Source organism: Alligator mississippiensis, chromosome 2 (genome assembly GCF_030867095.1).
Source record: "Alligator mississippiensis isolate rAllMis1 chromosome 2, rAllMis1, whole genome shotgun sequence".
Lineage (NCBI taxonomy): Eukaryota > Metazoa > Chordata > Crocodylia > Alligatoridae > Alligator > Alligator mississippiensis.
Genome location: NC_081825.1, coordinates 281665469 through 281809647, shown reverse-complemented (window position 1 = coordinate 281809647; position 144179 = coordinate 281665469). Strand labels below are relative to the sequence as shown.

General features: G+C 41.0%; 1 protein-coding gene and 1 long non-coding RNA gene across 7 annotated transcripts; one reads left to right on the top strand and one right to left on the bottom strand.

The window, feature by feature from the left end:
- Positions 1-30781: 30781 nt before the first annotated feature.
- Positions 30782-33261, bottom strand: LOC132248832 (uncharacterized). The gene is made up of 2 exons (XR_009460283.1): positions 33121-33261; positions 30782-32310 (listed from the first exon to the last, which is right to left on the bottom strand). It is a non-coding gene; the product is annotated as an uncharacterized LOC132248832 (long non-coding RNA).
- A 603-nt stretch (positions 33262-33864) lies between these two features.
- BCL11B (BCL11 transcription factor B) lies at positions 33865-137910 on the top strand. Of its 6 annotated transcripts, none has more exons than XM_006261044.4 (4): positions 33865-34884; positions 47652-48020; positions 79656-79871; positions 130561-137910. In XM_006261044.4, the coding sequence occupies exons 1-4, from the start codon at positions 34827-34829 to the stop codon at positions 132573-132575; spliced, it is 2658 nt and encodes an 885-aa protein (XP_006261106.1). In that variant the 5' UTR covers positions 33865-34826; the 3' UTR covers positions 132576-137910. The 6 variants fall into 6 exon arrangements, with proteins under 6 accessions (XP_006261106.1, XP_019337146.1, XP_019337149.1 ...); XM_019481601.2 differs by having other exon boundaries at positions 33866-34884; positions 47655-48020; XM_019481602.2 differs by lacking the exon at positions 33865-34884 and adding an exon at positions 35478-36803 and having other exon boundaries at positions 47655-48020.
- The last annotated feature ends 6269 nt before the right edge of the window (positions 137911-144179 follow it).

The following is a 144179-nucleotide window of genomic DNA, read 5'->3' as shown; positions in this document are numbered from 1 at the left end:
TGGAGTAGGCATTTAGGTGTTCAACCTGGATTGCCTCTAGAAGCCTAAGTCTAGGACCTGGGAACTTGTGGTCCAGAATGGAGGCACTGACTTAATTTAGACACCTACTAAATTCTGTGGATATCAGAACAGAGTCATTGTGGTTCACTGTCTGGATATTAAGCACATAAATTCTGCCTAAATCCTACTTAAGCACCTCCTGGACCAATCTGGATCTGGCCCCTTGTGTTTTAGGCACAAGAATTCACTGTGCTCACTTGAATGGTGTGCATTTCTACTTTTACCAGTGGTATGCAGAGTGACCCATGACATATCATTGTTATCATTAGGTGAATAAACTTACGCTGGACATATCTTGTGTGCCTTAGTGTATTTAATGCCAGCTGGTGTGCGTATTCAGCACACACACTAGTTTCCTGCTTCCTAGCTCTCTTTTTATGGCAAAGAGGTGGGAAATTATGTAGAGACTTAATGAGTATCTTAAACTCAAACCTGACTTCTATGCAACATGTAAAGATGTCACACAATAGCATGTTTGGTTCATGGACCAGACCCATGAACTTGAAAGTGACAGAGCCTGAGCAGCTTTTACAGATGCTCCTGTGGGTTCTTCCTGAATGCAATTAGGATTGAATAAACGTCTGTTGTGTCCAGGTACACAGGACAAGAAATGTACAATGTTCAGCTTGCTTCACAAATTTCCAGAGGCTCAGAGGGTCATTACAAAACAAAAGAATTGAAAATAACCAGCTTAACCGAGCTCAAGTTCAGTTGAGTCATTATGTGTTAATGCCCAACCCTTGTTTGTTTTCTATTTCTCATTTGAGATCTTTGGCTATAGAAGGTTAAAGATTACTGAGATAACTGACAATAAATGTGTCTGGCATTGTGACTTTTGACCCATAATTATAACTTGCAAGGAATCTGTATCCAGTTTTATTTAACATCCTGCAGCAGCAAAAGTGACAAGGGTGTGAATTAAAACCTTAACCCCTTTATTAATATCAAAGTAGGGATAGTCATTTCTTCCTCAGTCATGACAAGCTCATGCCCTTCCCTTTTATCAGTAGTATGGCCTGCAGTGCAGCAGCATTGCCCAACTATTCCTTTGCCCGTTATAATGTAAATGATTTGGTATTGGAGTGGATTTAAGAAATGACTCGGAGTTTCAATATACACACCCAGTTCTTTACTTTACTGCAGAATGAAAACTTTCCTTCTCCTAGAGAAGCTTTTTAAGTGGATATATTGTCTCTGCCATACCTTTACTCTGGAGTCCTATCTTAATACACAAAGAAGGTGCTGCATAGACTGTGGCAGAAAAACAACCAGACACCACCCTTAATTTTGAAAGGTAGCACTGAAGGGTAGGAGGGAAGATTTCCACTTGGGCTTTTACCTCTCTGCTGCAGCTACTAGCATTATATGCCATGGGTTTCTGTGTAGGAGACAAAGGCCCTGTCAGCACTAGTGATTGTGGCCATTGGTGGCCAGCAGAGCTACTGGAAGACCATCACCTCCTAGTGTAGTCAGCCCAGACTTTGAATTGTATTGGGGCAGCTTACCTACATTTAAAGTCATGGTGAGTTGTGCAGAGGCATATCATAGATTTGCCTGTCTTCATTAGAGTTTGAACTACATCAGAGTTTCAGCTACATCAGGGGTGTCCAACCTTTTTGAATGTGAGGCCGGATCATGAACTTTTTATCACCCAGTGGGCCGGTGAGCCGTATTCAAAGACCTCACAGGAAGTGGTATCACATCACCTCCCGCGAAACAAATGTATAGTGTTTACTTTTGTTTCCTGTCACAGCACCTTGGGCCTCAGAAGACAGCTTGGAGGGCCACATTGTGGCCCATGGGCCGTGTATTGGACAAGCCTGAGCTACATGGACAGGTTCCTGAAACCAGGCTAGGTTCCAATGTAGACAATGCCTCTGTCTATGTTTATGCTGATAGTTAGAGTCACCATTAAAATGACCCTACACACCAGCCAGCTACACTGAAAACTCCTTAGCTAAGTCCCAAGCAGCAGTCCCTGGAAGCTCTACTGAACTACAGGGTGTGTCTACATGTACAAATGCTCTGGGGTGGGTTTACTCTAGGGCAGGGGTTTTCAACCTTTTTTAGTCTAGTGACCGGACACCGAGCGGAGGCAGGGGGAATTAGCGCGTGGCTGAACGCTGAGCAGGGGACGTAGCTGGGAAGGGAAGAGGGGAGCGTGTGGCTGAATGCCGAGTGGGAGGTGGGGGGAGCATGCAGCCAAATGCCAAAGGGGGGCGGGGGAGGGGCACACAGTCGGACACAGAACAGGGAGGAGGGGACTGCAGGCCGGTGGGGATGGAGCGCTGCCATCTCCCAGGAGCAGGGCTGGGGCGGGGAAGCTCACCAGGTTGGGGAGAGGGCAGCAGCACCCCGCTATGGGGCGGGGAAGCTCACCGGGCTGATGTGTGACAGCAGTGGCCACCACGTGCAAGCTTCCCCACCCCGCACAGGAGCACTGCTGCGCTCGCCCTGCCCCAGCCCAGCTTCTGTTCCTGGGAGGCAGCAGCGCTCTGTCCCCACCTGCCTGTGCGTACCCCCTGGGACCAGTCCAAGTACCTGAGGGGTATCCATATCCCGGTTGACAGCCCCTGCTCTATTTTAACCTAGAGTAAACCCACCCTGGGCAGGTATCTACATATGTAGGGAAACATGAGTAGGTTTACTGCTTATGGCAGCACTCTGCTCTTGCTCCTGCTCATCCTGCACCGCCCCCCACCCCCTGCAGCAGCCATGGGGAGCTTTATGATGGTGGTGGAGCACACCCCAGCAGCAGGCAGCTCCTGGGGGCAGGGAGCAATCTCTTGCCCCCAGCTGCCCGGCTGACCAGGAGCAGATTTGCTCCCAGTTGGCTGTCTACACATGCCATACTGTACTAACTACTCCCAAGTAAATTTGCTACTTGTATTTACAGGTAGCAAATTTACTCACAGTTAGAGCAAATTACTATGCAGTAAGTGTCTGCACATGTAGACAGTGACACTTACTGCACAGTAATTTGCTCTAATCTTGTGTAAAGTGTTTTGTGTAGATGCACCCACTGGGCACATTTACATGTTCATTAATGCGCCTTAGATACTGTGCATTTAGTTTAGTACTTGCTTAATAAAGTACTAACTAAATGTGCAGTGACTACAGTTATTGTGCGTCGTGCCAGCACACGGTTATTTTGTGATGCTTACTGTGCATTAGCCTAATAACACTGCGCAGTAGGCTATTAGCACAGTTTTTAACCGCCATGCTACCGCACAGTGTAATTAAGTTAATGCGCAGTAATTGTCTCATGTAGATGCGCCCACTGAATATGAGGTTAATCCCATCTAAATTTACCTGCTAGCATGGATAGGATTAACTTCTTCAATATTCCCTTTCAATATTGTGTTTGGAAGTTACCTTTATAGGAAGTTGGCCAGCAGCCTTCTCAATCTTGACCCTTCTATATCCCACTTTCTCTGTCTACTGCAGAAAAAGCATGACACCTACAGAAGAAAAGACAAGCTGTTTTCAGGGCAAATTCTGGAAGTGTTTCACAAAGAACCTAGGACACATCTTACTGCTGTGCTCAAGAAAGACGAATCCAGTGTAGACAGCTTTTGTGTGGACTACAAGGTACAGTGTACAGATGGAAAAGGGCAACTTGTATGACTTGGGTTGGATGAGGGTGAGCTCCTGTTTGACCCTACATTATCAGTGTAGATGGATATCTCCTAAGATCTCTGCAGGTTTGTTGCATATAGCCATCAGAAGTGGACAGGTCTTAAACAAGCTAGTATTTGAACTAGTAATGTAGAAGTGAAAGTCACCATAAAGCTCACCAAGTCCTCCAGTTTTTATAAATGACCATGTCTAAAAGTTTTAAAACCTTCCTAAGAGTAAGCTTGTGAATCCTTTGCTGACATGGGGAATAAGTTCCTCATCTGAGTAATCCCGTGGAAGTACTAGTGAGTGGAATGCCAATAAAGTCTCTACTCATTGGTAACACCAAGCAGTTCACAATCTAGCCCTTGATAGGAAGCATCTGAAATTCCTGCTCACTTCCAAACTGAAGTCTAGTGAATGTAAAGCAGTTCTAAAAAGGGCTAATGATTTTATTTTGCTTTTGGATTAAGGCACTTGTAAAAGGAAAACTTGAATGCTTAATTTTAGGCTACCTTGGAAGTAAATGAGTGGTAGGTTTTTCTGTTTTGATGAGCATCACGTATTTTACCATAACAGAATACAAAGAAGACATTTACTCTGTTGTGACTAGAGTAATGAGCTGTGGCATCTTTCACCTCAAGGCTGCCAGTTAAAATTCAGGATATTTACTGAAGTTTGCTACTAGGTTTCCCTGTGGTTGAGGTCCAGTTGAGGTCCAGCATACAGGCTGTCCACTAGACTACAACAGAATGCTCCAGGCAGGGGTGCTTAACAATCCTTCAGTTCGGGTTTAAAGCCCTACTTGTAGGGATATGCAGGGAAGCTACAATCTCTCCTCCAGTGAATATTTGATTTGATATACAAAGTTGACCCATTCCAACAGGAGAGGCAGACAGGGTCATCTCCCAAGAATACCTGATGGCCTGGTGGTTAGCACCCTTCTTAGATATAGCAGACCTGGGCTCAAGTCCTTGTTCCAAATCAGGCAGTGTAAAAGTTTGAAAATCAGGTCAGTGCCCTAGCCATTGGATTACTGGAGATATGCGTGTATGAGGGCTCTCTCTCTATCTTATCTTATGAAAGAGCTGAGTTTTAGGTGCCAAGCTCTAAGACAAGGTTCACAGATATGAATCCCAAGGAGGGCGAAATACCCAACTACCTTTGAGGGGCAGAGAGAATGCCCTTCTGGCTCCTGTTCAAATTGCTGACATCTGTGAATTTTACTCTTAGGTACTTCATTCTCCAGTAGTGTAACTACAGGGTTGGGGGGCAGCAGACAGAGAAAGACTGGGAAGGCGTGAGAGAGGCACTAGTCCTGGGCACCTAATTAGAAGGGGTGCTGGAATGATGCTCCCCTCTCTCAGAGTCTTTGCTGCATATGGAGAAACCCTGCCTACTCTGGCCATAGGAGCCAAATTGGAGAACCCCATGCTGCCTGGCTGTAGGACCTGTGTGCTGGCACATGGCAAGAGCAGCCTTGCACTGCTTGGCACTAGAAGCCAATTTGGAGAGCCGTGGGAGCTGTGTGCTGGGACATGGCAGGGGCAGCAGGTGTTTTTGAGACCCTGGGACAGGTGAAACCCTGTAGCACAGGGGTGGGTAAAATATGGTCTGTAGGCTAGATCTAGTCTGCTGAGGGATTTTATTTGGCCCATGGCAGGTCCCTTGATCCTGCCACCCCCAGGTGAGCAGTGGCTAGACTTGCTTCCCAGCAGCCTCAGGGGCCCCAGCCCATCTGCCCCACACCCACCACTGCGAGTGGGACCTATGCAGGCAGGGCTCTTGGCTGGGTGGTTGGGATGGGGCCATGGGTGGGCAAGGAAGTGGCATCCAGGAGTGAGACAGGTGGGCGGGGAGACCCTAGGATCTTGGGGTGGTGGCAGCATGTAGTCAGGCCCTGGGGTACAGCCATGATCCGCTGCCTGCACGGCCCTGCAATGGGCGCTGGTTCTGCGGGCAGGTTCTGCTCTGCTGCAGTGCTGTCACTGCCTTGCGATTCTAGGGTCTCCACTGAGTTTTGGAAGGAAGGAGTTTTGGTGAGCTGTCAAACTGGGAGGGTGCTTTATTTAAAGCACATAATTACAGCGTGTCAGAGTAGCAGCCTGGCTCATGTACAGGCACCCATAGTGGCTAGGTCTATGCTGCTTCCGCACTTCTCCTTACTGTACTGCTGAGTAACCTGACCTTACCCACCCATTACTGCTCTTCTCATGCCAAACCCGGAAATGAGGCAGTGATGCTGCCCTGGAGGTGCTGCCTGCAGACACTCTTAAAATCTCTGTTTCCAAAACGTTTGAGAACCACAGTGAAGAAAATTTTCAGGGTAACATCAGTGCTTCATATCTGGGTTTGGGACAAGAAGAGTAGGGTATAAGTGGGAATACCACTGAGGCAGTATAGGCATACCTACTGTATATACAGTGTATACAATATGGCCATGACATGTTTTAACCATATTATTAAATATCACTACCAACATGAGAATCCTTTTTTTGCCACGTATAAGCCAAATTAGACACTACTGGGTGTGTCTACACAAGACACTACAACGCCATAGGTACGGAGACAAAGTTTGTCACTACAGTGATGTAGTGCTGGCAGGCACAAACCATAACATGGATGCTACTGCGCAGTAGCACTGAGCTACTGTGCAATAGGGTGGTTACTGTGCAGTCATTTAGTACTTGCTAAATGACTGTGCAGTAACAACCGCACAGTTGAGGGTATGTGTAGACATGTCCACTGAGTTGTAACTAGCTTATATGCCATGCTAGCCTTTGGTAACAGAGATGGGACCTAAAACTAAGGAGAGAGGGATGTGTAACGTCATATTCATTCCCTCCTAACTGCTCTTCCTTTTGAGTGCTTTCTCTATCATAGAAAGAGTTAAGTGCATCTTGTCAATGATATGCAGTTATCTGGAACTTTTGTTTATACAGCATGGCAATAAAACCTTCAGTGCTCCAGACTGGTGTAAGAAGGGTCAATACAAGCTCTAGCAGTTGTATATAAATTAACCTTTTAAGTGTGGCCTAATCTATAACGATTCCTTGACAAGAATTATTTGGAGAGGGTGTCTGCAACAAATTGTGGCATTTGTAGCTAACTATAGTAATGCAGAGCTGCTGAAAGCTCAGCAGCCTCCAAAGATGAGATATCTGAGTGAACATTTTGAAAGTGTTTGACAATGGATTTCTGCAATACTTGTAAGAACTAGGGAGTCTCAGGTGATCTTATGGTCTTAAAGTGCAGATTAAAAATATCAAGAATCTGAATATATACATGAAGGACAGTTGGAAGTGTTTTGCTTACTGCAGTGCTGACAAAATATTAAAAGGATGCTCCACTTCTACATACTGTAGTGGTCACCCAAGAGATCTCATTTTATCTGTGCATTAGGATTTTGCCATGATTGTCTTGCAGTGCTGTTGAACAGAGAAGTCTGCAGTATATTTGCAATTATCAGAATAAAGAGTGAAAAAAAAAAAAATAAAACAACTTTTTCCCTCCTGTTCTCCATTAAACATGCCTAATGAATAGCCTTATGCACATTGTAATGGAAATGCTGAACATCAACCGCAGCAAAAGATCTATTTGTTAGTTATTATAGTTAGCAAATTCTCAATGGGATTCAGCTGTCCCGTGGTGGTTGGAAAGATGGCTCCCCAGTAACCCAGGGATATGCTTTCCACTTGAGTAGGGGATGGAGACTTGGAATGTCAAATTATGGCCAAGTTGGAAAACACAAAGTAAACTGACCAAAAGGAGAAAAGGTATCTACATAATTCAAAGCCGTGTGAATAGACTTTCCCAAAAAGTTGTCTCTGGTAAACCAGCACTGAATGCATGTCTTTTTCAATGAGCATCTGCAAAGTTTCCAGCTGTGAAATTGTGCAGAAATGCATGCTTGTCAAAACCTGTCTTAGTAGGGTAAAAAATATACATAACACAGCACTCTTTGCTCTTAGAAATGGTCAGTCAGGCCCAGCTATAATCCCCAAAGAGTTCTTTCCCACTTTGCTGGACATCTATCTAGCTACCTATCTATGTAATCCCTTTATTGATGGAAGCCGTAGAGGGGGAGGGGACAGATCAGTCTGGATAGGCCCTGAATAAATGTTCTTTCCCTTAGCATCCACTCTCTGCCACTGAAGTACAGGATATCAGCCTAGATCAGGGGTGGGCAAAATGCGGCCCAGGGTCCGGATGCTGCCCGACAGGTCATTCTATCCGGCCCGCGGGGCCCCTAAAAATTTTAGAAAATTAATATTTATCTGCCCTGGGCTGCCTGTCATGTGGCCCTCGATGGCTTGCTAAAACTCAGTAAGTGGCCCTCTGCCCAAAATAATTGCCCACCCCTGGCCTAGATGACCTGTGATCTGACCCAGTACGGCATCTGCCATGGATTAACACCAAAACTGAATTCCTTGGGGGTTTGCCATATGGCAATCATGGATATTCTCCTAAATCCAGTTCACTCCTGTGGTATTCCAGTATCCATTTGTAGTTGGTGGGAAGCTGTGTTCAGTTTTGTCATTTCTATATTTGCATGTATCATAGTATTTAATATAAATGTATTTTTGGCATACGTTTATATTATAGCCAAGTTTGTATTAGTAGGGCAGTGATTACCTTAAATGGTCATTACCTATTTACACTTAGAAGAGACAGTGGCTGAGAATTAACATTTTACTTGGGTTGATTACTTGTCTTCCCTGCAGATGTGCTCTCGGGCACTGGGGACACCTATACATGTAGCGGAGCAAACTTGATTAATCAAGTCTGCTGGAGCGTTTTAATTAATGCAGTCCAGCAGCCTCCATGCCATGTCTATTTCAGCGTCCCTGCACTTCAAAATGGTGGCACGGGTGCCTGAACTAAAGCTTGTTCAATAAGCTTGTTCAACAAGCTTTAGTTCAAGTGCCCCTGCCACCATTTTGAAGCATGGGACACTGAATACACATGACACTGTGGGTGCTTTAATTAGAGTGACTGCCACCCCCCTACCCCCGAAAGTGCCCAAAATGTTTCTATATCTGTAACAAAATCTGAGATGTCTGGGCTAAGCTTGTAATTTTCTAAGAAATGAAGGTCAAAATCTGAGACATACATAATCTGCCCCCCTCTCCTCCCTAGTGGCATAAATAGGACAGGATAACTGGGCAACTGCCCCAGGCACTGACTTGTGGGGGAGAGGAGCCAAAAAGAAAGTGGTTGTCCTGGCAGCCACGTGATTGAACCAGCAGCAACCAGAAGTCATCACTGCCCATGTGCCCTAGTGCCTGGTAGTGCCACTACACCCCTGTCCACCCCCCCAATATATGTCAGTGATATTGCCTGGAATGTGTGAACTTATCTACCTAGACCAATGGGGGCCAACCTTTTTGGCAGGCCCATAATTTAATTCCACACCCTCTCCAAGTCCCACTGTGATCCTCTTTCCCTGCTCAGTCGGTTGCTCTGCTTTCTGCTCCCTGCCCTGTGCTCCATGCGTGATCTGCTGCTTTGCTTTCTGCTTCTTGAACTGTGCTCCTTGTTCAATACGCTGATCTGTGTTCTGCTCTGTGCTTTATCTGTTGCTGTGCTGCCTGTTCCCTCCCAGTCTGCCAAGGGAGATACACAGAGAGTGCCCATAGGTTGACCACACTGATCTAGTAAGTTTAATATGCTCAAGAATAGCAGCTGCTGTTTCAGGCAGGCCGCCTTTAACACCAGAAGCAGTACAGCCAGGTCTATATGGCACTCAAGCAGACTAATTAGCATGGTGGTAGGCTAACTGGCACTGTCATTCAGCTTTGCAAATGAGCCTTCCCCAGCACTACCAAGTTCCAGTTACACTGCTTCTGGTTTAGAAAGCAGGATACTCACTCTGGAGTACTGTAAGTTTAGTAGCTAGGCACAGCCTATGTCACTGCAGTATTTAGCCTCATTTTCCATTAATTAGTTTGGTGTGGTGGATCAAACAGTGAGAAACAGTGTGAGATTCATCATCTTGCAAAGAGAAAGAACTTGGGCAAGAGATTTATGTCCTTGATCTAACTGAGCACTTAAGTCAATGGGACAATGCCTTTGCTTAATGTTAAACATGTGCTTAATTGTATTGCTAGATCAGGGGGCGACATACATTCTTAGTAGTTGTTTAAGACTTTCACTTTCTGGGAATGTTCTTGGGATGAGCAAACAAAAAAATTGTACAAATGTTGGAGGAGTGAACAACAACACATGTGGGTGTCATCAAGTGGAGTTCCCACTTTTTAGTAGTGCAGACAAAACAATTTACCATGCAAATATAGAACTAATTTACAGTAATAAAAATTTGACATCTGCAACCTATTTCTTTAGTATGAACAATGAAATCTTCAGTATAATGACACAAAGCCATCACCCCATTAGTATTTTCAGAATGGGGATTATCTGAGTGGACATCAAGTGGGACAGTTTCCCACTCAAAGCAGAACCCCCTTCAGAATAAAGTTGCAGGCATTGATGGTGGAATAGGATTGTGGCTGGTCTGGGGATAACTAGAAGGATTTCAGTTTCCAGAGTTCTCACTCTGATGCCTTTCATGAGCTCTACATTCACTAAAAAGAAGTAAAAAAGAAATCATAAAAGAGAAGTACTGGAAAATCAGGTGCATACGTGAAACCAGCCCCTGGCACTGATCTAACTTAAATGGCTAGCACTTATGAAGCAGATAATCCAGCTTCTCATTGATCTTGGCAGTGCTGGTAGGGGGCAATATTTACATTTGGTTGGATTGCTCTTGGACAAATTTTCTCCGCAGTATTAAACACAAAGAGGCTTTCCATTAACACCAGGGAAGCAAAGCTTTTTATTCATCTATTTTTTCATCTATTTTTAAAAGTATATGGCCTAATTCTCTACTCTGTTGCTGGTCTTATATGGGTATAACTGTACTGAAATGAGTGAAATGGCACCAACATAAAACCTGTGCAATAAACTGAAGAGTCAGACCCAGAGTACAAAGGACATAGACACATGACATATCTACTATGGAGTCAGTTAGCTCTATGTAAATGTAGATGGACACATGACACAGCCTTATACTAATCTAAGTCACTCCACTTGGGGTAAAGTTACCCTTTAGAAAGTAAGGAGTAATTATATATAGGTAGAAGTTTCACCAAAAGTTCCAGTTATGTCTACTTTCATAGCCAATTTAATGTTTGGGTAGTTGACCAAGATCAATACTAGTGCCTATTTCAGGTAGCTATGGTTAGAGAGCTGGCTATATGTTCTTTCTTGATTAGGAAGCAGATTTACTGTAGAGCAAAATCCAGAGCATATTACTTCATTGTTACTGAGTTGTGTCTACATTCTAAGAAGCTTTCATGCTTTTGTAGTACCAGAGGAATGAGGAATCATTGTCCCCTTTTCAGGAAATCAAAGCAAAGCCCTTCTGCCATTTTCCCCAAGAACCCTCTTTTCTAGGGTCTAACCACTACTGCTCTTCCATTAGTGCAGCTGGTAGTTGTGACTCATCTCACGGTAATGACTGAGTCTCCTTCACTTCAGTGTAAACTTTTGGAATTTCCCTGTTCATGATCCCAAAGTATGTAAAAGGGGGCAACGTAAGTGGAAGCTGAAGTAACAGTATCCAAAGAATGGGAAGTGGTAAAACCAGAGGGCAAACATTGTAGTAAACAGATAGTATACAGGCAGATTTCACTGTCAAGATGAAGGCATAGACCCAGAATCAGTATTGTGCCCACTGCCCAGCTATCTCTAAGTCTAGCTGAAGAATGGCAAGAAAGCACAGAGTGAGTTACTTGCAGCTCCTTGGTCCCTGGTCCATCCCCATCACCCAATGTGAGCAGCCTCAAGAACTTCTGATTTATACTGTGTGTGGGTCTGGCTGTCTGGAACCTGGAAGGAGAAGCAGAGGTTGCAGGAGGGAAGGGTGCTGAGGAGGCATGAGGGTGTCAGTTTGCATAGGTGTGGTTTGCGTGCTACTTGCAGTTGCAGCAGTATTGCAGAACGTTCACTTGATAAAGAATAAGTTTCATTTCAGAAAGATGGAGTCCTGCCATGTTATTGCCCAGCATGTAGTAGATGAAATATATGGCAACAGTGAGTTTAGTGAGAGCCACAGAAAGGAGGGGAAATGTAATTTTATAAACAGAGTAAACAGGCAGCAGAAAATGATTCAGAACACCAGCAATGCTGGATATTAAGACAAAAATCCTTGAACAAGCATAAAGCTGTGGAAGCCAGGACTGAATCTATATACAGAGCTGACCAAGGGAGATAGAGATGAGAAAATGAACGCAAGATTTTTTACTGTCTCATTGGGAATAAAAAGACAAGAAACGAGTGAGGTACCATTGCCAAGCATAGTGCCTGAAAAACTGTAATAGCTGATAAAGGTGTTTGATCAGAATTGTGCCATCCTCCACCCCCAGCAGAATTAGGTTGTAGAGAGATAGTGTTGGTTGTTTTTTAATTTGGGTTTTTACCTAAACCTAAGAAACTAAGAGGTGTCAATATAAACTTATATTACAGAGTGAGAAATCTACCATCCACTTGTAACTGTGGATACATCAAAAGATTCCTTAATTTTTAGAGACCAGAGACATACGACTCCAACTTATAGGAGACTGTTAAGAAAAACAGTTCCGACCCTAGAGAAAAGCCTCCAAGTAGCAAGGGAGGCTGAACTGGGCAGGGAAAGTACTGAAACACTAATGGCCATTAGTGCAGAACAAATACATAAGGAGGCTGGAGTCGGACAGATCAAGCAGTAATGCAGGCATCACAGTCCATTGTATGTGCTTTCGAAAGCAGTATAAAGGACAGAAAGAAAAAATGCTTAGCTTGTAGGCAATGATGATATGTGGGAAATGGTCTGTGTCCCAATGTCCCAGCTATCCTGGAACTAAAAAACCAAGTACAGGCAGTGACTGAAGACTCAGAGAAGGGTATCTGTAGTGTGGTCTTAGCAGATAAAAAGCCCTCAACAGATATGCATCCTAAAATAAAGCTCCCAGCCTTTCAACTGCCATATTTGCAACTATGCACTTAGATCAATGATGAGTTCAGTTCCAGCTGCATCATGAAGCCAGATGCAGTATAATTTGAGCAACACAGATAAGTAGCAATATTAAACTACATAAATGTGACCAAGTTCTGGTGATGTATAATAAAACCATTCTGAGGCCAATGGTCAAATTTCGACTGTTGATAAGACATGAAACCAGAGATGATATAACTTAGAGTTTATAGTAGTTAACGCAGGATTACCACCCAGTGCTGGGCAGCAGGCTAAAAACAGACCACAGATTTGATCGCAATACAACACCAGATTGGCCTCCACATGAGACAGGTGGGCCCTGTCCAGTATTTTAACAGAATTTAAGAACATATTTCAAGGAGACAGAAATCCAGAGGGCAAACCTCCATGTGCAGCTTGGAAGACAGGTCCATTAGCCCTGATGGAAACTTTGAAGAAAAAACTGGCAAGCCTGCAGAGAAGAGACATTATTATACCACTGAAACTAGTACCAAGTGGATCAATAGCCTAGCAGGTTTGAGAAAAGCTTCAGGTAAACTGTGGACCTGCACTGATCCAAAACCACAGAGTATTGAAAACAGGTTCATTCCCATAACCAACAGCTGAGTATGTACTACTTGATTTATTCAGGGCAAAAGTGTTCATTGCCTGTGATGTCAAGAGTGCATTCTAGCATAGTGAAATCAGCTGGATGGCTCGTTTACAACCTATACCAGTCCTTTTGGCAAGTAGCCATGGTGATGCATACCCACATTCCAACCCCTACGGTATTCCAGCATATATTTAACCAAAAAGCAGAGTCCCTCCTCAAGAGCGCAGCTGATGACATTCCTTTCATGGAGAAGGAAATGTCAAGAAAGAGGAAATTCACAACTGTGCTTCCAGGCTGTGACAGCTCCTAAGTAGGTGCAGAGAGTGGAATGTAAGGCTGTAGGCAGACAAAGGAAAGCTGAAGAAAATTGAGGTGACCTCCATTAGATATGTGTTGAATACTGAGGGACTCTTGCCAGACACCATCAAGCTGAGAATCTTGAAGAAAATGCCTGGACCAAAGGTTGTGGAGGAATTTCAGCATCCTCCCGCTGTACTTGGCCTTGGTGAGGCCGCAGCTGGAGTACTGCATCCAATTCTGGGCTCCATAATTTAGGAAGGATGTGGAGAAGCTTGAGAGAGTCCAGAGGAGAGCCACGTGCATGATCAGAGGGCAAGAGAACAGACCTTATGAAGAGAGGCTGAGAGCCATGGGACTCTTCAGCCTGGAGAAGCACAGCCTCAGGGGTGACCTGGTGGCTGCCTATAAGTATATAAGCGGTGTGCAGCTGGATCTGGGGGAATGCCTGTTCACCAGAGCACCCCAGGGGATGACAGGGTCCAATGGTTACAAACTCCTGCAAGACTGTTTTAGGCTGGACATAAGGAAAAACTTATTTACTGTCCGAGCCCCCAAGGCCTGGAACAAACTCCCCCCCAGAGGTGGTGCAAACACCTACTCTGGACACTTTCGAGAAACATTTGGACGTTTATCTTGCTGGGATTCTTTGACCCCAGCTGACTTCCTGCCCCGGGGGCAGGGGGCTGGACCCGATGATCTTATGAGGTCCCTTCCAGCCCTAATGTCTATGAAATCTATGTAATCTATAATGTATAAGGATGGCAACTATCTTTTAAGTGTCTCTGCATCTCTCTCAGGAGTCTATGAACCTGTGAAACATTTAACATGTAATGATACAGTATGGGAATGGTCAGAAACCCAAAACAGGCATTTGAGAGAGCCATATGCAAGGTACCAGACCTAAAGTACTGCAGCCCTGCACAGCAGTCAGAGCTGCAATATGATGCTTCAGAAAGCAGCCCAGGAACAGCACTGATACAAAGCCAGCAGCCTATGTCACTATAGTCCTAAATGACACAGAAAAGGACTGTGTTGAGACAGAAGAGGAACGACTGGCTGAGCTCTCTGGAATGGAATGATTCCATCTGTTCACCTCTGACCACAAGGTGTATGTGCAATCTGATCACAAGCCTTCAGTGAGCATCATGAAAAAAGCTACCAATTGAACATGCCAAAGAGTTTAAAATGTATCTTTTTGTGATGGTAGGGTTATGATGTGAGGATAAAGTACTGCCTGGAAAGTCTCTATTGATGGCAGCTATACCTCCCAGAGTACATGGCTCTCTGGAACAGAAGAGAGACTCTATCAACATGCTGTCCTCACTTCTTTAAGGTAAGGTTTTGGATAATCCAATAAAGCACAGTTCAGGTTGGGGTGCTATATGCAGTAAAACCAATTCATATTCTAGGGCTGGACAGACTGCAGGGAATAGGTGCCTTGCAAGGTATGGTAGTAGTGCAACTCGAGTGTCTTGCTATGGCTCAAGAGGTGCAAGTTTAATTTATCTGGATTAGTGCCAAATACTATCCCTAGTTCACTCAGCAGTGAATTGGTATGTGTTTTATTCAGTTTGGGATGTCAAAGGCATTTGAATGCAATACTAGTCACATCCATCTTTTAGGTTAGGAACAGAGAGTCATACATCTCTTCTGGGGGCTGTTCAGGTTGACCTTTGAGGTCCCTTTCAACTTTATGAATCTGAGAGATGTATCTGTAAGACAGGACACCATGAGATGAATACGTTTCACACCTGGGGAAAACAACATGACACACCTGGGGATAACAATATGACAAGCCAGGAAGTCTCCTTATTGATTGGGCATCCATGCCCAGTTGAAAACATACATAGAATAGCATGAGATGTGCAAGTATAGTAACTGACAGTAGAAGGAGACTCCATAGCCTCATGAAATCCCATCTTGATGCTGGGAGAAGGTCAAAAGGAATCTGTTACTTTTAATGACACTTGCTATTTGGTCACAGTAAATTACCGCTCACAGTTTCTGGGAGCTTGTCTTTATGGAGGACACTCAGGCAGGAGCTGTGATCAGGAAACTGAAGCTCAGGTATAGCATACCTGACACCAGAGGCTTAGCAAGCTACTTCAGCACCCTGGGCAAAGCATGGCAGGGTCAGATGCATACCTGGTTGGGTCTGTGTCCTGGGCAGTTACCCAGGATCCAGAGGATGGAGGCAAGGAGGCTCTAGGGTCCCAGGAGCTGCAGGTTCTGTTTTTACAGAGAGGGAGAAGAATCCAGGGGAGCTCTAGAGTCCCAGCACGTACAGGGGAAGGTGTCCCCAAGTCAAGGAGTTAAGCCTCTTTCCTGCTACCTCCACAGGTGCTGCTGAATATTGTGCTGAGCAAAGATATAAAACCCCTAGTCTGGCATTAAGGGGCCTGCCCCCTGCATTTACTTCCTGGCTCTATCCCTTAGAGCCTGGAGCTGCTGGAACATTAGAGCCCCCTGCCATCAACCACTGGCTCCTTCCCCAGTTCTGTGCAATCAGAGTCCATACATGCCAGAGTAGCAGCATAACGTCATCAGTTCCAGAGCCCCACAGCCTCCGTTACAACACTCATTTCTCTTAATCAGCACCAGGGGCTCATGTCCCCATTTCCTACTCTTAGTTAGGCTACTGCCTGATGTGCTGTGTGCACAGACAAGAGGCTACAGTGCTCTATAAATTCAACTGGTTCAACAACTAGGGGGCAGTTGAACAGATGTCTCCCCCTGAGTTTCTTCCAAACCAGGGCAAGGCAAAATTGGAATTAAAGACAGCTAAGAAACCCATGGCAAAGGCTAAACATGCAGGAAGAGACTCTAATGCTAATATTGGGCCATTGCAATATACCAGTGTGTAGAACAGTCCTAGCACAGATCTGTTGGACCAGAGAACCAAGACTCTGCTTTCCATGGAGCTCATAGAGTCTACCACAGACCAGTGAATGAATGATGGACAAGACGCGTGAACAGATTTGGTCCTAAACATCAAATAGCCATATGAAGCAATAGAAAAAGGCAGCAGTCCAATATATAGTGAGACACAGTACACATGAGATACTCATAAATTCAGGAGAATGGTACAGACAAAAATTCCTGCCCAGTGTGTATGTAAGGTTGTGTTTTATACTATTATACTGACCGGGGAGCATTTTCTGCCCCATTTGAAATCAGCATACAAGGTAATAGAGAATCAGGCCCAGAGACTCTATGTTATTGCTTTATAAAGTGCACTATATATTTCACAGTAGACCTTTTACAGTTAATTTATATAATCATCAGAAGTTATTCCCTTAGCCTATATTTTACATAGATGGCTAAATTTGTGGTTTGCCTACTATTCCAACAGGCTGGCATGCAGCCACATGATTTTACATTGCTTTTTGCAGATTATGGGTTGGATTTAAAAACTAGTTACACCAATCCTAATCTGGAATAATTCCATTTACCCCAGAGTGAGATAAAAGTGTGATCTGTGGGTGCATCTACATGAGACGCTTTACTGCATGTAATCTAATGTTCAGTAAAGTGTCAGTGTCTACATATGTGTGGGTCTTACTGCACACGAAATTAGACTAATGTGCCATTTGCTAGTACCAATTAATACAGGTATTAGATTAAAGGCACATTACCTACTGTGCAGTAGCGTACGTGTAGACGCTGACCAGGAGCAATTTGCTCCCGGTCAGCCTAGGCAGCAGGGGGCCACAGGGGCTGGGGAGCTGTTCGTGGCTCCAGTGCTGTTCAACTCCCGGCTCCCCCCAGGAGACAGGAGTTGAACAGTGTTGGGACGAGGGAACTCTCTATCACTGGTCCCATTCTGCTCAGATCCTGACTCCCACCAGGCATAGGTGGGGAGTATGAGCTGACTGGGGCATTTGCTGCATGGGCAGCAGAGCAAGGCTGAGGGGACAAAGAGGTCCTCTGTCCCCTCAGCCCTGCTGCTGCTCACACAGTGCACACTACGGTTGGCTCCTGCTCTCTGCCCATGCCTGGGGGGAGCTGGGAGCTGATCAGCGCCGGGACTGGGGGTAGATCCAGGGGGTGGAACAGTACGGGGGACCAGAACAGTGTGGGGACTGTTTCCCCTCACAATCCCCCCCCAATTCCTGGCACTGCTTCATCCCCCCCCGCAATCCTGGCATTTCTTACCCCTATGCTTGGGCATGAGGCATTGGCCCAAGCCAGTGCCACTAAGCTAGGCTGTGACCCCAGGCTCTGTGCTGGAGGATCTGTCCCTCAATGGGAGGGACAGCTGTTCCTTGCTCCCAGACAATTCCCTCTTCCTGCTCCCTGGAACTGTCCCTCACTCCTGGACAGCTCCTTCCCACTACCTGGAGCCCAGGCCTGGCCCCTGTGTGCTTGCCAGCCTGGGACTGCCCCCCCAGGGGGGCCGGGGGACCCTGGAGCTCCCCCAGATGCTTCAGGGGGGCAGAACAGGGAAGTGGGGCAAGAACATCCCTGGACTGAACTGCTCCTTTTGGCAGCAAATTTGCTCCTGACAGGGGCACATGTATAGATGTTCACCCAGGAGCACTTTAATGAGCCTGAATTTTCTGAAAAATTCAGGTGCATTAATTGTATGTATAGATGCACCCTGCATCTCCTTGACTGTGCAGCACCAGGAGATATATATATATATATATATATATATATATATATGTATACTGTTCCTATTCACACATACCTCAAATATTGATGAAACAGAGATTAACATTAATACAATAATTGTACCCTCCTCACTTCTGAAATTTCAGAGGAATCAGATGTGCCCTTTGTTAGCAAAGCCCTGTAACAAATCTCTGCTCATATAAAATGTACTGCTTAATTGACTTTTGCTTTGCAAAAAACCCTCAAATGACCCATGTGAAAACTGCATATAATAATTACCTTAAAAATAACAGGAGGGCAGTAGTAGAGATGTTAAGGCCGACATTCACAGTGATAAATGTATTGAGGTATAGAAGGCATCAAGTGCAAAACAGGGCCTATTTGTACTGCCATCTTTTTACTCCAAAACTTACCATAAGGAAATTAAGCAATGTCCTCAAGGGTGCATCTTATTGTAGGTACTTTATGAAACACTAATCAAGATAATGCATAAATACAGAAATAGTTTATAAAAATATGCTATTTAATTCTCTTTGAATCACTGTGTATTACTTGTATTTTGGTTCTGACTAGGAAGATGAATCAGGAATCAGGGCTTTATTGGGGAAGGCATTGCACAAGCAAGTTATAAGAAAATCTCTCCCCCAGAGACTATATACATTGTTTGTCAGCTACTTACCTGTGTACTGATGGCAAGTGCATTGTGCTGTTGTAAGTAATATTTAACCTAGGATGTAAAAGAAGGAAAAGCTGGGGTGGCGGGAGGGGGGGAGGAGGGTGTTAAGCTGATTGAGGGTGATGATTGTTACTAGTGATTCCTAGCACTTTTCATCAATAGATTTCAAAGTAGTTTGCAAAGGAAGTATAATTATCCCTATTTTACAGATGAGAAACTGAGACAAAGTAACTTTCTCAAGGTCACCCAGCAGCTGAGTCAGGAATATAATCCAGTTCTTATGAGTCTCAGTCCTGTGCTCTAGTTATTAGGCTATTGGGACTAAGCTTTAAAAGGTACTTGTGTGCTAAATGTGCATCTAATATAGCAGGGTTTCCAAAAGGACCAAGTGGCCCTTTAATAACCAGGTAATTTCAGTGGGAATTAGAAGCTCAGGTGCTTTTGAAAATCCCACTGCTTGACAGCATATTTGGACACTTTTGGACACTTTTTTGGAAACTACCTTTAAAAATCTGATACAGAGTCTCTGCCCCAGAGTGTTTACAATCTAATTAAAAAAAATGCAGAATGTGAACCTAAAGGGGGAAAGCAGAACAAACCTAATAGCAGTAAAATCATACAGCCATGTAGTTATAGCACAATTTGATAGTTCCAAGTCATTAGAAATTGTGCCCATTCATAAGTAATAAACTACCTCCAAATCTTACTGGACCATTGCTGCTGGACTGGCTGGTTTCCTTAGGGTTATTTTGGTCTGACTTTTTCTGAGTGTGTACATCACTGTGATTGGTCACCAGAACTTTTGCAGTTTGAAACAACTTTATAAAATTCAACAAACTGGAAAGACTTCAGAAAAGAACTATAAGAATGATCCCAAGTCTTAAGAACAATTCAAACCTTTCAAACTGGTAAATGTTTCAGCTGGTAAACTGCCCAAAAAGTGCAACCCATCAAAATGGGAATGAGGAGCCTCTCGTTTGGGGTTCCCAATAGCTGAATTGTTAAGGTACTTGCCCAGAAAGCAGGAAGCTAGCAACCCCGTACTGAGATAAGGTGGGTCCTCCTCTTCCAACACTCACTACTCACTGGTTTTACTGGGTACCATTTCATGACTCATATTTTCTCAGCTGGAGAGATACAGGTCCTGCCTGGGTAAAGGGAGCTAGATACCGTCTCATGCTCAGTAGCTATGTGGACACCTATGCATCTACATATCATAGGGAGTAAGATCACAAACTACACATAACTGCCAAAAATGGCAGTTACATAGCTGCAAAACTGAAATTTGGGCATGTAAAATAAATAGACCCTAATGTCCCAAAAGGTTGCATACTTGGCCTCCTCAGAGAAGCTTATTTCTCAATGTTAGTCAGAAAAATCAAAATACCAAGCATATGGGGATGTACCTGTGCTGATGCAGCATTAAATCTCTTTGTAGGATTTCTTCAAGTCAAGCCAAAGCATGTCAGTCTGTCAACAACTGGCTATTAATTCTGTCCTGGCATCAGTGCCAGCTGGCACAGTTGCTGAGGAGAGGAGGAAGAGAACAGGACAAGGCTGGGCTGGACCATACCCTATCCTATTTTTTTTTTCTGTGCCTCCACACTGTAACAGCAGTCAAGGAAGTTAGTGGATGCCAGCCCTTGTTATTTGACAGGACTACAACCTTTTGTAACCCTGACCTGTGCCATGTGATGAGGCCTCAGCAATAAAGCATGAAACTCTTTCCAGTAGTAGCAGTCATGTACCACACCCATATTATAGTCTCCTTTGAGGGAAGCTAGAACCAGCAGTGGGAAGGCATCTGTCCTCCTGCTTAGGATAGTTCAGGGACTGCTATTGTGCCTGGCTCTTTCACAGAAGGCCCTTTATGCCCTCACTCCCTCATTGTGCACCTGCCTAATACCAGCCCTCAACGCCATGGTTGTTCTTTGTCAGCTAAAGCCTTAAACGGCTGCCTCCTGCTGTCATGCCTGAGAGCTAATTTATTTTAGTATCATTCTAAAGGAGAACCTGAAAGATCATCTATCCAATGAGCAAACAGAAGCATCACTAAGCCTAAGCACTTGAAGATCATGAGATTGCCTTAAATATGATGTCATTTTTTTCTCTAAATAGATGGACGGTGTACTTGGATTGTATTACACACTTTTACTTATGGAAGTAAAAGGGCAAGAAACTTGCTCTTTTTAAAACAGAGTCTGAGCCTACTAAGATGTCAGGAGCTAGAGCTTTAAGAAAAACACCAAATGTTGCATAGCCCTTGATAAAATGATGAGGGTTGGTCACACTGAAACAGTGCCATGGGTTTGGTTTTTGTCATATGGGCAGTACTTAATGTGCCCTTTTAAAAGTTAAGGGCAAGAGCAAATGTGCATCTCCTCTTTGGGAGGCTGCTGTGGCACAGTGTAGACTTGTAAGCGTTCACCCTGCTTGTCTGTTCTTTCCCAGTCCCACTTCATTGCCTGTTTCTCGTCTGCCATGACTTTGTTGGAGGGGGGTTCTTGGGGTCATTAGCAGCCTTACAGGTAGCCTGGTCCATTCAGCCAAACCAGTCCCCTACCTGGGCCCTTTGCTCTCCCTTCAGTGCCTCTCCTTCAAGGAAGTGCTCCCATAGGTTTCTGTGGGCTTGTCAGGGCTTCAGCTACTACAGCCTAGGCCCCCTTTTTCTTTCTAGCCAAACCCTCCACCTGGGTCCGCTGATCAAGCCCTCAGCTCCCAGGTATCACCCCTCTCTTGACAGCCACCTGTCATAGAGGGGATTCAGCCTCACTATGGCCATCTCTATCCCTTGGCTTGGGTACAACTTCTGGCCCCTATAGCAGAGGAGCACACCACAGCACCTCCACACCTGCAGACACAACTCAGACACAACTCAGTCCTCTAGACTCAAGTTCAAACAAAACAAAAACGGAAGCTAGCTGCTTCATAAAACAAAATAATCTCCCTTCTTGGGCTTGATGTTGTTCTCAGGCCTCATCTTTGTGACTGGATCTGTTGCATTCAGCAACCAGGTGCAGCTGATTGCTTCATTAGCTGACTGGCCTTATGAGTCCTGGGTTTTGTTCACCTGGTCAGCCACTCCTGACTGTCTTTCCTGGCCCCATGTTTCCCACATTCTTTGGCCCACCTAGTAATAGGGGGTGCAGACAGAAGTGTGACTCCCAGCTGTCACTCAGAACAATTTCTGCAATGTGTTCTGAGTTACAACGTTACTCCAGACCAAACAGAAGTTCACTGTTGGTCCAGGGGACAGGAGAATGTAGCTGTGGGCTGGGAGCTTACAGTCAGGCTCTTTGCCAGTGCTCACTGTTTTCAGTATGGGAGGGGGGGAAGGCAAATGGGGGAGCTCATTTTTGGGGTTCCCCAGTGGGTGCTGAAGGCTGGGATGGGTCAATTGGAGACTCCCCACCTCAGGGGGGCTGCAATACACCTGCCCCAGCCTCTGGGGGTTGCTGAACAGCCCCCAGGCTGAACTCCTTCTGCTCCCTTTCCCCTTCCCGTTCTGAAAGCAATGACAGGCTGGGAGCTCAGCAGACACAAGTTACAAAGGGGCTACATTTTGTAACACCTTTATCTGATACCTCATGCAATGAGGGGTCAGATTTTCACCCAAATGGCCATTTTTGAAGCTGTTTACAGCCTTGCATTGTGTTTGGTCACAGCTATAAATTGCTTTTTGTGGCCAGATCAGGGGAAAATTGTCACTTCTGTCTGCACCAAGGGCCATGGGTTCCCTGTTCCAAACAGGTACATTCATATGTCATTCTGCCACTTGCTTAGAATTTTATTCCCTTGGGTCTGAGGAGACTGATACTGCTTAGGCCTAGAGACCTAGAGTGTTTTTCATCCTTAAGTGAGTCAGTCATCTTGGTATACCAATCCTTACGCCTCCTGGCAACAGGCTTAGAGCCCTGGAGACTTTGGGTGTCAGAGCCATCAGAGAGCTGCTACTGCAGTTTCCTGTGACACCATGGTTGAAAAATGGAGAGAGTTACAAGAGAAAGTAGGAGAAAAGATGATATTATGCAAAGTGTAGCTAAGCTCTCTAATGAGCTGTGACGGCATGCATGGATCTTGTCCTTGTATCAGTGCTGTGGTGAATGATACTTCCACGTTCTATCACAAGACCCTGCTTGAGAAGGTTTCAGATGCCAGGTAAATATCAAGCATGGCAGTAGCACCAGCAAGTTTTCATGCCAGATACATATTCAGACACTAACATTTCTCTGGAATTGACCATCTATCAGCTGCCTGAAGCCTGCATTATGAGCTGCTACCAGTTAAAAAAAAGAAGCAGCTGTGGAATCAGTGCTGTCAGTAGCCCAGTTTGTTCTGTAATGATCAGTGGTACAGTAGTGGGAGAAGAAAGAGTTTGCCTTGATTTTGACCTGAGGAATGGGGGATTATTAGGCAGGGACTGACAGCATGTTTTTGCTGCTACTGCTGCTAGCGTACGGTGCCTCATTGGAGTGGATGCAGAGGCGTAGCAGGCAAGCAGCAGGAGAGTAGGATGCCACATGGAGAGGAGGAGGAAAAGAATGGTGGAGGAGGAGGCAGAAGGAGATTCAGTTTTACGAACCTCCACTGCTGTTTTTCCATCATGCATTTAATTGGGGGGCAAGGGGGAGCAGGTGTATGGGGCTTTTGGTTGCATTGCTGTATTGTTATTGCATAGATTCACGTATGTGACAAGTACCAGTATGCTTAGCACTATCCATAAAACCAAACTCACTGAGAAGTTTGTAATCTAAGTCCCTGATTCTGCAAACATGAATAATTTTACATACACAAGTTAATCCTACCATGGGACTGTTCTTGAGGGCAAAGTTTTACCCTTACCACTAAAAAAGATGTTTTCTTACAATAAGGCAGATAACATTAACTAGCCATATCAATATAAAACCCAAGTAGTACTAGGTCTCCACCTGTAATGTTTACCACAGGGAGCTAGTCAATGTAACGCCATGTATATGTATATCAAAGGTGTATATTAAAACACCTTTTGGGGTAATAAAGATGTAGTGTTTGCAGGACCGGCTGAAAATGACACTTAACAGTAGGTATCTAGAGGAGAGCATTGTTTAGTCTGACTCAGATTAGCATTTTTGGGAGTGTGTCATTGACCTGGTTGTGTAGTTGCAAAAATCTTTATTATTTTCCTTTCGAGTATTTATTCTTTTAAAAATGTTATGTGGCAGATATACATGAGGAATATTTAGTTTTCCTGTAATTTTAGGGGTGGGTTTTGAATTTTGGGGGAGTTGGAACTGAGAACTTCAAAAAAGAAAAAAGATTATTGTTTAAAAGTAGCTTTTAAACACGGCACTTAGTGTGATAGCCAACTGCAGCACCACAGGCTCCCTTATTTTCAGTGGCTGCATCCACATGAGACATTGACTGTACAGTTGTTACTGCACAGTCATTTAGTCCTTGTATATACAAGTATTAAATGACTGTGCAGTAACCAGAGTTACAGTGAAGTAGCATCCACAAATGGCTTTTTGGTGATGCTGAGTGTGCAGTATTGCATCATGCTTTGTACCATGCAACACTACTACACAGCAGTAACAAGGTACTGCACAGTCAGCATCTCGTGTAGATGTGGCCAGTGAAGCTGCAACAGCATCATACAAAAATCACAGAGATGTACTGAGCCCACTATTCAAATGCAGCCCCTAAACTCTGTGATTAGAAGCTGGTACTATTCTGGGTGCATGCTTTTTATAGGCTAGCTTTTGATGAATGGATCTGATCTTTTAGCGCTCTGCCACAACATGCTGCTGTTGACCTCTGTATGCCTGCAGCTTTAGAACGTTGTTTTCACTTGGATTTCTTTAGCACGGAGGCTACCAATGGGAATTTTTCTTTTTAAAATCTTGGAGCCAAGTTTTGTGTGCTGTTGCACTGACGTGACTTCTGCCGGCTTTATATTTCCCATTGTAAGTGTTTCCAGATTGGGATTCTCCTAAAAACCAGCTGAAGACTAGGGCCTTGAACCTTTGTATCTTGTGAAGTGGGAACTTGGAAGACCAGGGTTCAAATCTCTGCTCCAGAGATTTCCTGTATGGCTTTGAACAAGTCACCTAGATACCAATTACTGCTATTGTACAGTATTTAGGCATCAAATTCCCATTGATTTTAATAGGAAATGCTAAGTCTTAACTTTTTGTACCTCATGAGTATCATAGTATTTCCCTGTGTCAGGGTGGTATTATAAGGATAAATCTTCACAGGATTTTGAGGTGTTTACACACCAGCATGAGGGCCATAGAAGTACCCAAGAATCTGAATCTTGAAGTTTTCCTCTGTCTGAGACTGCTCCAGCTTCATGCTTGGAGCCAAACTGCCTGCAGTTACGTTCCTTCCTCCCAGCCTCATGCATGATGTGGTCTTTGCCAAAAAAATGAGGCTCTTCTTCCTTACATGCTCCTAGTCAGTCCACATTCTGCTCCCCCATCTAGCTCCTAATTTGTTTCTCTTCTTGTCCCTGAAAATAACAAGAGTTTCCTGTGTGAAGCAATTTAGTTGGACTTGAGACTTCATTTCTATTTCTCCTGTTCCCCAAACTCATCCTTGCCTGCTTCTTTAACTTACTACTGTCTCTTCCAAAGTCGGATCTGATTTCTCTGGTTACCTAAATGCCCTTCAAGGCTTTCAAAAGAAAAATGTTTCCAGTGGAGCCTAGGGAACTGACTGCAATCTTTGAGTCTGGTATGTGTAAGGATATCCTTGGGCCCAAGGCATTCAGGGCTAAAAACTGGGACAGGTGTGAAGACAACTGCTACACTAACAAAGGTAAAGAAATAGGCTGAGGGAAAAACCTGTCTTGGGTGCAATATATGTACAACCTAATGGAACTTACTTGAGACATCTTATATCCTTGATGGTGCTCCCATTCACTTTCACACCCAGTTTGTGATTTAAAATACAAGCTGGCTTGCTCATTCCAAATTCTTGACTGAATCATTTTTAATATCCCTCATTGTGTCAGAATAGCACAGCTACAACTTAATTGCATAATATTGGGCAGTAACACAGCAATGCAAGATGTCGTATGCAAGTGCCATGGTTTAAAGGGAGCGGCCACAATGCTAGAGTGAGCAGGGCACTACACTTGCCCTAAACAGTCATGTGTTTTTTCCTAACTTTGTCACAGGCTAGTTATATGATCTTTCCCAGGTTATTTAACACCTCTCTGCCTCATTTTGCTCACTCATAAAGCAAATATTTCAATGCATAACTGCATTTGTAAAACACTTTTGAGATGAAAAGGATATATAATGCAAAGTAATGTTATTATGTATTAGTACTGTTATTTCCAGGGAAAGTACTGTGCGTTTTCCACAAAGTAACACAGATGGGTTCATGTTTATTATGTAATAATTGTCTTGTGCCCTGACTATAGGTAGGGCATAGAACCTGCTCTTCTGTAATATACAGTAGTCTCTTTTGTCTTTAATTAAATAGGACTCCCTTGTGGGGGAATATACTCTATGATTGCACATGTTTACAGTCTCCAAGTAACTTACCATCAAATACACTAATGAAAATCAATGCCCCAAAGCAACTTATTTATTTTCTCTTGTACTTACTTGCACCTCCCTTTCATCCTCTCTCTCTCTCTTAAATTTCCAGTTTCTGTTTTAAAAATTAAAGTGTTGAATTAAATATTTTCATAGGTATTTGCTCCAACCATCTCTTCTTTTGATCTAGGGACATATACCTATCTATCTATATGCCCTTCCCTAGAAGAGTAACCCCTAGGGATACAATAGAGCATAGAGAAGATACAATTTAATAAAGTCACAATAAAACATCGAAGGCCTTTCATACTTTTTCACTTTCTTTAACTCAATTTATTTTTCATTTCATGGACAGAGATTTAGTCCTGGTATTAGTTTATGATTTTGCTGAAAGAATTACTCAACACATACAAAAAGGAATTATTTTTATTATTTATTTTGTGCCATGTATACCATAGGAAAAAAAAAAGGAGACTTGAAATCACTTCAGTACCGCTGTGTTTTTCATTACAAAGTTATTACATATAGAAATTACTCCAAATTATCTGAAATGAATGGAAATTATGAGGTTTAAATTCCCCAGGTTACTGCAAGCACAGCACTGGAAATTTATTTTGTCATCTTGCTGAACATAATTGCTACAACAAAATTTCTTCCATTTTACAACCGCAGCATAACTTATTTATACCAGTGTTGTTGTAATTTTACATCAATAAGTTGCATGGGAAGGAGTACACAGGTGGTAATTGAAAACAATAATTTGTAGTGGGGTCCAGGTGGAACACTTGGCTCGGAAAAGACTTCAGTTACTGTTCTGTAAAAGCTTTGCATCACTGTGGCCTTTTACCATGGTATTATCATACCTCTGGTCCATCAGGCACTGAGGTTGCCTAATCATCCTAAATTACATTTCAAAGTGTCAGCTGAGGTGAGGGGAACAACTGATCTATCATTATGGCATTGACCTGCAGATCAGAGGCAGGAGGCAGAAGCAATGCATCTGGGGACACTTTAAAACCAGAACCACAAAAGCTCTAGGCCAGATCCTGAAATCAGAAGAGACCCCATTGAAGTCAGAGGAGTTATGCAAGTAGAATACTGCAGTAAAAGGTGATGAAAATTCAGTCCCTTGTGAAAAATTATGACAGCCAATCCCAGACACTGCCCCTTATTTTTCCTAAATTATAACTATTTCCTTTTATCATGAAAAATGCATGGCTTCTGGCTGTCAAAGGTAATACCATTATTTGATTATTTTCAACTGAGATGTGATTAGTTGCCAAAAACACAAACAATTATATTCCCCATGTTAAAGTGCTTCATACATTGTTCCTTTCCTTAGAAATAAGAATGTGCACTTTGGGTGCAATATATAATCACTCCCAGGCCAGGCATCCTCACTTCTAAGTTCCGTAATTGTTGATAGGAATAATGAAACTGCAAATGCTTGTAGTGAATCTGGAGGCTGATGAATTTACCAGTTTGAGTTGAGTTGTCCAAGTTAAAAAAAAAGACAGAGGAGTTACCATAAATCTGCCCTACTTAAAGACCGCAAAGCAGGGGGATCTTAGACAATGGAACAAAGATAAATGAGGTGTCTTTCTTTTGTGATGTCCAGATTCATATTTTCATGATCTGAGAGACACAGGCTTGAAAGGTTTTTGTCATGAGTTCAAACTAAAGATTTTATTGCCAACCCATATCTGAGGGGGCTTTGCTACTTGAAACAATCCCAAAGATTTCAAATCCCCATTAAAGATTTCAAATTCAATTAAATTATGTGCAGTGGGAAGTTGATTGAGAGTAACATTAAAAAGCAGAGGAAAGGAGCATCCCCGTATCCTTCAAATATTGAGAATTATCAGTGTACAACTGAGGGGAGATTTTTTTTTTTCATTCTCTATGTAAAACTGAGTCTCTACTGCCTCTCTAAATAGAAAAAAGTTCCAGATTTAAAGAATTGAACATCTATGTAAACTACTGCCTATTAGATTATTCCCGCTCTCCAAGAGGGGCTCAGCTTTTGGTACAACTGAGTTAGCACAAGATCATAACTCACAGTGGGGCCCTGGCTTAAGGCACAAGGCAGTGATGACACTTTCTAGGCCAGTGATTCCCAACCGGGGTGCCACAGCATCCTGGGATGGCTTGAAAGCCCTTCAAGGGTGCAGCAGGAGTACCACACAATGTTAAGCACTGTTAGGTTTGCAATATGATTCACAATTTATACCCAGAGATTTCAAATAGAAATCCATAGTTGTGGTCTTAGTTCTTTGCAACAGAAAAACTGCCCTTTTGCTGCAGTCAAAAAAAGAGTGAAAACTAAGAGCTGGCATTTTCAGATGGTGCCTTGAATTTATTCAGGGTTTCCTCGAGTCTATCCAGGGGTGCCTCCAGTCTGAAAGGCTGAGAACTACTGCTCTAGGCAGGATTTTCCAAAGACACAAACAGTCCTTGTGGTACATCCATTCAAGAACACGCCCCAGATCTATTTCAGAAAGCTTCCCCAACAGCGAATAACTTGTGCCCATCTCTGTCTCCCTTGCTGGTTTCAGTGGTGATCACAAAGGAGCACCAGTTGCACGCTCTGCTTTGCAGGCATGACTCATGGACTCCCCTTTTCCTTGGATGCTGATGAAGTGTGCTCCCTATAGGCACGCACACACACCCTGCAGCTTGTCCCAGATTTCTTTTTTCCCTGGGAAGTTGTTGCGAAGGGGGTAAGGGGGAGGGGGAGGGGAGGGGAGGGAAAATACAAAACTGACTCTAAGGAAAGGAACAGAAAGAGATGCTTCCAAGTTATAGGGCCCTATCCTGCTACCACTGACGTCAATGGAAGTTTTGGCAGTGACTTCAGCACAGAGAAGGACTAACGAGGGGAGCCGAAGTCGGGGCTTCAGGAAGGCTGTGTAACTTAAATAGGCTCGCTTCTCTTCCAGCCCCCTGCAGAGGGGCAGTGAGTGAGCCTGCCTCACTCACGCTCCCAGCACTCCCTTCTGTTTCCCTAGCTGATGTGTGCTTTTGTGCTTGCATTTTTTTGGTTGGGATTTTGTGCAACTGGGATGAGGGAGGGCAGGATCAGGCCCCCGTATTTGGACTGTCACTGAAGGAGTGCTTTTCACGTTTGGAAAGATGATCAAAGCGAGGAGCTCAGCTGGACAAGGCAGGAGAGTCCAAATGAGCTGAGGTTGTAGAGGGGAAGGTTGCTGGAATATTACTTTCCAAAGCCAGTCCCGAAAAACGTCAGCAACAGACAGAGAAAATTAAGCAAACTGGAAGGAAACCAAATCTAGAGAAAGATAAGAGGGATCTTTGCATCCCATGCGGTGTGGGAATAGGGCTGGGAGGCTAGGCATTATCCTCTTTAGACTTGAATTGACTTGCACTTTGAAATATTCCTGTGTTTTCCACGTTCAGGAGGAAGGAAATTAGGGGAATAAATGGTGCAATTTATATATATTTTAACAGATAACGAGAACAATTTTGTTGTGCTCCATAAATTGAAGAAACACACCAAACAGTTCCTCTGATTGAGGTTTTGCAGCCCTGTTTACTGCAGTTAAGTGATTTGATGCAAAAAATTTTTACACATTTTGAGTTATTATATCACCCTGAAATTTGATGCCACTTAACTATGTAATTTTGAGAAATTATATGAAATCATCGCAGGAAAAAAAAATATTCCAGGAAGCCCCAAAGACCTCTTTTTCTCTTTTTTTTATGGGTCTGAAATGAGAACTCACAGAAATCCTTGCGCTGAATGTGAAGGCACAACTGCCACCTCGGGAGCTTTATTAATATGTATGTAAATATGATCTGGTTAGATCCTGTGTTTCTGTATCTCCTCGCAAGGTGGAGCGGGTAAGTAAGGCGATCGGATCAATGCCCTGTGTTTGTTCTGATTTCCACAAACAACGTGCAAAGATTCCCCAGGAATATGGAACGAGCCGGCTGGTCTGAGCCAAGGCTGTTCACACGCGCACACGCGCACACCCGCACGCACACACGCGCGCCTACATCTCTTCTCCAAACCTATTTGCTTCTCACTTAGCTCGAGCTTTCGGAGCAAAGACTGCGCAGCAACCGAAGTCGCAACAGACAGGATCTGGGACGGAAGTGTTTATTGTCCTGAAAACTTCTGTGGCTAAATGGGGGGAAGGTGGAAATGTGCCCAAATGGGGCCAGGTGACAGATCAGTCCTATTGTATAGGATTGCAACCCTGCCAGAGTATTGGGAGTTTTTTTTTCTCTCTCTCTCTCTGTCTCTCTCGAAGTTCCTGCTATTACTAGCCATGCCAAATTTCCGCACTTAGACATCATATAATTAAAAAGCAGAAAGAAAAAAAATGAATCCCAGAAGCTAAAATATCTGCTCTTTATTCAGCGCGCCTTGTTGTATATAGAATGAAATGGCACATTTAACGCTGCATTAGCTTCTTGTTCCTGATAGCAAGGAGCATAGGCTGGGGTGAGACTTTGACTCGTTAAAATCCAGGTTGGAAAAAATATGATCGGCAAGTTGGCACCACATTTTTGCATTGCTGCTAATTTACAATTAATCGCCTTTTCAAAGGCTCTTGGTTTTGTTGTTTTTCCCCCGGTCCTTTTCAGTTGGGTTGTTCGAAGGATGAAGAATCCTCTCCTGGCTTTGGGGCAGGAGGCGTGTTTCGGTAGGTGTCAAAGCAGGGTGGAGGCGAGTGCGTGTGGTGCTCGCCTTTCTCATCTGATCACAAGGTGGAACTTGCACGGCCCGCTTTTCTTACAGTCGGATGATGCGAAGGGGAGAGGGAGAAAAGGGACTTGGACAAAGCAGTGCAATAATCAGTGGGACAGAAATGCTCCGGCCAGCGCGCTATTGTGGCTGGCGGCCTGGGGGAGGGGTGGGCAGAGCCAGGCCCGCGAGCCCCCTGGGAGCAGCAAGCCCCTCTTGTTTGTCTGCTGTCACCGAGTGGGACTTGGATATCGACAGAGTGGGAAAACAAAACAGTGGGCCAGCTGCAGATGGAGGCGGGGTCGAGGGATAGGTCAAGGTTAGAAAGAGCCTGCTATTGATCTGTCTTTGAACGCGAGACAGGGAAAGCAAAGAGACTAAAGGGGGAGCTGTGAGACAAGACATTAACAGCTTTCAGTGCTAATGATCACAAGTGCCAGACAGGGGAGGAAAGAGGAGACTGAGAAATCACTTTGGAATATTTTTCCCCCTATTGGGATACATTTTAGGAGCAGGAGGAGGAAGCGAGGCTTTAAAAAAGACCTCTGTGTTAGAGCCCTGGGCTCTGACACGAGGAGTGCACGCACCTCAGCCCGCGTCCCCCCAGGCGCTGCCACTGGAGGGGACGAAGGAGGCCGGCGTGGTCAATCATTGATGTGCCCTTATCTTTGATTTGATGCCCACTGTTAAGACAGGAGTGAATCAACAGAGGATGGCCAGGAAGCTGCCTGATAAGGTTTGCTGCTGAACGTCCTGCCCTGCTCTGGAAGCGGGCGCGGCAGGCTGGACTCTGCCCCAGCCCCGCTCCCCTGGCCGGCAAGGACACCTTCAGCCCCGGCTTCCCGCGCGGGCCGAGACACACGTGGCGCACACGCGAACTGCTCGCCAGGCCGGCAGAGTGCGAGGGGAGGGGAGCGGGCGAGAGGGAATAAAGAAAGAAACTCTCGTGGGAAGGGGCCGAGGAGGACGGCGGGAGGAGGGGGCTACGGACACCTGCCCCGAGCGTGCGGCCCGGGGGCCAGTTGGTGCTGGTTTGGGTTGTATTGCCATTTCATTGCCTGGCGGTGGAAGTCTCCCAGCCGCATTCCTGGAAAGGCTCTGCTGACCCCAGTGGCATCCATCATGCTGACACCAGGTGGGGCTGGTGCCTTCTCGAGCTCTAGGTAACCCGGGCTGGAGCTGCGGGAGAGGGCAGCTTTGAGAAGGATCCCTTGGCAGGAAGATGCCGAGGCACCATCTCCCCCGGCCCCGGGGCAGGCCCCGCGGGCTCCTCCGCAGGCAGCTGCCCCCCTCCCTGCGGCCCCAGCCCCAGCTGCCCCCGGCCTGGCGCCGCCTGCCCTCCCCAGCCAACCTGCGGGCAATGGCCGCGCGGAGCGGAGCGGGGCGCTGCCTCTCCGCCCAGCTGCGGGCAGCTGCTCGGAGCGCGCCGCTGCCTGCCTTTGTGAGCCCCGCGACCCCGGGGAGGACGCGAGCGGCCTCCGGGGGGGACGCGCCTTTCCCTCGCCCGCTCTTTGTGAGGGGCAGAGCGGGGCACGGCCAGGCTGGCTCCGTGCCCACCCCGGGCGGGTCCGCGCCGGGCTGCAGGACAGGACCTGCGGCCCGGAGCAGCCCCAGCTGCGAGTGGCAGGTTTGCACCGCAGTTTGCGAGAGGAGGCGGCGAGCGCTGCTGTTCAGCCCAATTCTGCTCCGGGCAGTTTGGGGCAGCGAGATGCGCCCCCCTCCCCCCTCCATGCCCCCGGCTCCCCGGCGCTTGCCGCCACCCCCAAATTCCTGCCAGGCTGAGAGGAGATGGCAGGAGGGCGGGACCCCTTCCCCCGCACGGAGGCGGCCTCTCCCTCGGGTTTGCTCCCGCTGCCTGCCAGCCCCCAGCCCCTCGCCCTGTCCAGACGTGGTGCTGAAAGCGCGGGAGGAGGGGAAAGGCAAGCCGGTGCAACGGGGCAGGGAGGAAAAGTTGGGCTCCAGGAGTCCTGAAGCGAGCAGCGCGCTCACCTGCGCGGGAAAGAGGAGGATGTGGCAAGTACAAGCAGGGGCTCGTTCCCCAGGGAGCTGCACGGCCCCGGCTGGTCCCCGCTCGCCCGGCGGGCGCCCGCGCGGCTCGGGGAAGGCGAGAGGGCGAAGCGGGGCCCCTGCAGCCCCGCGCAGGGAGAGACGACCCCCCCCCTCAGCCCACACGGCTCCTGCCTTGTTGGGAAAGTGTCGGGAAGAAATGCCCGGCGGCTGCCGCGCTGCCTGGAGCAGGAGAAGCCTCGGAGCTTGCAGGGGGGCAGGAGAAAGATGGGCCACGGGAGGAGCGGCCTCCCGCCGGGGTCCCCCCGCACCGCACCTCATCGGGGCCTGGGCTCGGGTGAGGAAGGGACCCAAATCCACATGCCCGGAGCCAGCCCCCACCAGGGTGGCGACCCCCCCCCCGCCCCCCAGCTATGGGAGCAGAGGCTGCAGAGCCGGGCGAGGCAGGGGCTCGTGTCCCCGCGCTGGCTCCGCGTCTGCGGGCGCTCCCGAGGGCCGGGGCAGCAGCGGCGCACAAAGCCCGGCGCTGCTCCCGCGCAGGCATGTGCTTTAGTTTGTGTCTCCGCGTGTGAGTGTGTGTGTGTGCTGCTTGTTCTCTTGCAGGGTACAATGTTAAAAAGCCACCGCTAGTCGCCCCCAGTGCTCCTACTCTCTGGGTCTTTTTTTTTTTTGTCTCTAGTGCAGATTAAACGTCACGTCCGCACTTGAACTTGAATTTTATCCCATTGTACAGAGGCAGCCCCAGCCATAGAGAGACAGAGCGCTCCCAGAGAACCAGGACTCCGCCATCTTCACATTGCAATATATAATAGTAATAGCCAGCACCAGCCCAGCTGCACTAGGGGCTTCCTTCCTTCCAGTCCCAGTGCCAGGCGAGGGGAGCAGTGAGTGCCAAGTGGTGCAGAGGCACTGGCAATGCAAAAGCACTAGGGCAAAGCAGTGCTACCTGAACTGGGAAAGAGGAGACACAGTCCTGCTGCCCCTTTAACAAAATAGCCCAGCCAAGGGTCCATTTCTGACAAAAAAAATATTTTTTTTTTGGCATTTTTCTGGGGTGCGCGTGGGCAAGCCCCAGCTCGACTTTTTTTGTGTTTTTTTCTCTTTTTTTTTTTTAAGACTTTTTCTTCTTTTTTTTTGCCCTTCTGCTGGAAGAAGTGCACTTGCCCATTGGCCCAGCACTCTGGAGACAGAGAGCGAGAGAGAGACAGAGCGAAAAAAGTGTCACTCTCGGTGCAAAGCCTCCTAAGTTCAAGAAGAGATTTGGAAGTGCGAGCGGTGGAGGAGAGAGCAAACAAAAAACCAAAAACCAAAACAAAACAAAAAAAAGAGGCAGAACGCGTGTGAGGGACAGCGCGAGGCACCAGAAAGAGCTTTTTTTTTTCCCTTTCCTTTTCTTTTTTTTCCCCCCTTTCTTTCCTCGTGATGCTGATTTTTAATTGAGGGGGAATCCCAGCCCGTGCACCGCCGCCGCCACAACAAAGAGGGGGCCGCTTGTCTTCATTTTTTTTTTCTTTTTCTGAAGAAGAAGCAGCAGCAGCAGCAAAAATCCATCCCGGAGAAGGCAGGAGAAGAAGACAGACACATCCAGAGGAGGAGGAGAAGGAGGATCGGCCGCTCCCCCGCCCCCCACGCGCGTCCCCCCAACCCAGTGCAGCTCTCCGGGCGATGCCAGTGTAAATGCCAGGGCAATGTCCCGTCGCAAGCAGGGGAACCCGCAGCACTTGTCACAAAGAGAGATTATCACACGTAAGTTTGCAGGAGCCGGCGCGGAGGCAGGGGCCGGGCGGGCAGCGCGGAGCGGGAGCCAGGCAGGGAGAGGGGCCGGGAATGGAGGGGGAGGGCGCGCGCGCGCCGCGGCGGGGTGGGGGGAGACGGAGCCGGAGCCGGAGCCGGGGAGAGGGAGAGGAGTGGGAGACGAGAGGGAGGCAGGGGAAGCAAAGTTTGCAGCGGAGCCGAGCCGGGAGCCGGCGGCGGGGCGGGAAGCAAGCGCGGGGAAAAGTTGGCGAGCGGCTGCCCCTGCCCGTCCGGGCGTGCGGGGCAGGCCGAGGTGGCGGGACGCGGCCGGGGCTGCAGGTGGCCGCTCCGCGCGCAGGTGCCGCCGGCCCCGGGGCCCCGCGCTGCGCCCGCCGCCGCCGGCCCCGCGCGAGTGGTGGGTGGGGAGCACAGCGCCGGGGGGCGGGGGAGCCCGGAGAGCCGGCCCGGGATGGGATGGGATGGGATAGGAGGCGGGGGGAGGCTGCGCTCCGCCAAAGCTCCCACCGGAACCGGGGGGGGGGGGGAGCAGGGAAAAAACCTTGGGGGAGATGCTGGGTCCGAGGGACAGGTCACTGCGTGTGTGTGCACGCGCGCGCGTGTGTGTAGATGCGTGTGTGCACGCGTGCAGAGCAGGCACCTTCCCCCCCCATCCCTGATTCTTCTAATTTTTAGCCCTTTATTTCCCTTCTTTCGCCTGGCACCCATCTGAGTGCAATGCAAAGCCATCCAGCCGTCCTTTAGGTGCCACGAAGGTGGCAAGCACTCCCCCCCCCCAGCCCCCTCAGCTTCAGAGGTAAAGAGGGGGCAAAAAACAAATCCAACCCAAGTGGCAGGATGCCCCGAGCAGAGCCCCTGCCCCGGGCGGAGAGGTCCCGAAGTTGGCTGTGAGGAGCGGGGCGCGCGGCGCGAGCCGGGGCTGAGCCTCGGAGCCGCCGCGAATCCGAATATTTATGTTCGATTTTAAAGAATTTAAATAAATAAATAAATATATCCCGAGCCTCCCTCCCCTGGACAGGCGAGAAGAGAAGCCATCTGCCAGGAGTATTTGGTGGTTGCGATCTCTCCTCCTTTGTTCCCGCGGAGAAAACTGGGTTTTGTAAGAATTTGTTGGAAAGAGGATGATGAGGAGGAGGATGGTGATGGTGATCTGTTTCTTTTTTTTCCCCTGCCGTTAGATATTTTGGGTGGCGTCCGGGTTCTGCCATTTCTATTTTTCTTTTTTATTTTATTTTTGCTTCTCTGGTTACTTTATCTTTTTACCCCCTTTCCCCCCACCCCCAACCATCAGCTGGTGCAACACAAATGAAGATGCATTTGGCACCTTTCGGGGGGGAGGGGGGCGGTGTTTTTTCATTCAGTGCTATTTTGTAACCAGATTTGCCTCCCCTTTAAAAAGGTGGATACTTCCCCAAAACCTCTTTGTTAATTGCATTTTTTTTTTTAAAAAAAAGAAAACCCAGCCGGTTTGGAAATTGCGTTTTCCTTTTTTCTGGTTGATTTTTTAAAAAAACATCTGCACCGTCTAAGGCAATGTCTCCCACTAATTTCGTGTCTCGTTTGCAAGAAGAGATTTGGTTTGGAAAGGGGCTTGCGGGTGTGTGTTTGTTGCACACATTTGAATGTATTGAGAAGGGCGAAACATTTTTGGGAGAGAGGGGAGCCAGGTAGGTTCATTCTTGCATTGGATCTCGTTTCCTGATCGCCTTACTTGGAAGTAAATAATGAGGCAGAGGAACAGTGAACTCGGGGGTCCAAGGAGCTGCGTGCACAATGGGTTTGGAGGGGAGGAATGGAAGGCAAAGCTGCATGCAATTTCCCCCCTCCCTTCTTGTGTTTCTCTATCTCTCCATCCTGAGGAAGCTGGAGGAGAAATCAGGATGCATACTGAACAGTGGCAGAAAAAAATAAAGGTATCAATTGAAGGAGGGGGTGGGAGTAGTCCGGGGGGAGGAGGGGAGCAGGAAATACAGGCATTTTAGCACACATCCACCGAGACTGAGCTGCAGACTTTCAGTGGGGTGCTTTGCCAGACAGGAGTAGTTCTACCAGTTTTCAGGAAGGTTTAATTCATCATTAAAGAGCTGTCCTGTGAATGGAGGAGTTTGCAGAGTATCATGAAAAAAACCCAAAACAACCCGGAATGAATTTGATATTGGTTTCTGAGACCTGTATCATTTGATGTTTAGCTTTGTCTTTTTGGCATCTGTCAGGAGAATTGCCTTTCAGGATGGCTTGGAGTCCTGTGCCAGGCAAAAAAAAAAAAAAAAAAAAGGGAGAGGGAAAAACAGAAAAAAAAAGTTTTCTGACCCTGCTCCAGTGGAGTTTATTGGTTTTCATGCTGTTGCTGCTCAGAGAAACATTTAGATCTTGAATGTGAAACCAAAAATGCAAGCAGACTGCAATATATATTTTTTCTCTAAAGTTGGAATTTAGTTAAAACTGCAGAATTGAGTGGCCTACTGTCCCTCCCTAGATTCAGCATACATCAGCGTAGGATGGATTATATAGAGAGTGCAAAAGGGGGAAAGACATTGAGAAAGAGCAGCTCAGGACCTGTTGTTTGTGAAGATGGAGAAAGAAAACTTAGTACTTGAGCTGGCTAAATTTTTAGACAGTGGAAAAAGGTGTTATGCAAAAGAGATTATGGCGAGCCATGGACATGCTTCATGCAAAGATAGATTAGGTTGGTTTGGTTCAAACTGTTGGTTTGCCACTTTTACATTTTTTTAAAACTTGAGCAATATGTTCTTAATCTAATAGTATATTTTTAGAATAGACAGAAGTGTGAAAGGAGAGTCCATCTTAAAAGCCTGGTGCTACTGGTTTTGCAGAATAATGCAAAATAAGCAAAATCAATAAGATGATAGAAAATATGGAAGAAGTACATAGCATAATCATACAATTCCAGGTAGAGCGCAGGGTTTCCCAAACAGGATTTCTTTAGTAATTGGTCAACAGGTTCCCCAGGAAGATTAATAATTTACTCTGTCAATTCATATTTATGCAAAGTAATAAAAAATAATGCCATTTTTAGCATGTAAAAGTTTTCCAAATTGCTTCTATGTTCAGGAAACTTCACTTAAAATGGATGTAGATTTGGTTTAATTCATGATCTTTTTTATCAGCATGAGAAACAATTTCACCTGGCATCGTACACAAAGAATACAAGATACCGCTAAAGTATTAGAGAGGAAATGATTTTTGGAGGTGGCTGCGTATTTCTAAATGCTTGCATAGTTGTGAATTCAGAAGCCTAACATGTTTTTAAAAAGACACTGCATATTGCTTTTAAATAGGACAATAACAAGATCTGTTCTTTCTGAATCTCTGGGTTCCATTTTATTTAAATATATTTACAGTTTAGTAATGAGATAAAAAATCATCTCTTTCATGTTTTCATAAGCTTCCAGGCTTTTAAAAAAATCCATGTTTTTAGAAGAAACTGACATACTGTGGTAGTAGATTATGAGTCTGTATTGCTTACTGTTTTCTGTTTGATTTGCTTGGTGTTTCAAATAGATGTAAAAGGGCTAAGAAATCATTTCAAGTTATTTTGTTGGTAGACAAATACAAGGGACTATTTTGTCAAGCTTATTTAAACGTTTAGCAAACAGAAGTCGACAGTTTTTCAGTGTGGTTGTATTTAATAGTAATGGTTTGCTGAGTCCTTGTCTAGTGCAAAATGTATCTTGCTCTGTTGAACAAAGGGCTGTCTTGTAGCATATTTGACAATAATTATGACTTAGATGAGTGTGTGCTAGGTGAAATAGTACAAATTATAGATATCAATTACTGACTTCAATCGACACCTATTCTGCTCCTCTGAGTTTGCTCTTAGCATAAATCTTTTAGTTTAAAAAGGCCTTCTTGAAGGCATTTATTTCCCTTTCACATTTCCAATCTAGTTTGCCTTGCACTGTATACTGTTTGTTGATATAAAATACTTTTCAAAATAAACTTTGCTGGTATTTAGTTGAATTGCAAGTCTCAATTGTGCCCACTGCTTTTAAGTGGCATGTGTTGACAACTAGGGGGAGCTCATAGCCTGTATCATAGTAGATTATAGTTCAAATCATACCACAGTACTGGTAGATGGGATACAATAGGTTAGGAAATAATAGCTGTATCTGAGGCAGTTTATGTTGCTGCAAAATGTTTTAAGTGTAAAGTTGTAGTATTGATTTTCATGCAAAGATCTATATGGTGCTGGATGAGAGGGATTTGCAAGGGAGATAAATCTATTTTTGGCCAAATCACGACTGATTAACCAGGCTCCTGCAGACAGAAGTCTTTAATTAAAATTAGTTTTTAACAATGCCTTTTATCATCAACATATAATCTTTAAATTCTCAGTTTGTTGTTGTCAGATAGTGATCAGGCTAATGATAGCCGTAGGTATGTGAATTAGCATGCATTGTAAAAATACATATGCATCTATTTATCTGCCTCCAGTGTATATATAAACAGAGAGACCAAGATAGAGTTTACAAAAGAATGTTTTGTACAATAAAAATGTGCATGCACATGCAATTTTATGTGCTTACATGTCTGAAAGCTACATGTATATGGCAGTTTATTGTATCTGTTTTTTTTAATAGCAGGTATCACTTTTGATCCTTGACATATGTCTTGGCATTTCCTACAAATAAAAATAAGCATTTCCCTAAAGAAATAAACTGTCACCTATAGCATGGAAAATTTTCTGTTGAATAAGTGTCAGGGCTATAATATACAGGGTTTGGTCTGTTCTCCCCTTTAGTCTGCCTGTACATTGTCAATGGACTTTAGTGGGACGCTTTCTTGCCCAAACATATAATTTAGTGGCATAGCATAGCAAGCTTTGATCACTGGATGTCAGGATATAATGTTTGCTTCACCCAATCCAAGAAATTCATCAAGTTATGGCATTGTTAGCAATAGCATATTCTTATTTTAGGGCAGAATATGTGGATGGAGGTTATCCCATGACAGGAAAGAGTGTTTTTATTCTAACCTGAAAGAGAAATAAATTAGGTCAGACAAAAGATCAGGGCTGTCATCAACTGTAGAAAAAACCTTCACTCTTGAGTATAGAGGGACAGCAATTTATCTGATGATTTCTCTACTTCATTTAATATTTGAATTGAACAAGTTGGAAGCTTATAGACAGCAGCCGCTCATTTGACAGACCTGTAAGGTAAAGAGTACGGTGTCTTAAACATCAATGATGCTAATGTTCTCAAGCTATGGGAAAACCTTCCTCCCTCCATCCTCCCTGATACCTCAAACTTTGCTGATCATGGCTTTTGTTTAAATTTCACAACTGTTAACTTTTATTAAGAAAAACACTAAAAACTCACATATACTAAGTAGGTAGATCCCACCCTGAGATTGAAGCATGTTAAAAAGTCTCACTGAAGAGACATACTGCGCCAAAATAGCACTCTACACCACTTCCTCAGTAGATCATTTTCTTCTTCTGGTTGCTGCTCCATGATAGGTGGTTCCCTCCGGTTTGTTGTGTGCGCCTCATCTAGTTGAAATTATCGTTAGAATTCTGTCTTTCTAGGTTTCTTTGAGAGGAAAAATAAACAGTGGTTGGGGGCTAGAGCGTGAGACATACTAAAGTTCCTAGTGCTGTAAAAGCCCCTTGCGAAGTCGTGTTGGTGTTGTATGCAGATAGATTTCTATATATCTTTTGGATGAGGGGGGAGAAAAAGACATCAATAACAGTGTGCAGGGTTGATAAAATGTATGATTCATTCAGCTGTACTTACTACAAGACCTTCCTCTTTCATGTTTATTTACTTTCATAAAATGTAGCTATGCAGGCTCCACACTGTTCCTTTGCACCCATGGTTACAAGCCTCAAAGGCAGTTGTGCATTCACAGTAAGTTACAGCTTCTAAACATCAGTTAAATTTGCTTACAGCTTCCCTCCCAAAAAAGCTGTTGCCTATTCTGTACCGTATACCCTCACTAGAGCTTTAAGCATCAGCTTTTCCCAAGGAATATATAAAAAATGCCTAAAGCAGGCTATTCGAAAACAAATTAAAGCAGAGGGACACACTTCACGCGTTGCAGGCACGCGCCAGTGGAGGGGGGGTTAGAAGAATATCATCATTTTACTGGCAAAAGTGACACCAGATCGGGGATTTGATTAATGGTACAGCATTCACAGGGACTTAGTTCTGTATTTTTGACATATGCAAGTCTTTTGTGTAGTTGCCTCAATGAAAAAAATTCAATTTTTTTTCTGAAGCAGCTGATAATTTGTGTGTGCTGGATGTGCCCAAGGTACTTTTCAGTGGCTCAGTACTAGACAGCACAATATAAAAAGGAAATCCAAAGTTAAAGGGGAAAATTACTGGTTTATTTAACTTTTTTATGACCCTTTTTACTAAGCCACTGGAATAAGTCATAAATTCGTTGACCGTTATAAAAAATATGCTTCAATGAAAGTCAAAAAATGGCTCGACAAAGTTGTATACAAGTAACAGTGATTGATGACCTATTCAGAAACACAGAAACTATTTTTTTTTAAAGAATAGAGTTCAAGCTTATTATATACATTAGGAACAAAATACCTAATTTGATCATACTTTTAAATTAATTAATTCATTTTTTTGTGCCTAAGCTTTTGCAACTCAGGGATTTTTTTTTTCCAATCCAGTTAAAAGATTATGCCAAAATGCAGCTTTTCCCCCCTCCTTTTTGTGTATCTGGTATCTTTTTTCTTTCATTCAAATAAAACCAATCTATTCACTTGGGAACAAAGAATGCTTTTATATCACATCATCACGATCCCTGTTTTATCTGTGAAGATTTACAGCATTTGCAGTCCGTATTAGAACCTTTGCATTTTAGGCTCTCAATAGCAATAAATCTTTATTTTTTTCTCGAATGTCTAGTTTATTTAAGAACACATATATCATTCCTTTCTGCAACATTGTATGTGCATAGCTTCTGATTAAATAACATCTGATGAATGCCCAGAATCCAAGTATACCTTTGGATATGCCTGCCTTTTGTTTTGTTCAGTATATACATTATTATTATTTCTTTCCCATTCCCTTTTTTTTAGAGCATGATCTTTTCCCCCCAGTTTCTGTGGTTCTAGAGATGTTTGTTCTGGCTCAGGTGCAACCGAGGGTTAAACTGCTCTTTGAGAGGTTCAGTATATTTCTGCAAAAGGTGTTTGACGTACTGTGTTGCAGAAGAGCCCTCAAACTCGCAGCTGTGTGTTCTGTTTGCTAATGCATTAGAGCTAAATGGGTTGTCGGCGTTCCCCCCCAACTCTTCTGCTGTCTATAGTGATCGAAAGTCATTAACATCTGAAGGCTATTCAGTGGGCTATACAAAGCAGTTGTCTCTGTCCAGTACCTAGTGGACGGTGTACACATCATACCAAAAAACTCTGCTCAACCACATTTAGAACAAACTGGCAAGCTTGTGAGACAGTCTCAGCTGACTGAACGGGTCATAAAGCCTGAACTATCTTCTCCACCCAGAGATAGTCCCTACAGGTCAAGGTTGACGGAGGTTGGCAGTTTGGGGATACTTAGACAGCTGCTGCTGTGCTGTTCCTGTCCTGTGGATAAGTGGAGAATTTCTGTGTATTGGGCTGTCATCACACACTTTTCACAAGTGTGAGAGTCACTTAGAAATAATACAAAAATCGGAGTCTCTCCATCAATAGGGCTTTATACCCTGTTGCCTTTTTTTCTGTACTAATCCACCCTCAGATTTCTTTTCATGAAGAATTGATTTTCAATCGTGTGGATCAGAAAAATTAAAAATTGATGTCAGCTAAAAAGCATCCTGCGCTGTTGAATGTGATGTCGGTGCAATCTAGATATAATGCAGTATCTAAATCCCTGCAGCTCACATCTGGAAAGATTAAAAGAAACTGTAAGCAGGTTATTGGTCAACTTTTGCACAGCGAGGAGTTGAAGCCTGTGCTTTTTGAAAGTATTAGGCTTAAGCAGGTAAAATTGTGACACTGATCACTTTGATAACCGAGCCACAGTGCATGCGATCTGAGCTATTTCCGTTAAATGCGTTGATTTTGCAGTAAGTGTGACATGCAGGTGTTGTTAAAGGGACACCATTTTATGTCTGCTTTGTGGACAACACCCTAAAGAACCAGTCATTTTTCTGTGCTTCTTACAAGTAAGATTTTAAGATAAGGATTTGGTTTCAAAGCACAGGAGAGATGCCCACGTTTGAGTGCAGCGAATATTACATGGATTATGGAGCAGCACATGTGCTGGTAGCTCCATGTACAGGGGGTGTCAGAAGGAAAGTGTGCACCATATCCTTGAAAGTAGAATTTCCCTGTAGATAGGGTGCAGCTGGCAAATGCCGCAAGATTCATCAGTTCATCATTACAAAACGCAGTCAGATCTGGTTAATCTGTGCTGTGCTCATCTGGGTCTGTGAAAGATTTACATGGTAACCAGTCTCACAGTACCCATGGCAATAGGGGCACCCACTAGCGCCTCTATAGTTAAGGCCGTGGCAGTGGTTCTCTCGACCGCTGCTTTTATTGGTTTGCAGATTGGCTGTAGAAACTGAACATGGACAAGAGATCTGACACACAAGACATTGGCCAAAGACCAATTTTTTCTCCTCTTTCTTACGACAGATACTAAAATTCTTTACGCTTTATGCAACTCCATTAGCAGGATAATTTGTAGGAAGGTGGTTTACCACTTTCAGATTTTTCTTTTTTTACTTCTGGTCTTGCACTACAACTAAACTAGTTTAAGAAAAAGAAATGTAATAAGTGATGTACTCAGCCACGGAAGATGCTTGAGATCTTTCTGCTGAGTTCCGTGGTCTGTGGATCAGGCCCAATTTGTTCTGGCCTGAGTTATTCTGGCATCCGTGCATTAGTTCCAGACATTTGAAAATCCAGATCTGTTGCATCTGTAGTACTTTTAATATTGTGCGTGTGCATGTATGCGTGTTTGTATGTGTGCAACATACCTAAGGAGGCACCATGCTAACAGCAGTGGTAATGATATTGTGGCGGAGGTTATGTAGAGTTTGGGGTGAAAAAGCCACTTTATTTTTAATGAAGACTGGCATGATAGAATGGTGCTTGAGGATACTGCAAGGAGTCCAGCAAGGAAATATAATGCTTTCTTTACTGTAGGAGAAATAATATAAATTGTCAAAATGCATTAAAAACATAAAATAGTCGAGTGACATTGGTTTTAGGTGATGCCCGCTTTTGATGCCATTGCTATGCCATGAACCTCTATTTACACAGTAGGCAAATATTGCCGTAGCACTGAGAGGAATGCTTGGAGGTATTGTGAGAGTACTGGGCACGCCTTAGCGCATCTTGAAGAACTGTGGCATGAACATTGGCTGGAGGCAACTAATTTTCTTTTAGTCCTTTTCCATGTGAGGAGAAAAGGCACTTTTAATTCTTTCCTCTCTTTTTATGACTTTACTTTTCCTTTGTTTTAAAATTCTATTTTAAATAAATAATAATTAGAAAAAACACACAGAAAAAACAGCAGCTCAGCAACAGAAGTGAAACCGCAGAGCTAAGTTGAAATAACGTGAAGTGTTTCATTTAAACCCACAAGCACGCGTAGAGTCAGAGCTTGGATTGAGTCTCGGGCCTGAAATGCCCTATTGGTATTGCAGGACTCTTCAAACACTGGAGGACCTTGCTTGTTGCATTACCCAAGTGCAAAACAGCGGGTTAAGGGTGGACTTTCAGCCTTTTTTGGCCTTACCTTTGTAAATGTAAGCCTTCCGTAATGTTATTGGAATGCAGATTTTTAGTTGCTTAATTGAGTCATAAACGGGAAGCCTTTTCTTTTGCAATTGCGTAAAAATGAATATGCAAATTGACACAGATAAAATGCATTTGAAGATATATTCAGTTTTTTGCCTTGCATTCTTTTATGGCCATTTTCCATGTCCCATATAAGCAGTCTTACATATAGCTTTTGTACTGTAAGGTATCAGATGGGTTTAATGCTTGATAATTTATTAGTCTAAACTCAAATACAGCACAGTGAAATATTTTGATACTTTGGAACCCAGTTATTACTGATCATGAGGGCTTAGAGCACCAAGAAAATTAAAAGCTGATTTTCTTCAATGTGAAGACTGCCAAAATGTGAAAGAATAGCAGATGTTATTTAAAAAAGTGCCATTGCAGAATCCTTGGAAAGAAAGTGTGATGGTGTATAAGTGAACAGGCATATCTGGACTTAACGAATATTCAAATGAATAGTAGAAATTAAAAGACAGAATTTAGAACAGTTCAACTGCTACAAACTTGCTCATGTTTTTTACACAGGCATGGTCAGGGCCTTTCTCAAATGCGGCAGCTTTACTACATTTTCTGATGATCAGAACTACAATAGCAGGGGAAAAAACGTATCCATCAAAATATAATAAAGTTTAGAACCATGTGCTTTTTTAGCTATGGTTATATATACCAAAGTTGGATCTTTGGATTTTGAGAGACTCAGTTAATCTGGAAACTAAACAAGCATGTCATAGGAATCTGGGAACAGGTATTTTCCTTCTTCTGCCACCTTTCTTTCCTGTAATCCTTGGTTTAATTCAACTCTTGCTTTTTCGTTGTCTTTTCCAGCTCTTTGTCCCATCTCCCTTTTGTGTGTGTGTGTGTTTTAATATTTTGACACTCTGCTCCCACTTAATAGGAATTCTTTCCAGAAATAGTGCACACATTTCTAAGGGACCCTTTTCACAGTCCTTTTCTTTTGGCTCTAAAATTATGTATATGTAATTGGTAATTAAAGGTGCAAGCTCTCTTCAATATAAACAATATTGCTCAATGTTAGATCATTAAAGGGAACAGAAGCACTAAATAATTACCTTTTGCATTGTGACACACTGTTCACAGAAATTCACTCTCTTCCCAGCAATCCCTGTTCAGTGCAGGGTTATGATTACATTTTCACTAGGGCACAGCATCTTTTCATAAAATAAATTGGTAAATTAATTATGTAGTATTGTCTTCAAACTCCTTTTAAACTTTGATTAAGGGAAAAAAGCAATTAATGGTTTTCAGCGCATGTATTATACTTAGCGTATAGTATCCTTTGTAGATTTATTTGTTACAAGTTAGTGGAGTACATTCAAAGCCCTGCAGTGTCCAGCTTCTGTCCAATAGGATGTTTCTTGCTCATACATTTATGTGGCGTCCCAGTCCTGTTCTTCTAATTGCTGATATGAAAAGCATTAAATTCCGATAGTCTTGTTTTTTCATCTATTGTAGGCTGTTAGAGGGTCATGCTACATAGGTGCTATGGCTGATGTATATACTACTAATCAGTGATTCATTTTGTAAGGTGCAGATGAGGAAGAATTATCCTTTAAGCTATTTTCACTGAGGCACAGAATATTCAGGAACTTCTCAGTCAGAATTTGTGTTTCAGTCCCTGCCCCTGCCCTTTATTTTATATATTCTGTTGTTTGCTAAATAGTTGCACAAAACTCCCGCAGACTTCAAAGAATGGAGAACTCAGTTCTATAGTAGGAGCTCCTATTTATCTCAGCCCACTGCTTTGAGACATTTCTCTGTCTTCCCTTCTCCAGAAACTTGGTAAATTTTCTGACTGTTTCCTAATTGTGATTCAATTACGATGTCTCTAAACTTGCTTACTTACATACCGCTTGTTCCTGTGTATTGTTTGGAGCAAGTTCTACAGTCTTTTCTTAGGCAAAGCCCCCTCAGGCAAAAGTCAGTGGAAATTTTGCCCGAGTAAAGACTAGGGTTTGTATAATTTGTCAGTTATGCCATAGAACAAAAAACCCGTTTTGCCCTAGAAATGGATTGTGAATTACAATTATTTCATACTGTATTAATTAGCTTGAAAGCATTAATTTAAAATGTAGAACACTTAAGAGAGAGGTTTTGAATCTATAAATTACATGTTTTTTAGAAACTGGTTTGGGTTATCTGATAAAGAAACGTTTTCTGAGTCTGAAGATTTTTCAGATAATGATATAGAACCCATATGCTTCAAGTCTCTATCAACTTTATAAGGATGTTTTTACTATCTAGAGTAACCATACAGACATTTGTTACTAGGTTAATGAGCAGAAGATTCCAGCCCATATTTCTACCTGCAAAATAAATGACACTTTCTCTTTCTCTCTCTCTCTGCAAATGCTTTTGTAAAGTCCCTGTCACAGGCCATATCTTGCTCACTCTACTCATGTGAGTAGTTTGCCATAGCGTACTAATTTGCTGCCGTTTGACAGTGCTGCCGCCTTTGTAATTAAATGAGTTAAGTGCAATTTTTTTGTGTGCTATGGGGGTCCCAATCCTGCACTTTCAGAGCATCCAGAAAACCCCACTGACATCAAGGAACAGTTTTGGGGGTAAATAGGTTGCAATTGGGGCCCATAATGGATGGCAGGGACACGTGTTAGGAATAAAAAGGTGGGACAAAAAATGACCATTTCAGAAGGAAAGTCGAGGAATGAACATTGCAAAATGGCTTTTTGCTGGTATTATTGTAGTGCTGGCAGCAGTTAGAGGGAGCTGTCAGGAAAGCTGTGCCAGGTCAGCCTATCATTTTGTTTCAGACAGACTTGGTTGCAAAATATATTGAAATTATTATGGGGAGGGAAGAAATGGAAAAGAAAAGAAAGATACAATCAGGGTTTTTTTTGGCTAAGCTACTCAGGGTGCACCATTCAGATTCTGTGAACATTCAAACCAATTTCTTTCTTTCCCCTTCCCCCTTCCCCTCTTTCTTCTTGTCCATGTAAAGCAGAGGCTGACCATGTGGAAACGGCAATCACCGATGAGGATGAGAGCCTGGCCATATCAGAGCCTGGTGGCATCAGCATTGCCGCAGGTGGGACAGACCCCGATTTGTTAACCTGTGGACAGTGTCAGATGAACTTCCCCCTGGGAGACATCTTGGTTTTTATAGAGCACAAGAAGAAACAGTGCAATGGCACTGGTGGTGCCTGCTATGAAAAGAGCCTGGATAAGAGCAGCCCTCCCCCCTCATCACGCTCCGAGCTCAGGAAAGTGTCAGAGCCAGTGGAAATCGGGATCCAAGTCACACCCGATGAAGAAGACCGTCTTCTCACGCCTACAAAAGGAATTTGCCCCAAGCAGGAGAACATTGCAGGTACAGCATGTTTTACACTCAATCAACTGCCTAGGTAATCTTTTAAAGAGAGCCCTCTAGAAAGTGCTATGAAACAAAGGCTTCAATAGCAGGTCTTCATAGGAGCCAGCTGCCTGGAGGAACCTCACTACTATCCAGAGCTGCAGCAGTAATATTTACCAAGTTTGAATTCAGTTATACCTTTTGGTGAAGGGTCAGCTGACAGTGAAAAAAGCCTCTGCATTTGAAGTTGTTCTTCCAGGGTAGCCCCAGGTGTAGCTTGCATACACACACAAAAGCAACTGGCTAAGGATCAGAGGGGCCATTTCCATATTGTCCATAATCAGATGGTAGTCTAGGAAAGATAATGAATACTGCACGTTTGGTAAATTCATTCCAGTGGAGGAACCTGGTAAACCCTGTGGAAGAGGCCAAGTCCTGATCCCACTGAAGTCAGTGGCAGACATTTCATTGACTTCAATGGGAGAATTTGATCCTGAGGGATAACATGGGGTTTGAAGAAGAGCTTCTGACTCTACCTGTTTTGGGTGAATTTCAGCCTCATAGTCCAGGTGAGCAACTGAAAGGGCTGTGTTTAACTGTGTCCTGTATCTCCTAGATTTGAATAGATTTAGACTGAGAAGTAGGGAGCAGTGGAGCTCTGACATTGAAGTGCATGTCTGAACAGGGGCTTTTGAAAACAGAGAATGGAACGTTCACCCATGGGAGCTGTCCTGGGTGAGCAGATTATAGGCATTTTCTTTTCTGAAATGCTTGGACATCTTGTAGAAATTGGTTGTGTAGTTTAAAGCTTGCCCCAAGGCAGCTTCAAAATGTGCAGCCAGCACTTATTCAGCAGATCACCCATGTCTCACTGACAGGGGCATTGCATCCACCTGGATGACCTGTTCTTAAACACTTTCTGCAGTATATATGGCATGAAAAGGGCTTTCCTTAGCAGCAGGTATACAAGCATCTTCCTTTTCTCAGTACTTTCCATTCTCCTGAGTTTTCCTCAATAACTAAATGACACTTTGCTAATGATAGTTGCAGGGAAAATCTCCCTCTATAATAACTTTGGGGTTTCCTGTAATGCTGCATGTCAGTAACTTGCGTCAAACTTGTCATCTTGTCTTCTTTGCCCCTCCAGTACTGTAAACTGTAAGCAAGCAGTCCTTGCTTCTTAGCATTTTGATGTAGAATGTAGAAATGGTGGCAGTGAATCAAATCCACAGGTCTGGGATTGTTTTGTTGGTAGTGAGCAGTTTGTAACCCCTGGTCCCCATCTGTGCATGATCTGAGTTTGGCTTTTTAATTCAAGCGTTAGAGATCTCTGCTGTTTCAGTGGAGGTCCTTGATATAACTCTGCTATCAGATGTCACAGGAGTCAGGACTTGTCCAGGATTTGAACTGTTTTGGGTCTCAGGTGTTCCAGGTGGGAATCCTTTATTAAGAGGAAGTAGATACGTCACTCAAATGTAATGTAGCTTTTTCCATGTGACAGCTGCCATTTTGGCTGATAGTAGGGACTGAATCAGTGAGCCTTCAAGCTCCAGTCTCTATCAGCAACCTACAGAACTAGGCTTTGTAGGTTGGCACTGTAACAAACACACATCTCATCTCCTTATTTAATTCACTGTCTTCCTGGGCTAGATCTTGAGTAGCAGCTACTTAAAATATTGGAATGTGGTTAGTTGGAGCCTACCTTTGACCCATCTCCCCAAATTTTTAACTGGCTATAGAAGCAAGACATGTGAGTCTGTATGTGAAGTTGGTAGCTTTTGGGGCATCAGCAGTGGCAGCATCTGTAATATCTTTATAAGTACATCAGTTCTCCCACCAATTTTATGTGATTCCATATGTTCAAATACTTTTTGAAAAGGCCAGGACACACTCCCTTTATCATTCAGTCACTGATTTCAATAGGAACAGGAGACAGCTCAAAGCATGCATTTGGGACTTGATTCTGCTAGCCTCAGACACCTGCAAAGTGTATAGTATGTGTGACACAACTTTCAGCGCCTATCAAGGGGGAGCCCAATGCCTAGCAGGATTATTTCTGAAGACCTATTCTGTAGATGTGTGTCCAGGTTTAATTAAAAAATAATCTACACCCAAATTGAATCCATAATTAAACACAACAATTGCCTTTCCTATCCTGAAAGCTGTTGCCTTATTTCAAGTTGCTTTGGACCAAACTCCATGCAGCCAGTGCATCAACACATTGAAGATCTGTTGAGGGAAAAACATTCCTATTTGGAAAAGACATTGAACGGCCAATCTGGAGCTCTTACTCTCATACAAAACTGAAGATCAAATAAAAATGTATATGAGACATTTTGAATTTAAAAAACTTAAAAGGTTTATGATTTGATTGGAATTTTCTCAGCACTGCATGCAGATAGGGACAACCATTAAATATTGCAATAATAATGCTTTCTCAATTAGGGACCAAACTCTTTGATAATAAGGTGCAGTGTCCTTCTATTTTTTTTTAAATAGGAGTGGATAGTTTTCAATAGTAGGATAAAAGCCTCACATTACAGCCATGGAGGGTAGCCATGAAAAACCCACAGAAGTCATTCACTGGAAAGGCTTTAGTGGGATATACCAAGCCCCTTATTTATATTTCAATAGAAAGGCTTTCTGCATTAGCCAAGAAAATCAGAATCTGCATTTAACATTAAAGGTATTTCCCAGTGAGAGGCTGTAGAGCATTGTTGTTAGATTTGTTAAAAAAAGAGACTAAATACGATTTCATAAAAGGGAAACTTAATCTCTAAGGCAGCTTTCCCCCACCCCACCACCCCCTCCCTTTTTTTTGGTAATAATGCAAGAGCCTACAGTATTTTTACTTTATATGTGACGAAAGATATTCTTAGCCTTTCTGAACTGCGACAGGAAGAATGAATTTCTTTATTCCACCAAGAAATATGTAAAATAATCCCTTAGAAGTATGGCAAGATATGTTTGTTCAAAGCATTAAAAATGTTATTTTAATCAAAGGCACAAAACACTCTACATGCTGTGTCAGCTAAAGGAGACCATTACATTTTAACAGCAAATCATGCTCCTTTTTTTCTTGGAACCCTCCCCCCCACTTTGAAACTAACTTTTTTATTAAATACAAAGAAAAAGATTAAAGAATAAAAACTTCAGTGGCTCAAATGTCTAAAGTAATTTAATATGTTGGAAGCATTAATTATTTTAGCTTAATTGAATTCTGAGGACTGCAGTAGTTGCATTTTTGTAGACAAGCTCTGTTTATTATTTCTTTGTGTAGATTAACAGTAAAGGAAACATAGATAACTTTCAGTTATTTATTGTAAAATAAATGTGTCAATTCATGTGTAAAGCAAGCTGTTCAAAGATAATTGAGTCTTTATATTTGAAGAGGGAAACCAGAAATCACCCACTTGCCACTTCGGCTCCCTGAAATATGCTGCCACTGCTGCTGCCCTCAAATAGGTTTCAGCTACTCTCCTTGATCTTGTGTTATTTTTGTAGACCTTCTTATTCAGTCGAAATGATTTGTGTGGCCTTCCTGTTGTGACTAAGCTGCAAAACGTTACAGCTCCCTGTGGCTGAGTGTAGCCAAGGTAAGTCAAGCACCGAGCTAGGCTGAGCCACAGAACTCTTACTATTTGGGTGTGTGGGTGTTTCCTGTCGACAGTCATGGCATAGGGTCTCGTGGAATATTAATCCTAGTTCAGGAGCTTCATTCTGTAGTTGTGAACATTTCTTTTCTTTTCTTTTCTTTTCTTTTCTTTTCTTTTCTTTTCTTTTCTTTTCTTTTCAAATGATTGGGTTAATGAACTTCCATATTGCACATTTTTAGCTGGATTCCTGGCCTTATATGCCAAACTCCTGAGTTCTTTTCTTTAATACACCCTGATTTATCCAAGTCCATCTTTCTTTAATATGCCCATGGATTTTCATTCTTCCTTCCTCTGAAACTTTACAGTCCTCAGTTAAGCCAGGAGTGACTCCACTTCGGGTGCTCAGTTAATCACTCTTGATCATATTACTGGTGGCCTTCTGTATCGTGTATAGCTAAAGGCAGGCATGTGAACCTTAATGTGCATGAGTGTATGCCTATATGTCCATTGCAGATTCAGAACTGATATTTCTATAGTGTAGTAGAGGAGGAAGCAACTTTATCTCCTCAATCAGCGTTAGGTTTAGAGACCTGCTGATGCTGAAGTGTATAGTCTTCCCCTAACATGTAACTTGCAAAACCAAGTTTAGCTGATCAAAGCTGATCAAAGAGTTCTCTTGCAGTTATCTCTCCTTGTAAGACATGTATTGGTATGTTATATGGCCTCTGTAAAGACAACTTGAATATGGGCAGTATGTTCGGCAAAGTTTATTTTAAATTGTCTGACTATTCTCACCGTTATACTGAATGACTAGTACTAACAGACTTATCAGATCCATCCACAGCAAATGAAGCAAGGCCAATGAATTAGCCAGGAACTGTCTATCACTAATGCTTATATTTTGTAAAAGTTAGTTGAATTGAAACAGGTCTGAATAACACACGACATTTTGTTTCTAGCCTTCCCTTCCTTGGATAGGTTCCGTGGTTTTCTGTCTGTAGTTCACAACTATAGACCAGGGAGCAAACATTTCCAGCGAGTGGTAAAATGAAGATGACAGCAGAGACTCATTAAGACAGCAGAGTCAATTTCTGCAAAGACAGTGCTAGAAGGGGGGAGTTGATTTGAATTCCTCATCCATCCAGTTCAGGCCACCAGTTCTGGGCTCCATACATTATGTACTCGAACTAGATGCGGATCATGAAAAAAGACTCCCTGTCAAATGTAGGATTTAACTGCAACCCCTGCTCCATGAATGTTCATTTCAGGCTTTTGAATGGTAAAACTGCTAGTGAGAGAAACTAAATAACTCACATGTGCTGGAAGCCAGAGATAAACACTGCCGCAGGTTGCCATGAAATAGGCTATTTGATATATTTGGAATTGTTATTTTTCTCAAATTAAGATTAGTTAAATCCATGTGTGTTGTGTGAGTGATTGTTAACTCAATGGTATGGATTATCCTTTTTTCAAATCATGACAGCTAATTATTATTGCTGTCTACTCTGAGACATTCACTTACAATGTACCATTATGGACTCATGCACCCATATTAACTGTAGGACTCAAGACAGCCATTGCGATGTCTCACCATGCAGGGCAAAGGAAACAGGCACTGGAAAAACCTAGTTTGATTGCCCATGTTATCAGACAGGTTTGAAACGGGTGGTCTGAGCAGGACTGAACTGGCACACAGCAGTGGGAACCAGTCAGCAATTGGCTAGCTTCTCTTTAGGAAACTGACTGTGGCACCTGATCCCAACACGAGTAGCTTTTCAATCCAGTAGTTGAAACAGGGGTAATTTATCAGAGCGAGGAAACAGCGCCTTAAGACAGTGCTGCATAGGAAGGAAAGAAAACCAAATATCAAGCTGCCTTAAAAAAAATCAGGGTACTAGGGGCATTTTTTTCTTAGGCTTCTTTGAAGAATTCATGCCAGACCTGATTCTCTTGTCATCCTCATTGATTTTCCTCTGTTGACAGTAGAGCTGCCCCTGATCCGCTCTGTTCTGAGACCAGCATCCAGATCTATGATTTGATTAGGTGTTTAGCAATATATTTTGCAAATTTGTGTATCTAATGGGGGTGTTGAGGGCCAAAAAAACCACCTCTCTGACCCAAACCCTATGAGATTTGAGACTTCAGTGGTGCAGTGGTTTAATGAACAAGTCTTTTGCCTCTGGAGACGTAGTTTGAGGTCCTGACTTTGGTCACAAGGAGAAAAACAACTAAAACAACTACAGTGATCTCACCCTCATCTCTCTTTGTGCACATCACAAAATGTGTGCAAAATAAGGGATGTTGGGGCTTCCAGATAGACCAACACGATAAGAACAAATCAGGACTAAGGTGCCTTGATGTCAGGTGAGGAAGATTGCACAGTGCCTGCCTGCATTACTGTGTAACTCATTCCAGTGCTATTATTATTATTCCTGTCTTCAGTGAGCTGTAAATCTACTTACTACTTTTGTGAGGGGACCTATTCCAAAATGAGGTGCTGTAGAAGCTTCAGTGACATAATGAAGGGTGAAAAGTTTAAGCCTGTTAGAGACCAGAATGAGACCTTTGTGGAGGGAAAAGTATCCCACAGCAACCTGTTGTGGGCATTCTTGCCTTGGTGATGGCCACTGCCATACTTATTGTTCTGGATGAGATGAATCTTCCCTCTGATCCAGCATGGTTATATCTGTGTCTCTAGAAGTAGATTTTTTACTGGTTACTTTAATCCTCAGAATAAAAAACATTTTGCTTGGTTCAGTTTTCTGAGTCAGGAGTTATAATGTCCTGGTGGATGAGTTTCTGCTTCTAAAACATTATACAGAATTGTCCCTTTATGGGACAGGGAAGTTTTCAGGGAAGGATCAGAGTTGTCACTTGACCAACTTTCTGTTATTGAAGTGGAAGGCCTTGTTTGCCATAGCTTGTGGTGGCATGGATGTGTTATGGGTAACCACAATCTTGGTAGTGCTTATACATTATAAATTGTGTTAAGGAATCAGTCAGAGAATGGGAGTTAGAGTGATGCAAAGAGTCGATTAGCACAGGGCCAGAAATTAGCAAAACTTGGGTGAAAAAGGAAAATATTTATCAAATATCACTTAATCCTTATGCTTGTGCATACAGTCTCATGCTTATCCGCACATATGCTGCTGTGTAGCTTCAGCATAGATGTGGTGCCTTGGGAAGGTATTTTTATGAGGAGATGATCTTCGAAGAGCTCCAGCACACACAGTCACAGTATTTATTTGCCAGTTTACAGAGTATCCTACGAAGGCATAACAGAGTAAGCATAGTAATCTTAGGAAGAGCTAAAGGTGAGAAACTTGCTTATTATGAAAACATTTTTCCCTTATTTGATTTTCACTGTATCCATATGGCATCATTCCAACGCTCTTTTTAATGTTTTGTTCAGCTGTCCTCTGGGAAAACCAGACACCCTCCACCTTTGTGAATTTCAATTGCTGTCAGAGGTCCCAGTGGCACTTCGGTCTTTTGTTTTTTGAGTAGTCCAACCTATCAAAGCAAACAAATAGACCAAACCATATTTCCCTACTCTGCTAATGATTAAGGTGAGAAGGATTTGTTTGTAAGGAAGTAACTGAAATTTACCTACTTAGATATTTTTGGGAGGAAACAAAATGCTATATTAAAGGGTTGCTGTTTATCAACTTAAAATCTAGTTAGATGAAATAAAAAAGAACTAGAAAGGTACTTGACCCTGCTTCTCTTTGCTAGTTTTGTGGTCTATCACATTTTCCTGTTTTTCATAACTGTTCTTCTCTGTCCTATTGCATCGGGCTCGGCCTGTACAAACAACAGGGGAAACTGACTAAGTGACTTTAGGAGAAACAGTGAAAATGACTACCCACAAAGAGCAAAATTCACCAGCGTGATGCTCCCAATGCACATGGGTGTAACGCCATTTAAATCAGCGGCGTTACTCTGAACTGAGTGGGATAACTGAGTAGTGACTCAAGGCCAATATGCTGTCACAAAGTAAAAATACTGGAAAAATAGTGGCAAATGTTATTTTTCTATGCTTTCTTTCTGTTATAGTCATTTTAGACTTTACTTGTGGCAATACTAGGTAAAATCTTTTTGGACAGAAGTGCAATTTTTCAGGTCGATGAAAGAAGATTTAAGGTCATACAGTACATATGGCCAAATTCTTTTCTCTGACAGTGGTTTAAACTTTACAGGTAACTCTTGAATCACTGGTGTAAGAATGTGTATGTTCTTTTAAAAAGCAATAAGTGTTGACTCACTCCTGACTTACCTGGGAGTAAGCAAAATCAAAATCTCACTCATTATTGGTCATGTTTAACTGAATGTATTAGGATCCCTCTTGAAATTACACAGGGGAAGGGAGGTGAAACAAGTAAATATGTCTGTTCCATCCTTACAAGTTGTTAAGGCCTGAGTAGACAGATCATTGGCTGGGATGATATAGTTTGGGATGGTCCTGCTTTGAGTAGGGGGTTGGACTAGATAATCTCCTGAGATGTGTTCCAACCCTAATTTTTTGTGATTCTCTGATAAATTATCACTATTGATAGGTTGATGTATTTTTAATGAAAATATCATGGTGAAAGATGAACAAGGATGGGCCATCCCATCATTAGTCATTTTCCTGATGGTCTTCTAATGGACTGTAAATTAAACAAATAAAAAACTGTTAAATAAAACAATGAGAACAATAATAATTATTATTAGTATGCATGGGTGGTAGAGAATGGACTGTAGAAGGAAAGCTGTGAGAGTTTACAAAGGAATTTGAGACTGCAGGAAGCTGTTTGGAGGGCACAGAAGCATGCACGCATTATATTACAGAAAAGCCAGCTTCCAAAGGAAAATTATTTGATGATTTGAGACTGGCATATGATCAATACAAGTCAGTGTTATTGTTTTATGATATATAAATAAATAAAAACAAATAAATTCTCCTTTGCCTTAGCTATCCTGCCGTTGTAGGTTCCCATCACATCCTTTATATGATTGTTTTGATTTCTCGGCCCATATTTGAACCTTTGCAGCATAAACACACAGTGACCAAATAAGCTGTGACACAGAGGTTGCCCCTTTCCAGGGTTTCTGAGATTGGAACATTTTTCTATCATAGCTAAAAAATCATGAAGTAATCATACATTTTTGTACAAGAAAGGCTTAGATTTCTCTGTCATGTCATATAACTCAGAGGGCATTGATTTCAGGTTGAATTTCAGCTTTGACTTCAGTGGAGAATTGTGAGCCTGTGGACAAGTTGGGAGTTGCGAGTGGGGAGGGCAAGACATGAAAAGTAAAAAAGGTATATATGTATAGTAGCATTTCTTAACGGACAGCTATGGAAACCCAGAGCCCTGGAGAAACAGGATATTTGCAGCTTGAGAGATGTGTGCGTCAACTCCAGCAAAAGCATCGTTTCCAGAGTCATTCTTCTCCCTATCCCCTTCTACCTTCAAAATGATAATTGGTGGGCTGTGCTGCATAAATGGTAAAAAAAAAAGTGGGTGGGGTATCTAGGGATTTGGTGTTTAAGCTCAGGAGCTAAGCCGGAAATCCCAGAGATGTAATGAAAACAAAACGGACTTTTCACTTGCGCTGTGGCGTTCTGGCAGTGAGAATGCTTTCGTGAGCCAATGTTTTCATTGTAGGTTTTCTCGGGAGAAGTAGTGGAAACGAATCGTTAACCCCTTAACAGGAATAAATGCGGTTGCGGCAGCAGCAGCAGTAGCAGAGCATTCTTGGCTCTCAGTTGCCATGTTGGAGGCCTCGGGAGGTATGGAGGAGGTGGGGGTAGACACTGCTTGTAAGATGTTTAATAATCTTAATGGCAGATGTGAAGTGGTTTCTTAATGGTTGCTGTTTTTTTCCTTTTTACATGTATGTCTTTGCAAAAGATTCAAGCATGATCAGCACTAACCACTGTTGAACTCAACAGCTCTGAACTCTCAATATTCTGTTCTTGCATTCGTTAAACACATTTCTTGAACAAGAAAGGGAGACCTTGCTCACTGGTCTCTCAGCAAGGTCAGAGAAGTTAGACAGAAAATACCTACCATGTACAGATTCCAGGCTTCTTTGAAAACACAGGATATCCATTTATCTGTCCGTAGATCTTTCTGGATAGTAGTCCAGCTTCTACTAGCAGGAGTGCATTTATTAAAAAGGAAGATTATTTTTTTGGTAATTAAACTAATTTTACCTTATGAACCAGTTTTTCTGAAGAGAGACTTTTTTTCCTCCTCATCTCCAGTTCAGTTCCCTCCCCCTCCTGCATACTGTGTTTTATTTTGATACCGTCTTTCACCTTTTGATCAAAGCTGGCACTTATCATACCTCTCTCCACTCTCTCATTAGGGTCTTTTATCTGCATTTATTCTTGCAAACACTGTGGAGCGTCAGGCACTTTCCTAGCTTGAGATTGTCTAATCTAGCCTTTAGAAACTCGCAGAGTAATTAAAATCATTACACACCTCCTTCGTGGTGTCCTAGAGTCTCCTGTCCAGCCTCACCATGCAAGGTTCTTGGAATCTCAGTGCCATGCATAATTTGGGCATAATTGCACAGCTGCTGCACAGGGCCTTGTCTCTGCAGCTGACCTTGGTCAGTGTGTCTGGCCTCTGAATAGATGTTTGCCTTCTTTCTTTCCACTTTGACAGCTCCCTCCCCTTCACCCCCCTGCTCCCTGCACTCCTCCCTAGCCTGCTCCCTGTCTGCTCTCATTCTATAAACACCACATCGGAGAGGTATTTGTGAATAAAACTGCCTCTGCAGTGAACAGAAGCGAATGGCAGAGGGAGGCTTTCTATTCTCTATTTTCCTTTCAAATCTATAAATAAGCAACGCATGCTATCTCCTAAATGACTTATTTGGACTTTTATGCTTTTTAATGGTCATTTTAAAAGGAGCAGGGTGGTGGGGGAGAGGGGATAAAGCGAGGGTGCAGAGAAGGCTTTGGCAGCCCCCTTCTTCATTTAAGACGCTTATTATTTTCAGTATCAAACTTGTAACCAGCTAATTTAACTGTAAAAGTCTCTCTTTGCGTTTTTGGCTGGGTACCCTGAAATCTACTACTACAGCTGCTGCTAATTCTTGCAGGCAAAATCCAGATTAGAAATTCAGCACCTAATAGTTTTATTTCATTTATAAAAAAAACTAAGCTAATGTTTTCACTCTTCCCCCTTACTTTCCCATTTTCTGGAGTGCTAGCTTCTGTTACTGTTACTACCTCCTAAAAAGAGTTTGAATCTGAAGGGAAGTTTCCTGAGCAAAAAGTTGCCCTTTTTTTTCAATGGTGGTAGCTAGACTTGGCCCACTGCCAACTTGTCTTTCAACAAGTAGAGAGCCATTCCAAGCTGAAATTTATAGAGCAGAGTCCAGGTTCAAGGGCTGAAGCCCGCCAAGAGATCCAGCCTCTTTGTTACTGATTAATTCTGCAAGCAGTTCAGCTGGTTTGCTCACTTCTGCCTCTTTTTCACAGCACTGCATTGCTTCCTAGGCAGCAAGGAGGCTGCCGCTCTTCCCCTCCTCCTCTCCCTTTTCAGCAGCAGTTTAGCAGTTCCCCCCTCACTGTCTTAACGACTTAAAGTTCATGATGGCATCTTTATAGTAAAAAATAATAATTATAGTAAAAAAAACATGACTCTGCCTCTTCTTATTTTTCTACTGCTACCACAAGTGTCTGGAGCTTCCTGTATCACTGCAGCTCCCATTAACGATTGTTTCTTGGCAGCATTTGGACCCAAAGTTCCCATGTTTTAATTAGTTTACTCAAACGCGCACAGCGGGGGGAAACAGTCTCTTTCAGCTTTACCTGCAGAGGATGTTTCCAGTTGCAGTAAGCGGTTTCGCCATCTCAGTAGGATTATAACCAGAGAAGATGTCAAGTGGTCTCAAGGTGGAGCCCCAAAAGTGGGAGAGGGGAGCCTAGGTTAAGACAGTGGCAAAATTAGGATAGCACTGGAAAGTCAGCGTAAAATATTTGTGGCCCTGATCTTGAAAAACCTTAATTTGAAAACTGGGCCCCACTGAAGTCAATGGGAGTTTTCCCATCAGCTTCATTGGAGCCAGAATCTCATTGTCTGTGCACTCTTAGCTTTATGTATGTGAGTAGTCCCATTGAATTCAACGGGATTACTCATGTGCATAAAGTTAAGCATGTCCATAAGTGTTTGAAGGATTAAGAGCTACATTGGTATTTTCAGACCAGGTGAAATCTGTGTGGGAGGCTTTTAGGGAAGGAAATGCATGGCAGTAAAAAAAGGAAAGTGTTGTGGGACTGCCATCTTTAAGCGCCTTGGGGAAAAACCTTGGTTGCTATTTAAAAATATCGGCAGACTAGCATGTTACTAAGCGCGACACAATTAAGTCCTTAAAAGTATGCGACAGTGACTCCCAAGAAAACAAAAGACTACGACAAACGGTTAGTAATTCATACTGTTTTTCTTTTTTTTTCTTTTTACAGTAACCAGAACCAATTCTGAACATAGATGTTCATCTTGTTGTAGTTCTTTGTTATTCTCTTTACCCAAATCTACGTCCTTAAAGAACCAAAAAAATACAGTAGTAGTCTGAATCCCTGTATGTGCCTTTACCACAGAGCTCTTAAATTCTTGTTTAAACATTTCTCCAAAGCTGTTATTCAGGAAATAAAAATGTGTGCTGTTTGCTTATAGCAATTTAAAAGTTTACTTTTAATGTGACAGTTTCTCAAATCTGGTGTCGGAAGCATGCCTCTATTTTATGGTTTTATGAACCAGGTCTGAACCAGACACAATACATTTAACTAAGAGAGAACAGGGTAGAATTTGTGGGTTCCTTTTTTTTATTTTTATGGTTTATAACCGGAGACTTTTTTTGTGTCTGTCTCTTAAAACTTCTATGCGTACAAAGGGCAAGCATGTGTAAACCAAACTATGAAATTTATTAATAAATAGTTAACTTTAAAAATCTTAAGTTCAGTAAAATGTAATGTTTCTTCTACAGCTCTGTAATGATCTGGAAGAGAAATCTGTGATGATGGCTTTTTTTTTAAAGAAACATTTATAATTTCAGCACTGGAAACTCAAACACACAGACTGTAAGAAAGCTTTCACATCTGCCTCAGCCTGTGTGTTGATTCCCTGGAGTCCCATTTATAACAATCTAACAAGATAGAATCTGCCTTTGAATATCAGTAAATATGGCTAAAGATCACAAAACTGTACTCATAATTGTTCAAGACTAAAAGATACAATATAGTGTTTGATTAATGTTTATGGTACAGGGTTTCTTTGCAGAAAAAGATAAAACACTGAACTAAAAAATAAAATCCCAACCCATAACAATTTCTTTCCCCCTACCAAAGCAAACCTTATCCCATATTGCAAAGTTCATCATTTAGGGAAATATGCTTTCTTTTAGATGTTGAAGCGCACCTGGTTGTATGGGGTTGTTGCTTGAAAGAGACACACTCTGTACTTCAGTGATACTGTGTAGGAACTAATGCCAGTTTAGCATGTGGTTTACTTACTTCAGCGATTCAATGCAACCACCAGACATTATTTAGCAGTGTTCCCTCTAGATTATACTCCATTGGCAGGGCATTTTGATGATGCCTGGGACTAACACTGTCTTGGCTATATTTTCCCTGCGGACAAGGCTAGGACTTCAGACTCCAGAACTCTTAATCTGACCATTAAAATTCACTAAAACAATTTATTAATGGCAAAATATGTTTGCAGAAATGGTCTAAGAGATTGTTGTCAAGGTTTACTTTTTGTCTTGGAAGGAGTTGTGTTTGTCAGCTAGACACTAATCTGGTTGAAGCCTCTACAGCTCTTAAAGGTTTTGTTCAGAGAGATCCAGAATGACAGCAGTAGTTGTGCAGGTGATATTTTACCATGTCACCTTCCATTTTTTCATTGTCTTTTGTGGGATACTTATCCCCCTTGACTCATATTATTTTGGGGGAAAATGCAAGATGTAAATGCTTGTTTGTCTCTCTGCTTCCCTATCAGACTATAGTGGCTAGTTAGTGCTTTCAAAAATCTTTAAAATGTAAGGACTTAGTCTTTAAAATAATAAATATTGAGGTTTTAAAAAAATCTATATTTCATGTGTGGAACAAGAAAGAGCACCCAGCCTGCTCCTTCATTATAAATGCTGTTCTAGATTTGCTTGTACTACCTTGATGAAATAGTAAAGATGGTTTGCCCTCCAATAATGCTGAAAATATTCAGAGAGAGTGATAGATTTGTGCAACAGCATGCTCACATGTTTGTTCCATGTAGTTTACCCTCATCGGTTTCTGTCTCTGCAGAGCCCAACATTGGGCCCCGGCAGTAGAAAGCCTACCTGCAGGAACAGGGAGCAGTAAATTTGCAAAGGCTAGTGCCAGCTCATACAACTAGAGAGCAGAAGGAGCTTCTTCAGAACGTGATGTGTCTAGGACATTTGGAAGATGTGCTGATTGAGCTACGAGGAATTTTAGGATGACAAATGGGGGTTTTAGGGTTGGGGATTAGGGTGAGAGGTAGAGTCGGCATGGCAGAATGTACATATTTCCCAGCAGAGATTGGTTCTTATTGAAAGGAACAATGTGACCCGTCTGGGTGAAATGCTAACTCAGATATTCAGAGCACCTTCTTGGCAGAAACACCTTTCCTAGGAGGTAATTATGCAAGAACCTTTGCTCTTTTAAAAATCATGCTTGAATACCTCTCCTTACCACATATAGGCACTAAGATAAATATGCCAATTTACTGCTACCCTTGTGGCTCCACCAACAGTAGCAATGATAAGCACACAAGTGTAGAGTTTAAGCTTTGTGTCATTTGACTGTCCTCAGAGCAGGACTACATGGCTTGGTGCTTAAAAATACTGAAGGCCACTGTCCCTTTTTCTGCACCAGTGATCCTAACATAGCTCCCATCACTAGAGCAAAGATAGTAAATTTTACTGAAACCTACTCAGCATTAGCATTTGTGAAGCTTCTTCCTTTCAGTCATTCTACAAATATCAACAAATAAATCACCGACATGAGTACATGGCATATAAGAAGGATCTTGCTTTGCTGCTGTGCAGATGAGACCACATGGTTTGAGCTGCTTTTGAGGGCCTCTTTTAAGGATTAGGTACTAAGCAACATGCCCAAAGTCTTGAAAGGGAGTTGATGACAGTGACAGGAGTAGAGCTGAGGCAATCCTGGCCTCAAGTTTTGTGCTCACACCACTATATCTCTGCGTTACTTTTTAAACAAGAGTGTATCCCTGCTTGTTTTAGTGCTGCTGTTATGAAAATGAAACATTCCTCCTCCCCTTCCCCCGATACTCCCCTGAGCAAAATGGCATGTGCCCCACGTATGTGACATCCAGGCTGAGGGCTAAGATTGCTGAGCCATTCATGTCAGTGGAGAGATGAATTTTGCCCAGAACAGCTCAGAGAAGAATATGGCCCAAACACGCCTGTATTGTCAGACTGTGGGCCCAATCCTGTATATGCAGCATTTCTGCGATGCCAGTGTGAGATTATTTTAACCGTAAAACCAAATCCTGACATTGTTTAGGCAAAGTTACCATTTCCTTTCCCTCCGTGCCAAGGTTACTCTGTAGACATGGAGTGCTGTAGTATGCTTGATATGCCACTTCTCTGTGCCTTAGCAGTGCTGCTGCTGTGGGCACAATGCCAAAAGGTGGCTGCTGCTTCTTAATTGAATAAGGATTTAAGTAAATTTCATGTGTGAGCATGTGATGGGTCCCTTCTGCAGCCAAAGGAAAAGGAAGGTTTTACCTTGTCCAAGTGTTGTAAATTGAAAAGTCCTTTGGAAAAATATGGAGAGCTTAGCCATTGCTTTCATTGGGAAGCCTCCCCTCCCTCCACTGGACCTGCAGGCCTCGGATTCCTTCGCTGGAGATCCCCAGAATTCGTGTGCTGAGGGGGAAGAGAGAAAAGAAAAGAAAATATCTGGGATAAAATCATGTGACACCCACGTAAATATTGTTTGTATGAATTGGGTCCTTCATCTTTTGTTGGCAGCAGAATGTTAATTAACAGCAGATTAGCACTGCTTTCTTCTGACACATGAATATATTTTGGGTTAGAAAATACTTGTACTCAGTAAAACTGTGTGACTGAACAATTCAGAAAGTACCAGTGGAGCGCTGTAATGGATTCCCTTTTTATCCCCCCACCTCCTCCTCCTTCCCCTCCTCCTTCTCTAAATACAAGCAGATTTCTGCAGTCTAGTGCAGAAGAGACACGTTAAACACAGCTAAATAAATCATGTTTACTCTTGGCGTTCTTGGTAGTGAAAAATCTGTTGGCTGTTTTTACTTCCTTATTTCTCAGCATTTGCTTCCTACCTGTTTTTGAGTGTGTGCCCAGAAATAGTAGTTTTGTCAAACGAGTGGATAATGCCAACCAGCAGTTCTCCCTGCCAAGTAAGCTGCTGGATTGCAAAACCCAGTGACTTTTTTTTCAGTGACACTGAGATTCTTCTCCCGTCTCTCTCTCTCTCTCTCTCTCCCCCCCCCCCCCCACTCCCAAAGAAATTAGGATGTAGAATAAGGGCATTAAAAGCTGCAGAATGGGAAAATGCAACTAGATACTGGCAATTTATGAGACCAGTTTAAGGAAATTAGGATTTATATTACAGAAGCCTTATTTTAAAAAGACTATTTGTGTTTGTGGAGGTGAAAGAACAGGCGATAGCAATAATACGAACCAGGCTTTTTTCTGTTCACTTAATCATTCCCTGTCCTCCATCTGAATGGGTGTGGGTATAATTTCAGTGTGGTTTCTCCAACAGAGACCCTCACAGACATAAGTGAAAGGTGACTGAACATTTATTTCAACTGAGTCTTGACTCTGTTCTCTGCTAATTTATTCTGCTGCTGTAGATGAGGCTGGCTCTTTTCCCTTTTATGTTACCATGCCTATTAGGGGCATTAAGGGTGGCTACTATATTATTTCCTTTTCAAATCCAAACGTCCATCAGAGGGCTCAGTCTTCTTAGTGAAGTGATAATTTTGTTGATTTCAGCAGCGGTTTCACCTGGGTAAGGACTATAGAATGATACCTAAGCCATATGTCTGCATAAAGACATACAGAGCTGTGTATTGCCTAGCTATTAATGTCAGTGGGGCTACATACCACAAAGATGAATTTTGCCTACACCTGCTTGTATTTTCACCCGGTGGGCCCAATTCTGCATATACAGCCTTCCTTCAATGTCAGATTTTTAATCATAAAACCTAATCCTGAGACTCTTGATACAGGCAGAGTTACTGTTGAAATTAGTAGGAGTTTGTAGGGGTCATAATCCATGTGAATTAATTCCATTTAATTTTAAAACTAGAAAAAATAGTAATTTCCTCTTTACAAAAGCCTAGAATATGGCTACTCTTTGACCCCAGCGTAAGGGTTTGATCCTGTTCTGAAGGCAACCCTTGATTTAAGTGGATCTGGGATCAGGCCCTTGATCAAAATAGAGATTCTTACTGGTTACCTGCAATTCCGTCATGGTGAGCATCACTCTAGATGGAAGGCCTCACAAAAGGCTCTCTGCTCCACAGAGATCTTATACTAGGGATTGGTTGGGGGATAACATGGACTGAATAGCCCTTGTGACTTTCCATGCACACTTCATATTAACAATGGATAGTCTGGTGCGGGGTAGGGCGAAGCCTGACACGTGCTGGATTTAGAAGCCAGGAACATGGTACACTGTAACCTTTGGCCCTGTCCATGGGTTGGAGGTGGCAGAATTCCATGCCCCAGCCTCAGCTGCAAACCCATGCAGAGCTTAATTACTCAGGCATTGTCCTTTACACCTTCATCGAGTCATTTTTTTGCTGATTATTATTGTAACACCATGTCCTTGGAAGCCAAATGACTTCAGTCTTTCACATTGCAAAGTTCAAGGAATACAGGATCAGTTTCAGATCAGGGAAAAAATAAAACAGAATTAAAGTTTGTGTGTTATGATTCTTCCAGATTTCTGGTGGGAATAGTCTGCATAGAAATTATATTTCCATGGAGGTTTTTGCTGCCAGTTTGCTTAATTACATTAAATAGTGGTGTAAACCTCAGCAGAACATAAACCTCTCTTACAGCTAGTCACTAGAATATTGAATCAGAAGGAATAATGATACTAGTATTAGCGTGTTATAACAATCTTTATTAAATTAGGAATTCAAAGTGTTACTTTTTTACCCATTCTAATATATATGCACATTTTCTCTCATCACTTGTTAAAAGGCTGAAAAATTGGTGAAATTATATTAAAATAAAGAAGCCATTTAGAATGAGATATATCAGGATGCTATTTGTGATTTCTCAATGTGCTATCACCTGTCCTTTAAAATGCCATCTACATCCAGAAAATTAGGGTTAAAAGGACTACTTTGTTGAAACTAATTACAGGCCAGTTCAATTTCTCTCTCTCTTTCTCTCTTTTTTCATCAGTGACATTTCAGAGACTTTGCTGGGAACACAAGTGGTTACACAAATATTTTGTTACAGGATGATTTAAAGCAATAAGCTCTAGGTTCAGAGTATAGACACTTTCATTAAAAAGAAAACAAAAAAATCCACTGGCAATTACTCAGGATAATTCAGATGAATTGAATTGAGCTTTCTTTTGCTGTACATGACTAAAAGTGATATCTTTGCTTGACCTCTCACAGTACAGTACTTCTCACTTAATTTTTTTAAGTATACTTTGCTAAGAAATCTATTTCACTTTGATAACAAAGAGGTCAGTTTGGCCCTGCTCACAGGAGGGACTTCTTATGGGCTAAAGATCCTACCCAGAAAAAGTGAACATAGAGAATCAAGTCCAAAGTGAAGCTGACTACAAAGGTACATTCTGTATTCAAATGACTCTTGCTTTCTTGTGGCCAGCCGCTTTTCCAACTCCTGCATCTATGCTGTAAGGAACACAGGGTTTTTTAGTTTGAGCTACTGATTTACCTCCCCAGCTATGATCTAATCATCCACATTTCATCTAGTCAGCATTTTTCAAGGGAGAAAAAATTTAGCAGGAAAAGAAGTTTTTGGGCACACCTATCTTTGATTTTTATAGCAGCAAGATTGAGCTCAAGATATGAAATATACTTTTCACAAATAAAATGTCAATTCAATCCTGGATTATATCACCTGTTAACTGCATAGTAGGCTACTCATTGGATTTCCTAGTTTTTTTTTTTTGTTTGTCAGACTTGTGTAGATAATTAAGACAGATTACCATTCATATGTTGCTCAGATATATTGATTGTTCAGAAAATTAAGAATCAAGTTTGAGAACCTGCTACTGATGTATAAAATCATTGTGAAGCTCCTGGCTCTGGGATCACATTAAAATTTGCTACTTGGTACCTTGCCTGCTTTATTTGTCCATTCAAGATATCAAACTTGGGGCCATTTACAACCTCACTCATGAAATTTCTCCTTTAGGAGTTGCATATACAGTATCACAGTTAATGCTCATTTTGAAAATCTAGATTGAATTCCTTTTCTATGAACTGTTGCCATTCTTTATTATATTTGCTCCAATTCTGTGTCATGGGGAAAGGCTGCAGTTACAATTTATACATAAAAAGAAAAATTACTCCTCGCATAGTTAACTCACCTTTACTGTTCATGTCTACAATTTGTGACTAGCAGATGGGCAGTTAAATATATTCTTTAATATACAATGTTTCTAATGTGGGTAGCTTAACATGCTATCAACAGGGGGTGAACTGGAAAAATAAAGTAATGGTACTCTCCCAAACACTGCCCCCACACTCAGTTTTACCCACTCAAGCTACCCTTCACAGTAAATAGATTCAAAATGTGGTTTTCACCTTTCTCTTCTGTGTGCTCTACAGTGACATCATCTGATGGTTCTCCCACTTTCTTGCATACTTTGAAACAGTTAGCAATGCTGTAATATTTAGATTTTACCTAGCACTTTATGTTGGCAGATCTCCAGCTGTTTCACAAAGAAAAGTTGGGGTCATTATCCTCATTTTCTGGGTGGGAAAACTGAGATAGGTGAACTGACTTGCCCCATGATCGTTGTGCAGGCCAGTGGCAAAGACATGAAGAAGACAGCTTTCCTGAGTGGCAGGCCATCTCTCTCACCGTTAGGCAATGTCTAATTATTGTTATTAGCCTTCAGAGTGAACACCCTGATTAAATTAATAGGAGCAATTGTCCCTGCCCAGGGCCCATGTTTCTGGGTATCTGTAATCACAGACAGGTCTATACTGAATGGTACGCCATTCCCAGCTGGGAGGTTTCCTATTTTAGTAAAATGATGAGAACCGTGGTTCTCAACTAGGGTGCTGGGGCCACCAGATCATTTGAAGGGTGCTGCAAGGTTTGAGGAGATAAGTGAGGTGTAAGTTGATAAGCAGATAAGCTAAGTAGATAAACACAGGCTCAAGCTTGTCCCTAGTACCTAACCAATCCCACATCCCCACTGCTCAGCCCCTCTGCAAGGGGGTAAGCACCATAATATATAAATTAGTTTTTGAAATTGAGTGCCACTCAATTCTCCCACATTTTGAAAAGTTATGGAGGAGTGCCTCAAGTCCCAGGAGGAGGGCTTTGAGTTCAGTGAAGGGAGCCTTGAGTCAAAATAAGTCGAGAACCACTGGACGAAACTTTCTGGAGTACAAGCTGGTGTTCTACCTAGAGTACCAGCTCTCTTTCCCTGAACTAGGCCAATTCCACCTCTGGCTGTGAGTGTCCTATATTTGTATTTCCTGCGGAGACATTCTCAGCTTTAACATGGTCTCAACATAGTGTTGTCCAGTAAATCTCCTTTGCTTTTTTTTAACACCAAAAAGAAGGGATTAAAAAAGAGGAGAGGGGGCAAAAAAGAGAAGAGAAAAGAAAAACCCCATAACATCTTATCTTCAACTATTCATTTTATTTTCTCTTTGTTTCTTTCTTCTCTCTTTCCCCTTCCTTTCTGTTCCCATCCTCTGTCCTTGACCTCTATCTTGTCTGCTTTGTGATCCTCACTATCCATGTATTTTGTCCCTTAGGTCCCCTCAGATTCACCATGGTAAGAAAATTGCTTTTGAGAGGCTTTACCTCTACAACAGTCTGATTTTGCCACTGGGTTTTTCTCTTGGTAGGGAAAGCAGATACAGAAAAAGGGAGACATAGGAGGAAAGAGGAAGAGCAGAAGGGAGCAGATTGGAGGAACTTGTACAAGTAGCACATTCTCTCTGCCTTCCTCGCTAAGGGCCAAAATTCAGCCTGAGGATGCTTGTCTATAGTGAAATGTGAGTGGCTGTTAACATTATTTGATCCCAAATGGGCAAGTTGAGAAGTGAAATAGTCAGTCTAACTGACTCCTCATTAACCCAGATTCCTCTCTAGTCCCTTCATTTTGCATCTGAAAACTGCAGCAGCTATTAAGATTATTTATATCTATGTTATATTGATATCTATAGACTTCTTGGCCCTCATAGCAGCCCTTTAAACACCTGTTTCCATCCTCTAGCCCCCCTTCATTGAAGCTAGAGTCTGTTAAATTGTTACAGTCCTTTATTGGGATGATTATATATTTTAATTAGGATTGTATCATTGTATTTGCTGGCTTATAGAAATATTTGTGGTATAAACAGGGCTAAAAAATTTAATCCCCACAAGGATTTTTAGTACCATTGAAACTCCCTAGGACTTAATTATAAGAACTGGAGAATAAAGTTGGGGAAAAAATGAGGCACTGTTTATTGGTAATCCTGCATTTCTCTTAAACCTTTCACAAATCAGAGTGATTCTTATTGCTTATTATTTTATTACAGTAGCTCCTACATGCTCCAGCTGAGATCCGAGCTTCATTGTAATAAGCACTCCACACCTACGGGGTAAAAAGACATTCCCTTCTCTGAGGAGTTTATAGTCTGACTAGACCAGACAGACAAAGGATTGAAGGAGAAATGGAAGGGTAAAGTGACAAGGCCAAGGTCACACAGGAAGTCAGTTTCAGAGCTGACCACCCTCCATCCTGAGCACCAGATCCATTCCCTTTCTAGTAGACTATGCTGTCTCAGCTAGGAAATAGTATTGCCTTTATTTTCCTTCATGTCAGGTATATTAGGTCCAAATCTACCTTCCACTTAACCATATCTCCCTCCCTTTCCCCCCACCATGGTTAAAACACTGTTCGAGGGAATTTAGACAGATATTTTTGAAGCAGAACATCTTGGCTTAAAGGTCATGGTGTGGGGAAGAGTGGTATTATAATTGTTTGGGTTTTGGTGAGTAATTCTTCTGATATTTAATACAGGCAAATTAAAATGGGCATTTTTTCTTTCCTTTGTCTTTCTCTTTCTCTTCCTTTTCCTTGTCCTTCTTTTTTGACTGTTAATTGCAAGAGATTAAAACAGATCAACAAAGTTTGGCTCAGTGGCCCTGCTGTGACTTTAGGTATAGCCTTTCATATCCTTTGGTTTTTTGACCTGGTTCTCTAGTCAGATCTTCTGAAAAGCCCCTGTATGGGATCCAGGGTGTGTTTGTACAGACATTGATGAGTGTCATACAAAATATGCAATATGACATCATCTGGTGCCAAATAGTGAGATAACTAAAATGAGCATGCCCTAAAGGGTTGTTTTTGGCACTTCAAAAGCAGTCTTCAGGCATAGCAGGGACCACTTCTGCAAAGTCACGTGGTCTGTTGGGTAAGTAAAAGTATCTTTCACCTATCCTTTTAATATGAGGACACGTAATAGGATACACAAATATTTGGATGTTTAGAAACATAGATTTGTACACATGTAGACCTGAATGCACAAAACAGATACTTAGCCATTTACTAACCTCACATGGGGTGTTTTAACCTCAGTTTATTTATGCTTGTAAAGTGCTTCCAGACCTTTGGATGGAAGGCACTAGAGAAATGAAAGGCTTATTGTTATTATTGTTATTATTATTATTACTACCACTGCATCTAACTGCTGACAGCAGCCACAGTTCCATGAACAATTTGAGGCACTTAAATTTAGAGTCTGATTGGTGACCCTAATGCTTTTCACATTGACTCCGTGTACTGAAATGTATATTCACCTAACCCACCGATGTATGGTTGCTATCTAGAAATGAGGAAATGGGGAGCCTTTTAAAGAAAGTGTAAGAAAATATTTAGCTTGTATGTATCTATATAAAGAAAGAGCCAGTGGAACTAACTGGACAAGCTTTTAGTTGCTTCTCTGGCATGTTTTTCAGAACGTTCCTAGTATAAATTGGGTAGACAAAAAGACAGTGTTTATATTTTGTTAAGGATCTGACTCAAACTAACCAAAGCCAGGCAGCGTAAAACTGAGGCTCCTAGTCAGTCTTTTTTTACCAGTTTTGGTTGTGATTAACCACTGCAGCATATATGTTATGTAACATAACACTTCAGCCTCCTACACACACCTAGATACAATGGGGCATGTTCGAGAGCTCTTGGCATCATTTGAAAGACAGTGTCTCAGTAGGAACTTTGCAAGATGCTTAACCTTATCTTTATTTACATTTAGGCTTTTTTCCCCCTGTGGTTCATAAATAATGGATATTTTTGGTCTCTATAAATGGAGGGGACCTGAGAGAAAACCCGATCAGGTCCATTATGTGTTTATTTACTGGAACTCCTTTTAAAGGTTTCAGCTATAGTGATTTTCTGCAGCTTATAGCACTATCCTCATTGTTTTGTTTAAAGCAGAATTGAAATGTCACATTCTGCAGAGATCAGCTAATTATTTAATGGTACCCAGAATATGCTTTTTTTAGATTTTAAAATAGAGAATTATTAACCTGAGGTTGTAAAGATCTGCAGGAAAAGCCAAACAGGCCCGTGCTACCCTGGGATCTAATAACAAAGAAGGTGAGTCTGATTTCAACTGCTGTAAGAGTTTAAAGACCTGTATTTTGTCCCTTAAGCAGCAGTTAGAGCTCAGCTATGTGGTACTCAGTTAAGGTAGAACTCAACTTATCTCTTATAGGCAATTGCAAAAAAGTGGACTTTTCTAGCCACTAATTAGATGTATTTTAACTGCAAAATCGTTTTAGCAGCTAATACTGTTATTATGTGCTTCAATGTGAATCCTTAGTGGAGCTATTAAACTGTGAGAGCCTGAACTTACCAGACATTCTGTAAAGCTGCTGGATTTTTGTAGCATTGTTCAGAAACCCTGTAGGTGGGGAGGACCTCCTCACTCGGATATGGTGTACACATTTCTACCGACCGATTATTTGGGAGGATGGTTGGGACCCTCATGCACTCTCCTTTTCTGCTCCCTCCCAAGAATGTAATTTCATCTCTCTCTCTCTCTCTCTCTCTCTCTCTCTATATATTTGTTTCCAGATTATGGCCCCATCCTAGGGTGTCCTTTCTAGTAAGGTGATCTCACTCTGTGGCCTTGATGTGGGTAGCATAGTGCATCTTTGACTTCTATCTAAATCATACACATCAAATTGATGCCTCTCAGTTATTTTGTAGGTTGTAAGCACTATGCAGAATTATCCCCCTAAGATGCCCTGCAACACACAGACGATTTACTCATTTTCCTATCAGTTTCTAACCAGAGACTCTCTCTTTATAAGCAAGCAGTACATTTAATTACAGGGTTGTTTTTTCCCCCCAGTCTTACTGCATAGTTTTTTTCTTTCCCCTTATACTTTTAAGACAAAGTGACTGGGACATTCTTCAATTGATGAAAAGGAATTGGATTTTTTTCCCCTTTATTTGCTCAAATTTGAATTGGGTTATCAGCCTATCTTGTTTATGAAATTTTGTGCTGTCTTTCCTGCACAGACTGTGACTCCCAAATCTTCCACAGCTCCATTTCCATATTCCTGCGTGCTTGTTCTTTGTTAATCACTTGGCAAGCGCTTATTTGAATATTAAAAATTTCTTTAATCATCAAAGGCAGGAGCACAGCTTCATGAATATTCATATTTTTTCCTCCTCAGACTGGATTCTAGTTCATTACCCTGCAGTAAAGCCAAACAGTCATCAATCGCGCTCATTACAGCCGCTGGCGTTTTGATTGGCTGCCTGCTGCTGGTAGCTTTCTCTTCCCCCCACACCCCTCCCCTTCTCTTCTCTATGAGCTGTCGTGTACCTGCCAACAACAAAAAAAAATATCAACAATGCGAGAATAAATTTCTTTGGTTGAAAAACAACTTTGCAAACTTGTCAAACAGTCCTCGTCACTTTTTTGTTTTACACCAAAAAAAAAAAAATAAATAAAAAAATTAGAAGAGAGAAACTTGAGCTTTAGAGATGAATATTTGTCAAGAGAGTTGACGTAAGTTTCATTTGCATAATGACTTTGTACTTCTGCATTAATAAAATTTGCATATGAAGCCATGTTAATTACTCCTGATCATGCTTTTTGCATTCATGCATAGTAATTTTCTCCGACTTGTGAGAATTAATGTCTTGGCATGGGGGGAGGAAGGGGGGGAGTTAGGGTACTGTCAAGTTTCTGTGCCAGTGTCCCTCACTCACACTCCTTCTCCTCCTTGCTCACAACGTCGCTGTTCTTGATCTATGACTCATTTATGCATTATCATTTGGAATCCTTGGGATAAAGAAATGTATCAATTCAAAGGGAATCCTTGTTTGCCAGAAAAAAAAACCAAGCAATTCCCTCTCCACAGCATTGCATTTCACATTGGCAGATAAGTAAAGTTTCGCTCTAAAAGAACACAAGACATTTGTGTGAGTTTGAATATTCTAAAAGGGGTGTGTGTGCCCACAAATCTGTGCGTATTCGTGCATATGATTATAAATGTGTATGAGCATGTGTGTGTTTCTGCATATGCCACTTTGTTTATATCTCCATTTGCCTCTCTCAGTGTATGCTCTCACTTATGCTTTGCTATGAGTATTGGTACTATAAAGAGGTGTGCCTTCAAGCCTTAGCACCCCTCTGTGTGTACTCTGTGTATATTGGCTTGGTGCTATATATGTATGTTTGCCTCCACTTCTGTATGTGTGTGTGCGCCTATGTGTGTGAGTGCATGGCACTGTGTATATGTGCCTATGGCTGTCTGCATGAATATGTGAAAAACAATACTTAAGAAGAGTTAAGAGAAATAAGGAGGAGAAGATCCGTATTGTTGCCTGTAACACAGACAAGACAACTTGTTTTAGGGAAGGCTTTAAAATCTTTTGGAGAGTTTAGCTAATATATGTTCATTGCACTTTTGGATGTACCAAGTTCATAGAGTGGGGCTGCCTCTGAATTTCCTGTACTCGACTATTTAAAACAGACACCTACCATTATTTTAAGTGATTTTTATTGTCTATCTGTCTGTCCAGAGGAGAATAGCAGCATACACAAGCGTACCTACATAGGTGCGCACACAAAGCAGAGAGCCTTATTCAAATGTGCACACACATCCACAGGTAAATGTGATGCATAGAGAAATAAAAATAAAAATAGGCACATACCTATATAAAAAACTGCACTTAAAACAATACCTCAAACAAGATCTCTAAAGGTAGATCAAAGGGTCTGTCTTAAACTCTCTGATGTAGACATGCTGGCACCAACTCCATCTTTATATCACTCAATGGGGGTCAAATACTGCACATAAATGTATCTGAGAAGTGTGGGGTTTTACAGGTACCAGGCAGTGGGCATGTCTACACATGCATTAATGCACCTTTCCTAACGCACATTAACTTAGTATCTCCAATGTGAGGGCATTTGTACACATGTTTATGCCTCAGCACTGGGCACTTTTAAAAGTGCCCAGTGCTGCAGCGCATGCATATGTATAAGTGGCAAAATGCATGTCAGTGCTGAGAAAATGGCGGCAGCATGCTCTTGAACTCAAGCACATTAAAGGTGTTTAGTTCAAAAGTGCACCACCACCATTTTCTCAGCGCTGACACACATTTCGCCATTTATACAAATACATACAATGCAGCACCAGGCATCTCAGCTTGCGTGTAGAGCAGACTTGATTAATCGAGTCTGCTCCAATGCTCCAGATCTCTGGCATATCAGAGCAGACAAATGTATGTGTATAAATGCCAAGGTACTAAACTAATGCACATTAAGCTTCACTAATACTCAGTAGCGCATTTGCACACTTTTAAAGTGATGCTTAATGCGCAATAGACTATTTTACTGTGCATAAGTCTAATGTCACAGTTTTTATGTGATGCTTTAATGCATGGTAAAATAGTCTACTGCACATTAAACCACACGTGTAGATATGTCCAGTATGTTCATCCATGCCTAGACCTAGTAAAATAGACCTAGAACTGGATGTGTCTACATGTTCATATAATCTATGAGCAGTTTACTCTCGAGTAAACTACTCAAGAGTAAACTCTTCTGGGCATGAGTCTACACATGCAGGAATGCAGGAGCAGATTTGCTGCTTCTAAGAGCGGACTGCTCCCACTCCCTGCAGCCCTGCAACTGGGCCCTACAGCAGCCAGGGAGAGCTCTAGGCTCCCCCTGGGTTCTAGCCCTGGGGCCAGGAGACAACTGCCTCTTGGTGGGGGCTGGGACATTGCTTCCTGTCTCTGGGAATTGCCTGCTGCTAGGGCAGGGGGACATTGTCCCTGCTTGGGCTCTGGTGGTGGAGACTGCCTCAGCAGCAGGCAGCTCCTGGGGGCAGGGAGCAATCACCTGCCTCTTGCTGCCTGGTTGACCAGGAGCCCATTTGCTTGCAGTCAGGTGTTGACATGTGTGATACTGCACAAGTACTAATCATGAGTAAATTTGCTACTTGCATTTGCAGGTAGCAAATTTACTCACATTTACAGCCAATTATTGTGTAGGAAGCATCTTTACCTGTGCACTTGGAGACTTACTGCACAGTAATTAGCTCTACTGTGCAGTAAAGCGTCTCATGTAGATGTGTCCACTTATGCCTTGATCATGAAGTTTCAGGATTATTTTATTTTCAATCAAATTCTGACACTCATTTCCCCTTAGAGCTGGGGAGGAGGGGCCTATTGCATTTGCCTTAATTTCTTTTTAGTAAGTTTAAAAATGATGGGGAACAAAAATTAGCTACATCTGGGAGTTACTAATATGTATATACAATTTGTATGCAATGTAAAGCTTTAAAAAAAACCTTCTCTCATGTCAGCAATGCAGATCTTTAATCTAGCCTGCAAAGCTCTCTATGCATGTTTCACACTCATTGTACGTGCAAAACTCCTATTGATATCAATGGGAATTCCACATGCAGAATGAATGCAGAATAGAGATCTGCAGTGCAGGTGATAGATACCCCTGGGCTGATTCAGCAGGAGAAATTGCCTCAGACCCCTAAGTTATATATGTGTGTACATATATATGTGTATGTATGTGTATATGTAGGTGCGTGGATTTATAAACATATATACTAAAAATATTTATTTCAATTTTCAAAAGTAGTCTTTACAACTTTACCCCACTTTTCCTTAGATCCATGCATCCTTGAGCACAAAGTGCTCTTGAATCATTTGATGTAGTTAGGAGAGCATATTTTTATGTTAAGAAGGAACCATTCTTGTCAGATCTCCACTACTCATAGAATTCCATACAATTTGTTCCTGAATCTACTTCAGTAACTTGTGGTTGAGTTGAGAATTCACAGCATCACTTTAAAAGGGCAAACATCTTTTTTTCTTGTATTTGTCCATCACTTAACACATTTATGCCAATGAGGTTTTACCTCCTGCATTTGTTTTTGTCCTTAAATACAGTCTTTGGACTGAGAATATACTTACCACCCTGAAAAGGGCAAAACCCAGTTGCCTCTTTAACATACCTGTTGGAGCTGCTTCTGAGCCCCACCACTGCCACTTTTACAGCAAGACAGAGATTTTTCTTATTTCCAAAAATAACCCCTTTTCCTTTGCCCTTTTCTCTGTTGTCAGTGAATGAGGCCTCTTTGTGTGTGTATTTTGAAGGCATTTTGTTTTTGCCAGTTTATCACTTACCTTAGGTCTCAGAAACTCTGCATTTATTTTTGAGCTATTAACTATGATAAAAGACATGAGGGGAAAAAAAGCACTGCCTGGTCTGTAGTTGTGGAGAGGGAAGATTTGGCTTTGTGGTCTTTGTGCCATGGGACTTTTCCTTTTGCACAGCACCCAGAGTGGTAGGATGCATTTAAGATCTGTCAGGATTGGGTTTTATGGTTCTTTCCTTTTCTTCAGGATTAGTGTTTTTTTGGAGACAAAGAACTGGGACTAGAAGGGAGCTCCTGGGTCATTGAGGAGTCTAGTCCCTGCTACCACAGGTATCTGTGCCATAGAACCCCTGTGGTAAAGTTATTAGGCTCAATCTAAATAAATTGCCAGGTTACTTGTCCCAACTTCTCCAACTGAAAGGCTCTAATATAGATAGAAATCTCCTTCTAATACGAACCTTTGTTTCCTTCCCTCACTAGAACAAGATATGTTGGATGAGAACAGGAATGTCCTAACTATTCCCATTTGAGGGCCATCTTCTCAGGAGCCTGAGGGCTGTGACTAAATGGAGCAGATTGCATCTAGCCTTGTCTTTAATGGAAAGGTGTGGCCTTGAGACTGTTGGAAAAACTGCTCCGTTTTGATCCAAACCACTGGGTATTTTGGCATGCTAGGACCTGTGCTGTTTGCAGGTTGAACCTCTCTATTAAAAATAAGCGAAGTCTCTAGTAGTAAAGACGTCCATGGGCCTCATTTGGTCCATAGACAACATTTTGGCCACCCCTGAACATCCCTGGAAAGTTTCAGTATAGCACTGGGCTGTCAAACTGCGCAGGTGTGACCTGAATTCCTTGTCTGTCATAGTCTAGCTCTTATGTACATTATGGTGCAAAGATTGTGCTTTCACTCCTGGGTATGTAGTGATCTGACACTGGTTGCAATATCATTTATAATATAACAGCCAAGTATCCAAACAGACTCATATTTGAAGCTCGTAACTTTCCTGGCAATAAGCAGGTTCCCAGGTAATGATGTGATCAAAACAGACAAGGGCCAACCTTATTTAGTTGCATTATTTGTTAACAATAGAACTGCAGTCACAATAATTTGGGGGTACTTCAGCCTGTTTGTAGGTTTTTCCTGCTTTATGAAAATTCTGCCATTATTACTGTGCTTTAAATTACAAGGAAGCAGCTCCTCTACATATAGAAATCCCATGTCTGACATCTGTTTCTGTTTGCCTGGCACAGTCTTATCCAGAATGTAATATAGATACAGCCCAGTTAATGGTTATCTTTACCTGTTTCTGTAACATTTCCAGTGAGATCAAACACTTGCAAAAAAAAAAAAAAATCCGTCCCATGAGCTGGAGAGATGGCTTCTATTTAAAAACAGCCTCACAAAAGAGCACAATTTTTATCCTTGATGCTTGAAGCTCAAGTATTTACACAGGGAATTTAGACTCTTCACTTGTGGTTTTGGCAAAAGCTTCACACAAATGTTTTGCACTGGTGGTCTCTTAGCCATTTAAGATAAACGACAAAATCAAATGCAGTCCTTGCAGACTAGAGTGCTGGATGCTGTGCCAAGGATGAAGTATCCCTCTTTGCCTCACATGTGTAGCTGTCAGATCAACATGTAGGCATAGTTTTCGAATTGGGACTCTTGAGGTGGAGAGGATACATTATAAAATGCTTCTTTCTAATGTTGTAAGGCTTATGGCAAAATATTTCTTTTCACTATTCCTATGTGTATGTGTATTTATGCGCATGTGTGCATACACACACATGCACACACACACACACACACACACACACACACATACACACAGTTGTGACCATTATAAAAACCCACTGCATGCCAAAAAATACCTGACAATTAACACACTTTTTTCCTGACCTAAATATAGGGAGAAAATGTGGTTCCTGACTTACCACCATGTGGTAACTGTTGGCAAATGCCAAATTTTTAATGGCGACCACTCCACCACATACCTTTATTTGAGAACTGGCCCTGCATTAGTAACTACATTTTATTTAGTAATTTAAATGGAAGTCATGGTTTTAAATAAACATGTAAATCCAAATTATAAGCTGGGGTAAATCTTTGTAATTCAACTGATTTCAGATGGATCTGTGCTGATTTACACTAGGCAAGGCTTTGGTTTGTACATCGGGTCTATTTGCGTGTGTATGCATGTATGTGCACACACACACATGCACTTTTGTGTTTTTGTATGCCTGTATGTCTATATTTGTGTATGTTTACATGTCTTCAGGTTTGTATTTTAATTTTTTAAGATGTAGGGCTCCTGTCAGACTAATGCCAATGAGAAAGAGTGTTTGTAGTGGAGCAGGAGAGGATTCTAAATACAGCTTTAAGTAGTAGATGATTTCTAGATGTATTAAGGCTAAAGAATACAGTTTGAGGATATAATATAATTTTTCAGCTATTAGGAAAAAAGGTTGCTACATTCTTTATAGCCTCGGTAGGGAAACAGAATACATAAACGGGGCATGCAAAATGCATAACTGGCTGCAGCTCAAATGGGAAGCAAGCACAGCAGCCCACGAATGCTTTATTCTGGGAGCTTGATTCCTGGCACCTCTATGAAGCCATTTGAGCTGTAAGTTGCTGCACTTTGTCTGTGCTGGTGTGTCGAGCCTGTTTCAGCAGCAGCTCGGCAGAAAGCCTACCCAGTTTTGTGTCAGTTAAATACATTAATACAGCCATAAAACAATAATCCTCCTTTTGATTTGGTCCCTAAGCACATGCTGGTGGCTCTGGTAACCGCCTCCAGTTCTCATCTACACCATCTCCACCTTTTTCTAGCTCCCTTCCCTGGCCACCTCATCTCCTTTCCTTGTCCCCTTCCCATGGGCCCCTCCAGTTAGAATTTGCTTCCAGAAAATTGCCTGTAGCAAGCTGAGGTTTTATAGCACTCTAGGTCTCATTTTGCTTCTCCCCCAGTCAGGCTTCTCCTCCCTGACCTTCCAGTCAGCCTCCCCGGTCTCAGCCTGACATATAAATTAGTTAACTAAAAGTAGGGAGTGAGCTAGGCAGAATCCACCGCCGCCTCTCCTGTTTTCCCTATGATGCCTCCTCTGTCCCTTCAAACTTAGATCCGACTGACAGTTTTTTCTATTGTTTTTTCTCCAGGGCCGTCCAGGCCTGCAAACCTGCCGGGGGCTCCCCTAGCTGCCTCCTCCCACCCTCACACATCAGTGATCACGTCACCTCTCCGCGCACTGGCCTCTCTCCCGCCCTGCCTTAGCCTGCCCTGCTGTGGTGCACGTGCAGTCTCAGTTGGCGGGACTCAGACTGAGACTCAGACTGAGACTTCAGGCACATTTGGATGTCATTGTCAGTTGTCAGGTAATAGAAACATTTTTTTTTTGTTGCTTTCTGAAGGTCAGTAGTGCTGCCACGTGATGTCGTCTTTACTGTGGGAGAGCCGCCTTCACTGGGTTGTGTGGGGAAGGCAGTGAAAATGCCCTAAACATCCCCTGCCCACCATCGCAGAGGATGGGAGCCGGAAAAGGGGGTGCGACTCCATTCCTTTCTCCCCCCTCCGTCTACTCACTTTCAGATGTCACCATCAGCTGCCGCTGGGCTGTTTATGCCACGTTGTGAACAAATGTCTGAGAATCCTCACATAATGCAATACCCTGGTATCAACATTTCATCTTTTTGGGCTGTTTATTTTAAGCTTAATTGGATAACTTTAAACATCTGAGATCCTTTGTTTTTCCCTAATCATTTCTGTTAAAGGCTTTCCTCAGGATGCAAGCACTCCATGCACTCTTGCACTCCCCTTGATTTTGAGAAAACTCTCCTTGCTGACTTTTCTGGGTGGTGTTTCAAACCCTGACTTTTGTCATTGCCGTGTAGGGAAGGTGATGTGGAGGTCAGCGGACCAGACTAGTCTAGGGAGGAGACTGACACGAGACCTCATGAAAGCAGCAGGTGTTTTGAGACAGGCTCAGTTGATTGTAAGACTGGACCTGTGGTGAATTGAGGTGAAAATGGGAAAGGCTTGGAAGAGAAGTTACTTGAGACAAAATCCCGACACGCTTCCTCTGCTCTTACTCCAGCAAAATGCCCACTGGGCCAAATTCTGAAGTCCGTGCTCATGATTGACAGGCATGCCACAGAATAATGCTGCGTAGATACTGCAAAGGATCATAGGGTTTGAACCTTTAGTAAGGATCCAGTGTAAGAAGTGAGTAATGCCTTCAGGTGTTGACCCCTGATGGCCTACTGCCAGGGCAACATAAGCTTCCTCACATAAGCTTTTTGCTCAAATGCGTTGCAGTTACAACTACAGCAGTTACAGCAGTGACTGTATCGAGATACACTTGATTCAGATTCTTTGAACGCTACCTGGTCATATTTCCTTAAATACCACTTGTCTTTCACTGGGGAATGCTAGTACAGAGTGGGATAGTTAGGAAATTTCATGTATTGAACCAAGACTAAAAGGTTTGCAAGTCCCATAATTTAAATGGTTCATCAGGAACCTTGAGTCTTGAAGGATGAAGTGTTTTCAGGAGGAGGTTTAAAACCACACATCAGCACCTTCTTTTAGAACTGAATCCAAAGCTCATTAAAGTCAGTAGAAGAGCTACCTTTGACTTCAGTGGGTGGTGGAGTCAGTTTTCTCAGAACATTTTCACGTAACCGGGATTATATGATATTCATTAAAGAGCATTCAGACAATGTAGGCTGCTTTGTCTGCTTTACTATCCGAGTTGTTACACTCCTTCCAGGTTCACTGCAAGCTGTTTATAATTTCTGTAGGGCTGATTCTCCACTATATTAATCTGGTTTTGCTTTGTTGACTCCACTGGATTGACAGTGGCATAAAAATAATATACAAGGGTATAGAATTGGATCCTCATGCATGATGCAGAATGTCTAAAGGTCAGATTTATTTCACCCTGTAACTAGTAAAACGAACTAGATGGGAACTCTTATTTTGTGTTTTGTTGTATTCCTAGGTGTAGTGTAGGCATGAGTACCTTCCCTAAGTAGCTAGTTGTGACAATAAACTGAAACCCGGGTTCCCTATTGCTTCTAATGCAGATATTTAACAGAGACAGAAGAAAGTAAAACTAAAAATAGAAAGGGAAGGCAGGACTAACTCATTAAAGCACATTGGAACTCAGGGCTTTTGTACTTTACACATTTTCAGTCCTTACTTCAAGTTGTGCACTGTTAGTTTTTGGAATGATCTATTTGCTAAAAGAGCGATGCCAGCTTTGTGGGGAGATAGACCTGTTATCATGGCTTCCTATAATTACTGCTGCAGTCTATGGCACTTAGAGAATAGGTTATATCAAAGCACATGCTAAGTGTTTATGACAGGAGTTGGTCAAGTTCTGCTTGAAAGAAACATTTTCTCCCCTTGGAAAAGAGGCTTATATCTATTTAACCCCTTCTTATCTTCTTCTGTGTTCACAGCCGATGAGTTTGGGCATCGTTCAATGCACAGCAGTACAGCAGGGGCTTTCTTGCGCCCAAAATGATTTGCGCAAAGGAAACAAAAATAAGTTTTCCTCCGTGTTGACTGTATAATCATGCCAGCAGTGATCTTGGCGTTGTTCTTTCCTCTTCTTGTAGCCATGTACACTAGAGAGTCACTCACTCCAGCTTTAGGGATCTGCTTGTCTCTCTGACTTGATTAGCTTTTTATTCTGTCAGCCTTGTTCCCGTTTCTGAGGAATTGTTTCATTCTTTGAACAAAAGCCATTGACATTTCCCTCCTTTCCTGCTCCTTCCTTTCTTACCTTTATTCTGTTCTTCATCTCTTGCTTATTTAACATTCAGTAATGTTAACCTGAATTTTTTTGGAGTAGCCTCTAGTTTTTCAGCCTGAGGGCTGGAGCTGCATGTGCATTTGTGATTAACCATGGTCTCTGATTGGCACTCACAAATCGGGTGTTTAGGAATCCATGCAGTTTGAGCTTGTGAATCTGAGCGGCTTGTGAATCTGAGCGGTTGGCTGTGTGTGGAATGTTGGGTGCTCACGTGTAAAAGCTGATGCATAAAATATGGTCCTAGGTATTATTGTTTATTTTCTGTTATGCATGGCTAATTTTGTGTGCAAGTCAACGCAGGATGGAGAGTCTGTAAGTGAGAATCCACATTTTAAATATATATTTTTAATATATACAAATATCACTGCTACAATGTCTTTTTTTTGCCCCAGGGGCCTCCATCAATTTTACTGGGTTCTCTTGCTTAAATGTTTTTAGTGCCTATTTAATTAGAACTTGGAATAGAATCATGAAATTCACGGTGTTATGTAGCTTACATCTAAAATATAAATGTGTACAGCACTCATGTTGCTTTGCCCCTTGCCAGATAAGGGTGCTTTTTTAATTTCATTTTTTGTTTCATTAATAAGGACTATATAGATTAACTATAAGACACAGACATTTTTTTCTATAACAGAAACAGTGATTATTGACAGATTATTATATGTAAAACAGTGTATAATTGTGCTATAAGTGTGTGCATATATAAACATTGCAAAACTTTTTGTGAGGCTATTTTTTCATAATACATCTTTGCTATAAATACAGGCTCTTTTTTATGTTGCAGATTCATTAATAGTGTTCATTTAGGCTGAAATTTTCAAAGCTACCTAAGAGGTTTGGATGCCCAATTGCTATTAAAGTTAATAGGAGCTGGGCTTTGAAAATCTCAGCTCCAGAGTACTTGGCACTTTAAAGTATGCTGTACAAACAAAAAAAATCACTGCCCCAAAGATCTCGAAGTGTAGAAACACTATAAATGAATTGCAATTGGCAGAATGTAATAATAATTTATCTGTTATACTGGTGTTCATAGGGGCCTGATCCAAAGCCTTTGGAGTTGGTTCCATAAGCATGGGTTTTATATACATATATAAAGATAATTAAATGTCTAATACACATATAGCTAGCTAGTCAACCAGTGAAACAGTTTCCTTCCCACACAGGCACTGAGATAAGGAGGTGGAAAGTGATTGTGATACTTAGTTGCATATTCAAAAACAGCAAGTGGGCATTGACAGCAATGATTAATGGACAGAGCTGTGAAGTTCAAGGTCTAACACAGAGGAAGACATAGGACCCTAGCTCAGAGAAAATAGAACACTCTCCCTTTAATTCAAGGCATCAGCTGTATTAGTCATTAGGACAGTCTAAAAATCACATGGTAATCTTGTAAAGTTAACATCAATTTACTTTGCTACTGAAATTCTACTTACTGTATTATTTAACTAGTCTGGTGTTTTTTGGCACAGGCTAAGGTGACAATAAAGATAAAAGAAATACCTGGAAGTAAATAATAGGTTTTAACAGCAGAATATTTTCCCCTCCTTCAATTATATCAGAGTATTCATTTTGTGTTGGTTTTATAACTGGACTCAGCCAATGAAAATCGTACTAGATTAGACCACCCTTGCTGTAGAAAGCCTGATGCAATTAATACAGTCTGTCTAGAAAGCAGTATTATTTCAAAAACTTTTATGTTAATGATATGGTATATATTCGGCACATTTCATAATATAACAAAAAGCAAGCTTTTGTTTCATTCCAGACCAGGCTTTATTAACACTGGAGGATCAATGGAAAACAAAACAATAATCAAAGCAGAGAATGCAAACTTCTCCAGCAAAAAAACCTCCTAACTCATCAAGTTCCAGGACAATGGTTGATATGTTGCTCCTTGCTTCTTGCTGAGTAGAATTAAAAAAAAAAAAAAAAAAGAAAAAAAAATCTATCCAACCTGGAGTATAGAGCTAGTTTGTTCTTTATATCCTTTTTTTTTTATGAGGAGAAAGAGGAATTGGGCAGCGTGAACGTATGTGAATGTAGACAACTACCACAACAGTGAGGTCATTTACAAATGTATCTTCTCGTTGTAGTGAAAAAATGATTTATGCATGGGTTGTAATAGCTAAAATTCAGGTGGGAGGTCCCTATTAGTCAGGGCTGCTGGTATTTATTTATTTTAGCCAAATAGTCAATGCATGCTGAAGAAAAAGTGACTTCATACACAGCATTTAAAATGTGCACAGATATGTTAAAATGTATACATTAAAAACTGTAAGGCGCCCATATCTATCTATCTATCTATCTATCTATCTATCTATCTATCTAATTCTGAAAATCAGATACAACCACAAACTAGATATACCTAATCACAAACTTATTTTTAATACATGGTATGTTTATCAGGAATCAAGATAGAGGCTGTAAGACAGCACTGAGGCAGCTAAAATTAGGGTGCTTCGCAGGGCAGTGGTGCTGGCAATTTAAGTGTGGCGTAGGCTTTGTTCTAGGAAGACACCCTATCAGTATAACTTAGTAAGTCCTAATTATGTAAAGTTAAGAACCAGCAGGGGCAACAGGGATATTTAAAGGTGCTTAAAAGTGGATGGCTGCAATTTCCAGACTTCCAAGGAAAAAGAAAGGCTCTTAATTGCAATATTAACGGGTAGAACAGCATCTAGTAGTCTCAAGACAAAAGGGTTCAAGGAAATATTGCCTACAGTAGAGACAATGGCTCCAACATTTAGAGAGTTAACTGGATTTCCTACCACTGTGCTGAGCCCGAGAGTCTGAACTCTTCAAACGTTCCAAATGTAGAGCTAAATCAAAGAATTCTGTTTCAAATCCATACAAGATGTTGCTGTTTTTCTCCTCTGACAGGAGAAGCATTTGGAAGTGCAGTTTCTTTCTTTTTTTATTGCTGTCTTAAAAAGGAGTTTGGATGTTTAGCACAGCTGGTGCTCATTACATTATGCACTATCAATAAAATAGCATGTGTAATTAATTTTTAATGCAGTGCTGTATGCAGCGCTTTAAAGCAGTTACTGTATGGGGAGAGCCTACACCGGTCACTGACATCAGAAATATTAAAAAAGCGGGCTAGATTTTGCATTTTTAAACAGCATATGTGTGAGTGGGGGAGGGCTAACTATCAACCAGCAGTTGTCTGGCCACAGTCAAATTTAAAATTGTTGGAACAAGATGGAGGGAGGTGTTTTTTTAATTTACTTATTGGAATGGATGAATTTATCTCTTGTTATTGAGGGGCTTAGAGTTTGCTAAATGATGGTTTGTTTAGGGATAAGTGTGTTCAGGGCAAGTAAACACCACTGGACTAAGCAGCAAGGTGGGTAGATTTAATTTTTTTCAGTCACTGATCTTTGTAAAATCATGATCAATCTTGTCATTTTGAGTGGAAAACCTATTGGAAAAGGCAAAGTGAGGTGTGGGATTAAAAGAAATGAAAGGAGCAGGATTAGAGGTCCTTTTCAACAAGTTTATTTTATTTTTTTTATGGAGGGTCCTTGTGGTCTTTCATCAGTCCAATGAAAAATCAATCCCAAATTTTGCTTCTCAAATAATTTCATATTTGGGAGCAGCATCTATTTGAATGTAAGTAGCAGGATTTAGAAGGGACACCACTGATGAAGGAACATCTCACCCATTTGAAAACAAATTGATTTGCATTTTGTTTTTTCCAAAGCAAATGGAAACTTTTTCCATACTTTTCAGGAGACACCAAAATAATGACTCTCATGGCAATAGGCATGTAGATGGAGCTTAGTTTATTACATAGCTGCTTACAGAAGTCACCTCAGGAAATATTTCAACTGCCAGCAGGAGGAGCAGACATGTTTTCCAAGGTGACACATTGTACATATCCTTATTCAGCAAAGAAGCAGAAATTCCCTTTTTGATCAGGGCAACAAGGTAGCTGTGGTTCATTATTTGTGCAGTAGGATCCGCCACATTGTCATGCTACTGCACACACAGCTATTGCTCTCTTCTTTCCTGGCCATCTAAATATCTCTTAGCTAACACTTCATTAAAAAATATTAAACACATGACTAGGAGTAGGGCTCGTGAGAAACAATACTCTGATTAGGAAATAAGGCACCAAACTAGGAAATGCCTTGTTTGTACTCAGTGAACTTGCCTTTCGTTTGTGCACTGCACAGTTTTTGTAGCACTAAGACTTTTTACATGCACATGTGCACACATGTATGTGCACATGTGCACACACACATGCTTATGTGTGCATGTGCACACACACACACACACACACACACAGATGGTAGCAATTCTTCATTTCTTTCAGTACAATTCTATTTATATGTATGTAGCATATGCCAAGCTATTTGCCCTCATGGTCTCACTGGGCATGTGTAACATTGAGTTTTTTCTGTCCTTCCAGCAATGAATTTGTCATGATCTATTTTGGCCTTTTTAAAACCATAGGCGTGCACACGTGTGTGTGTGTGTGTGCGCGCGCGTGCGTGCATGTGTGTGCACGCACATGCCAGAAAATATGGGGATTTTCGGACTCAGCAAGGAGGATTCATGTGCTTTATGTAAACTGTATCTCCCACAATCAAAAGCAAGCAGTCTAAGCCATGAAATATCATGTAGATAAATATAATTAGGCTGTTTCAATTTGGCCCACAAACCAGTGAGAAGGAGCATTGGTGATGGTGATTAAGTGGATGTGTTTCAGTGAACCTGTTTTATTTTTTTTTTAGAGGAACTGGGCCAGATTCTCTGCCTGTGTGGTTTAGTGTTGGGGCAGGTGAGTGGGTAGACAAAAAACAATTATCAAGAATGCTCCTGTAGCTGACTAATTTCAAAGCAGGTGGATGGCATCTGAACCCTGGGAATGAAACAAAAGGCACCACAATGTGGTGTGCCCACTGGGTTTCACGTGTTCTGCAAAAAAGATTTAAGAACAAGGGCCACAGTAAAATGGACCAATGGCCAGAAAGGAATTGGAATTAATACGCTTTCCCTGCTCCACATCTGACACGTTTGTTTCTCTCTCTTACATCCTGAATATTATGGAGTAGCATTGAAATACTATGGGACTTCCTTTTTGTTTAGCTGTATAGCAAGCAGCGGTGTACATATTTGAACCTACGTTTTTGTTGGCTGCTGCTTTTTCACTGGCCAGGTTTTTCTATGCGTCTTTATACTATATACATGTATCTAGTGCATTGGAGTGTAGCATATCCCCTTGGTAATCCTCTTTGTTTCTCCATTTTTTCTTTTAAATCAACTTTCTTGAGTTTGTACTATAGAAAAGGCCATTTGCTATAGCTGGAGTAGGGAAGAAAGGTCTAATGAATCAGTAAAATGTGAACTTGGAAAGAAACAGGCAAAAATCCCACATAGAGAAGGCTTACATTTTTTATGAATTCAGCTGTAAGAGCCAGAGGTCCTGGGACTTATGGAATGAGGTTAATGCAAGCACTGAGTGAGTATCTGAGAAGACAAGGGCATTTGGAATCTCTCCATAAAATGGTACTTTGAAAATTAGTGTCTTTGCTAATAAGAGCATAAGCATCTCTAAGGCAAAGAAGCAACTTTACACAACATACCAGCATACCCCTGTAGGTTTGTTTAAGCATCACTTCATTGATAGGGGCCAAATTCTAAATATATTATTTTGACATTCAGTCAAATGTTAAAGTGAGCAGATTGGGCCCTTTGTCTTCCTCCCATTCAGGCCCATTCCATCTGTATGTATGATTGACTTGGATGATTACATGTAAAGTTTGCTTTCTTTTTCCTCTGTGTTATTACATTCCTTTCTGAAATGGTCCAGACATGCCCCTGCTCTTTGCTTTATTCCAAGGGTTCAAACACTAGTAGCACACATTGAAATGAGTCAGTTTTGTGAGGATTCTGGATACACCATCTCCTGTCTTCACACTGGACCATATGGTATCCTCCCTCAGCCTTCCAGGAGGAGCCACAGAACCAAGATTTCAGGTCGCCATCAGTCCAGGCAAAGGATTTTTCTTGACAGCAGCAGTACATAGTCTTCTAGAAAGCTGAATGTGTTCTTGAGAAGCACCCTTTTTGCTGTCTGATTTTGTTGCTGTTAGTGGAGTTGCACCTACTTACACAAGCTGTGAATTTGGCCTGTGGAGCACAGAAAAGTGCATAGCTTTAGATGAGAACTGCTGTATTGTTAGGAAGGAGCTGTCATTTAAAAAGATCAGCAATGAACAATGTATGAAATAAAAATTAACAGAACTGAGTAGCAGTTCTTAAAATAGCAGTAAGCCTACTTGCATATAATCATTCCCTACCAATAAAACAGGGAAAATATAAGTGCACTTATTATGACACAGCCTGGGTTGAAATTTAAAGGATGCCCAAAAAAATAGGTCTAAGGGTTTATGGATTAATTCATCCAAATCCTTTATAAAAATATGTGAACTGCTGATTAAACTGGGGACACTACTTTTGTGGTTTTGTGCATAGCGAAGATGAAATTAAAGTAAGCAACTTTATCCACATGCAAAATGCTTGAGACTTTAATTGAAAGTAAACCCATTCAGTAGGTTGCAACTAAAACCTATTCCTATGTCTTCACTCTAAAATTCTACAAGATTTCTGGAAAAGTTATGATTTCTGTTATAGTCAATAGGTGGCTAGAATCATTTAAAAGTAAAATTACATTTCTTAGAGGCCTATTGGTTTCCACAAAATATATTTGATGGGCCTTGTCTATTTAAGCTGCCATCATAATTTGAAGCTTTAGAGCTCTGCTGATCCTCCTCTTTACTATTATTGTCATAGGTCACTGGAATAAGTGAATATACTCTTAAATGTATACAGTTTTCAAACATCCAGGAGCCACTGGCTAGCCAGTCTGCTGCTGTGCTTTTCCCATTTCAAGGAAAAGATGGATGGTCAGGGCTGAGAATGGGCAGTTGGAGGGTAATTTTCATGATTGTATAATTCTATGATATAACATCATCCAGACCTATGAGAGAAAATAAAGATGCATGGAACAAAATGCTGTTGCTTTTTAATTTGGGGTTGGAGACTGTCTTGTATAATTTTCTCCCTGTCCTCCTCCATTGAGTCTGCCAGGATCATCCCTCTTAGATACCAGCTCAGGATTTATTTATTTTTATTATTCTGGACTAGGCAAAATTTAGCAAAACTGTTGTCCCTGGAAGTTTCTACTAGCGGTTGCCTTTCCCCCCACTAACACTGTTTCTTCATGGATTCCTCTGTTATGTCTGGTTAAACATTCTTGCCTCTTGAGATTGTCAGAGGAAGGCTGTCATGTGATTATATTCCCCCAGTGTTCACCCTTCTCTCTTGGCTCCTCTGTAACTGTCTTGGGAATGCTGGACTATACGGCATGTATACACACACACTCATGCATGCACACACATGTATGCACACACACCCCGACAATCCATAGTGAGTCAACATCCTGGATGCTTCTTTAGCTGATTAAAACAAGCTGTTTTGTCAGTGGCAGGCATGATTATTGTGACTCTCCCTCACACTTAGTACATTAACTTATTTTTTCATAGGCTTTAATTTTTAGAGCCTTATTTCAAAATATATTTAAAACTAATTTTCTCCACTTTCTCTTTTATATCAGGTAAATGTCTACTTCTTTATTCATCCTACCTTGCCTAGTGGCGGTAACAAATACTTTCTTTTTCTGAACCTCCTTGCAAAAGCCAAGGCCAAAGTACAATTGTTTTCATTTTAATTTTTTAAGTGGAAATATCTGCCAAAAGTAAATGCAGCTTGCAGCATGTAGATTTACTGAGCTAGCATGGATTTCTGTAATAAAAAATTAAAAAACCCAAAATAAACAAACAAACAAAACAAAACACTCCCCCCACCCTTGGAATAAGAGCACTGTCCCTTTAAATCTGAACTCAAACTTTACTGGATATTTTACAGAGCCTGGTTTCATTTATAGTGGAGCCAGACTTGCTGTGTGAGAGCCGTCCGCATGCTGGAATTAGTCTTAAGCTTGCTTCTGTGGCGTTGCCAAATTCCATGTTTGTGTTTTATTTAGAATTCTTTTCACGGCCAGTCGAATCTGTTCAGGCACACACAGGCGCTGTTGCGCCCCATGGAGAAAATAAGCAAGCTTGCGTTTTCTTTGGCATAGGCCACGGCCACAAAAGACTGTGATCTAAAAAAACATTTTTTAAAAGCTATTTTAACCCATAACAGATGTATAAAGTAGGCACACGCATGCCAGTTTCCTTAGTTTTAATTAAAAAATAATTACGGCTTTAATGGGATGCTAGTGACAAATTTGGATGAATGGTGGGTGACATTATCTCAAGGCTTGCTTCAACTTATAAATTAATGTATTTCTCTTGGCTAGTGGTACAGATGAAATGAAGGAGCAGATTGATATTTCTTAAAGTCACATTGAACTAAAAAGAAAAAAATACAGATTCTCGTACTGCATACTTGCGTGAGATCAGAGTACAGGGGTGAAACCTTTTTCCCTTGGCTGTTGAATGATTGGGTTGGAATGGGGCTCTGCTTTGCAAGATACCTGTCCTTTTCATAATTTCAGTAGTAGCCACGTTGCCAAATTATTGTGATTAATGTCAGCAGGCAATTCTATTTATAGCTGCATGTGACTAGCTAGTAGAGTGCCTCTGAGCCAGGAAATTTTAAATATAAAACCATAAATGCATTCTGTACATTGCAATGGTTATCCCATAGCTAGCTTTGCTCAGTTGCTGGCTTTTGGACTACATTACTTTGATTATTTTCATCGTTTTCAGTTTGGCACTTGAGAGCCTCAGGAACTACGATGAACTTATCTATGCACAGGTATCAGTTATTTATATTTACAAAGAAATGACCAAAGGTGTAAGATAAACTCACTCCAGATTTATACCTGTGTGTCATTACAATCAGGTGTCTGAAAAGCTGAAAAGGCAGAAGCAGAGACTGATATGAGAGACAGATAGACTATGAATACTTGAGGAGAAGGTAGAGAACTGGCTGGCTGGTAGTGGTGTATTTTTGTCTCTTGGTGGAAGCCCAAGTCCCACCGATGGGAGTTCTGTTCAGGCACTAAGAAAGAAAGATGTCAATGTCGGTAAATTCCTTTATAGTACAGAGCAGAATTTTGTTCTCAGATTTTCATGGCAGATAGGATTTCCTCTAGTCCTATTCTTTGACTGGAACTTTCCAAATACTAGTACATAGAATCATAGAATCATAGAAAATTAGGGTTGGAAGGGACTTCAGTAGGTCATCTAGCCCAACTTCCTGCTCAAAGCATGATCATCCCCAACTAGATCATCCAAACCAAAGCTTTGTCTAGCTGGGTTTTGAAAACCTCCAAAGATAGAGCTTCTACCAACTGTCTGGGTAACATGTTCCAGTGTTTTACTACCCTCCTAGTGAGAAAATTCATCCTAATATCTAACCTAAACTTCCCTTGCTGAAACTTGAAACTGTTGTTCCTTGTTCTGTCACTTGACCCCACTGAGAACACCGCTGAGTCTAGCTTCAGCCTCTTTTGAACCCCCCTTGAAGTAGTTGAAGGCTGCTATTAAATCCCCCCCTCGGTCTTCTCTTCTCTAGACTAAATAAGCCTAGTTCCCCTGGTCTTTCCTCATAAGTCATGTCCCCTACCCCCTCACCATTTTTGTTGCCCTCTGGTGGACTCTCTCCAATTTGTCCACATCCTTTCTGTAGTACGGGCCCCAAAACTGAACACAGTACTCTAGATGTGGCCTCACCAGTGCTGAATAGAAGTGAGTAATCACTTTCCTTGACCTACTGGCAAGACATCTACTCATGCAGCCCAGTATGGCATTATCCTTCTTGGCAACAAGGGCACACTGCTGGCTCATATTCAGCTTAATGTCCACTGTAACCCCCAGGTCCTTTTCTGCAGAGCTACTGCCCAGCCAGTCAGTCCCCAGCCTGTACTGGCTCATTGGATTGTTCCTTCCTGAGTGCAGAACTCTGCACTTGTCCTTGCTGAACCTCATGAGATTTCTTTTGGCTCAATCCTCCAATTTGTCTAGGTCACTGAATCCTAGCCCTACCCTTGAGCATATCTACTACTCCCCATAGCTTGGTGTCATCTGCAGACTTGCTGAGGGTGACTCTGTGCCATCTTCCAGGTCGTTGATTAAGACATTGAACAAAACTGGCTCCAGGACCAACACCTGGGGCACTCCACTTGATACGGGCTGTCACCTAGACATTGAGCCATTGATTGCTACTCTCTGAGCCCAATGCTTCAGCCAGTTTTCTGTTCACCTTACAGTCCATTCATCCAGCTCATACTTTCTTAGCTTGCCTGTGAGAATGCTGTGGAAGACGATATCAAAAGCCTTGCTAAAATCAAGGTACACCACATCCACTGGTCTCCTCCCATTCACAGAGCCAGTTACCTCATCATAAAAGTAGTCAGGCATGACTTGCTTCCGGTGAATCCATGCTGGCTGTTACCAGACATGGTACTTGCCGGATGCAAACAGAAGGTCAGAATCATGGCCCACTGCATGGATATAAAATAATAACTTTACCCATAGAAGGCCAAATCATGCTTGCAGTGCTCATATGGATTCCCATTGTGGAACTGATCATGTGCACAAGGTTTGGCTTCCATTGTAAAGTTGCTGATGTATTAGTCTAGTTAGTCTAGTTAACATGAGTTCAGGATAGTTGCTTAGCTTAACAAAGACATTTCTTTTGTTCAGTGATTTTTCTGTATAAATGGTTCTGTTGTATTTTTCTTAGTTAAAAAATTAATAAGTTCTGCATACACCTCGTTTTTGCTAAATCACTTGAATGAGATTGGATCAAGATTGGGCTACTGTTAATGTACGGAAAACTTTTAATTGATTTCAAAGAGAAGAAGATGGTGTATCTGAGGATAGTTGCTGACAGCAATTTGCCATGTCAGGCAGGACAAACCCAGTAACAGGAAGTTGTATTCTGTGTTCTGTAAACAACAGTTTGAAAATTTGAGTTAATTACACTGGTCTATCCTGCTTATTCTTTCCACTCCAACAGAAGATCATCTCTTGTCGGTGTGCACTATGTTCATTGCCCAAAACTGAGCCAAGCCAAATTCTTTAAAGATGTGACTTCTACAGCTTAACCACACTGAAAAAGAGAGAGGATTTTCCTTTGTCAATTGAATGAGTATTTCTGTGGCAATGTTTCCCTGAGCCTGAATTCCTCAGAAGTGAAAATTAAGTTCTAGTATTAAAATCATGAGTCATACTAGTACAGATGAGAGTCATTTCAGCGTTCCTGGAATTTTTGGAAGGGAAACATTACATTCATGTTAATCCTTTCAATTATACCGTATTGCTAAAATAATCCACCAGGCATTCTGCAATAGAACCCCTCTGCTATTTGATTATAGTTAGGCTTGGAAAATAGCACCTGAAAGTTTTCAGACTCCTGAGATTCAGTGTCTTAATTTTCTTTTTATATTGCTACACACAGGATAGTCTAATGCCTTTTTTATTTACTACTTAGAATTTTTTTTAATAAATAGGGCTAATTTGATTTGTACTGATATGTCTCAAGTATCTAATTGCTGCTGTTGAGAATGATTAATGTCCAGTTGAAAGGATTCCACATCTATCAATGAGAATTGAAAACGGTTGTTAGTCTGATGAAAGTGTGCTCCCCTTTCCTTGTCAGCAGTAGCTCACAGAGCAGGCTGCTGAGATATCACTATCTACCAATAGATAGATGTAGGATGCCAAATACAGTTCAGTGTCACACATGCAGTAAGAGCTAACTGAACAGTTAACAAATAATTTATCCAAGGAATTTAACCTTTATTTCTGTTCATGGAATATCTTTGAGCAGACAATGATGCCCTAAAACTGTCATTTTGAAGAACTTTGCAAACTTAATTTATATTTGGAAAAAAAACACCTCTTTGGATTGATTGCAAACAGTTCTCTCGGAGGGCTTGATCCTTAATATTCACTAATTGAATAATATTGGTTAGATGTCAAAGGTTAGGTAAGTAACAGGAAGCCTGACTTTCAGAGGTGTCAAGGATCCAGTCCTCAAACTGAGTTATTTGTGAGCTGAAGGAACATAATAATTTTGAAAATTAGGCTCATGTTCTTTTTTTTTAAAAATTATTTTCTATTTTGTGGATGGAAGAAGAATGCAAGCACTTCCAGCAGGAGCACGCAAGCACATCTCAAAGTTGGTTTCTGCAAATTAATGTGACTTTCACTTTGAAATTTCCTAATAAAATTCAATACATGCAAGATTGTGAAGAATGAACAGAAAAGAGGCGAAAGATAAGCTCGTTAAAAATCTCATTGAATACTTCAGAATCTGTTTTTATGATACCCACCCATCTTGACACACACACATGCACAGAAAGAGAGAGAGGTTTCATAGGGCAGAAACTACAAATAGTCCCTTTTGTGTCGTACTTTTTGTTTTAGATCATCCCTTGGTGCTTTATAAGCTTCAGACAAGCAAGGCTTCTCTTTACCATTTAAATAGAACCACCTCTGAAGTTCTGGCCATGTGAATGGTGCAGTGAATTTCACCTGATGGGAGGAGAATCTTTCACTAAGAAAAAAAGTTTAGTGACTGACATAGGATTGCCAGTGCTCACAAAGCACAGATAAGACTTGCTTTTTAAGGTCCTATATAAAATATAGATGATGTGCTGTCAAACTGTCCTACAGCATTGCTGCAAAAAAGTACAATTTAATAAATTAGCAGCCATTTGCAATTTATTTTATGAATTGTCTTTACACTTGCATTTCATATTAAATCAACATTTAAATCAGCATTTTGATGGAAAGCTAGTTCACAAATCAACAAAAATGAAGTGAGGCTGATATATGCATATGGAAGTGCGGGAGAAGAAAATATATGAGAGAAGAAAGACGGAGAACATACAAAAGCTGTATGGGAAAGTTGTGTGAGGATGAAGTTTAACTCATCCTAGCTGCAGCAGCATACAAGTTCCAACAAAGATCATTATTTTCCATTTTCCTGTTACCTGCTCTGTAGTACATGCTGCTTTTGCTTCAGGTGTATGAGAGAAGTAGAGGGTTTTATTTTTCATTTGATTGGCTTTTCCTGGTTTCTGTTGTAACAGCGATGTTACTAATCCATATTAATTCCTTTAAAAAAATCTTTTCAAAACTCTGTTTTAGTTGGTAATGAATTGAGAAGCTCAGTTGAGCAACCCAGGAAAGGATGGCTTTTATCCTCTCTGTTGAGCTAGACATAACTCACCTTTTTTAGTTTGTCCCTGCCCATTTTGCCCAGCCTGTTTCCACATGACTGTTAAAACCTCAGCTGTCCACACCAACATCTCTTATAAAGTGACTGTAACATTTAAAGTGGATTTAAATACACACTAGATCTTTCCCTAGCTAAAAGTAGTTGTTTCAAAGTTATGGTTCAGAAGCCAGATTAAGAAATTAAAGTCTGAGTATGAGTACAGAAAATTACATTTTTTGCATTTGTGTCTGCTCACCATTTTCATGGACCAAACCAAATCCTCAGATTCAAATGCCACTGATTTTTGAGGTTTCCAAAGTGCAAATTTGCATGTGGATTTTACAGTGGTAGAGCTATGTCTAGTTTAGACACAGGTATTGAATGCGGTTTGCTGCATGGGTAGACGAGTTCTGAATTAGTGTCTGTTTGGTCCATCTCTTCTTTTACTAAACTTAAAAATTTCCTATGAGCAGACATGATGTATGTCACTCAGGGAATGAGGAAACTCCACCCAGATGGTGGTGAAATTAGTATATTGGGATCATGGACTGTATATAGTGTCCACATCTGAAGCAGAATTAGCAGCCCATCACCAGATAGTTTACATCTACAGTAGGGGCTGGCTAAGTTAAAATTTCTGTGCTCATCTCTCTGTGTTGGATCATGGCTTTGACGTTTTCTCCTCAGGTATTTGAGAATGGCATAGAGGATGACTATGAGACCTGACATGGAGAAAAACACTACACTTGAGGACCTGATCTATGAGAGAGACAGAATAAGCAGACCAGAGCATTCCCCTTATATCTGAGAGGAAGGCAAACTCTTCTGTTTAGACTCCAATCATAGCAATAGTCAGGGTATAATATCCAAGTCAAGAGTTATCATGGGTGGGCTTGTGAATTTTGTTTTAAGCTTTAATTAGTTTCTAACATGTGAGACCAGGGTTCAACTCCTTGTTCTTCCACAGACTTCCTGTGTAACGTTGTGCAAGTCACTGGCTTCTCTGTCGGACGGTTTCACAGCTGTAAAATGTTAGCAGTGACAGGCTGATAGCACTTGCTTTGCCACAGGGTTTTCTGCGTATAAATATGGCAAAGATTGTGCAGTAGTCAGATGCTATGGCATTGCGACTGCATAAATATCTCAGAATTTAATTTCTGAGAAACTGCTCTTCCTGGGCTTTATTGGAAGTGATAGGAATGAGACTGATGGTTGCCAATAAGACTGATAGGGATTGATATTTATCCTACTGTTACCATTCTAAAATATTCACAAGCAAAAGAGAATTATAGCTATTATTCCTAACTGTGAAAACAGTATATCAAATTCTGCTCTCAGGAACAGTAGTGCACGACCATTGCAAATGAGGCCCATTGGAAATCAATGGGGTTGCATGTTTGTAACTGAGATCAGAATTTGTCTTGGCATTGCGTGGGGCTTTCTTTGTTAATTCTAGCTTCTAAACCTGAAAGAAATGGCTTTTTTATTACAGCAGTGCTTCAAGAGACCCCAGGAAAGTAAGGTGTAAATATTAGAGACTGCCAACGGCTAGTGGCAGTTTCGGCCTAATAAACTGCAAGTAAATAACTTGGTGATTAGCTGGAATTGGCAGGCCACTTAAACACAGTGCTGACTAGGTACATGGTTTTCCCTATCCACACCGTAATGCTATATAACAGCATGGACAGATGCCTGGAAGACGTGTGAGCCTCAGCAATGTCAGTCACCCAGAACTTGTTCTGAAAGTACCTTGACATTTCTATTTGTGAATGATCATAACAATGAAAACAATAGGAATAATAATAACAGCAATCTGCATTTACTTAGCACTTTTCATCCTGAGGAGCCCAGAGCACTTTCCATTTGAAGTGCATGTAAACAAGAATCCTGAATAAGTCATTATGGGAAAGAGTTTTGTTGCTGAAATACAGAATGGAATCGAGGGCAACCAGGTTCTTTTCCAATCTCTGCCACACACGCTCTGTGAACCTTACTAAGTCATTTAATCTCTGTGTTCCTCAGTTTGTACATCTATATTGAAGGGGAAGATTTGGTGGGAGGGAGGGGAGAAGAATGTGGAGCAATAGTATTGGTTTCCTAGAGGGAGTTGTGAGGCTAAGTTCAATGAATTCAGGTGCCATGACAATGAAAACCATATGAGAACCTATATGGAATAGAATGGAAGGAAGTAGAGTTCATTTGAGATCCTCTGCTGGGAGAAAAAGCGGTTGTTGTTAAGGACCAGTATAAAATTAAATAAATTATTGAAAGGCAGTTGGTGAAATAAAGTAACTTTTGGGGGCTGATCCAAAGCTTCCCGAAGTCATCAGAAAAGTTCTCCTTTACTTCACAGGTCTTTGGATCAGGCCCCTAATCCATTTGCAGGTTGGCCTTTGCCAATTTGTATTTCAGGAAATTTCTGCTTTTTATCAGCAAGAGTAGCAGGAGAAATTGAGTGGTATCGTTTCAGCCTCTGCCTCCCCCACCATAGCTCTCTCCTACCACTCCCTTCCACCCCTGTCTGTAAGAGCTGTCATGAGCAGTGAGGAGGAGAGGGCTCTTCTATAGTACTGTTGGTTGCCACAGTTTCTATTGCATACATTAGGCCTGGTCATATAAACTTGTTGTAAATTCCTCCTTCTCTGCTGCTGGTGTTTCTGTACTTTTGATACCTTTTCTTTGAGGAGGTTACTGCTTCAAGGAGCAATTGCCCTCCTGGGCAATAAAATTACCAGAGTAGATTGGCTTTGAATTCCTAGTGAAACAGGGGAAACTATTTCAAGCTTTCTGACAGGAATAATCCTTCCCAGTGTTGCAGCGTCCTTTTCATAGCCACTGTTTTTAATTCACCCATTCTTAGTCATTTCATTAGTAATTATTTTTGGCAATGTGTGATCCAGTTTTGTTTGATTGGAAAACACAAGGATACATTGGACTTGTTTGTTATTAATAAAACTAGTCATCATGTTGATATGTGGAATCCTTTGAGCTTAAATACGCTGGGGTGATGAGTTTGTGCTCATTTTTTAAAATTTCTTCTCATCTTTAAAATTAATGGTTAGAAATTGGATCATATATCTTTAAAAACCTCACAGCATCCATAAAAAATGTACAGCAAAGGTCATCTTTGTAGATTCAACATAATCAAAATTCACAGCACCCCAATGAGATGGGGAAGTAATTTTATTGCCATTTTGCAGGTGGGGAAGGAGAGGCATAGAGATGTGTGACTTGTTTGTAGGCACAGAATTAAAAATTAAACTGATTTTAGGACTGGAAGGGACAAGTTCCCAGGTCTGAGGCCTCTGCTCAGATTAGCTTTCTCTGTGCAGTAAATGAAACATGACAAATACACAGAAGTAGACGCTGTTATTATTAGGGATTAGATACATTTATGGAGGTTTCATCCATTGGGGGCTATTGTACACAGCAATCAGTCATGTAATCTCAGATGTCCTAAACCTGACTGCTGGTACCTGGGAGGGTATGAAGGGGAATGGTTCACTCTACATGTGCTCTTTTCTTATTCTCTAAAGTATCCACTACTTCCCCCATCAGACAGAGCATGCTGGGATAGCTAGACCTTGGCCTGAGTCAGTATGGCAGGTCTTATATCCTTGCATGTGTGGGACACAACTGTTCCTACTTAAAGGGGTTAAGAAAAATAATAACCTAACTTCTAGATCTGTTCTGTTTCCAAGTCTAGTACTGGTTTTCTCATCAAAACATGGGATCTGTTCACCTTTTCTTAGATTCATAGAATCATAGGGACCTCAAAGGTCATCTGTTCCAGTCCCTAGATCCAGGATTCTAACTCACAAAATAAGGAACCAGAAAAAGGGCCATGAAAGATTAAATAGAACAAATTTTACCTGAGGTTGAGAACTTGTGATCTTCTATTTGCTGGGAAGTTCTCTCTGTGGCATAGATCCAGAGTAAGAATCCCAAGGATTTTTTAAGAAATCATAGACTTAGGTATGTTGCTTCATATGTTTTTTCTTCATTTCTGTACCCATTTTGAGGAAAAAAAAATAGCACTCCATTCTGCAACATTTCCTAATGATGAGTAGCACTTTCTCATGCAATTAAATCCATTGAAGTCAGCATGAGTAAGTGTTACTTGTCTTATGTAACAGTTGCAGAATCAGTTCCTTTGTGTATTGTGCACCTTTAGTAATCTAGCCATTGACTTTGTGTTCCTAATATTTGGGTTTGCTTCTCTCAGGTCTGTTGACTCAGTCACTATCACTCATTTCCATGATGCGTCCAATCGAGGATTGCATCTAACTTCTCTAGTGCGGCATTTAGCTTGGGTGCTGTCCAGTCTTCATCACACCCTCTCCCTCAGGCAGTGCAGGTAACATTCACCCTCTCTCTACCCCAGGGGATGGTTTGTAGCTTGTTGAGACTGTCTGCTCTTGTTGTCCTGAAAAAAACAGGGAGTGACTATTCAGCCACAGGTGTGTGAACACAAAGTGATTTAAGTGTTTTGCTATAGTTCCAACATGTGGCTATAAGCCTTGTCCTGTCTTTATGTCAAAACAGTGCTACATTGTTCCAGCTACAAATGGCTACCTTACCATTTTGTCTGTGGAATCAAAGGTATCTGGATATGATGCTACCATCACTCCACAGGATGCTACCATCCCTAGTGGTGTGGTGATGGTAAGAGAAAGATATTTACCTTAATTACATTAGCTAGGTCCAGGTAGTTCCTTTACCTTAAATTGAGTCTCAGCATTTCTCAGTGGCAAGGGGTGACTTGTCATAATGATGTCTCTGCATTGAGAAGTATTAGGAGAGAAATAGGCTGGAACAGGATATGCCATACTCCAAGAAAAATAATAAAGCAATAAGAGAAGTTAGCATTGGTTTATATGCAGTTGTTTCAAGCTGTTCATGCTGCTCTGCTTTGTAATGAGAAAGATTCTAAGAATGTTAGAAATGCTGATATTTCCCCCCTTTTATCATGTATTTTCACTAATGTACTGTTATTCCTTCGACTTGATTTCCAGCTGAGGGAACTTGGACATTTTAATGGTGGGAAATCTTCAAATGACTAAGAAAAAAAATTCAGTTTGGAGAAGCTCACAAAGCTTTTTTCTTTAGTCAGAGGTCCTTGTCAGAGTGAGGGCCACATTGTGTCGAGCATTGTACAAGCAGCATGAGGAAAGACATTCTCTGCTCAGAGCTGTTTACAAATAAAGTTTATCCAAACTTTCTGAACTCTAAACTCTGCAAAATTGAGCTAGATATCATAGGTGAGCTTCCCTGTGTTTCCTGGTACCAACCAAACATTAGGTATTTCTCTCTCTCACAAAATCTCAACATTTTTATCCCTCACCTTGGCCAAACTCTGGAATTGTTGAGGTTTAGAAAAAGTCATTTTAGCCTAAGAAAAGGTTTCAGTCAAAGTTTTGGGTAAAGATTCCTGCCACCTTTTATTTTACCCAACGTGATTTAACCATTCATAATTGCTTAACCTTATTCACTGAAAACTGCAATAGAGAAACAAAATGAAACTCATCAACAGTATCCAAGTGTTAGAAGAACATTTTTTTATTCAGCACAAAGAATGAAAGGTTAACAGACATTTGAGATCTAATGAGGACAATTGCTACGTAAGTCCTAGGTGTTCTTGTTGTTATTATTACTATTGTTATTACTATCCTCATCATAATTGTCATCATCATCGTCATCATCATCATAATCAGTTTTGCTTTCTAAAAACAATGACAAGAACAGCAGCAAATTGCTCCTAAAAATGAGTCCTTGTTCTCAATCTTGGCATTTTGAAGATATGTTAACAAAAGTGATATTTATCTTTTCAGTGCATCTTTACTCCAAGACACTTCAACAAATAGATGTTTGCATGCTACTAAAATAAAGTAACTGCTGGGGTGGAGGGTAGATGCAAATGTCTCCTACAGCACTGGAACCATAATAAAAGGAGATAAAAATTTCAGTAATGGCATCTGGACATGCCCCATCCCTTGTGAGAAGTGCCAGGGATCTTCTATGAGTGCAGTGGATATTGAAATTAAATTATTTTCTAGAACAGGAAGGACTGACTCAGACTAATCAGGATCTGTGTGGCCTCAGGCATTCCAGGCCTGATGTTCATCTGTCCTAAATAGCCATCTCCTGTACTAATAAAAATATTGGGGCTTGGTTACATGAGACCAAAATTCTGTTTCCAGTATGTGTATGCTTGCCAGGATTAATTTTTTATTGGTAAACGTTGATAAATGTCGATCTCATCTCACACTCTCAGACTAATGAAAAAATGTTTCCATAGTTAATAATCGAAAGGGGAGGTAAGAAAAATGATGGCTGATGGAGTATGAGATGAAGAGGGGGGGAAGCAGTCCTATAGAACTGTTCTGACTGTTGTTTGGACTGCAACTCCCAGAAACCCCAGCAGACTGGGAACAAAGGAAGAGGAAGTAACAAATCAGACAAGAGACCTATGGAAGGGTGGAGCTGGGACTACTACTACGTTTATCATTAATAAATTGTCTGCCCCACACACCTAATTTTGTGCAATCCTGAAAATTTAAATTGATAAAAATAAAAATAAATGTTTAAAAATAAACACCTATAACATCCGTTGAAATGATAAAAAAAAAAACTGAATTCCGAGTATCCTAAGTTTGCGGTAGCTACTCTGTTCTGTTCCTAAGTATGTGGTAGCTACTCTGCCAATCCTAAGTATGTGGTAGCTACTCTGTTCACTCAAGTAGGACTGTTCTAGTGTATCTGAGATCAGAATTTCTCTTTCAGTACATTACTGTTGCAGGGAGATATTTTTAATTCCCAAATTCAGGACTTTAGCTCTTTAAATTCATTATAACTCATGACAGATTGTTAATTTCTTTGTTCAATAATAAAATAGAGCATATAGATAGTGGCCCCTGTAACCTATGTGACACTGGCAAGGAACTTTAATTGATCATTTGAGATCTTTAAATCTTGTGATAGATATTTTGCCCCAAGTAATTCATGTGTAACTGCTAATAAAGACATTAATAGTGATTTAAACAAAAGAAATAGTTCCTTTCATTATTTTCATCCTCAGTACTGTCAAATAAATAATCAAGGGTGATCCAAATTCTTTTTTTAATAGTTTTTTTTAATCTAAATAAATTAACAAGATATCTGAAGACCTGAACAAGAAATACATTTTAAAGCAAAGTATTTGCTATATATTTCCTATTTTCCTACTTTGACAAAGCCTGAGTTAGTGTTTCTCTTCCAACAGTAGAGAGAGATAGTTAGCTGTGCTAGTCTGAAGTCAGGCAGATCACAGAGCAGAGTGGTACCTTGGAAACTAACTTGTTCAAAAATGCATAAGCTTGTGTAGGCAACAGCCAGATGCTGACAAACTAGGCTGTTGCCTACAAAAGCTTTTGCATTTTTGAATGAGTTTGTCTTTAAGTTGTTAGTTTGTTCTGCCTTTTATCTTGCTACAGTAGTTACTCCCAATGGGCACATCTACACAAGATGCTTTATAGCATGTTAGCCTAAATTTAAGGTACATTACGGTGCACATCTACATGTGTGCACTCTTAACATGCTTTAAAAATGGCAATTTAGGCTATTTGCGCCTAAATTTGATACCTGCAAATGCAGGTATCAAATTTAGGTGTGAATAATTAAAGCACATTAACGAATGCGTAGACATGTTAAAGTGCATTAACTCTGTATGTGTGGACTGACTTGGAACTAACTTTAGTCCCAAGTCAGTCCGCGCACAGTGTTAATGAGCTTTAATGCCTGCACATGCAGATGTCTGTCTAAACCTGTTCAATGCAAATTAATTTATTAAATTTAGGCACACTTAAATGCATGTGTAGACATACCTAATATATTGCAGGAACTCAGCTTCCCGCACTTTTTCAGGTGTTGTTGAATGTGCAAGAAAAACACGGAAGATTGAAGTGAAATTCTGGCCTATCTGCAGTCAATGATAGACTTTTCATTGACTTCAGCAGAGCAGTTTATGTGCACTGAAGTTTTGTTGTGTTACAGATTTGAGCTGGTTTCTGATCACTTATACAGGTTTATGTGTAATTTCTTTGCCTAGCCCAAGCAACTTCAGCCCTAAAAGGTAAGAAGTAGAGTTGACTGGAAATTGACAGTTTTGGTTTGTTGCAATTTTGAGGGCTTTTTAAAATTCTGGTTTGAAATTAAACTAAAATTTACCAGACATTTTTGTGAAAATGGAATTGCATCAAAAAGCCCATTTTTGGATAGAAATCCAAACATGTTGATTCAGCAGAGAAATTAGAGGGGGCGGGAGGTATGTAATGGGTAAGACCCTGGCTGGGGATGTGGAAGTCTTCATTTCAAGACCTTGTTGTACCTGATTCAGCATAGAGCTTTTTCTCCCAGATTATTCTTAACCAGGCCACACAGGAGTTGGAACCCATGTCTCTAATATCCCAGACTGGTGATCTAACCACAGGCAGTAGAGTCTCTTACAAATCCTTCCTGGTGAGAAGTTCATCAAAACTGTTACATCTTGTAATGTTTTGGCTTTAGGCAAAATTTTGTTAAAAAATGTTCTAACTGGTTCTGTCTACAGGGTCTTTCAGACTCACCTTTAAATAAAGTTATATAGTTTGAATCCACAAGTTAAAATTTTAATGTAAAATAGAACATGATAGAAAGTAGAATTCTGTACAGACTATATCACCTGGGTGAAACAACTGCTATGAAATACCTTTTATTTAATATGATGAAAATAAGAAAAACATGGCATTTACTTCCCCCACCTTCTTCATATTCTAGTCATATTCCAAATAGGATCTGAAAGTCCAGAACATTGGTCATTCAGCCCTGAGCTGTTAAAGATGCCCTCTTAGACCTGGGAGGGAAATAGTAGAAACATACCTTCTATAGTGAATGCACTTCACAGTTGGAGAGCTGTAACTTAATTTGTCAGCTCTCACAAAATACACTCTCCTTTTATTTCTCTTGCTGCACTTTTGGTTAGAACTGTTCAAACCCTGCAGGGTTCAGATCTCTGTTCTATTCGTGACCTGAACCCTGCTCTCAGGTTCATGAGGGTTGATGGCAAACCAAACCCTTCAAGTTTGCTTAGAGGTTTGAGTCTGATAAATATAGATCTTAAGACCTCTTCTTCCCTTTTGGCTGTCCCTCACTGAGCCCTAGGATTCCTAATTCAGGATTTATTGTCTTCAGTGGAGGGGTACATGTAGCTGGCTGGTCTATCTGTCTGTCACATGAGAAGGAGGTGTATTTAATGATTTATGGAAAAAAATAAAAAGGAATTGAGCAAGAGTTGCACTATAAAGAACTAAAGCATAGTCCATAGGTGACAGGTTTTTGATCAGTTAATCATTCTGATATTACACACACACACACGCACTCTCAGGAAATTCAGTATTTTGTTCGTTTTTCACTGCCTTGGAACATGCCCCACAATTATACCCTCATCAATTTCCTCTGCTTCCAAGGTATTAAATGTTAACTCAGTTGCACACTAGAGCCCATATCCTGCCATCCCTTACATCTGCATTGAGACCTCTATTATGGCAGAGAGAAAAAAAAGACCAGGATTTGGTATACACTCTCAAGTATTCCAAGGAATGATTTTTACTTTGGTTTTAGAGTCACTTTAACATGGTACAAGCAACTTCCCTCTTCCTTACTCCCTTTAGGCATCAGAAACCTAACAACAAAAAGCTGTGAGGGACTGAGCAATGAGGCCCATTTCCTCAGTTTTCTCATTTCTCCATTAAAGTGGAATCCAGAACATTTTGGCTCTCAGATAGGCTCGGGGCAAGCTGAACACTCTCTCTTCCCCTGATGTTTAAAATGACAGTAGTGCTGAGAAGTCACAATATTCCAGTGTCGATCTAATTATATTTGAGTGTAAATGTGTTCTTGTTACTGTAAAAAAAAAAGGATCCCCCATCCTTGAGATATTTTTTGGTGCTTTTTCAAAACAAGAATGAAGAAGTAAGGGGGAGCTCTTCCACAACAAATATAACTGCATGCCATGGGATCTTTTGGAAACAAAACCTTTTTTATTTCTATTCCACCAGCCCTTATTATTAAGATATTCATTTTTATAAGAGATGTTAAATAATTAAGTCTGTAGAGGGGGCAACATCAACAAATGCTGGAATATATTTAAATAATGAAGAACTTCTTTAATTTGTACATGTAAAATAATTGCAGGCCGATGGCAGGTTAAGCATTCATATTTATTAAAATGTACTTTCCTTCCCCCGTAGAAGAAGAAGGTTGTCTTTTCTTATATGCTGCACCAGTCTGAGTCACTTCAAGGCTTCCTTCTTTTCAATCAAAAAGAATCAATTATGCTTTGTGGTTGCTTTCCAAAAAACACTTTGATTGTCTGATTTTGTTTCAGTTGAGAGCGCTCAAGTCATTCCTCTAAATGCAGGAGGGGGCTGTAAGAAATACTGGGTGTGTAACCAAATATCTCATGCTTTAGTGTAGATTCCAACCAATTCAGAATATTGACAGCAATCAGGATTCTCAGGCTGTTGAAACTACCCCTCTAATTGAACTGGGAAAGGTAAACCAGTTTCAGTGCTCTGCACGCTGTAATTGCAATAATTTAATTTAGCTATTTAACCTGTAATTCAGTGGTATTTATTAAAGAGCATAGGAGAAAATGAGGCCATTAGGAGCCAGAGATGAATACATTGAAATGAAAATGAACACTTCTAACTGCTAGTTGACCTTCGTTTTGTAGCAGTTTTTATTAGGCTGGTCACGGTAATTACCAGGACGTGAATCATGGAGAAAAGTGAATAATTCTGTAATGAACATTTTTATTCATTATCTTACATTTTCAGGAACCAGGAAAGTAACATGTAAAAGTATCTCCAGTGTTCTCCTTTTGTTTGTTTTTCGTCAAATAATGGTTTGTGGACAAAAGCCCAGTGCACGACATTTCACTGTCAGAATTTGTGTCATGCTAAATTGATGGGCCAGTGTTCAGTATGCAGTGCACAGGACTTTATGGTACACTTAGGGAGACAGAGTTGTTTGTAAATTGAACAGTAACAGTAAACACAAGATGAGTAAGTTGCATATATGCAAAACTAAGATGGGAGTTTTTTTAACATAATTTATCGTATGACAAGTCTGAGCAATTCATATTGAGTAATTCCTGTATGGCCTGATCCCATCACCTTAGCACCTGTTAAGCAGCATTTTGTTTTGTGAACAGTCATATTAATAATATCAGTGGGCCTGATTGTGGAGTAAACTATTCTTCAGCATCAGCTGAGGTGTAAGAATTGGTCATGTATGGGTAGATTGAGTACTCAGCTCATGCAGTAAGGACTCTATCCCCTCTTGTCCACTTTGTTCACATTACCTAAGCTGCAGTGGTTTTGGGGAGCTCAAAGGCTTTCCCAGGGAGCTACTAGGTGGGGAGAGGTGGGGAGAGAGCAGGGAGTAGATGAAGTTATAGCTCTGCTTCTTATGGGCACAGGTCAGGTCTTGCTGTGCGTGGGAGTGAAAACTATTCTATGCCGTGGAAAGCGATAATGTAAATTAGCCGTCTCCCCCACTTTGGAGCCTACACATTGCCCTTTACTGAGCCTAAAAGCTATGTGCATAATCTACTGGGCATCCTACTCATGTCATCCCTTCTGGCAATAATGTTTCATTAAATCCTGCCCTATATTGTAGCAAATTGTCCCAGGCTTTATTCTTGGCAGAGAAGAAAACTGACACAATTTTGTCAATTACAGCATTGTTGATATTCTATTTGCTCCTGCAAACTGAGCACCTTGCTTATGTTTGTTTTCTTACCATTGCTATTAATCCAATCAGAGTCCACAAGGAACTGGCCTGCTGCACTTAAAAAAAGATCTGTTTAGTTGCTATGATGAGGTGTAATTGGCTAGTGAGGTATAGCAGGGGTGACCACTATTTGAAGAGCTGATAAACAGTGGAACTGTCTCCAGCCTGTGGTTGAAGAGACTGATCTTAATAATATTAATACTAATTATGCCCACAGATATGGATGGTAATATTTTAAAGAATGAATTGGCATTCAGGAGACAATGATTGCCAGATACTACTGGTATTGTATCAGCCTAAGTGTGGGCAGGAAACCCGTTCTAGGCAGCATGTTAAAACTCAGCTGTGCTAACATTTTTCATTATAGGTCTTTAATGAAATATTACTGAGGTTATATTCTGACCCTTAAACGAAAGAAAGATGTGAATTTGCTTTAAAAACATCAAGCAATGCACATTCCCAATATAATTTCCCCAGTTTCTATCATTGTCTTCAGTATAAGCCATGTCCTGGGCCTACTGAAGTCAGTGCCAAATCTAAAATTGACTACATTGCAGCTGGAATTTGGCATGCACTTACTACTATGCTATGGGCCACCTTCTGAGGTGATATTCCTTTGGATGTGAGATAGCAAGTACCTAGTGTGGGCATAAGTGAAAATAATATAAATGAAGTGTTTTGATATTCACTGGTGCCAGAACATGGGGGCAATTTAAACACAGAGGAGATCGGAAGACTCCTCAGATGGAAAAGCAACTGAGAATGTGGTATAAGATACAGGTCTTATATTAGGAAAGCACTGATTTATTTGACCTCTTCCAGCTAGCTGCTTTTCCTGCTGTATTTGCAGTGGACTTGTAAGATGCACTTCTTTTGCACAACCTATAATGCCAGCTTGTTAGAAAAAATGCCACTTACAACAACCTTATCCCCAGACTATTTGATATGAAATGTGTACACTACCAAAAAATGCAGCCTAGAGACTGTAGTGGGGTCATTAACACTAGCTTGGGATTTGGCTCTTTGAGCTGAAAGTGTCTGTCAGGTTTTATGTGGGAACTCTAGTTGCCTTTGTCTAGCAGAATGACTTGCTTTAGGATAACAGTTCATTCTGTTGGTTCCTTATTGTTAGAGATGTTCAGTAGACATCCCCCATGCTTTTCACTGGTCAGCCACAGAATTTCACTTAACTCCGACCTCATGGTCTCTAGTTTTGTTACTAGCATTTTTCTACTGCAGTGGCCAATTAACTATTAAAAATAATATGTTATTTCTGGCTCAATATTTGTTGGGTAGACAAGGATTTTTAAATGCTTAAAATAACTCAGAATTCAAAATATTTAACAGACCCTGGATTGTAATTGTTTTCAAAAGTAATTCTGTCACCTTGGCTTTGTTGATCCAGATTAGTAAAAGATATATCCTGTATGGTTGTCGGACATGTCTGTATTATTTTAAGAATTGAAGTTAAAAATACCTGTTTTAAATTTCTCTTCAAAGTTATACAGATACTATAGTGATGAGCGTCATAGATATACCGATATAGAGAAGTAAACATACAAAATCAGCGCATACACACAAATACAGGGGTTAATATTTTTATAGCTATATATATTAGAGATATATAACTTATGAACAATAAAATGTTATACATACAAACCATGCATGATAACTATATACTTTCACTAGCATAGATTCTCTTCAAGCAATAGACCCTCCCACTGGGGACTGTACTTGGAGAAAATTGACCTTCAGGTGAGTTATGCATCTTCAGCTGAATACAAGGACACACTCAGTGGCATCAAGTTTAGTTATCTCACAGTCAGTCCCCTAGTTATAAGAGGCATTTAGAATAGATCCATGAAAAAAGATGTAATAATAAAAAAATGCGTTAAATGACTTAATCCTAATAAAGTTGCTATACTTTACAAAGAAATATTGTGGTGGTGGTAGGGATTATGCTTTGCTAAATACTCAAAACATTCAATAGACTTCCTGTATGAGTGCCTACTATCTGGAAGTAAAATTTGTTTGGTGGAATATCATCAGGGCATGATTCCATTCTAAGGTGTGATTCAGTTTCTGCCATGATGGCTATTAGGTGGACACAGCTCTAAAGGATGTTACTGTTCTGTATATATCGGAGTACAGCAAAGATAATGAATGTAAGTGTTAAGGACAGAGGACAAAATTCTACTTTTACATCCCATTTGAAGTTATCACTGTATAATTTGGTTGAAAGAAACAGTTGGGGCTTTGTATGTGGGAGGATATTTAACTCAGAAAATAGGTATGGCCCCTCCAGGCAGATGCTGATCACCCAAATGATCATAAGCTAAGCTATCATGTACTGGAACTTTGAAACTCTTCATCTGTCCGGTTGCTTGGTTACAGGATCATTTGTCATGTATTCTGGTAGAAGGGCGAGAGGTGTGTGTGGGGGAGAAGATTACATGTGCTTTTGAAAATGCAATGAGCACATTCGATCATATCTAATTCCCATTTATATTACTGTGGACATCCCTACTGCCCAGCTGCCCTCTCAAAGACTCAGACCTATGGGATTTTTTGATGCATGAATGAAGACTGGGAAGTGGGCCAGAACCCTGTTCATAGGCTTCTTCATCATTTATTACCTTCTAGTTTTAATTGTTTTCCTGCTTCTTTCCGGATATTTATCTAGCAAGAATTGTACTATGCAATACAGACACACGAGGTGGCAACTGATGATTTCTTGTTAGCTTAGCACACTGTACAATAGATACATCTTTAAAAATAGAGAAGACTATTTACATTAGTGGAAAAGGCCCATTTGTAAACCTTTTATTACTTAAAGTACACAAGTTTGACTTTTGCTTGCCCATAACAAGGGGGTGGAATATATAATAGCTACCATATAACTCTGCCATCTGCATCCTTTCTGTAATCAAAAACTATTCTTTCTTTTTGCCACTGTTTTGCAAATCCCATTGTAAAAGTAAGGCTAAATTTACTCTAGTATAAACCTATTGTGGGTTTATATCAGGGCTGAATGTGGTCCATTGTATTCATGACGTCTACTTTAGTGGGAGCAAGATAAACAAAAAGTGTCTGGATGGAACCTTGTTACAGAAGGTAAAATAAAGGAGGGAATAGCATTTTGCTTTAAAATTATGTTGGAAGCAATAGGAAGCTCTGAACAGAATGTGATTATTATAGATTCTGGGATAAATTTGGATCTTATGCTCCCATTAGTTTAACTGGGAATCTGGTGTTCAGCTCCCCTGAGTAACTTCAAAATCTTATCCTCACGTCTTTTGGATTCACTAATCACCCTGCGGTTAGTTTCACACTCAGGCAAAACCAGCCAGCCGTGTTTCACAATTTTCATACCATTTCTTGGCTTTTCTCCATGCTGCTGTGATTTCACATCATATCAGCCCAGCTTTCTCCCTCTAAAGGAACATTGTAGATTAAGGTCTTCTTTGGCAAGAATGCAAAAGAACTTTGTTGGTTTCACCAGCTTCTGGTTCCAGATTTTGGAATAGTTGGGAGAACAGCTCGGTAGAACTCAGGAACAAATATCTGCAGGAATGGAACTGTGTGAAATGCAGCTTTAGTTTTCAATGGTTGGATCTTTATGCTTCAGAGCACTTAGTACGGTGGAGGAAATGTGACAGGAGTCCAAGAATGGAGGTAATGTCAGTTGACCAAAGCAGGAATGACCACTTTGAGTTTAGTAGTCTTTGATTTGAGCAATTAAAAGATATGTTTCATCCCTGCTTTAAGGACTGGGGAGCTAGGAGATCACTAATGCTGTTGTCTACAATAGTTTTCGGGAAGACAAAATCGTTTTCTGTGTGATGCTAGTTATCCTCTCTGAAATATGAGGATCTGAGTATAAATGAGATTATTTGTACATCCATGAAGAGGCCTACAAGGTGGGCAAGATTTTCTATCTTTTTAGGATAAGATCTTTGTAGACCTGAGTGATTGTGACCATTTCTTGGCCAGAGAACTTGGTTTCATAGGAAGGTGTTTTCCAACCTGTAATTTAGTTCTTTACTCCTAACTTGTTTAGTGTTTGCCCCTTAGGCATGTTGAATAATGCTTATTCTTGCAGATATTAGCTCATATTTTTCACACAAAAATTTAATAGTTTATCTGTAAATCTGGATTTCCTTATATATTGGGGGCCCAATCTAAAGCCTATTGAATTAGTAAAAGTGTCAATGGTATTATTTTCATTGACATTGGCCAGGCCCCTGAAGGAGCTAGAATATGTCTTTTAAGTGATTTAGAATGGAGTCATTGCACAGAGCAGTCAGTGGTGCAAAGATCAGCAGATGTAGACAGTGAACCGGATTCATTCAGACACATTCATCATTTCTCCTGGTGAAATTATACTTGGATAAATCTTGGCCTTGTAAACAAGTGTCTTACTTCCTCTGTCCCCCTTCCCTTCCTCCTGCCCCTTCCCCCCCTACCCACTCCATTATGAATGAATTAAGAGCATCAGATTTGCAGGTAAGGAATTACATTGCCTGTAGGGATGAAATTGAATGTACAATTAATTCAGTAAATCTGTGAGTTATAGATCACTTGCCCTGAGAAAAACATATCAGGAGATTTACACACGCGCGTGTGCACACACACACACACACACACACACACACTTATTCCCCCTAGTTGTTTAGTAAAACTATTTCTGTCTTATAAGGAGGTATATTTTCAGATTTTTTAATGAAAATCAGTGGATGTGAGAAAGTTTATTTTATTTTTTTTTGTTTAAAAAAACAAAATATTGTTCAAACACCTAAACAGTATATCCATATGTGTGTTCTGGAGAGAAGAGAGGTATAGCATAGAAGAAGGATATATTATTTTCATTTATGTCCCTAGTGCCTACTGCTTATTACTGATAACAATCATCTATTGTGCACCATAAAGGCTGCTGTGCAACCTTGGCTCTGTTGAAGTCAAAAGCAAAACTTCCACTGATTAAATGAAGCCAGGATTTCACCTCAGAGATCCCCCTGCAAGGCAAAGTGACTCTGCTTTCCTTTTCCTCTGGGCTTTTTTAAAGGCACTTTGTTGCTCATAGTGATCTCAGATCAGTGAAGTACTTAAGCCTAACTTTAAGTGTATGAGCAGTTCCAGTGACTCCAAGGAGAGATACAGAAATTACAGTTTTACCAGTATAAGTGATTGGAAACTGGTCTATAGCTGTAACAGAACAGAAGTTCAGCACACAAAACTGATCTATACCCATAACAGAAGAGAAGTTCTGCACACACAGACTGATTTAAAAATGGCAGAACCCCATTTAGGATTCCCCCTCCCCCCATCAGAGGGTGAATATGTGTTCTGCCTGCTACCAGTCTAAACTACACCACTTACAGAAAACTGTGTTACTTAGATCTATTGTGCCTCAGGCTTTTTGAATCTCTGTACCTAGTCCAAAGGGTCTAAATGTCTCTTATGCTTTATTTGGGTACATGCTTTTATAACTTTGTGAATCAGGACCATGAGTAAGAAAAATGGAAGATACCTATTCAGCTATGCTGCTAACGCTCTGCTAAGCCAGGATGGTTTCTGATAATGTGTAAACACATTTTCAGATGATGCGGTGCGGTGGTAAGGTTCCCATTAAATCCCTTGGGAGATTTATGAATCTTGGGCCGTGCCTACAAAAGACACTGACTACACAGTAGCCCATGATTACTGTGCAGTAGTGTCATGTGTTAGGAAGCGTGACGCGACGTTACTGTGCAGTAGTCACAAGCTACGCTCAGACAGCATCACAGAAGAGCTGTTTCTCGACATGACTGTGCAGTAACTCCAGTTATTTCACAGTCATTTAGTACTTGTTTATACAAGTGCTTAATGACTGTGCAGTCAGTATCTTGTGTAGACATGGCCTTGGTGTTAGGAACTTTTCCTGATGATCAGGGAAAGTTGTCAATTGTCATAGGCCCAATTGCTGTCCTTCCTACCTATACACATCAGACACTTGTAAACACTTATATTGCTCCTGCACTCATTGTCCAGCTCAGCTCTGCAGTCCAAAAGAGGCATTCCACACTTTGGCCTTTTTTTGTGTTTAAATGTGTTTTTCCTGCTACTATCTGCCACCAACTTGAGTTTTATCTTTGCAAAACTGGTATGTTACAGTGTATTAAGAGAGAAAATGTGTTCTTAGCTAAGTAACTGGCTCAGATGGACAAAGCAAGATGACCCAGAGTCAAAGTTGCCACTTAATCTTTTCTTCAGCCTGTTTCGTTTATCTGCTCCAGGGATCTTAAATCAGTGAGTGCTCTTGGTCTCTGCTTGATCCTGGAACAACGGGGTTGAGTTATGGACAGTAACTTTATTTCTGTATTTTACATGTTTCTTTCAGCTTTAGTTATACACTTTGAGCCAGATTCTACTCTCAGTTATACCACTGTAAATTCATTTTATTCAGGTGTTGCTGAGACCAGAATCTGATCCACGGTGGTACTTTAAAAATTACTTTCTGCATTTAATTTCCTTTGGGTTTTGTTTAATGCAAGCTTGAAAAAAATAATAATGATCCAGCATAGTGTATAATTTTGGGCACCTTGCTATTGGAAGGATGTTGGCAAATGGAGGTAATTCAAAGAAGAACAACAAAAATTGATTAAACCAGTGGAAGGTTTGTTTCACTAGGAAGATAAAAAAAAACTACATGTGTATAAACTTCACTATAAAATGACTAAGGAGAGGGTAGACATGAATGTGATACAAGTCTTTGAGGTCTGTTCTGTAAATATATTTTAGGAAAGGAATATTTGAGGGTGGTGCATCAGGGCTAAAGCTCCCATTCAGGAAAGCAACCCTGTTAGGTTGGGAATTTGAAATGAGAGTGACTGAAGCACATGCTTAAAATGACGTATGTGTCAATAAGATTTAGTGAATGGAGACCCTAATGATGAATAATTGGATATAATTCAGAAAAGGGAAGTTTGGGCTGAATGTTAGGAAAAGCTTGAAGTCCAGGAGTAAATATAGGTGGTAGGAACAGAGGCATAACTTAAAATTTTGGGGCATCTTTACACATGCTCCAGGCATGGGGCAGGGGGAGGGAGGGAGGTGCTTTAATTAGAACAGCTCTTGGGACCTGCTCTATTTAAAGCATGCACAGCGTCTCATGTATTCAGTGTTGCACGCTTCAAAATGGTGGCAAGGTTGCTTTAACTAAAGCTTGTTTGACAAACTTTAGTTAAAACCAGGGTTCAAATTACACTTGGACTTTTGTGGGGGTCTGCAAAAAAAATTAGGCTGCCCATCATGATGCCCTAATAAAATCGGAGGACCCTCCAGGTTATGATTTTCAAATCTTACAGGGGGGCGCTTGTCTCTTATGGGGGGCTCAGCCTCCCCAAGCTCCCCTGTAATTCAAACCCTGGTTAAAGTGTCCCTGCCACCATTTTGAAGTGTGGGGATGCTGAATACACGAGACACTGAGGCTGCTGGATCGTGCTAATTAGCATGCTCCAGCAGACTCGGCTAATTACAGTGCATCGGAGCATGTGTCCTGCACGTTTACAGGCACCCTTGGTGCCCTGGGTGGTACAGAGGGGGTGGGGTGAGCAAGTACTTACCTTCTTGTGCAGGGGCTGCTGCAGTTGTGGTGATGGTGTGAGATATTGCTGCCTCAGCACAAGCCCCCAGACATGGGCTGCTGCTATGACAGTGGCAGTGTAGGCTCCCTGATGACTACCATTCTGGTTTCCCTCTATGAATCATCACCTGGGACTGGTGCTCTTCTCTCCCACCCCCAGCCCAAACTTACTCTGCTGTGTAGAAATATCTGAAGTAGGCCTGGCCAAACAGTTTCAGATTCCAACCTTTTCTTTTGGTGAAGAAGGATCTCATCTTCAAGACTTTTAGCAGATAGTGATGAAAGCCTCAGTGCTTGGGATATTTGAAAAAAGGCTAGGAAATGTAGTAGCTTTCACAGCCAAAGGGCTGGACAGAACAAGCTAAATAGCATTTTTTTAACCCTGATATCAAATTTTCACAGGACAAATCCTTAAGTCCTTTGTCAGCTCTTACTTGAAGAAAACTCCCATATCATTAACAGGAATTCTGAGTGAATAGGTCTTGGTAAAAACAGAGGGCCTAATTCTGACACCTATACACTGGGTAGTCTTTTGTTGTGGACCTGATTATGCTATCTTAACTTAGTTGATGAGTAGTAAACTGCTGTGTGCTCAAGCAAAGAAGGGTCAGGCTGGTTGAAAGTCTCATTGATATCAGCCTGGTGTTGAGAGGGACCTGAGGATTTGACTCCATGATGCTATTTAATTCTTCTTGGCTCTGTCAGTGGAAGTGGGTGAAACACTTAGGTCTGGCCTATACATTATGTTGTACCAGTTTAATTAACAGACATCGTCAACCTGTTCCATTAATTCAATGCAGCTTTGTCTGTGAGTCCTCTTAAAACTGACATAAGCCTATCTTTCATTAGTTTAACTTCCCCCTGTAAATTCACAAGGTAAACTACTGAAGTAACAATTTTAAGCTAATATAAATAGTGTTTGCACTAAGTAAGATAAACCAGGTGAATTAAACTGGTTATAATTGTGACAACCCCCCCAGATCCTCCCTTTTCACTGACAATTATATCAGGCTGGTGAGTCCTATGGACCTGATCTAATATAAATGGAATTTTTACCATGCAAATCTTATTACCTAAAATGCCAATGAAACTAATGGGATTTTGGGTAGTAAAAATACTCTGGTTGTGACATGTAGTTTGGAATATAAATTCACCGAAAAAAATTAAGGAGCAGGGGTTGCTATTTTACATGTTCAATTGTGACTTAAGAAAGGGCCTGATCCTATGAAGTACTGAATGCTCTTCAAGTTACCCTTGATTTCGGTGGGAGTTGAGGAGTGGTTAGCACAGGAGACACTCAGTGGCACACAGAACCTGGGCTTCAAAAGACACCAACAAGTTTCTCGTGTATTTCAAAATCTGTAGAGATGGAAAAAGAAGCAATAAAAAGTACCCCAGATACTCTACTTCAAGGACAAACATCTAGAGGAATTTATATTTTTCCAAAGAGAACCATTTTTGCTGTGGAGGTCAGCAAAAAGCATCAAGAACACAGGACACATTTAGATATGTTTTGACAATTCCTAGATCAAAAATGGCTGAACCTATTTAGATATTTTTTTCAATATATATATTTTCAAAGTAGCTCCGGGCCGTCAACCTGTGTGGCATGTCTTGAGCTAAGGACGTTGAAGACAGATGCAAAGCAAGGTTACCAACAGAAATATTTTAACTGCATCACTACTGCAGATGTTGCTATAGTGCAGCACAAGGTACTGAGGGTCCAGTCCCCCTGTCCTCATGCAACAAAATACTCATTGACTTTTTTGACAGTTTGGCTTGTGAAAGAACGGGCAGGGATTAAGCCTAAATCTTTTAATTCTCATGTATTTTAAAAACCTAGTGTATTAAGCCCTTTTGATGGCAATGACGATTATTTAGTTTTCTGTCACCTTGGAAGTCAAGGTATGCTAAATAATTCCTTTATTTTTATTTAATTTAATGGAACAAAAAAGACACTTTAGAAAAGTGGAGGAAAGAGGAGGAGGTCAGATAAAAACAACTGCAATCTGATGTTCGTTTTTGTGGAGTTGATGGTTATTATTCCCAAAGAAAATAATGTCCTTTTTTATTTGCTTTTAACATTTTGCCCTTGGCATCTGTTCCATCCATTGTGGACTAACCTAGACTGTGTTTTGACAATGGGTTAAAGTGAGCACTTATTGAAAAGCATTCTTTACTTAATTACTTTTCCTTCTTCTGGAAGCTATTTTATTTTTTTTTTATAATCACATGTTAATTGTGTATTAGCAGGCCTTTCTGATTAGTTGAAAACATAATGAAACCTTTGTAAACAATGGAGAGAAAGAGTGAGAGAGAAAGAGAGAGAGAGGGATAGAGAAAGGGGTAGAGAGGTGTGAAGTGGAGGACAGTGCTGATGCTGAGGGAGTTTTTAAAGGCAGAAATAACATTAGTGCCTAGACGTCACACAAATTTGTACCTGGAAATTTGTTGTCTAATGATAACTTTCCTTGCCCAAATTCATCAACTAACAAACCTAACAAAAAAAGAGTGCAGAGTGATGCAAAGTGCTGTCAATCTCCAAAAGCAGGGTGTCGAAGACAGCAAGTTAGAATGTCAGGGGGATGCTGGGCTGCAGCTGTCCAATATCAAGTCAGTGCTATTTGCAAAGCACATCATGAATAAGTATTTTGTTTATGTCCTTATCTCCATCTAAGGTAAAAATGCTATGCTCAAGTGTCTTGCTAATATTTCAGTAATACAGATTCGTCCAACTTTTATGTTGCATGCCTGTTCGATTTCAGCAGCTGAGTTCTTTCAGATGCGCTCGGATCTCCCAATGACGTTGTGGAAAATCTGGATGTGCAAGGAAGGCAGAATGAGGATTCAGCTCAGTAACAGGTTAGGGAAGACCAGGTACCATTATCTCATCTCAGCATTCAGAACCGGAAAGAAACAAAAATAAAAAATCAGTGCTTCTTAGGACCTGATCCTGTGAAATGCTGAGCTCATTCAGTTATGTTGACTTAAGTGAATCAGCAGAATCAGGCCTACTGACTGACTTCTCTCTCCCCCACCCTCTTTTTTCCCTTGGAAAGCTGCTGTGCAAACATATTTCGCATTGGTTATTAGTAAAAGGAACATCCTCCGTTTGCAGCTCACAGTTTTGAAGGGGTAGAACAGCCCCCTCCCTGTTGTTGCTTTAAAGAGCTGCACTGACAGGGATTTTGCAGCTCTCCGTGTGTTATTAGAAAACGTGTGGCTGGGACGGTTAAAATGGGAGTGCTACTGTATGCTAGAGCAATATTCACTGTAAGCTATCCAAGGAATTCCTGCCAAGGCAGTATATGAACAGCAGCCAAACAAAACACAGGCGCCTTTCCAGTGAAAACCAGCACACTTCTGCAAATAGAGGAAAAATTGACTTTCTGATTTGGAGTGTTTCTACAACTAAGAAGAATTACTACAGTGATTGTTCTAAAAATATTTTTAGGCAGCGCATTCTCAAAGGGATTGGGATGCTTAGCATTCCTTAATTATGCTTCTCGTAGGTGATCAATCTGGATTGTATAGAAATAAAATATGAAATTTGCAGGGGCTATTTTTTTTGGTCCATGTTGGCATTATTTTCTGCAGTCTTATAGTTGCATAAAACACTATATTTAAGGAGCAGAAATTGTATTTTTATCTTTGCACTTCAGGAAATATATTTGTGTATTAATCTTCTGCAGCTGCACTCGCATAGATCACATCTTAACTGCTTAATCTAGAGCAGCCCTGAGATCCTTGCCTCTGTAGCTAAGCCTTTTGTGTAGCTTGTAGCACTGTGATAGTATTTTTCCCTTAATAATTACACTTTTAATATTTCTGCTCATTCTTCTTCTTTTTTCACTCACTTTGGGATTTTCCCTTACAGGACTCAGAGTCCTGTAGGAGTCACTTAACTATAAGACGTGACTCTAGGCATTCTGGCATTCAAAAAATTTCCATAATGATGAAAATTGACTGGGATTCCACATGTTTGTTTATTGCCAAAAATAAATAATGTATGTGTTCTTTTTTAAAAAAAACAAACTGTTCTGGTAGTCTTAGCTACAGTTCCTACAAAGAAGCCTTAATAATAGAGCTTAAGAATACAGTCAGTAAACTAGCCTGGGAGAGAGAAATAAGATAGATCTGCAAAGTGTCTCTCCCTACCCCTTTCTATAAAACAACCTGATACTGTATTAAGAAAAGAGCAAAATTGTTAAGGACTAATTTCAGCTATTGCATTCCCTGCAGTTCTCTTTGTGTGTTTACTGAAGACAGAAAAAGGACTTCCCAGAGATGGCCTAAATTAACCCTTAATATAACTACAGTTTATAACAGGGATGAATAGGATCCTATACTCTGACCCTATAAAGTGGGTCAAATCCTTTCATTTAAATCAATGGCCTTGGTACAAAAAAATCCCCTATGTGAAACAAGATCCTGATCCAAAATCTTCAGAGGTAAATGGAAAGTCTCTCACTGGCTTTGGTATCCTCAGATCAGACCACTCACTGCATTTTTTTTATCTCTGCATTTAACTCAATAAATTCAGTGCAATACTTTGTATTTGTAACAAACGTCAGCTTATCCAAACTCATAAAATAAACCTTCTCAATCAGACAGCTTGATCCAGTGCTCCTTACACAGGCAAAACTTCTTTGGGAGTGAATGGGCATAGTTTAGACTACAGAATCAGAACCCACGGGCTCAAAATCTGCATTTGAAAGAATAATGGGGAAGGTTACAGAGGTACTCATCCAATGCCTCAATTTTTCAGGCTCCTTCCTGCAGGGGTATTGCTATGTGCACAGCCCTGTTTACAGTGAGCAAAATAAAGGTAAAAAAATGCTTTGTAAAAGTAATCATTTCACCCTTGAATATACAACCCACTCCGTTCAAATTAGAACATTTAATTTGTGTGACATATGCCATATCAAGTCACAGCTATAGTGTTCTGCATCTTTAAACGTTGACTCATAACAGTGAAACCAGGTGAGGTCTGGCCTCAGGTGCTGGCTTTTGCATGCATTACTGAACAATTTTCAAGGCATGCAGATTGGGTGGTTGTAGGAGCAAAGGAAAAAAACAACATGTTTAATACAACAATAGGAAGCTGATGGAGGCAAGCATTGTGCATTCTCCAGCAGATGGTCAATACAGTTCAGTCCTGATGCAGCCAGCCCTGATCTTCCTAATACTGGGTTTCTCTTAAGCATACAGCCTCAGTTATGCCAAACTGAGAGATGGAGATTGACAGCTGGGACCAGAAAACTCATTTCACTTGTAACCATAGTGGAATAGTGTGTCATTCACAGAGAGGGTCCCAGTGGAGGCAAAAACTGAGTGTGGAGGAATGGGCATTTGTGTACTCCAGTAGAGTGATGGATACTGGGATTATACCTCCCATTTTCTCCACCTACAGAACTAATTCCTATTTTACCCTGAAAAAATTACCCTTTTAAGAAAGGTTTGCACTAATCCTGTCCAGTGTAAATCCAAAGACTTCATTTACCTGCTTCAGCTTCAAAACCAGATCCTTAGGAACCCAGATATACCTCCATTTAAATCATTGGAGTATTTTACAGGAGAATTAGGCCAGGGAGCTGTGCTGAAGGTGTGTGGCTTTTGATTCCAATAAGGGCAATGTAATATAGGCAAAAAATATTGATATCTGTAAGGTTGGCAGCTGTGCCAGCCATGTCAAATTTTTAAGTAACAGAGGATGTGCAGCTGAGAACGTTAGTGTTTTTGTTGGTGACAGTGTTGTGAATATTGTTTGAATTGTAATATGACAGTATTATCATTATTCTTCTGCAAAAAAGTATGGTGAGTGTGTGTTTGTGTGTGTGCATGCATGTGTGTGCATGCATGTGGGTGGGGGTAGACAGAGGATTTTTTTTTTAATAGCACCTTTTTAGCATTTTGTACATATCAGCATCCTACCAGAGTGATTTGCTAATTACACTGGAAGATCCACTTTAAATTCAGGAATACTGAAACTTTGAAACTGTAACATTTTGACTAGCGAGAATGACCAGTCTTCTTTTCTGTTTTGCAGTGAGCTAGTTGAAGGAAGCTGGCATTGTCGCAGAGTGAAAGCTCTGCAGAAGTGCCGCAGGTTTTTCATATGGAAATGTGAAATAATGGGGTGATTAAATAGAGCTGTATATTAAAGTACATCTGACATTAGAATTAGCATAATGTGCTCTAGCCCTAGGCTGAGTACTTTATTTGCCATCTGCGTCGGACCAAAATCCCCTGGGGAAGCGCTAAAATATTCTGAATAAACTCAGCCCGAGTTCTTATTGAGAGTAAAATACCATTTGTGGCACGTCGTATTGATTCGTCTTAATTGCGGTGCAGAAAAGAACATTCAGTTGCTGATGACTTTTGTACTCTGTGACAAGTCGGCTGGAGTTATTCTAACACTGCAGTTGGTTAACCTGAACAGACTGTCGTGCTCAGAGAAGGAGAAAACGTTATCTTCAGCGGCATAAACTACAATATCATCTCCTGGCTTTACTTTTTCTTATCTTGTTGCAGCATCCTTTTTTGTGTGGATATATGTAAGAATACAGCAGTCATTCTGAGGAAATGAGGAGTCAGTCCAAGGACATTCAAATTCTCACCTAGTTATTTCCCAGCTTCCCCCATCCTCCCCACTTACATATACATCCTCTTAAAAAAATCTAGAAATATCTGACCAGCTTTCATCTAAGGGAGTGAAAAATCAGTGGAACTTGTCCTTGAAGATCCATCTCCGGAACCATTAGTTCAAGAGATTTATTATGTATATTTTGTAAAAGCCACAGCTTCTCCTGTACTTAAGCCCACAGTCTTAGTCTGTTGTAATGGTTTGATTTTTGTCAACTCTCCACTCAAATAGGTTGCTGAATACCTTTGAAAAAGTGCTTATAACATGCATAAAAGATAAATATTTCATCTGAAGGAAAATACTTTGATGCTCCATGCAATTCTGTAACATTCATAAGGTCCAGTTTTTACCCTATAATTGCCTATCATTATACACAATTTACATATTCAAACATTCTCTACAAACCTTAGTCTAGCATGTTTTTATTACAAATTCAGATCAAGGGAATAACCTTTAACTTCAGAGACAAATGAGACAAATTTACAAGTGCATGTCTGCTGTTTTCTTGTGTTTTATAAATCCCTGCAGACCTGAACACTTTTGCTATAACGCCACTCAGAACAATATACATATATTACTACTTGTTTGTAGTGCTTCAGTAATGAGTCCCCTTTGTATTAGATAACCTATATAATTCAGCATCTAGGCCCTCCATAACGTCAATTATCTCCTCATAGCTAAATGTACATTCCATTAAAACAAGATTTACAGCCTTTATAATACTTCTTAGGATTGAACGTGGAGATTTTGTGGATTTAAAGAAGCAGAGACGGGAGTTAGCATTCGTTAAAGAAGTAATGAATTAAAACAAAAATGCTATTTCATTTACTAGCTATGAATAGACACCTAATACCCTCAAGAAATAGATGCAATAAAACAGGCAGAAGTAGCCAAGGAAAAAAATAACGTAAAATTTGTTTTTACCCTTTGGCTTTTTTTATTGTTCTCTAATTTACTCTTTATTTTTCCATTAAATGACATGGACAATTTCCTTTATGTCTCCCCCTTCAAGTTCCTGTTCAGATTACTGGCCTCACGGTTCCTGTCTGTAAGATCAGAAAATAGCACCTCAGAAAAGTCTGCTGGAAAAAAAGCACTTGCCAGTTTTCAAACAAATCTAGTGTATAGGAAACAGATTTAAAGGGAAGCTGCTGGCATTTTCCATATGTTGTAGAAAAGACTGACATTATTTCAAATGCATTTGAATGCCTTATGCAAAGAAAAGGCCTAAAAATGTCCTTGAAAAGTACAGTGGTTTTCAATGAATGCTATAAATGGGATACTATATATAAACCCACCAACTATAGGTAGTCCTATGGCTTTTTCATCTCACTAATGGGTACATTTTTTCCATCCACTATTAAGTCCCCATTTTTACTGATGATTTTTGCCTATGTTATAGGCCATATTTCTGAAGCATCCGTACACCTTCTGTTAACTGGCACATAAGGTTCATAGAACTGAGATGCTAAACGTGGAGTCAATTGAAACTGTTGTATCACAAAGGGCTAATTTAAAAGTTAACTCATTCACTATTGATCTTTTAATATTGATTTTCCTGTTCCCTCCTTAGCTTTCACACCTCTCCCTTTCTCTTTTTTATAAATTGCTTTGTATTTTAGAGTTTAACACCAATTAGAAAAATGTGTTCAGAGTTGACAAACATGCTTTCATCTTCTATTGTATATAGTGCATCTGGTTCAGAAGCTGGTATGGCGAGTTGCCCTTTTTTCCATGCATTTTTAATTTCTTTCATGACGTTAAAAAGGTAGGAGTGTTACTTAGACTTAGAGGTGCTGAAGCTCCTTTAAGTTGTCACAAGTTGGGTGCCCAAAATTTGAGGAGCCCCAAATCACTGGTCACTTTGAAATGCTTCAAAGAATCCTACTGCCATAATGAGATGGTTTAAATTAAGCTGGAATATACACTGGGTTTGGGCACAAATTTGAAATTTGATTAGAGTACAATTAAAACAAGGAGTCATTGAATCAGCTTGGGCTCTTATAAATGTTCCCATCCGATAGAAGCAAATAATCTTGTGTGTATTCTGATGGTTAATTAAAGGCCATGTTGTCCTTATTGGTCGAATCTTTAGAGAGCTTTGAAAGTTTTCCATGTCAAAAGTTTCTTTAAAAAATATCAGAATCTTTTCCAATCATATTAGAATACTGATTATTAATAATGATCCTGGTTATTACAGTAATGTCTAAGGATCTGCAAAGGATGGGGCCCTATTGTGCCAGGCACTGTGCATGGAGTAGTGGATGGTCTCTACCCTGAGGAATTTACAGCTTTTCAAGCAAGACAGGCACAGAATGAGGGAGGTGTACCTAACCACCAGAGTGGACAACATGATGGCAACATGCTATTTCCATGGTCATGTTCTTGGTTTGATTTATTTAGGGGGGAATAAGAAAATAGGAAGGTAGGTAAAGGGACAGGGGATATTGAGGTGAGGAATGTAGCTTAAGGGAAGCAATTATGAAGGCAAAAAAGAGAGAGAAATTTGCAGCCTATTTCTACTCACTCCTCTCTTTTTCCATCCATCCCTATTATGTCCCCTTCCTTTTCTCAAAATCTACTCGATCCTTTCAATTCCCATGCCTCATTCTTCCCTTTCTTTTCCAGAATTTTGCTCTCAGAATCCTTCCCCCATTCCTCTTCTCTGGCCTTCAGCAGGCACCTCAGTGTGTTTGAATCCCTACCTGTCATGGAGTGAGGGCACTAATAGGTACTTTTCACCGTATAGAGGAATGATATTTTCAAGCCCCACAAATATTGAGGCTTTCCTATCATACATATACTCCACCTCCTACTTCAAGTGCTCACAAGATCTGGGCTTGCTGGTCCAGAAGAATGTTAAACCTGATGCAGTCCAGGATGGACTTCAGCAAAGCAAGGGGGTTGGATAAGAGAAGGAATAGAGGAAGATGATATTTATCTGAGTGAGTGGAAAACCGGATGGTTCAGAGAAGTAGTCATTGCCAAACAACCAGATAATAAAAAACAACTTTTGTTTCCAGTCGGTGGCTGCTTTGTGGCATATATAAAATGAGTTGGATGTTTCAGTCCATTTTTCAACAGATACATATGTATAGGTATGAAGATGGCATTATTTATTAGTAACTAGAGATCTATATTCATTCAGAACAAGGCTGGTATTGATCAAAATTAAGCTCTGTTACTTGCCACCCATCTGATGATGAGCACGAAGCTCAATTTCTCTGTGCCTCAGTTCCCCATTGCTGAAACAGAGATACTTCTGCTTCCCCACCTTACTCTGATATAGAGAGGAGAAAATTAATGCATGTGAGTTTCTTAAGCACTACAGTGATGGGCTATACAAGCAAGTAGATAATCTTTTTATTTCTTTTTAGAGCTTAATTGATATCACAGGTTTTGAAACCATTCTGGTAGAAAGGTAATAAGGGCAAAATGGACCGACCCATCTTGCATATTTCTTTTGAATGCCACGCGGTTAATCAATAGAGATTCACACTTCAGACCCATGAGAAGGATTTGGTCCTGGTGTAGATGACCTGTCAAATGCTGTACACCCATAGATCTTGTTCACTCTGAAACACTAAATCTTTCTTGTATTTAATGCCCTTCTCTTTAATGTCAGCTGCTCTTATGAGGAGACTTGTTAAACTAGTGCTCTCAATTATGGCATTTTAATTTAATAATAATTCAATTAAAGTTGTGTTTTTTATTGAGCATCTACGGTACCTTTATTGGTATTATTAGAGTAACCAACATAATAAGAAGGAGTAATTATTTAAATGCTCATTAAAAAAAACGTGGTGGGAGGGAGGGGTAACTTTGGTGGGAAAATTGTGGAAATCTGATACATGCCTGCTCTTGGGTGTTACAATAAAAGATGCCCTTTCTTTAAAGTTTGCAAGTTTCTACTTTTCCTGAACTTCTAACGTTGCAAAATTCCTTACATTTTTATTCTGGCTGTTGTAATTCTGTAAAGTGAACCAGAAACATTAGCTGGAATGTATTGCTAGAGGTAAAGAATGGCAGAAGTTATGTGGCCCTAACTGAGTATACACTACAGTCCTACGTGGGGGTTATGGGTGGGTGATTAAAAGCAGGGAGCTTATTCTCTGTTACAGTTAATGGAATTATTCAGGCATGCTGAGCAGAGGATCCATAAGGCATAGAATATCACTATACCACTTCCCAAACAGATAATAGGGAATTTTGTACAGTTCTCATTACACTGTAATTGCTGTTTTATTTCATATAATAACCTAAGATATTTAGGGGGAAATTTGTCCCCAATGCAAAGGGTGGGTCTGTATAGAAAGGGTGTGGGTTGACTGCAATTGGGAGGGGTTCAGACTCACAGAATTGCTACAAACAAGCCTTTAGGAGTTAGGTCGGGGGTCCATGATTATGGACATGTAGTGGAATAGCCAGGAATAGCCACAAAGCCAAGTTACTTTTGATTTGAGCTGGGTACTGGGCAGAAGCTGGTGGAATTTACCTACCTGTTCTTGCTTTGTCCCCAGTATAAAGCCAAAATTAATAGGGAGGGCTGAATTTAGCTGTGTTTTGTACCAGCTACTAAAACAGAAATAAGCTTATTATTGTTTTGACATTTAGAATGAAACATAATCAGTCAAATAGCAGTAGTGGGAGCAAATGTTAATATTTCTGGAAAAGACCACCTTTTGTTACAATATGCAGAAAAGACAGAAGTGTTCACTAAATTCACAGTTTATAATTACCTATGGAGGGAAAGGATATCTGATACCAGGGAGCTCTTTAATCTAGCAGACAGAGACATAACAAGATTCAGTGGCTGGAAGTTGAACTCAGCAAAGTTCACACTGGAAATAGGACACAATTTTTTAATAACGTGGATAATCAACCATTGGAACAGACTACAAGGGGCAAGGTGGATTCTCTTTCACTAAGAGTCTCTAAATGAAGATTGGGTATATATCTAAAAGATGCAAGTGAGTTAAACCACAGGCTTTTGGACTAGATGCAAACCTTACTGGGTGAGATCTATAGCCTGTGTGGTACATGGGCCAGACTGGATAGTGATGATGGTTTCTTTTGACTTTAAAAATCCATTCATCCATGAATCTATCTATCTATCTATCTATCTATCTATCTATCTATCTATCTATCTATCTATCTGTGCACACCTGTCCCAGGTCTGTTATTTAGTCTAAATTTTACAGGTACTAGTCCAATATTTTGGACTTTTGTTTCACATTTTAAATGAACACACAAATAAATACCCACCAATAAAACCGCCAACCTCAAGAAGCCATTGAAGTCAAGCATTTTGACTCTTTAAACCTGCCAGGGTTCATACAAACTAGTTTAAAAATCCTTTACTTGAAACCCATTCAGCAAAAACTCAGCATGTGCTTACCTTTAAGCACATGAATAATCCCATCACTATTCAATAAAGCACTTCAGTGCATGATTAAATTTCACCGGCTTCAGGGGGGATTATTCACACGCTTAAAATTAAGCATGTGCTTATGTAATGAATACATGGCATAGCCACTATAGCTAGTTGTTATAAAGTGGTTAGTTAGACTTCTTCGTGGCAGGAAGGGGATTATGGTAGCTATATATCAAAAGTAGCCTTATAACAGAGTTTTATAGCACAGGTGCACTGCATTATTAAATATAAGGATAATTTTTGAGCAATACATGACTGTTTCTGGGCAAGTTTAAAATATTTAGCAAGTTTTAGAATATAAAAATGTTCGGAGTGGATCTTCAAAGACTTTTTGACATTGTTCTGTTCTTAAAAGTGAGCATCTACACTGCTCAGGGCAACTTCTAGGCAAGATAACCATGAAGTGATAATATGGAAATGAACATTTTATTTTATTTTTTATTTTTTTAAAGGAGAGTCTAGGGAGAGTCTTTGAGGGTTATGAAAGCAAAAAAAAAAAAAAAAAAAAAAAAAAATGAAGCTGTCAGAGCCTTGGTAGCCAAGTAGCCTGCAGTCAATTTTGCCATTGTGTAGGGTCTCTTGAACAGAAGACTTTAGGGGCATAAAAGCTAAATAAAACAAAAAGAGAGGGAATACTGTTCCTGTTATGAGTGATAGCTTGTAAATTTTGTGTCAGTAATAAATACTAATTTGCTTTTAAAAAAGAAAACTAAAAGGGGGTGAGTTTTACTTTCTTTACTTTAAAAAAAGCTAAAAGGGAAAGGGGTTTACTTTCCTCATTTGAAGATTGTGGATGGGAAGTTTTGGAGAATAAAACAAAACATCTGATTTTCATAGAACATGTAGTAGCAAGCATCTAGCCAGCTGCCATTTTGAGGCTAATTTTTTTAATCAGCCATTTCAGTTTTAGATTGGCCTTCATCCTTAGCCGGCTCAGGGATTCTTTTTCTTACATATGTGCCTTCTCTGAAGTAAACCTTTTTTTTAACCACAGCTGGTTTTTTTTGTCAATCTTTGACCTAGGTGAACAGATTTCTGGGACTACCCCTGCAAACATTTGCGCAAAAAAGGGGGAAATAACAAAAGACGTGCTGTGACTAAAAATGAAGAAATCAAACAGCTATGGGTAATAAATCGATTAATTAGAGTGGATAAAATGAAGGTGAAGGGTGCAAAGCACTCTCAAATTTAAAGATAGATGACCTTGTAAGATGCTGCACTTCATTTGCTATTAGATCACACTTCTGAAGGGGCTTTATTAAAGTCTAGTCTAGGGTGAGCTGAGGTAAAACATATTGTTAAAAAAAGCTTTTGACAGAATATGTTATATACTTTAGTCTGCTTCAGTGATTTCTGTCACTTTTTATACTGCACTTGTTACTGTGCAAGCAAAATTAAGGGTCTAGACAGTTTCATCATATTTCTATAAGAAACAGAAATTTAAATAGTTGAAATAATAATGAGAACATTTACTATTGCTTCTGTTTCAGAGCTGACATAAAAAACCCGCAATAACTGCCTCAGTGCTAAGTAGATTTTAAGGGATACAGTACCTCCTCCATTCAGTATGTGTGTATGTCCCTTAATGTCATTAGTGGATAGACATTACAATGAAAATATGGCTTCTCATTTTTTTTGCCATAGCTGTAGTTAGAGATTAATCACAGAAGTTGAGCATACTAGTTAGTTGCCTCCCTTCACAACACAAAATACATGCCTATGCAATAAAAAGAAGTCAAACAAATAGAGCCTACTGCATTGCATTCAAGCTTTGCTTTTGGTCAGGGGCCTGATACTCTGCAACATCTACTTAGATCAGTTAAATCAGTGGGAGGGCTTCTGCACACAGTGTTATAAATATACAAATGGTGGTGATAGGTAGGTAGATAGTTAGAGAGCCTCATCACCATATTGCCCATCTATTTGTCTGTCTAATCATTTCCCATCTTCCTTCTGTCTAAGGTTTCCTCAGTGGCAGCCACTTCTGTAAACGGCTATGTTAATCTGAAGTCAGGTAGAAGGCAGGGTACGTTTGTACTTTGCAGACTAACCAAAGTATAGTATATATATATATATGAGCACAAGCTTGCATGGGCTGAAGCTCACTGCATCACATGCTGTAAGCAATTTCTATAAGCAGCTAGAAAAGTGGAATTAAATCTGTAGTCAGCTCTCTTTTTGTGCTGTTTTAACTTCAGGTTTCTTGGTTCCTGTGAACTGTTTAGCTTTAAAAACACAGTTTTGATAGTACAGTTTATTTATGTATAAACTCTTTTGTTTCCAAGTATAATGCTTGAGCAACAGGCTTCGGCAAACCTCAGTACCAACAACTAGAGGTAGGTTGTTCAGCTTCAGATCTGTTCCCCAGCAGAGCGGGGATTTGGGTTTTTGTTCACTCCATTATACACATATGGCCCAGAAAGGAGGTAGGGTTCTGGTTCTGAAATGTGTTTATTAATTTATCAAGGATAGATTTGCACAGAGCCACTAACAAGAAAAAAAAAAATGAAGCTAAGAAATAATGTATATTGTGTCCAGGGTCGGAATTCTTTAGCTAGCAAAATTATGACTGTAGTACAGACTTGTCCACACCTGTCTTTTTTGTAAAGCTGAATCAAAGTTAAAGGAATGCTTTCTACCTTTCTATAGTTGTTCAAATAGGCTACAAATGCAAATACAAAACTATGTTTTTGGCTCTGGTTACCACTTCTGCTTTGGAGGGCAGGCTCAGGCTCAGAGATTCTTGGGACTGAGTTCAAGCGCTGCCCAGCATTTGTTACTGATAATTGCGACTGTGCTGTCGGCTTTGATTACCGGATATTTCATTTGAGTGGCTTCTTGGTGTTTTGGCAAAGGGAATGTAAAAATGGTTTATTCAGGGGTATGTTTTCCAAGCTCCTGTTGACTTTAATGGGACTTGTGCAGCTAAATACCCACGTACTGTTTGAAAAATGTAAGGGACAGCATGACTGAAGCATGAATGAATTAAATACGGCAAAGATCTGGGGAGACTGCTGCGTGAAGTATATAAAAATATAAAATTAAAGAGTGAAATGATACTGAAGCTTATTTAGGTACCAGAAAGGAGATTTACCTACTGCACAACATTTTACTTTGATTTTACACATAGCTTTCAATCCTTTGAAACAAATACCTAGAAACAAATATATGAAAGGAGCACGATCCTGATATGCCAAGAAACGTTTCATATGATAATCAGGGTATATAAAGGTATACATAGAGAAAATACGTGTGTGTACATGTAATGTTTATCATACATGTTAAATGAATAAGCAGGTTGAATAAATGTGCTGTAGTGTTCAGTCAATTTTGTATTAGTCAGTAGGTTGCAATTAAGCCCCCCCTTTCTGAAATGCCAAGGAGTAAATCTATTAACAAAATAAAGCGCATGCTAATGGTATTTAAACATTCTCCACTCTATTGTTTTTTGAGTGTTCTCTCTTTTTTTTCTCTTATAGGTAAAGATGAGCCTTCAAGCTATATTTGCACAACATGCAAGCAGCCTTTTAATAGCGCTTGGTTCTTGCTTCAGCATGCCCAGAACACACATGGATTCCGCATCTACCTGGAAACAAGCCCTTCAAACAGTTCCCTTACTCCACGCATCACCATCCCTCCTCCTCTGGGACCAGAGACTGTTGCACAGTCCCCGCTGATGAATTTCCTTGGAGACAACAACCCTTTTAATCTTTTAAGGATGACAGGACCCATCCTGCGTGATCATCCTGGCTTTGGTGAGGGTCGGCTCCCTAACACACCGCCACTGTTCAGCCCACCGCCTCGTCATCATCTGGATCCACATCGCCTTAGTGCCGAAGAAATGGGGTTAGTCGCCCAGCATCCCAGTGCCTTTGACAGAGTTATGCGTTTAAACCCCATGGCAATTGAATCCCCAGCGATGGATTTCTCCAGAAGGCTTCGAGAACTGGCAGGAAATAATTCCACTCCTCCTCCAGTCTCACCAAATCGCACCAACCCTATGCATCGCTTGTTGAACCCTTTCCAGCCAAGCCCTAAATCACCTTTTTTGAGTACCCCACCATTACCGCCAATGCCCCCGAGCAGCACTACGCCTCCCCAACCTCAGGCTAAGAGTAAGTCCTGTGAATTCTGTGGAAAAACATTCAAGTTCCAGAGTAATCTTATTGTACACCGACGTAGTCATACAGGAGAGAAGCCCTACAAATGTCAACTCTGTGACCATGCTTGTTCCCAAGCCAGCAAGCTAAAACGTCATATGAAAACACATATGCACAAAGCTGGTTCCATGACAGGCAGGTCAGATGATGGACTGTCCACCACGAGTTCTCCTGAGCCAGGCACAAGTGAGCTCACTGGAGAGGGGCTAAAATCCAATGAAACAGATTTCAGGAATGAGAGTGATCCCTCCCTGGGCCATGACAATGAAGAGGAAGAGGAGGAGGAGGAGGAGGAAGAGGAGCTTGAAAATGAGAGCAGGCCAGAGTCAAGTTTCAGCATGGACTCAGAACTGAGTCGTAACCGAGAGAATGGTTCCAAGTCGCTACCAGATGAAAAAACCCTTGTCCTTGGAAAAGTTATAGAGAATGTAAGTCTCGGTGCCATCCAGCAATACAATGACATGCTAGCTGAAAAGCAGAAAAGGGGTAGTAGCTTCATGAAAAGATCTTCTGACCAGCGAGATCTGTGTCCCCGAGACCTCTGTCAGAGAGATACAGGCGATGAAGACTCAGTGGCAGGAGAACTTGACCGCACTGAGGAAGGGACAGTCAATGGAAGAAACTTTGGCCCAGGCGAGCCCTTCCCAGGCTTGTTCCCTCGCAAGCCAACACCTATTACAAGCCCCAGTTTAAACAATTCGTCTAAAAGAATAAAGGTAGAGAAAGATTTGGACTTACCACCAGCAACGATAATACCTTCTGAAAATGTTTACTCCCAGTGGCTGGTAGGGTATGCAGCATCAAGGCACTTCATGAAGGATCCGTTTCTAGGATTCACAGACTCCCGACAATCCCCCTTTGCAACTTCTTCTGAACATTCTTCAGAGAACGGAAGCCTGCGTTTCTCCACGCCGCCAGGTGACATGCTGGATGGGGGTCTCTCAGGGCGCAGTGGGACAGCAAGCGGAGGCAGCACTCCCCACATCAGTGGACCTGGTCCCGGTCGACCCAGTTCAAAGGAAGGGCGGCGGAGTGATACATGTGAGTACTGTGGCAAGGTCTTTAAGAACTGCAGCAATTTAACAGTGCATCGTCGGAGCCACACTGGAGAGCGGCCTTACAAATGCGAGCTCTGCAACTATGCATGTGCCCAGAGCAGTAAGCTGACGCGCCATATGAAAACGCATGGCCAGATAGGGAAAGAGGTCTACCGCTGCGACATTTGCCAGATGCCCTTCAGTGTTTACAGCACCCTGGAGAAACACATGAAAAAGTGGCACGGAGAACATTTGCTGACAAATGACGTCAAAATTGAGCAGGCAGAAAGAAGCTAAGGCCCCCATTAGGTTAAATCAGGGGTCTAGGTAACATTTAATTTGTACAGTTTAACTATTTGCCAACTGAGAAAAGCTGACCTAACTTGCCTCCATAAACATAACTTAGCATAACTAAGGTAGGTGCCAGACCGTGGCACTTAAATATAACCTGTGTCTACAAAGTTCTATTAAACCCGAGGGTTGATTAAGGCAGTAAAAATTGTGGAGCCTTTTAACTGTGCAATAATTTCTGTATTTATTGGGTTTTTGTAATTTTTTGGCATGTGCAGGTACTTTTTTTTATTCTTTCTGTTTAAATTTCTTTTAAAATTTTGTTGGGTATCCCTTTTTAATTTTACCCTGTAGTAGCCTGAGATTACTTGCATTGTAGGGGAGAAACATATCTTTTTAAATTATAATTTTTGGGCCGCTGCTTTGTTGAAATTTAAGCTAAGCATGTGTAATTTCTTGTGAAGAAGCCAACGTTTTAACTGAGCTCTGTCTTTTTTTTCCTTTCCTCTTCTTTTTAAACAACCTTGGAGATTAGGGAAAATAAAATTGTACAGCGAATAACAATCTTTAAAATTAGCACTTTCTTTTGGAATTGGATCTGATATGTAGCACTGACGATGTCGCTAAAGATAGAGGCCTTTTCTATGTAGATTTCACCATTAAAGTTATGTCAACTTAAAAGACATGGATGCAGGGATTTTCTGAAGGCAGCTACATAAGAAAACCTATTATATTAATTGTGCATTATTAAGAGATAGTTTCCTCTGGTTGTTAAGGATAAACCACCATTTTGTCACTTGTTCTAGGATCAGTAATTAAGATATCTGAACGATCCACCCCCACAGGCTGTAATAATACTTTAAAGGTATCGTAATATTCTTTTCAAACCTTGGATGAAATAAATGCCATCCTTTTTGTTTACCACACATTCAAAAGTCTAATTGAGTTCAGGACATCTGTAAATATCTCTTACTTAGCCAAGTAGTCCATCGCTACTAGAACTGCTGTTGTTAAGGCAACGATCACAAGAGCGCAGTGGTACTTTCTCAGTCCAAGAAACTAGCGTCTGTCAGGTATTTGGATAGTGAATATAAAGTATTAGGAATATCTCCTATAATGTACAATAATATTATTGTAAGGAAGGAAGAGAAACATATGTCAGCTCTAGTCAGGTTTCCTGCATTGGCCTGATTCTGTTCCCCGTGAAGTCAGTGAGCATTTCCCCATTGATTCAGGCAGGAACAGGATGGAGCCCCACGTATTATAGCGAAGAAAATGCAAAAACAAAAAACCGTACCTGCTCTTTTTTTCCAATTATTTTATGTTTTAGCCTATTAGGACTAATAATAACAAACAGTGGACAATTAAGGTTAGGTATTTGAATTATGTTGACCCGCACTTTAAAGTTTATGTTTGTGTTTAAGAGAAAATGGCTTCTCAACAAGAAATTACCTCAGAATCTTCTACTTGGCCCAAAGGTGGGTTAAACTGTAAGGGAACAGCTGAGATTAAGTGTCAGTGTTGCTAAGCATGGCATTCACAATACTGGCACTATAAAGAAAAATAAAATAAAAATAATTTATTGGACAGTTTTTCTACTGCCATTCAATTTGACGTGAGTGCCTTGAAAACTGATCTTCCTATTTGAGTCTCTTGAGACAAATGCAAAACATTTTTGTGAAATGAAAAGACTTTTAAAAAAAGTAAAAACAAGAAAAGTACATTCTTTAGAAAAAAAGAGCCACATTTACTTAAAAATTACTGGTTGAAGATAGTGGACATGAAAATGCCATAAGACCCAATCAAATGAAGATGTATACCCAGCACAACTTCGGACATCCATTAGCTGAATTATTCTCAGCCTTTTTTTTTTTTTCAGGACAACGCTGCTTAGGAAACGGAATGGAAATGATTTACTGCTGAATTAAAACTCAAATGACACAAATTACAAGTTGTTATCATTGAATGAGAAAAAACAATTCAGGAACAACGGCTAATTTTTTTTTAAAGTTAAATTTAGTGCACTCTGTCTTAAAATACGTTTACAGTATTGAATACATACAAGGGTAAAAAAATTGTGTGTATGTGTGTTTGAGCAATCTTTTTTTTTTTTTTTCAAAGTTTGCTTAATAGGTTATTAAAAATGCCATAATGGCCATGTGTATATTGTTTTCTTTTGGTGACGGGGTTTTAGTATATATTATATATATTAAAATTTCTTGATTACTGTAAAAGTGGACCAGTATTTGTAATAATGGAGAATGCCTGGGCATTTTACAAAACCAGAAAGAAAAAAAAAAAAAACTTTTCTTTTTTCCTTGAAAATGTTGCAGTAAAATTTAAATGGTGGGTCTATAAATTTGTTCTTGTCACTGTAACTGTAAAGTCTTGAGTTTTAGTAAATTTTTTTCTGCCTTGGGTGTTGAATTTTTATTTCAAAAAATGTATAGAAACTTGTATTTGGGGATTAAAAGGTGATTGCTACACCATGTAGAAAAAGTATGTAGAAAAAAGTGCTTAATATTGTTATTGCTTTGCAGAAAAAAAATCACGTTTCTGACCTGTACCTATTTTTCTCTTTTTTTCCCCCCCCCCCCTTCTGGAATGGATATTGATATTGGTTGATTCATATGATGTAGGCACTTGCTGTATTTTTACTGAAGCTTGTAATTTTTTAACTGTACGCTTGTCCTTTTAAAGGGATTTAATGTACCTTTTTGTTAGTGAATTTGGAAATAAAAATAAAAACAAAACAAACAGGCTGCCATAATATATTTTTTTAATTTGGCAGGATAAAATATTGCAAAAATAAAAAAAAAATTTGTATGTGAAGTCCTTATTGTACAGGAAGAAAAGGGGTTGTTAGACGACCTTTGAGTAAAAGAAACAAAACAAAAGAATTAAGTGCTTTTTAATTTTCTTTTTTTTTCCATTTTTTTTTGTTCACAAATAATTTTCGTTGTATATATATATTTTTTGTCAGAAATAGCCTACAAAAAAGTGCTGTTCCCACAGGGCTCTAATAATTTTGATGGTGCCTGGACCCTTTGCCTCAAGGCTTTATCAGGTATGGTTGAACCAGGCTGGTTGGTTATTGCCTATTTATGTTAAATGAAATCCAGTTTCTTTAAAAATGTTAGAAATAACATTCCACAGATTTCCCCTTCAAGAGAGAGAGAGAGAGAATGAGAGGAGATTTCCCCCCATTGCAAATGATAAAATGTTTAGAGCATCTTATATCATATCACCACCTCCCACTCACTTCCCCCATGAGTCACTGCCCTCTAGAGTAAGGTGATTTTTCTCTTAAAAAGTGAGAGCAGTTGCATCCATTTTGACAAGTAAAGTGATCTGCTGTTGTACAGTTTTAATTGGATTGAAATAAAATTGGTCCAGGCACAGCCTTCCTTTCCCCTGTCAGAACAGGACCTATTCCATGTACAGGTCTTGCCAGTCCATGTTATTATCTGCTTTGCTGCTGTTCACTCTTAATTGTACATTCCATAAATTTCTGAATGTTTGAAGACTGGGATGAAATTCTGTACCTTTTGATTTTTCTCTTTTCAGTTCTCGCCGTCTCTCTCTTTTTGGTTGGAAGGGGAAGGACAAATAGCAGAAGTGATAGTCATAAAATCATAGAAAATTTGGGCTGGAAAGGACCTCCATAGGTCATCTAGTCTAGTCTCCTGTGCAAGGCAGAATCACCTCTCTCTATCTTGTCCTCAACAAACATCTGTCTAACCTTTATGAAAAACTTCCGGTGATGGAGATTCCACAACCTCTGTACATAATCTGTTCCAGCATTTAACCACTCTCAGAGTTAAAAATCTCATCCTAATATTCAGCCTAAATCTCCCGTATTGCAAATTAAGACCACAATATCTTGTCCTGACTTCTCTGGACACAGAGAACTGCCATCCTCTTTATGACAATTATGACAGTCTATTGAAGGTTTTAAAGTGGTGAAGCAGAAGAAAACGGTTAACGTGGTTTCAGGAAACGATGGTAAGAAACACCATGCCAAATTTTTTCTTCACTTTTGTCTGTGCAATACTGCTGAAGCCATTAAGGTGGCATGTGCGTAGATGAAAGCAGAATTTGGTTCAGCTGTTTTGCAAACACCTCCTTGCTTGACTCTACCCTAAGATTTTTTGGCAAAGGTTTGAGCTCAGGTATTCTGGTGTAAATCAGTCAGAAGGGGTTCATGTGATTTCCTCCTGATTTACTCCAGTGTAATTGAGATTGGATTAAGGTCCCTGAAAGGCATATTCTACTTCTTAGTGAAAATTCTAGTCCCTTTTACATTTGTGTGAATCTAGAGCAATTTCATGGAATTCACTGAGTATTCACTGGGGTAATCAAGATCAATTTAACCCTCCGTTTTCAGACCACTTCCTTGAAAGATAGAGTTCACCTTTCATTTTAAAGCAAATTGCTTGGGAGCACCAATAGCCCTATTGTTTTTAATTAACCAGCAGTTAACACCAGCAATTGTCTAGTCACATGATATAAATCACTGACAAACTAACAGTAAGTCGCCCAAAAAGCACAAGGATTGTGTTACTACAGACTAATGATGATGGAATAACCCCCTTCTTTCTGCTCAGAAGAACATACTTTATTAGGCCATAAGCACAATGTAACATAGACATACAATTATGCTGCCATATTTATATTCCCAATTCAAAGAAATATTAAGTTGAAATTCCAATGTGTCAAATCTGGCTGTCATTGAAGCCAAAACTCGAACTGGTTTCCATGGCAGAAAGGCTGGGCCCGTCATCTCACCCAAGAAATGGGAATACTGCTATTACAGAAGAGGGTCAAAAATCAGCATTTCATCCCAGTCCTGAGTAAAAGACAGTCCAAGGTTTTGTTTATCACAGGCAAACTCATTTTTATGGTGCTCTTTGTATTTTAGAACTGCAAAGCAAAGTAACGTTGATTTAAGTTGTTTGCATTTGTACCGGCAAGGCAAAATATTTTTATTACCTTTTTCTATTACTTATTGTATGAGCTTTTTGTTGTTTACTTGGAGGTTTTGTCTTTTACTACAAGTTTGGAACTATTTATTATTGCTTGGTATTTGTGCTCTGTTTAAAAAACGAGCACTTTTTTTTTATTATGGATAAAATGTTGAGATGGCTGGAGGTCATTTCAATATGGCTTAGTGAAATATTTATTGTTCCTTTTATTCTCTGTACAAGATTTTTGGCCTCTTTTTTCCCTTATTGTCACAATGTTGAGTTCAGCATGTGTCTACCATTTCATTTGTACGCTCGTTCAAAACAACGTTTGTTCCAGTTTCAAGTTATAAAAATAAATTGGACATTTGACTTGATCTCCAAATCTTGTCTTTCCTGTTTATTTTTAAATTTGGGGGGACCGAAAGCCTGAAGGATCAATATGGTTTACAAGATTTATAGGATATTCTCCTATTGATTCAGTTCAGCCTTGATTTGGAAAAGGCTTCCTATTTAAGATGGATTCATAAACATTTGCTTACTGTTAAGCATGTGCTTAAATCCCAGTAAGGCCAAGGGACTTAAGTACATGCTTAAAGTTAAGGATATGATTAAATGGCTTCTTAAATTTGAGCCTTAGGTAGTGCAAACTGGAGCAATACTTTAAATATGCAAGATGCTTCATAACAAATAGCTTTAACATTATAAAGATGATTGTTTCTGGAGTTTTTTTCTGAAGACATTGAGCTGAACTCTACTCTCAGATCCCTGTCCAGCAAAGTACTTCAACACATGCTTAATTTTAAGCATGCTAGCAGTCACATGGGTTTAAGTTTGCTTCAGTGCTTTGTTCAAAGATCACTCAGTTTTGCTCATGTAAATATGGAGGAACACTACTGAATTAGCTGAGAGTAGAACTTGGCCCAAAGAGTATACTTTAACACTGATATTCTGCCACCCCAACATTTAACTGTTGATACACACCCTGTCTTCCTGCCAAATTCTTGGGAAAATGTGTGTGTGTGAATCTGAAAAGGAGAATGAGGCTCAAAGAGCACATCTACATGTTATTAATGTGCAGTAGTTACCGCACATTTAGTTTAGTACTTGTTTAATGAAGTACTAATTAAATGTGCAGTAACTATGCGCATTAGCTCTGGCGCATGATTTTTTTTGTGATGCTTACTGTGCAGTAGCCTAATAACACTGTGCAAAAGTATATTAGCACGGTTTTTGACTGGCATGCCATTGCGCATTGTTATTAGGCTACTGCACAGTAAGCCCAATTTGGAGATATTATGTGGATGGTGAGATTTCAGCCACACAGAATCCACCATCCTGAGTTGGAGTAACTGAAAGAAAAAGATTTGGTGGGACTTTGGGGGCCAAATTTTAATTGTCCTTAGGCCCTGATTCTGAGAGCCATGTAAGCAGGCACAGTTTTAAACAAGTAAGTAATCACATTAACTCTAACAAGACTACTCAGGTCCTAAGATAGACACAAGTTATTGGGCTCAATACAGGGGTGATGGATCATAATAAGTAGACTGTGCTTTACAAGAGTTCAGGCTAGAGGAGCTCATGAACACTTCTGGCCTTAAACTGTTAATTTCAAATTATGCATATGCTCAAGTGCTTTCCTGGTTCGGGGCAGTAGAATAAATTATTTTAATGATGATATCATGTAAAACCAATGTAAATGAAATCAGAATTTGGCTCTTTGACAACAAAATTGGGTTATCATTATTCATGTTGCCTATAATTTCCAAAATGCCAAGTAAATCACATTTGAGAAGAACCCAACAATGGAAAAATTCATCCAAGGGACATTTTATTTAATTTTTGTAGTTTTTACATTTCTTATTTCAATATGTGTTTCCCTTCCCCGATATGGATTGATTCTGTTCCCAGCTGTTACATTTTTATACCACTATGTAACTTCACTGAGTTCAACGTAAGTATTCCTCATATCCACTGCTGTGAGTGCAAGATCAGAATTGGGCCCTTTTGTTAGAAGGTTAGCTGAAAGCCAATACAAAGGCAACACACACCAGCAAATCAAATACATTCAAAATCTAAATGAATATTTGTGGACTATTTGTTGCTGTATTTGCCAAGCATTTGGGCTGGATGCTGATGTTCATGGATACTGGTATCAATCAAGAAGAACCCTATTAAAGCCAAAGGAGTTCCACCTATTGATTTAAGTTATTGTGAAGTCCAAATGAAGCCCATATGATTCAAGGTCTAGTATGTGATTAAAAAGTAGTTTGTAAACTTAGAACGATGACAAAAAATTAAATCTAATTATTTTTTCCTAGAAGCTCTTTAAAAGATTTATCCCTTAGCATTATGGTAATAAGGAACTTATTATAAAGCAAATGTAATTTTTCAAGGGCCTGATTCTCACTTGCATTGTGTTGATCTAAGTATAGCTTCACTGAGTACAGTAGACTTACTCCCATTTTACATAAATGCAAATGAGATCAGACTCTGGTCCAGTGAGTTTCTGATGGAAAAGATAAATATATTTTGAGGCTATATTACAGAGTATTTGTAGAAACTGACCTTCAAATTCATAATTAGATTTGAGATCAGAATGTGGATTGCAAAGCTTACCTTTATCCAGTCAAGAAACAGAAACATATCACATGATCCATATGACCACTTAAAATAACTTGAAAATTGAATAGTCATATTGAAAGTGTGTGAATAAACCAATAACTAAGAGCAGAAATCATTCAGGAAATAATTCTGAATAATTAATATACTTGAGAAAACTCTGAGCTATTTTCAAGTTGTAAGAAAAAGGAGGAACACTTATCTAATAGTTGATTTGCTCTGAATTATTCTCCTAGCTCAGCTAAACACTGACCTTTAGTTACTCAATGACAACATGTATTCCATTTTCTGACAGATGACAGACTATTCTCTCCTGGAAGAAAACACATGTTAGTGATGGCAAAGATCTATTTGTTCATATTGTCCATCCACTGTCAATACAGGACTGTTCCCTGCAGTACATTTTCTAAAAATTACTTTATGCAAGATAGGATCAAACAAACACCACTTTATATATCTCTTAATTTTAAAAATATTTGTTTATTGGGAAAAAATGGACCGTATTGTGTTTCTCTTCCTTTCCCTATAGGTTTTATCATGATACTACCCTTTGTTCAAAACAACGCCACTGCTTATGTGTTTATTTGGTTCACACCTTTGGGGTGAAGGCTAGTGCAGAAAAATGCAAGTCTGGTTCTACTTCCCAGTGCACTACCGAACAAGAAACAAGTATGCTACATAGAGATGCACCATCTTACCCATTTCCTTTTCTGCACGCAGCTGAGACATGTCTAAATGTAGGTGTTTTTTGGATTTAGATGCTAAAATATCTTCAAAGCAAGTAAAGACCATTTCGATATTTTCATGTGGAATTGGCAAGACACAGCACTGATTAAGGCAGAAATCACAGGTATCATCAGGACACATCAAAGCTAATGAAAATGAGGTGAAAAGCAATTATAGTGTAATGATACCTATATCTACCCATGCAGTGGCAAGCAATTAAAATAACTTCAAAAATATACACAGTGCTCTTAAAATTTTTTTTAGAGTTTAAAATTGTTGTCTACTGGTGAAAATATGAACTGTGTTTTCTTCGCCTCTTTCTCTGTCTGTCTCTCTCCCATCAGCCTGTGTGTATGTGTGTGTGTATACGTAGATGCATGCCAAATCAGATTCAGATTTTAGGTATACTTGTAAATATCTGGAAAACTTTAATTGAGTTTCTCCTTTATTTGCCACTGTATAAATGAAACTCAAATGTAGTCAACTCCTGGGTCATCACTAGGGATCCTGGTTTTCTGTGTTTAAAAATAGGCAAATCTCTGATAAAAATTGCAAATTTTCTGATTAACCCCCCCCATATCTGTCACTCCCCACTCGCAGCACCCCTGCTGGTCCCCTTAATCCCCAGCCACAGTCCCCTGTTCCGCAGTCCCGACAGCCCCCAGCAGTGCCTGAGCCCTGGCTGCCACCCACGGGAGGCAGCAGTTGCTGTGGCAGAGTATTGTGCAAAGCGCGGCTCCCCCTCCAGCATGGGTGGCACAGGCAGAGTGGAGCCTGTGTGTGTGTGTGTGGGGGGGGGGGGGGGGGGGGCAGATCACTGCCCTCCTGCCTCCACAGCCCAGCAGGTGAGACCCAGGCTGGCAGGGCAGAGTGCAACGGAGGAGAAGATCAATGCTCCCGCTATTGGCCATGTGCCAACATGGCAAAGTGCCCCTTGCCCACCTGGCAGCATTGGGGATGGTGGTGCAGATTTTTGCCTCCTGCTGCCACTGGGTAACCAGGGGACGTACTGCCATGGCAGCATGGGACTTGCAGTGGTGGCATTGAGCTTCCCCACGTAACCCTGCTCTGCCCTGGCGTGCCAGGTCTCGCCTGCTGGGCTGCGGAGGCTCTGTGGGGAGGGCAGCAGGGTGGTGAGCCCTGAGCCCACAACGGTCAGCCGGCACATACCCTGCACACAAATCTGGAGGGCACATGCCCCCCATGTTTCCCCTGGGGATGCGTGCAGTGGTGGGGAGCCAGCCCCCCCTGCTGACCCCTGGATGAGCCCATGGCTCCATCCCACTCCCTGCCCAAGCCCGGGAGCCCCACTTTCCTGTCCTGGCCCTGGGCCCCAACTCCTATTTACCACCCAGGCTGGGCAGCAGCAGCAGCTCCATCCCCAGCCCTGCCTAACTCCCTCTCTCCTTCATTATGGGGGCCTCAGTAGTCTAGCCTGCCAGACTTGCCTATGAGGGCTGCTTTCCAGGCTGCCTGGTGGCCACGTGCATGTGCCCCCTGCCTGAATGCCCTCTTCCCACTCCTCCCAGCTCCTTGCAGCCCCTTGCAGCTTGCAAGGGGAAACCCACTGTTTTCCATGTTTTTTTCCTTAAAATGAGAAAATCCAGGTTTTACTGTGTTTTTTCATGGCAAATGGAAAAGCCGAATCTCTGGTCATCACTGTGTTACCAATCTTCAACTGGTGTAGCTCCACTGAAATTCATATAGCCTGATTCCATAATGTTGAATCAAACTCCTGCTGTACCTGTTTTAAAACACTAAAGAAGCTTTAATTTGTATGGTGACTTCACTCTGATAATATTAGTACATTTTTGGAAACACCATGAAAATTCTTTAACAGGTGGTTTCTACTGAAAGATCAGTAGCTCTTGGAAGCAGAAGGTCACAGGCCCAGTAGATCTCTATTCCAAACCTTAGTTACAACCTGAGCGTGATAGCGGCCACATGCAATTTTGCAACTGGGCTTTCCACTAGGCTGCAGATATTAGAAATTGGGGTTTAGAGCAGTGGTTCTCAACCTTTTTTGTACCAGGACCCATTTGTAAACATCAATGGCTAGTCCCAATCCAGTGCCCCTCACCCCTGGCCCTCTGCCTCCCTCCCCTAGACTTCACCCCCTCAGTGTGTGGGGAAGGGGGAGGGGGAGTGTGTGGGGTATAGGGGGCCCAAGCAACCCCTTGCAGGCTGGAAATCTGCCAGCCTGCAAAGGAAAAGCCACGGTTTCCCAGTTTTCTCTTTTAAAGGAGAATCCATTTTTAAAGTTTGTTGATCCATTTTTATAGTTTGTTTGGAACCCTTTCATATATTCTTGTGACCCGCTTTTGGGTCACAACCCACAGGTTGAGAAATGCTGGCTTAGAGAATACATCCCCTAAGCCCAAGATATTCCCTTTTTTAGGACTTACCCATTCACTCGTACAACAGGTTGTAGAGAACATGCTATTTAATTGCTGGTTTTCGCTTGTTTTGTTTACTTCTGGATTCTGCACAATTCACTAATCATCATCTGATCAGCATGTAAACTGAAATCAATACAAAAGTTGTACCCCAGAAAAAGAAAAGGAACTAGGGACTTCTAAACACCTCTGGTTTGAGACTCAGGCAGCTGCAAAAAACAGCAATGCTGCTGTTCTGTTCTTTTCTTAAAGACAAAAGGCTATAAATAGATTTTTTCCCTAATGTGCTCATAATTAAAATACATAATTAAGCTACTGTAACCATTCCAATCTTTAGGCAAAAAATGAGGAGGTGTGTTTATATTTCTCTTTCTCTACTTTTTCCCCTATTGTTTATACAAAAAGTATATGTAATTACTTGCTTTTCTTACCTTTGCAGAATGCAGATGCTTACACTGCTGTGAGATGCAGAGGAACTATGAAAAATGAAAAGGGCTCAAAAGTCATGATGTGATGAGTCGTGCTTATGAAAACCATTGAAGATCTTACCCATATCCAGTGCATCCAACTTCCCTGCCCCATGGGCCGGATGAGTGGCACAAGGTTGGTCCCTCGTGTTGACGTATCGGGACGGTTCATGTATGCAATCCATTTTGCTGGCCTGATCCTGTGTAGCAGATCTGGCTGCTTGTTGGCCTAGCTCAACTGCATGCTGGCCTTACCTAGTGCATGGGCCATGTTATCCAGCTTGCAGGGCTCCCCATGGATCCAATAATTTGAGAGTGGGGGAGCAGAAATTAACACAGTTAACTCTGCCACCATTCCCCTGCTGCCAAGTTTCCATCAATAAAAACAAGGGGACACTTCTAGTGACACCAACAACCATATTGCCTGTGTAAGTA

Coding starts and splice junctions, on each gene's coding strand:
- BCL11B (XM_006261044.4), top strand. CDS start 34,827: ATGTCCCGTCGCAAGCAGGGGAACCCGCAGCACTTGTCACAAAGAGAG. Junction 34,885..47,651: donor ACAAAGAGAGATTATCACAC/GTAAGTTTGCAG, acceptor GTCCATGTAAAG/CAGAGGCTGACCATGTGGAA. Junction 79,872..130,560: donor ATGTCATTGTCAGTTGTCAG/GTAATAGAAACA, acceptor TTTCTCTTATAG/GTAAAGATGAGCCTTCAAGC.